Source organism: Rhamphochromis longiceps, linkage group LG10 (assembly GCF_057381845.1).
Source record: "Rhamphochromis longiceps isolate RC_006_pf linkage group LG10, R_longiceps_female_GT1.1, whole genome shotgun sequence".
NCBI classification, from domain to species: Eukaryota; Metazoa; Chordata; class Actinopteri; order Cichliformes; family Cichlidae; genus Rhamphochromis; species Rhamphochromis longiceps.
In genome coordinates, this window is record NC_140566.1 from 11,141,017 (window position 1) to 11,285,195 (window position 144,179).

The following is a 144,179-nucleotide window of genomic DNA, read 5'->3' on the forward strand; positions in this document are numbered from 1 at the left end:
AGATTCTGTTGAGGCTGTAGAACAGTGGACCAGCTTTTTACTTTCTAACAAATGATCAAGGGGGCTGGAAGTCTGCCAGTCCAATTTACTTTGGATTGGTTTGCAGACTAAAAGAAGGCTTATGCCTGGGTTACCCAAGGGATTCCATAGCTCTTAAGGAGTAAGGGATGTTAAAACCACTTCTGCCAGCTGTTATATTTGCATTTTAGACAGGATAGGTGGCAAACTTTGCCATTGTCTCAACTCCATTGGTGTAGTTTTTCCAGATGTGATTTAAAGACATAGCTTGAGAAAAGCCAGGAGATCTGCTTTCCAGTGTTTTTCTGTGCCTCTTTCAGGAGGACCTCCAGTGCTTATTCGAATGATTTTCAGCTGAGTGTAATACATCTAAATTTGAAAGCCACTGTTCTGCTCTGCCAAAGGATAGCACTCTCCTTTCTAGTAAAGGGGAATCATATAACATAAAGTATCAAACATTTCTTAAAATACTTGGTCTCAGGGGAAATGACAGCAAGAAAGGATAATGAGACGGTGAGAGTTGGGTGCTGTACTGTGCCTTACTGGTAAAGAGGAAATGTAGAGGTAGTTGTGCCACAAGACAAAGGTCTTGATTTATCATTTGGTCTCAGTGTAAATGCAGTGAGTAGCCATTTGAGGGAGGTTCACCTGATGTGAGTGCCACTCACAGAAGTCTACTAAGAATAGCTAGCTGGGAAAAGGCTGACTAGGCTAGCAGCTGTTCTGGGTTTGGATGGCTATCCCCCTGGAGGAGTTGGGAGAAGTTGCTGAAGACTGACATTCATTGGGCGTCTGTCTCCTCCTTTGGTACCTAAAATGCACTGTGTAGTTTGAAGAGTGGATTCAGAGGGTACAGTATTATAGCCTTACAGAGCTGTTGGCATTACTATGAACTATTTGGAGCTTTTCACTGTCTCATCTTTAGGGCAGTCTCTTGTCATCTATATCATCCAACCCCTCTGGTAAATTCAGTAGGATGTGGGCTTTCTGTTTTCAGGTGAAAAAACGCCCCAGAAGAGTAACTAAACAAACAAAACAGGGATTTTTTTGCTGTGCTGTTAGACACAATATTGTGTTTAAACCTTTCTCGATTAAATATGTTACGTTATTGTTGTTACCGCATAATTAACTAATATGTTTCAGATCAGCAGTTGTATTAAAGTAACATACACTGTAGGTACACATAAAGAAAAAGAAAAATAGGATAGTATATTTTTTTTAATATCTATTCTCTCTGACTTCAAGCCATGGCATTTAAATATCTTACAGTCACATGCATATTAAAAACACAGCAGCAACCTTGTTATCCTCGCACTAAATGTGTCGCAACAAGCAATTTGAATGAATGTTCCTTCCTAAGTGCATGACTGGGTCTGTGTACTTCTGGCACATTGTTTTTCTAGTTGAAGTAGTGAACACAGGTCCTGGGACTTTCCTACTTCAACCTCCGGAATGCTTCCCTCTCAACATTCAGAGGCTTCCTGACTGAGAAATAAGCCGCCTGTTCCCGCATGACAAGAATACTAGTTCTTCTTAATGAGCCCAGGTCCTGGAGTGAGATGCATTTTACACAATGTATCTCTAAGGCTGCAAAACCTTTTACAAAAAAGCAAAAAAAAAAAACAAACCCCAAACCCTAACATCCAAACACTTGTTTAGCTACCGGAAGTGATGAATAATGACGACAAACAAAGAAAACACTGACAGTGTTCATTTTTCCCTGAAGTGATTTTATTACAAAGTTCATGAGGACTTACAGTATTACAAGAGAATTTGTCAACATGCTGAAACAGAACAAAGCAGAACACAGGATTTAACAAACTGGTAAGATAAGACAATCCACTGTTCACGATAAACATAAAAACTGATTAAGTCCTCAGGAGGTGGGAGCCGGTGAATGACTACAGTGCAGGCATAGAACGGCCACATTCACACTGACTCAGCAAAGGTCAATCCAACCAAGGCAAGATGTGCACATCTCAAGAAAACATGTTACAATTTTTATATGCCATCGGCTTTTCTCAGTACTTTTAGAAAGCTTCACTTGTATGTACATAAAACTGTACAAAAACATGGCATCACAAGCATTTTATCCTATATAAATATACCAACAATTAGGATAACAACTAGATTCTCTCTTGCAAAGACGTATTTTCAAGGCAATTGTCTTTGTTCTAGTGAAAAAATGAAATGTTCAGATAATTTCAGTTCGTTTGGGAGAGGGCCTTCTGAATATGAACCAGCACTGACATTTCAGAAAGTTAAAAATAAAGAAAAAAGAGTAAACAGTATCTACCAATTATCTTTGGAATTCATGCTAAAATCATTGCCTGCCTGACAGCAGGCACAGCGTTGTGGAGATCTATGTACACTACACCACCAACAGACTTCTTTATTTTTTTCACACAACCAGTTTGCTAAGAGTCTTTGATCAGTAAGAAAAAGAAAAAAAATCTCTTGCCAATTTCAGAACGGTAATTTGTCCATCTGTCCACAGAAATGATCACCATACAATACACACTACAGATAGGCAAAAGATACTCAAGTGAATTCAACATTAAATCAATGTTAAGTACAAATTAAACATTATTCAACATAGTTTCGAGTGTATTTAGGTGCTCCGTGATGTCCTCTTACTTGGATCAAGGAGAACTGTTCTGTGTTTGAGAAAGAAGTAACCACAGTTCATTCAGCATGAGTTCAAAAGAAAGGTCAAACCTGGTGATGTATTGTTCCAGAAGTGAGTAGCAGGAGGTCATTATTGGCTGGAGCAAGAGAGTCCAACTTATCAAGAGAGTGGGAAAAGAAACCCAGGCTTGTTTTTGTTTTGGACTTAAATCAAACTCTCGCCATCCATTCGGATCAGCAACCGACAGTTCTGACACATCTGCTAAAAGCCTATTTATTCCATATATATAGATATTTTTTTTGTGATCAAAGACACAAATCAAAACATGTATTCCAAATTTACATCGTGACACATAGGCTGGAGCTGAATCTGAATCCAGTCAATGCTTTTAGACAGATCGAGTTTTGACTGAAGCTATGTGACACTGATTTTATCCCTCATTGGTATCTTTCTCACTTGTTATTAATTCCAGGTCAGTGATCTTACCCGCTGTTTTCAGTTCATGAAGCAGCTAGCCACAGCTATGAGAGGGGAGCTCGGGAGAGCCGTGGGGGTTTAATCACAGTGTATCATGGCTGTTGTTTGAATTTTACGTAAGTCGCTAAATGGCTTTGAAAACAGCATAATGTGCTTTCTCCCCCTCAAGGCAGGATAATCGCCCACCTTATTTAATCATGGCCATGTCCAGTAATTTCCATATGTTTTTGCGTTAATTATTCTAAACGTGGCTTTCAATGGCAGCATGATGAGGTAAGTGCTGATAAAAAAAATACCCCCTTTAACTGATTGTAGCTCTGTGGGTGGATTTGCATTATCTGGTGGGTGCCGTGTCCTGGGGTATGCTCACACATGCCCCAGCTCAGGACTTATTACTCACCCTAATTAGGAAATGTCCATTCCAGGCTCTTCCGCCCTTATTCAGAGACACAGTCTTACTGTGGAAATACTATACAGAGGTGAAAGGTATCTACAAATCTAATCAAATCAATGTTTAAATCAAAGACAACGACTAGCTCTTCGATGTTGTAAGGCAGGCTAGTGGAGTCATCATTAACACCCAATTACTGACTAATACATGGTGTCCTTCAGACACACAGTATCCTTCAGATTCACTTGGAAAATCTTTGCGAAGATAAATGAAGCCCATGGGCATGCCCTGTTTTTGTTCTCTACTCAATAGCCAGAGGAGGATAAATGCCTAATAACTTATTAAGCATGTTGTCCTCAATACAAGGAAATATATAATTAACAGGCAGTTGCGGCAAAATTGAGCCTTACTCCTACCACTGTCACTGTATTTGCAGGTATTCATTTACTGAAATGAATTACATATTTATTTCAGCTTTTATTGTTGGAATCTTTCATGTCAGACCAACATTGTTAAATCACTCACTTCAGTGTGTATTGAATTCACCTCTGCAGAAGCCTGTGTCCAGTGAGAGCTGACAATTAACATTGAAAATAGCACATACCACCTATCCAGTTCACATCATATTCACGCTCAATAAGTGCTCTATCTCTCTAGTGTCTCTCAACACTCAAGTGCCCTTTCCTGTAAATAATTCCTTAGGCCTTCATTAGATCAACACAAGTTCTCCTAAGCCGTGAGCGGAAAGCAGTATGAGTTTTAGAAAAAATGGACTGTGAATTACACAGAGAGCCCATCTGATTGTCACAACAGAGAAGAGCTTTCTCAACCGATACACTGGTATACTGTCATCAGCAGAGTAAAAAGCCAATCAGAACGTGTCTCGCGAGTACTCTGCGTTTGGTCATTGTGACTCTGGGGTACTGTGGCCAAGTCAACCGTTTTCATGATGAACGATAGGTCACAGTGCTGCGAGTCAGTGGGACATAATGTCAGTTTAAATGCTGCCACACAGCTCTCTCCACCAAGTGGAAGAGCTCTACAGGGAGCAGAGGTAAAGGCCATTCTACTATGATTAGGGGTCGAAGGGGGTGCGTGTGTGTGATTGTGTGAAGCGGATAAATGCCTTCCACAATATTGAGCTCCACTCCGGGAGATGGTTTTTAATCAAGTTTAAACAGCAGCATAAAGAAAAGCTTAAATATGCTAAAACTCTGAGGCATTTTTTTTTCAGCTTATGCCAGACAAAAATATATGTAGAACACACCATTCAAATGTATTTACAGCACTGTACATTAAGATAGACCATTTTATTTGATTGTTAGTCAAAAGTGATAAGCCTTTTGATATGGCCTGACTGGCTGTCTATTAAATTAGATGTAGCAATGGCACAAGAGCACTGATCACAACTTTCAGTTTCAAGAGATCACTTCACAGAATGGGACTTTGCTAACTACAGTAATGATTAGGTTCAATCTGTGTTTCCTATTCATCTGACTGAATTGTATCCCATCAAGATTTCCAATAAATAAATGAGTGAGTGCATCAATTAACTTTGTGGAGTCACTCATAAATATGCTAATAAATTAATATTTTAAGGAGAAAATGAGAAAAGCAGTGATCGAATGGGTCACAGCCTATATTGTTAACTTCAGATTGGGCATTGGCTTCAATGTGTGGACAGCCTGTTTCTCCTTCTTGAGGGGAGTGTGTATTTTCTTTAATTGTGTATTGATCAGATGAATATGTTCCTCACAGGTAAATTTCTCTTTTTGGAGTGTGAGCAGAAGGAGAGGTGGGTGGAAACTCAGAGGCTACGCTCAGGGGCACCTCCTCTAAGGGGCAGTCCTGATTGGCATCATGACCACTGCTGGAATAGGCACTGCGGGAGGGCGGAAGGCGCGGCCGATGCTCCTCACCACCCAGCCTGGCGTTCCCATTAGCCAGGCGTCCCAGGCTCCCTCTGTCTTGGTAAGGCACGAAGGTGGAGAGTTTCGGGGGGTTCCTGGTCTTGCGTACAGGGGAGGGATGCCCAGGCATCCAGCAGGCGTCTGAATGGCCCAGTTCACTGCACTCGGTTGTGCAGTTTCCAGTCATTGCCACATCAGGGAGGGAGCGGATATCTGTGGGCAGGAGAGAGAAGAAAAGCACCATCAGAGGGAGTTTCACAGCGACAAACACTGGAGCAATTTTCATTTAAAAAAAAGTTGTAAAAAGGCATTTGTGAACAGAAATGGTGTCATTTGAAACACCCTGTGAAACCCACCCCCCTCCTTGAGATCTTTGCAGCTGTTGCTAAGCAGTAAGCAGCAGTTGCTATGTAGCTGTTGCTATGCACTGTGTAATGAGCACTACTGTGTGTGTGTGTAGCCCACGAGCTGATGTGATACATTCAAGAGACGGCATGCTGTGTCTATGTCATTTAGAAGTATCCAACAGCAGTTTGTCTGCTATGTTTGTAATATATCATCGTGTTGTTAACATGTTCAACAGCAGTGAGTTAATTTCTATTAGTTGTGATTTGCATGCTGCAACTGATGCTCCAAGCAGGTGTCAACATGAAAAAAAAAAATACTACAGGAATGGACATAATGGAACAGCCACACATACTGGGGAAGTACAGTGTTTGGTTACAGAGAGAATAGCTCGATCCCTCTGGGCAAAACCATTGCTGAATGAGTTATTGATTGACAGTACTGAAATGAGTTCCCCTGCCCTTGATTCTCATCAATTTTTTATTCAACTGTTCCTAATTAAATAAATGGGTCCACGACCCAGTGACCTCGTTTCACTGTGGAAGCTGTGAAATCTTCCAAAATAAGTTTGCTTCAGCTAGCTCTCACAACTCACATGTTTCTCTCATGCTTGTAAAAGCGACAAAGGCCCCATTTATTTATTCATCGCTAATGTTCAGGTGCCAGGCAGCAGACTGGTTAAGCAGACCACCTGTTGACAAACTAAACATACAGCCCATATTAAATTTAAATACCACTCAATTTATCTTTGTTATCCCTTCAGACTCAGCCTGAGATGGCCAGATCAATGTCTGAAGAGCAGACAGCTGAGATCCGCGTGTGCGTGCAATGTCGCTGATGTGTAAACTTTTGATTGCCGTGATAAATGCATTACTGCAAATGCCACAATAGTGACCACACCATCGAACGAGACATCCGTCGTGGGAGAGCTGTCTTGTTTTGCGGCTACAGGACGGCGCGCGAATGAGAGCAAATGTTCTTGTTGAGAAAGCAGAAAGTCCGCTGCTGAAAGAAGCTGGTGCATGTGAATGATGTAACCACAAGAGGTGACGTATTAGAGGCAGCGGTTCACAGCTAACAGAGAAAATGCCAGTTTGACTGTAAGCCTGTGAGACACAACATCAGTATTGTGCTCATGACCAGTGGCAAGATAATTATCTCACAAAAATGCCAGATCTCTGGGGCTACGGGAAAAAACACAGAGAAAAAAGCACAGCATCTGGTTCAACGAAAATTCAGTCAATCAAAGGCGAAAGTGGGAAAAGCTTGTGTGCTAAAGATGTTAAAAGCTCTGATGTTTACTAAAAATAAAAGCATGGCATTTAGCTTAATTCATTGTCCCTATTTGTGTCTAAAATATTCATTTCCCCTGGGTAAGCTACATACAATTACCTCTTTGTTTATTAAAATAATAATAATAATGATCGGGCATCTATTGTTGCAGTTAATCTCATTGTTCCTGTAATCCTAAACAGCTAGATGTTTAGGCTATTTAATACTTTCACTTCACAACTGAGCACTGTTCTTACTCATGCTTAATTACATCATTATGCTTAAGTGGCAAATTCCTATATCTGTTTAGTAGGTCAGTGTCAGCGAACTAATATTAATTTCATAAGAATGAACAACACTTTTATGGTTGATTAAGAACAAGGAGCTACAATAAATGAGGGATGCGAGCATGTACACGTTGAGGTGTGTGTGTGTGTGTGTGTGTGTGTGTGTGTGTGTGTGTGTTTATTGCCTCATGCAAGATGACTGGAGTTTCATTTTCTCAGTTCCGCTAAGAGCATTGTCTGTATGCATCGCTGCAGCAAAGTGGACTCTTGCTACAAAAAGATGTTCATGGGAAGAGAGCTGGAGAGAGGGTTGAGGAGTCTGTTTCTAAGCGCAGGCACAGTTGTGTAGGAATCTACCCCAAAAGGATTTCACACTTGATTAAAACCTCTCCACAGCTTCCAGGAGGTTTATGCCACACCAAGAGGGCCTCGTGTTAAAATCAGCACAGCTCCACATCTACGAATTACTGTACAGGAAAAAGGAAAGACTTCACTGTACTGGTTTCCGAGAGACTTCACATGCCACAACTGGGCATGTTCCTTATAAATTAGGCATTGCCATTATGTGTCTGCATATAGGACCGCAAACTCCTGAAATTCACAAATGTCCTGTTGGTCTGTTTAATTTATGATTTCTCTTTGAACTCAGTAGAGATAAATGCCATATAGGGGAACACTGAATACTGTGACGTCTTCACTCACTGTCAGGTTGGTTATTGACTTCAGGTCGGCTGTATTTTTTATTTTTTTTACAAAATATAATGTGGAATTATTTAACTAAAAGAAAACATGTAATGTGAAATGATGCCATGCACCACTGACAGGAATTAGAGCACATTCTGAGCCACGCTCATCATCATCAAGGGCCAGAAAATCAGCAGTGACAGCTAAATACACGACTAGCTTGCCAAAGTCTGCCATTTTCTTCCGACGGTGCCAAAGTACATATCACACGTCATTAAGCGAGAACATACAGCAGATACTTTAATGTCAGATATTTTAGTAGGCCATTACCTTGACTGTTAGTGCTTTATCTAAATTTCATATGGTTTTATTTATAATCTAGCTTTGACATACAAGCTGTTCTTAATGCACAATTTAGCGAATAGCAGGGGTATATTCAACTTCAGCTCGCTGTGCTGCTGCATGCTGTCATTAGCACTCTGCAGTGCGTGTCATTCCCAGCCACCCATGTCAGCTCAAAACAGTTTTTAACGTGCAATAATAATGGATTAGTTATTGTGTAGTGATGACAGAATGTTATGATAGTGTGTCTCATTTGTGAAAGCACAAATTTTTACATTTGCTTCTACTGACCTTTCTGTCACACTCAAATCCATTTTCACACACACACACACACACAAAATCAATATTGGTAATTATACTTTTGTGTCCGCCTTTTGCTGTGGCCATTAGCCATCTGTAGCTGTACTACAGTCCACTTACAGTGTGGCACAAAACTGTCCACTCTGTGCATCAAAACACACTCCCACGCTTAGCTGAAATGATCATTGTTTGAATATTTGGTGGACACAATGAAGCAAATGGGTCAACCACAGGTTGAAGGAGCAGCCAAAGGCGCAGTGGGAAAATAGGTATTTTCTCACCCACTCAAGCCTGTTTTCTGCTGTACCTATACCTGAAATAAATCTGCTCACAGTCTGGAACAAACCCTTTAGAGTTTATAGTCGTGTATGTCATGGATGGCGAGCCAAGGTGGACAATTGAGAACAGATGGGCAAACCACAGCACTATTATGCCAGTGGCTGAAACAGGCTGACTGGATTTAGAGAGCTTGCGATTTGGTTTTGAAGAGCAGTGACTCAATGACATTACTTCCTTTCTGCACAGCAGAATCCTTTTCCTCTAGACTCACAGATAGATTGCACCTGTAGCGTTCTCCTTTTATAGTGGGTCAGTCCCATCTGCTTGCTTAAAGCAATATCATGGAAAAGAAAAACAGCAATTTCTACCTTCTCCCAAATTCAGAACCACATCAGCGACTTGCAGTGAACCTTAGCCAAGCTTCTAAAAGCACCTCAGCTGCAGTAGCATAACATGTACTCCACAGTGCAGTTACAGAGTGGGGGTACACACAGAGCTTAACCCCCTGGCTGACAGATACATGTGAGGGGTGGGTTTGCATGCTGCTTGCATCAGGGTGCCAGTGGGAGGTGTTGAGTGTCTGAGGCAGGCTTCCTCATCGTCTGATCCCCTGCCCACGGGTATGGGGGAAGCTGCCTCTTCCTGAGATTTCACACTGCTCCTCTCTGTTTGATTGCAAATGCTGCCTCTCCCCACCGGCTGCTTTCCAGCGTACGCGCCAGACCGCTATGATCGATGGTGAACAAATATGAGAGACCTACAGCTTACGGAGGGATAACAGTGGAAAAAACCCAGCTACAATCATTTGGGAGTGTGCAAGAGATATCAACGGTATATTTGTGGTACCTGCAAACAGTTTATGAGGTAAATGACTACAGAAGTTCCAACAAACAAAAGGAAGAAGAAGAAATATCCCAGATCACAGACGTTAGAGTGTGTGTGTGTGTGTGTGTGTGTGTGTGTGTGTGTGGTGGCTATCGGTATAATAACTGGGTGTGAATGCATAGTGTGGCTGTCATCCTCTGGGAAGAAAAACAAGAAACCAGGATTTTGTATTTCTTTAGCTATGACATGTCAAGCCTTGTTATTCAAGTGTTCTCAGTAAGCACAGTAAGCAGAAGCTACCAAAAACATTTTTTTCTCTCCAGAGGAGTACATTTTTAAAGGACTGAAACTTGCTACAAGTGCACAAACATAGTGTTGACATGCACATTTTCCTTGCTCATTGTAATGGAATCCAGAAGAACAAAAACAGAGTTTGTAACCTCAGACGTGCACTTTCACATCTTGCCAGCCTAACTAGAACATGCAGGCTTGTAAGCTTTGTCACCTTAACTACACAGAAACTGATGGGTGAGATAAAGCACGGTAAAGCTCTTTTTGTTATAATACTGTGGCTAAAGATGATGTAGATTTCTTAAAGCATCGTTTTTGTGGAACAACCCCCGCTTTCAAGATCAGTATGTTTTTCTTTCATGAAATGATGCTCTAAAGATGACGATGTTAAGCATAGTTTAGTTTCTGTTAACGAAAAACTTCAGTCTGTTTGAACTCTTAATGGTTGATTGTTTTGGTGGAGACAGGTTCAGCAATTCTCAGTGAAACTGTACAGAACATGATGGCAGGATAAGAATGTGTATTGAGTTTTAAAACGCATGTCAGAACCTCCTTCAAAGACTCTTTAAGATCTGAATTCTCAGCTTGCTGAGCGGGCTGGCCTCTCGCTGACAGAGGCTGATGAGTGGACATGTCGGCCAGCCGCACGTCAGGAAAATATGCTGTAGATGGTTCATTGGGTGATGGTACACCTCCTGTCAGTTCTCTCACCATCCACCATTTTGTCTTAGAGTTCCTTTATTTGAAAACTGCCTTTTGTGTCACTGCGTCTGACAAAGCCTTAGCACCTGCTGACAGATCACGCTATGCACCAGCTCCTCCAATTGAGAAGTTGATATGCGGTGTGATATGTCAACCAATACTAAGGCTTTGTCAAACTGTGACACATACGCAAGGCGTCTTCAGATAAAATAGATTCAAAACACAGGTGATAGGCTGGGAAAGATAGCAATACGCTTTGTTTCGTGAGTGATATAATTGTTTCTCTGTTAGTGCACAAACATGTGTTTGAAAAATGTGTGTGGAGAAAAGCTTCATGCTTCTGCTGACAGTTGTATGTTTGGCTTGCCGGCCAATTACGGACTGGAGATTGGATCCTGAAACTTGACAGCAAAAGTATTGATCTGGGGCCTGTACTACCGAGTAAGTTCAACATATCATTTCATTATCACGAAACTTAAATTCAAGCTATTGCATTCCTGTAACCAGCAACAAGGTCGCCAGAGACTGGGGAATCTGTTTAATATCAAATATTATTTGCAACTAAGGTCAAATGGATTTTGGAAGAAAGAAATAAAGTTAAAAAAAGGCTTAATCACCATGTTAACCAATCTCAATAAAGAGCTTGCAGAGAGTGACTCTTTGTAAACTGACTGGGGGCATATTTAGGTTAGGACAAAAGCATGATTATTATACCTTTATCTATGAGACATATTCAAAGGAGTAGCATGATATAGCATCTGAAGCAAATTTTGCCTCGTTGGACGTTGGAGTCTCTCATTTCCCTCCACAGTCCAAAAGCATGACTTAACAGATAATTTTAAGTTGGCTGTGAATGTGGATTTAAACATGAATGGCTATTTGTATCCCTGTGATAGATTATTTCTTTAGGCCAGGGTAAGCTAATGTTTCACAACAACTTCTCAGTATTAAAAGGTTGACAGGGATTGTTTAAAAAAAAAAAAAAGGATTCTTGAGAATTTTATTTTATTTTATCATTACAAATAACCTTTGATTTAATCATTGTGCTTCATATGATAACACTAGAGAATAGCCCTAACCTCAGTCCTACTGAAGAGTTGCTGAATATGCTTAAAAAACAGGTCTGTGCCGAATAAATAAATAAATAAATAAATAAATAAATTAACTCTGCCAATTCTGCGAGAAAGAGCGGTCAGATATCCAGCCAGAAGTTTTGCCAGAAGCTTGCTGATGGCTACCACAAGCATCTGACTGAGGTGAAACTTGCTGAGGGACATTCAAACAAATATTAGTGGGGGTGAAAAAAGAAATGAAAAGAATCCTTAAAAGCCCAAACTTAGCATAAAGTTCATGTCCATATATATGTGGATGTATCATGCTTGTTACTCTGCATGTTTTACGCTACTAAAGTAAAACTAATTACCTATATCACTTCACCTAAATCTTTTATTAAGGCAGTCAGCTTGGAAGCTTGGAGACTATAAACAGTATTACTCTGTATGCTGTATTCACTCTCATATTCATTCAGAGAGAGCTTCGGGGACAGAGTTGAATGTGTGCATTGAGTTTGAATCACATTAGTTAGACATCAGTGATCTACTGTAAATCTTGAAATTTGCATATGTTCTTCAGGCCAATGCAGGTATTTTATTAATGCTGTTCATTTAAATCTTTACCGTGGGCTGTGCCACATTTGATGAAGGATGTAATGCTAAGCAGGGAGACACTGATTGTGATTAAAATATACAGTTTCAGAAATATGTTAACTACGATGCTAAACACAGTTAAATACAATATAAAGGGACATGAATTATTTGTCACTGTCAATACAGTCGAAGAACATCTTAAATTAAATAAGAATTAAAATGATTACATACACATTTTAGCTTTGCAGGTTTTTTTGCCAGTGCTTTTTGCAGTCTTATAATATATTTATACTTGCATAATTATATTTAAACCCACTTTGCTTCTTCCGCGCTGTGGTTCTCTTACTCCTGAAATAGGAAACCTCAAATTTCCCATTCAGTTTTCCTTATAATTTAATTAGAAATACTCCTGGAGATGCAGACAAAATCCCTGTGGTGTTGGGTTGTGACTGAATGCTCAATAATCAAGTGTTCTTTTTTTTCCTTGATACAACTATATAACATTGTGACTGTCATCAGCATATAAAAACTTGATTTCTAGCTAATAATCTGATCAACTACTATCCTTTGTGCTCCTATGTGTCTGTCTGAAGTCAGTTGCTGGAGCAAATTAATTGATTATTAAAAGGCAAAATGGTGTAATGACTGGTGACAGTGCTGAGGTTGGAAGAGAAGATGAAGCCGAGAAATGTGACCACCAAAAATACCTTTTATGTGAAGTTTACGGTTGGGAAATATTGTCATGATAATTAAGCGGAGCGTTTCATCACCCAAGCCATTCTCTGATTACTGTGTGACATTTACTTCAAGAGTCACTTGTCTATTCCTGTCTCACACCCAAACGTTCTTTCTTCCTCTTGTCTGAATGTCTCTTTCTTAGTCCCTGCCTTTGAAGCTTTCCTTTCCTGCTTTAGGCCCTTTCTATGGCCCCTTTCAGAGTGGCAGCACTTCATGGCCACATACTAGCAGGTAGAAGATGTTTCATTTTGTAAATGCTGAAAAGAAAATCTAAACATTGAGTCCCCGGCCTGTTAGTGTTTGTCGAATTCAAGTTCCAAGAAGCACAATATACTTAATGAATATTAATGTTCTGCTTTTCAAATGACAGCAAAAAAAAAAAAAAAGTGGTTGCACTGGAAACATTTTTTCCCTCATCAATAAGAAAATCAAAGCCTTCCTTACATGTGATGTCCATGTCTAATTATCAAAGAGGAATTATTTCCTTCTCAGTATTTTCCCCTGGAGTATATTTCTATGCAGAACTTTGATGCTCACTATCTTTCGCTCATTGATCTTATTGACATGCAACACGGATGTATTCCATAATCCATTTGTTGTTCTTCCTCACCTTTCGATCAAGATGGTATCGCTTTGCTAATTCTGCCTTTGATCTCAGCAGTCTGCAATGTGAGACATGGTTAACTTGGGAGCACTAACATTAGCTGCTAATTAGCCTACACCTGCACAGGGCTTTGAATAAAAAGAATAGAAATGATAAAGTCACACACAGAGACTGTATCCAATCTGAGGTGATATATTTTTAGTAGGTTACAGAACCTCGCCTACGGCATGTTCCGTGATGACTTTTAACACCTAATCTTAATTCATATCCTTTAACCAGAAACCAATGTGGCAGACTTGGATTTATAGCAGAGTATCTTTTCATCTACATGTACTGAAGGCCATGTATTGATGTGATATAAAGCTATTATGAAAAACTTTAAATAAAACATTAACAGGAGGTACATAATTTCCACCACCAGTATGGACAAACATTGACATAATCTCACAAAATCCGATCTTTAGAATCGCGTAAGCCGCCCATGTGGCAGATAAATAATGACCCAGAAGAGGCAAAGCTTTATTCGACTATTTACTGTAGATAGTGTTGCTGCATGACTGACAATTCTCTGGAAAGTCAGCATACTAACGCAGTGAGATGGAAAGCTCTGTTACCACAATGCTCTCAACAATACAGCTATGTGTTTGGAGCAGGACAATTCAAATTTGTAGCACAGCGGAATATGAAAATTGCCTTTTGTGTAGCAGAAATTCTACAGGAAAAGAACAGCGGCAATCTCCCAGTGCTTCTCCACCCATTTATCCTCTTTTTTTTTTTTTTTTTTTGACAAGGCTTTGATTAGGGAAAGGGGAAAAATAACACATGGAATCAAAAACATGATTGAATATGTAATTATTAAAGGAAAATGAAAATTTCAGTTTTTAAATATGCACGAAGACGGCAGGGGGTCATCAAGCTTTTAACACCAGCTTGATTCGGCCCTCTCCTGTTGTTCTGATCTGTTGCGTTTAGCTGCTACTGTTTGACTTTTATGAAGCTTTTGTTTGGTGAAGAATAGTCAACTTTGATGTTTTTTTGACATTACTGAAGTAATCATCTAATACAATAACAAAATGAACTTAATATTTTCTCAGTGGAGAATCAGGAGTAGTTGTAATGTGGTCTGTCTGGGAGACTGAGTATTTTGGTTACTAGAATGAGGACCACACCTTCACTTAAGTAACATCTAATATATTAAAGGCACTTTTAAAGGAGCACCATAAATGTTTTATCAGGTTAAAATGTCATAAATGGCCAGGACATATACTTCATTATGAGATAATAAAATGAAAATTTAATGCACTGATGGGCAAATTGGGTCATGTACACAGCAGTCGTCTGGGTCTGTCTGTGACCCTGGGTGTGCATGGCATGCAGTCCCTGTTTGGCTAAAACATGTCTTTTTTTTTTTTTTTAGTGTTACATTTTAACTACCATGTAATTATGCTTAGTGGGAGGCAATCAAGTGCCATGGTAATAAAAATACCGTATTTCCCGGACTACAAAGCGCACCTAAATATTAGCCGCACAAGCTAAAATCAGGGGAAAATCCTGTTTTGTACATACATTAGCCGCACCTGACCAAAAGCCGCAGGTGTTTCAATGTTGACTTATCATATGTAAGAGAATATGCACAAAGGGAATTGTCAGGAAAGAGATGGCTGTTTGGAGACATCACTTTTATTAATATTTTGAAAAACAAGTTATGGGTACATATTTGCACATGTAGTACATAACAGTAGCCTACAGCACACCAGAAAAATAGATTCGGACTACCTTTTAGGCTCAGGTGCAGTGACACAGCTTTAACAAGAAGAAAAGTCAGTCATTCACCACCATCTTTCTCTTCTTCCTGCGCACTAAAACCACCAAAGTCCTCTCCTCCAGTGTCGGAAACGAACAGGCTCAGGATGGCTTCGTCATCCACTCTTCTTCTCTCCTTCGTTGTCACTTTCAAAACCAAAGAAATCCTCATTGTCAGTGTCAGAGTCGAACACCCTCAGAAGGGCCGTGGCGGTGTCCTCCTCTCCATCATGCAGCAGTCCAGCCCTTCAAAATCCGTTGGTGATCGTGGATGTTTTCACACTTTTCCACGCTGTCAGAATCCACCGGTGGAGTTGGGCATAACTTGCTTTTTGGGCATAACTTGCAAGTTTATCGCCGCTCATCATCCACGCCTCCCGCTGAATGCGTAGCGCTACTTTGAAGTTTGTTTTTCGCGCTACTTCGTACGGCACTACGTTGCCTGGCGGACGGACATGTGACTAACATACCACTCTTGAACCCCGATCCTTCCGCCAGGCAACGTAGTGCCGTACAACAGCGGAACACACAAAACAAATCGTCTTACGATATGACAAAAATCACGGACAATCCATAGAAAAGCCGCACCTGACTAAAAGCCGCAGGGTTCAAAGCTTGTGCAAAAAGTAGCGGCTTATAGCCCGACATTTACGGTAACTAAGTGGTAAATCAATACCTGAAGGAAAAAAGCAAATACCAAAGGCACAACAAGAGTAAACATCTGAAGATTTTTCTTTTCATTAAAGTGTCTTCTCTCGCCATCTGTTTTCTCAGGGCCTGTGGCGGCTGTATGTTTGATGGGTACCTCATCTCCAGGCTAGATACTGTTTCAGTAGACAGCTCATCAAGATGAGTGACAAGTGTTGGGGCCTTGCACATGGCATGACCATCCAAGAGGAAGTTACCCAAAGGGAAATTGAAAAAAAAAAAAAGGAAAGAAAAAGATATAATTTCTAAAGTTAAAAGAGGTTGCATGAAAACCAACAGTACATGTCTCTGTTCCAGCTCTGTAGTTGGGAACTAGAAAATATCAGTCACGATTAAACAGCAGAGTCAATACACGCTCTAATTAGACCGAAGATCTAACAGGAATCCATGGTGAGACCGAGCTGCGTAGTCATGCAATATTCTGTCAGAATTACTTTGCCTTGAAACAAGGACTATTTAGGGATAGTCCACTATATAATGTAGCTTTAAACAGAGTTTTGAAAGATCCAAAGAATTTAAGAATTGATTAAATAATCAGTGAGGTGCAACATGGATCAAAAACACGGGCAGGGCCCTGGAAATATCCTGATGATTTAGTTCAGTATGGAAGTAAAATGTCAGTGATGTCACCTTAAATGCACAACTGTATTATATTTGGCCATGAGGGTAAGCAAGACTAATTCAGGTCATTTTATTTAGCTCGAGGCATGTATGCTATTGACTGCCTGATATACCATGTTAACATAAAACTGCAAATTAAGAATTGATTCTTCCACCAGAGGAAAAAGCGAGAAAGATTTAAAAAAACGCACGGTTCCTTTTCATTCTGTGTTCAGAGGACAGTTTCAGTTTCACTGGATGCAGGCCTCATTGAGTTTGTATGGTCCCCGAACTGTAGTGAATTCTGCGATATCTGTAAGAAAGCCTTAAAGCGAGAGCGACTCTGTCCCTGTGAGACTCACTGGAAATAAGGAAATGCATGTCAGACCCATACAGTACAATTCCAGTCCCTCAAGTGCCATCCATCATTGAAGGGCAGAACACTAGTTAGAGGGAGGTTCAGCGGCTCTCAGTCCCCATCACAATATGATGGAAAGATGACCCCCGGGCTTACTCTGATGCCGGCCTGAGCTGCCCAACCAACTGAGGTTGAAGTGGAACTGGCCCCTAGCCAGCCTCTCCTCCCCCCCGATGCATAGCACTCTACCTCCTCTATGAATCACATAGACTGGGTAAGACCCAGTGAGAGCAACAGCGCTCTACCACCACTTTCTATTTCTGCCTCCATAACGATCCCTGAAGTTTCAAGTCAAGATCCCCTGGTTCTGCCGGTGGACACTCAGCTGAAAAGAAGCCACGAGCGACGCCAAGCTAATTAAGAAAACTTTCTTTATGTGCGTTTATAAACTTGTAGTTTTAAGCACAAATTTACACACACATCACCACCTCCAAACCTGCTGCTTCAGCACTCTGTTGCCCAGACTCACTGGCACGGCAAGAGCAGGCAGTGTGCTTTCCAATTTTTGCCTAAGTATAGGGAGTTATCCACTTTTGTTAGAGTAATACATGAGCACATCTAAAGCTTAGGGATAGTGGCTTAGGCACACTGGCTCACTCATTCATTTTACAAGCTTAGTGCTAAAACCGGACAATTTCAGTGGCAGCATGGTGTAAAAAGCACTATTTATGGAGCCTAATGTGCGCTTATATGCATGTCCTCGCCTTTCAGCACATAATTCTAAACACTTATCTGGGTTTTCAGCCATGTTATATACATGTGGATAAGAGTTGAGTGGCTTGTGTAAATCATATTGAAGAGGGCAATGGACTTGTCCCTATGAAACAGAGACCTTCCACAAATTCTCACATTTATTTGCTTTCCTTTTTTTTTTTTTTTTTGCAAAACAAGCAATAAAACTGGACAAATATTACAATATTAAGAACTAAAGCCCAGATATATTCCAGGTTCTGATAAAAACATACTATTATAAGGGATGTTACCACAGCCTTTGAGTCAGCTGGTCACAATGATGAAACTGCAGAGAAATCACTTTTATGTGTAAAAGAAGGTAGTCTGAAATCAAATGCAAGGGCTAGATTTATTGGGATAATGGGACTTCTGTTCGGGTTCCATCTATTTCACATGTGGCTGCAATCTCTGGCACACAATAAGTCAGTTCACTCGAAGAGACAATAAGCCAACTCTGTACTTTGCTACAGTTAATGGTCTGAGATGTAATAACATGTCCCTTCTGTCACAAAGCCCCTTTCAAAGGTCTGCAGTCATTTGACAAATAGTCTAATATGTGTGGCCAAAGTTTGGGATGAGAGCACGGGGCTCATTGTTAGTGATCACACAAGCGAGAGCACATTTTCAAATTGGGCAAAGGAAAATCTAGACACATTCAAAACTGTGACGTGTTGACACATCATCAGTGCCATTTTGGATTCAGCTGTATTGTCCCATGAAGTCATTTGTAAAAGCGTTATAGTTTACCATTGTCCATGGTGTCAAAGCCACATTCAGGTTATTGAGTTTAATTCTGCTCCAGTTAGGCTCTTCCAGTGACCTATTTGCTCTGAAATAAACCTACAAACAATCAGGGGGTAACAAAATAGCAGCAGCTGATGTGAGCATAGTGTAATGCGTGTGCTAGAATGAGCTCAGGATTATAAGCGTATTACTCATGACAACATGCCTCAGGGGACCGCTTGTAAGGACTTTTTTTCTGCAGAAGCCTCCACAAACTTGCCAGTCCCATGACCTGCCCCTTCTCTGGGTGGTGGCAGTTCCAGCAGTGGCTGGCATAGGCCACAGTGCTGTTGTAGCCTGGCATACTCTAGTCCACTCAATAGTACAAACAGGCAGAGACACTGACAATGTATAATGGCATCAGTTGGAAGAAACTCACACCCCTGCATCAGCATGCTTTACTGGCACCTAGGCAGGAGCCCAAGCAGGCACTCATGGACAAATAGGCTCAGTTATTCCATCTTTCAGTTTTTTGTTTTTTTTCCGTACATCTTTATTTGCTAAATAATAATTTCCATAGATAGATAGATAGATAGATAGATAGATAGATAGATAGATAGATAGAGATATATGGGATGCACCGATACCACTTTTTTGGAAACGAGTACGAGTACTTGCATTTCAGTACTCGCCGATACCGAGTACTTAATAAAAACATGATTTAAATTTGCAGGTAACAGCTTTAGTCCTATAATTTAACAAAAACAAACAAACAAGGGACTAGTTTGGAATTAAGAACATTTATTTAAAATGAAAAGCATGTTGCATGCAACATATTACAGAATAAATAACATCAGAGGCTAGTGCATCGTAGCTGCACACTTTTTTAGTTAGTTCCTCAAAGGGGGCGAGGATGGCAACAGTCGTCTCCATAAGAGCCCATTGGTGAGCGGTGAGATAGTCAGGGAGTTCGTGCACTCGCTTTTGCTCAATGAGGGACTGGAGCAGGGGTGTCAAACTCAAATACACAGTGGGCCAAAATTCAAAACTGGAACAAAGTCGCGGGCTAACGTTAATATTTATTGAAAAAAAAAATCTTCCTCCACATATAAGAATGAATCTTTTCTTATGGACTCAAATAAGTTTTGCTGGAAAACTGAATATGGAACAAGCAAAGCTTAATACTAAACAATATATATATTAGCTGTATAATACCAGTAGGCCAGCTCTAATAGTAATTTGGTATGGCTTCGCAGGCCAAATGTAATTAGGCTGCGGGCCAAATTTGGCCCGCGGGCCAGAGTTTGACACATATGGAGTGGAGCATGTAATACGTGCTGTTCCAGCGCGTCTGTACGTCCTGCTGCAGTCTCTTTATTGGCTGGTTGAGCTGTCCCTGAATGTCCTCGAGGCGGGAGTAGGCTAAGGCGGAATGTTTAAAATGCCCAACTATTTTCCGTCCCACTGCTACAGCATCAGCTATGCTCCTCTGTGCTAATAAGCGTGGGGGCGGGCACTCAGCGCCTGTGATTAACCCCTTACATGCCGCTCAAACATAGACAGGTCTCAGACCGTGGTATCGGTCCTCGGTATCGGGGGACTTTTAATGAGTACGAGTACTTTAGAAAATGTGGTATCGAGGCCGATACTGGTATCGGTATCGTTGCACCCCTAAAATATACATATTTTTTTTTTTTTAGGGGTGCAATGATACACAAAATTCACAGTTCGGTTCGATACTTTGGTGTCACGGTTCGATATTTTTTCGATACAAAAATTATTTTCATGCTTTTTAACTTGTCATTTATTAAAATTCTAAATATATATTTTAACTCAAAAGTACAGTTTTTAAATTTAATGTTGCTGAAACAACAAAGTAATAAAAATAAATAAATCTATCTGATCGAGAAATCACTCATCTTTGGAAAAGAGAGTTTATTACAGAGAAATGGCTCTTTCCAAAATAAAAGCTATACTATACGCTTCTTCTGGGCTATATTCTCAGCAGCATATTAAACATATCAGGTCCCCATAAGGAGAATCATGTGCTAACGGCTGTCTAAATGACTCGGGTAAAGTTTGTAGCATGCGTGCTTGTTGTTTTTGTCTGCTTCCACTTGTCTTTACACTAGGATGATGTCGGAGTAAATGTGCAGTCATATTCGTTGTGTTCCCACTAGTGCTGTCAGCGTTAATCTCGTTGAAATAATAATAATAATAAATTTTATTTATGAGCGCCTTTCAAGTCACCCAAGGACACTTTACAATAGGATAAAACACTTAGTAAAACAATGGCAGAATAAGAACAATAAAATACAAGCACAAGATAAAATTAACAAACAGTGGATTCACAGTGAATATGCAGATTTGAACAGATGAGTTTTGAGTTGGGATTTAAACTGGGGGAGAGAACCAATATTTCTTATTTCAGGGGGCAGAGAGTTCCACAGCCTGGGAGCAGAGCAGCTGAAAGCTCTGCTTCCCATGGTGGTGAGGCGGAAGGAAGCTACAGTAAGCTGGATAGAAGAAGAAGAACGAAGTGAACGGGCAGAACAAGTGGTGGTTAACAGGTCAGAAAGGTAAGAAGGAGCGAGGTTATGAATGGCCTTGAAGGTGAGCAGAAGAAGTTTGAAAATTATCCAGAATTTCACAGGGAGCCAGTGAAGTTCCTGAAGAACAGGGGTGATGTGCTGGTAGGAGGGGGTTCTGGTGATAATGCGAGCAGCAGAGTTCTGAATCAGTTGAAGCTTATGGAGGGATTTTTGGGGGAGACCATGCAGAAGAGAATTGCAGTAGTCAATACGGGAGGTAACAAGACTATGTACAAGAATGGACGTAAAGTGGGTGGAAAGAGAAGCAATCTGTTAATGTTACGTAGATGGAAGTAGGAAGAACGGGTGAGATTATTGATGTGAGATTTATAGGAAAGTGAACTGTCTAGGATGACACCAAGGCTCTTAACCTGAGGAGAAGGGAAAACTGTGGAGTTATCGATGGTGAGTGAGAAATGGCTTGCCTTCAAAAGGTTGGATTTGGTGCCAATAAGGAGGATCTCAGTTTTATCCTCATTGTGTCACAGTCTGGCGAGGGCAGACTGTAGGTGTTGGCAAAAAGGACCCAAACGCAACTCCATAAACTGAACGTGGCGTAGATTTTAACAGAAAATAAGCCGTTTATTGAGGCCAGCAAAAGGGGAGTACAAACAGCAGGACACAGGTGAACACTAAACCATAGCCTAAACTGGGTGAACTAAAGCTAAACATGAAAAACCTTAAACGGGGTGAACTGACATAGAATGCTGAAGTGAGGGTATGGATGAGCAGACGACCTGACAAATGACATGCAAAAACAGAGGACTTAAATACACACATGAGGTGATCAGGGGAAGTGGAGACACATGAGGAAACAGCTGACTAACATGAACCTAATGACAGGAGCAGTGAAGCTAAATACAAAGAACCAAGAACACACGACTCCTTCCAAAATAAAACAGGAAACATAATGAAACGCAGACATGACAACCAGAACTTGACAACGTAAGACACAGACATGAAACACATGAAGAGCAGGGGAGACTTAACATGGGTTGGAAACACGAGGGGGAATTAATAAGAACTAAAATCACCTAGGCATGGTAACAAATGAACTTAGAAAACCTGAAGGGCTTAACATAAACTATAAACATCAAAATGAACTAAAACTCAAAACACTGGGTCATAAGACCCAGGACCGTGACACATTGAGCTTTAGAAAATTAGAGGTAAACCAGGATTTTAACTCGGATAGACATTCTGTAAGGGAAGAAGGTGGGAGGGAGGAATCAGGTTAGCAAGAGAGATATAACTGGGTGTCATCAGCAAAACAGTGAAACTGAAGATCAAATTTGCGGAAGATGGTACCTAGAGGGAGGATGTATATTATAAAGAGAAGAGGGCCTAAAACTGAGCCTTGGGGTACACCAGAGGTGACGGGGAATAGACGAGAGCGGAATGATCTTAGTTGAATAAACTGGGAGCGGTCGAGGAGATATGATTGAAACCAGACGAGGGGTGTGTCAGAGATGCCGAGAGAGGAAAGTCTGCTTAGAAGGACAGAGTGAGAAATGGTGTCAAAGGCTGAGCTCAGATCTAAAAGGACGAGAATGGTGAGAAGACCAGAGTCCGCTCCGATTAGAAGATCGTTAGTGACTTTAAGTAGAGCAGTTTCGGTACTGTGACATGAGCGAAAACCAGATTGAAATCTCTCGTAGATGTTATTATTAACCAGGTGTAAATGAAGTTGAGCTGCAACCACTTTTTCGAGTATCTTAGAAATGAAGGGTAGATTGGAAATCGGACGAAGGTTGTTAAAGTTGTTAGGATCTAAGGAAGGTTTTTTCAGTATAGGAGTGACTAGAGCAGTCTTCAATAAGGAGGGAACGATACCGGTGGTGAGAGAAGAGTGAAAGATAGCAGAAATGAGTGGGAGTAAAGGCTTTGATTTACATATTAACTAGGAAATATCAGATAAATCAAGAAGATGAAAAGTGGAAAACGGCTCAAAAAGGAGAAGAGGTTCTGGAGAGGGCGTAGACACAACATTTGATCTGAGTTGCTGGTGGATGTTATTGATTTTCGTAGTCCAGAACAGCATCAAGGAGTTGCATGTTTCAGAGGAATAGAAGTTCGGTGGTAAAGCGTTGGGGGGTTGAATTAGCTTGTTGAAAACTGAAAACAGAGTCCTTGCATTACCCTCATAAGAACTGATAATACCAGAGTAGAAGCTTTGTTTGGCCTTGTTAATGGAGTCTTTATACTGAAGTACGTGGTATTTATAGATTTCTGAATCAACAGTTAAACCAGATTTCTTATATTTATGCTCTAGCTGCCGAGCTTTGGCCTTCAGAGCTCGGAGGTCAGAGGTAAACCAGGGAGCAGAGCGAGCGAAGGAAACGGAGTTGGTTTTTACAGGAGCCAGAGAATCAAGGACAGTGCGTAGACAATTATTATAATATAACAACAAATCATCAGGAGTAGAATAGAAGTCCAGAATCTGAACATTGTCCAAACTGGTAGTGAGAATGTCCATATCAATGTTCTTGATGTTGCGGAACGAGATGAGACGGGTTGGCTTGGTAGAAGAGCAGCAGAGAGTGAGGTTAAATGAAAGGAGGAAGTGGTCAGTTATGGGGATTTCAGTAGCAGAAAGATTCGAGGGAGTAAGACCAGAACAGCAGACCAAGTCCAGGGTGTGTCCTTTAGAGTGAGTGGGAAAGTCGATAAATTGTTTAAATTCAGAGCCTTCGAGACAGGAGGAAAAGTCTCTGGTGAGCAGAAGGTCATTATTGTCCATGTGAATGTTGAAATCTCCCACCAAGATCACATTTGGGGATAGAGATGAAAGATGGGTTAGTAGATTAGCAAAGTCACTGAGGAAGACAGGGTTAGGTTTGGGGGGGCGGTATACAGTAGCTATGATAGTGGGAATGGGTCCAGTCAGCTCACATGCAAGGACCTCTAGAGAACTAAAGGTATCAACATTAACTGGCAGGACTTTCAAGTGCTGGCGAAAAAGGATCGCGAGACCACCCCCACGACCTGAGCAGCGGGGTTTAGAAAAGTAAACAAACCCCAGAGGAGCAGATTCGTTTAGCTGAGAAAAGTCATCAGGTTGTTGCCAGGTTTCAGTTAAGCAGAAAAAGTCAAACTTACGGTCAGATAGGAGGTCTTGGATGAGAGGTCCCTTACTTGTCAATGAATGAATGTTTAGAAGACCGAAGTTGAGTGGAGTATCTTCTTTTTTGCTAATCGCGGTGGGCGCCCTAGGCAGGTGGGCTAGAGATCGATGGTTGACAGCCCGATCAGGGTTCCTGCGAGGGCGGCGAGTAGCAGACCAGAACGATTTAGTTCCATTGGAGTTATGGAAAATCCTGCGGGACCCGCGATGGATGTATCTCCGGCGAGGCTGGAAAGTGATGCCCGGGTGGTAGTGGAGCTCCGCCGGCGACGGGAGCGATAGCTGCCCGCGAAGGCGCAGGATATAGCGGAACAGTCCAGCTGTAGGATGGTAGACGAGCGTCAGGAGAATCCAAAATAGTGCCGACCAGCTCAGGAACATCTTGGTCCGCATCTTCGATTGTGTGGAGGAAAAGGAGTCGAGCCGGCCGGAGCAACGAACAGGTAGGCTAAAATAGCTCAAACAGTTAAGCTAGTGCTGCTCACTGAGAAGAAGACGTGAGAACACATTCAGCTGAAATAACAGAAGTTGAGGACAAGCGTTGCAATTCAATCCCTGGCAGAGATCGATCTGGTCCTGAGTGTGAATGTCCCTGTTCATTCAAATCTGAATCCAAATAATCCAATTAATCCAAATAAATCCAAATAATCGAAAAATGAACCGGTGAGTAGCGGCAGCCAGACGCGCCAGCGTTCACTCAAGCCGAGAAATGACGTTAACGCCACAACACGGCAAATCTCCGTTAACGAGTTACCGCGGATCACCCCGTGCGTGGGACTGGACGGCCAACACGTTAACGAGCTAACTGCGCTAACCACTAGTTCCCACCAATGTAATTGAGCATTGCGTGGCACATCTGACATACTGTTTTACTTTTGTCCATGATGCGCTTACCTTCAGGATCATGCTTCACATGAAAACCAAAATAGTTCCAAACGCCAGATCTGAATTAGGGTGGGGGAGGTTCAATTTGCCATGTTGCAAGGAGAGCTTAACTTCTGTCTCGCTAGCTTGCCCTGTGCTCAGTGAATCTGCGTTCGACTACTCCACTTAGGCTGCACTGTCGAGCGCTGATCCACTGAGCGCTCAACACAGACAGCATCGTCAGAAGGAAAGTTGATAAAATAAATTAAAAATTTTGTATTGTTTGATACATATGCGTACCGAACCGAAAGTACTGTATCGAACGGTTCAATATCGACCCCTAACATTTATATGTGTGTGTGTGTGTGTGTGTGTGTTTCAATGTCCTGAGTGAAGACTAGCAAAAACAGTAGTGCTGCCTGTGTGATACTGATATGGCAAGCAGAGGAAAGCAAAGGAAAGCCCCATGACAACAGTTCAAACGGAACAAATATATGACGCTTCATGCATTATCTGTGAGATCTAAGGCAGGGAAAATCAGACAGCATTTCTAAAGAACCTTATTATCATGCAAATGCCATTTTTCCCATTTTATCTCAACCTTCTCAATAACCCATATGGCAGTGAGTCCGCACAGAGGAAGACACGGGGAGACCTCATGCTGGGCAAGCGGCCACATCAAAATTCCTCCATCTGTGGTCAATTGGGTTTGTGTGTGTGTGTGGGGGGGGGTGCGCATGTAAGTACCTGTCTGCAATCTACCTATGTCTGTGCTAGCCCTCATATCACAGCCAAGATCCCCATCCACTGATCCCTGGAAGAGTGATTATTGTCTAGGCTGGAGTGAACAAGGTGGGACTGATGGTCAAACCAGTGTCCCAAAAAGAGAGGAGGGCTTATCGTAGGTCCTGGGACTTATTACTCAGAGGTCTGGGATAGGTGAGCCTTTTTTATAGGTTGTATTATGTGACTCCAGCTGAAACACAATATATTTGTTTTGCTTAAGCTAATGTTGGCAAAAATGAACAAAAACTCCAGTCATTCATGTTTTTTCTCCTTATAGTATAAGTGATTGAAAGCAACTGAAGAAAAAACACTTTAAATTAAATCAAGTGAACTCAGGATTAAAGATGATTAAAGATGCCTGATGCTATCTCGTATAACAGAGTTTTTTGATACTGATGTCTGTTTATTTATCAAATCCCCAAAACGATGCATTTTCTTTTTGAGCCAATCAGTAATAAATACTGTAAATCACTCTGACATTACCACTAATCAAAATCTAATCAGTAATGTCTGATATAGAGTGGATGGACAGATGGGACAAACAGAGACCAGTCGTCAGTCTATCTGTGATTTCACTGTGGATGACAAATCATGCATCTTGACAGCAACCAGACATACAAGATAAGCAGTTTTCATGCTGTCTGAAGCAATCAATTTAAATGGAATTACAGAGCTCAGTGATTATGATGAGAGTCTATTAAAGTAAAATAGCACTGTAATCAAAATGATTTAGAGATTTAGAGCACGATGCAACACCCGCCACTGCAAACAAATACATCCATGTACTGTATTCAGGTGCACATGCGCACCCACCCATGCCCCCCACATGAGCACATGCATCCAATGGACATTGGATGCATGTGCTCATTTCTGATTAGATTAACAGTTGAGCAATGTGCATGCTACACTGTGAACGTAAGAGTGGAAAATGCACATGGGTAAACTGAAATGGAGTGCACTCTAACACAGCCGGGAGACAAGAATAAGAAAAAGTGGGAGGAGGGAGCAGCTGCTAAGGCATGGGGGGGGAGGAACTCCAGAAATTAATTTCTGCAGATCAGACAGCATAGATGTCATATAGCGGAATTTTTTATTACTCTACTTTGAATGAACTCTTAATACCAAAGCCAAGAATCATAACGGAATATGTTTATGCCCACTTGAGCGAAGCTGTTACAGACTACATACACACTTTCCTTTGAGCTACTCAGCCCAGTAAACCAAGGTCATATTACTTTAGTCTGCAAGAATCTTAGCAGACAGGGAAATTTTTTTTCTTTTGTTCATTTTAACTTTCAAAAGGCTTTTGATTGTATTTACACAGACACCTCTTTTAGATTTTTTTTCTTCTTAAGTATTACATGGCTATGCAGCTGTTATGTTCCCCATGTACAAACTGATTACTCAGTACTCCCATTTAGTGCTGGGCGATATGGAAAGAATATTTATCACGATATGAATTATGGGATCTGCTTTGGTCCTTTTCATATTATCTTCCTTTTATTTTCGATGTTACTTGTTAAGCACCTTGGCATACCCTTGCTTTTAAGTGTGCTTTATAAATAAAGTTTTATTATTATTATTATAGTTATTTATATCACGATGACGATATATATCACGATATACCACCTGACCTGCGGTCATCTGGAAAGTACGCGGTCTGTAAACAGCGAGCGGGGAGGGTCCAGTCTTTGTTAATGAAATGGATGGTTACGCTCATGTAGGGCTGCATATCTCTGCTTGTCCATAGGTCAATCATCAAGGCATAATGCACGACACTGCAAACATCCTTCTCTACTTTGGCCCAGCACTAGATTAATAGATTCTTGAGTGTTCTTTTTTGTGGACCTTCTATAGGTGATAGATTTGTTGTGTTGCCATTGAGTGCAGGAATAGTTTTATAGCATAGCTTGCAAATGGGCGTCTTCTGCTCCATGTTGGTGCTGTTGAACCCAAAATGTAACCAAATCATAGACGTACCCCCTCTTTTCGGTAAAAGTGCTTTTTCTTGGGCTGCCTGTGTAGCTGTCTCTGCCTGTTGCATGTCCGGGCATGAAAATGCAAACTGTCGCACATCCATGGTTTTGAGTTACCGTAAAGCATGTCGCAAATCCGGGTGCACATAAAGCAGCATCATGTCGCAAAACCACAAGATGGAGTTTCTTTCCGAAAAATATCATTTTTCATAATTTATTTTCTCTTGCTAAAGTTAAGAGTATGTATAGTGAGAATACAACACTAATATATTTGCCACAAGCTATTTAATGATATTTTTTATGTAATCATTTATAAAATTAGGTTCGAAACAATAGAAGACAAATGGCACGATAGACACTTTTCTATCGCCCACACGATATATATCTTCATATCACCCAGCACTACTCCCATTGCTGTTAACCAGATTAGGCTCTTGAAAGTAAGAAACTGTAAGTACACATTTGACAATTTAATTCTTGCCATTTTGCCATATGCAGATGATATTGTGCTTCTGTCAGAGGGAATGTGTTAAAATTCTGTTTAAGATGATGGAAATTGTCAGTCAAAGGTAAATGATTTATTTTAGGGAACAAATTTGGGACTGCAGCATGGGAATATACATAGAAACTAGCAGGATTGGTTTAGAGATCATTAGTTGGGTGCCAACACAATAGAAGGGTGTGAAAATCTTGGGCATTTTACTTATCCACAACATTATGATGCATGTGTCAGCACCATATTAAATTATGTTTTAGTGATAAGGGAATTAAAAAATCAGCCTAAAAGCAACAAGTCTTGGTTAACTCGCAAGCATTTAATCAATCAATCAATCAATCAATCAATAAAAAAGTACCACTAATTATAGATAAACCGAAAAGCTAATATACTTACCTCATAAATTATTTACAGCTTTAATAGCAGTGTTAAAATTAATAGCGACAAGCATAATAGTAATTTTTCTATGTGTAATTTTATTAGTAATAAAAGTGATTCTGTATTTCCAGTTTATTATAGGAATGAAAAACCTGACTACAATCAGAATTTCACTGAATTCCCAAACTGAAATGGACTACTGAACTACAAAGTTTGTAAAAATGTAGATTCGCCAGTGTCAGAGTTCAACTTGTATAACAAAACACACATCCATGTCGATATTTTCCAAGCCCGGTGATGCAAACAGTCTGGGGTTCATATATTGCGTTTTATCCAACTTAAATGGAGTGACACATCGTCCTCACCTCCCCATTTTTTGCCTGTCAGTCATCTTTACTGCAATGAATAAAGCTCTGTACCAGTACAGCCTGTCACTCAAAATGCTTAAAAAAGACTTCATGTCACTATTCAGGTGAAGCTTGGGAGGAATTCCTCTGTCTCATTTGATTTTTCTGTCTAATCTTTCATTTTATGTAGGCTCCCTGTTATCTCCCTGGAGTGGAAATCACATTTTAATTAGGTCTTTCCTTGGTTAGCAGTTCATCTTCGCATCTCCCTGTCCTATGTGTTCATCCTGTGGGCTTTGCATCCTTGTCAGAGATTCCCTACACCCTGTCACAATCTAACGTTGTCCCCATCCTGTGCCACCTTTCCATTCTTTAACTGCTCTGTCTTCACTTGCCATCTTGCTCCCTTGCTGCTGAGAACAAAGGCAACATCACAAAAACATGTGTTTTCCAGATGGCAAAAATGCAACAAAGCCACAACAATCTAAAAAAGAAATCATACATATCCCATAACATAATTATGTGGGCAAGATAGAAATGTGTTAGTTGACTGCTGGCTCCTGAACCCGCAAGAGCGAGACTGTATATGGGCTGACTTAATCTGATGTTTAGTAAACTTAGACCTGTGTAGAGGCAGAAGGAAGTGCAACATTTGGGAGACTTGTCCTTTTTTGCACAACCACTACTCCAGTCTTGAATTCCAATGTCACTAATTGACACCAACATTTGCAGCAGAGATGAATAAACTAACTAATGTGACCCAGCACAAGAAGAGGCAATGCATCACAATGCAAGACGCTTTACTAAAAATGGAACTTTATCATCTGCTGCTTTCAGGTGACAGTGACACATTTTAGCCTTTGATCCTGCAATGTTTTGTAACTTGGGAATGCTTGAGACTGAAATAGTCTTCCTTTTTTTCCCCCCTCTCATCACTTAATCTTTTTCCAACCGTGATGTATACTTGCACTGACAAAAGATGCATCTGGGTCTGTTTCACCCACAGTGTGACACCTTAACTGTCAGTGTTGATCAGCAATTCATCAAGTCCTCAATGATGCATTTGTCTTTTATGGGGCAGTCAAAGGTCTACCTTTAAAATCTATATGCTAACAGAGCTGAGCCCTCACTGCTTTTGAGATAAGACCACATTAATGAAGAAAGTTAACATTCTAGAAATGCAAGCAGGAGGGCGAGGTGTTGTAGGTCAGAAGTGAAATATCAGAATTTACAAGTGTAAGACCGGGCAGCACTGCAACACAAAATGCTACAATAATTGGAAATGCACCATATGTATCACTTATCATAGACATGTAATGGATTGTGTTTGGCAGCGTAAGGCAGCAAAATTGTTATTTTGATGCACTGCTCACAGATTTGCAGCTATGGCCTTAGCTATAAGTCTTTTTGTTTGTTTGTTTGTTTGTTTGTTTGTTTGTTTGTTTGTTTGTTTTGGGGGGTGTTCTTTGCAATATAAACGTAATAGTGAGGCCGTCAGTGTTCTGCTGGTGGATTGATTATTAAACCAAGAAATTATGGCACCTGCACGCCTTAGCTGCTGTGTAACTCGTGTCCGACTAGGAGCAAGGAACTGCTATGAGTAAACATAGTGTAGTCTGCACAGATGTCAAGGTTCAGATTTATTTAGAGGGCAAATGCTTCATTAGTTGGGCTTTTTAATTAGCACACTTGTGAGAGAGGGTCATTAAGGATGTCTGACAGAGGACCTGCTGATGAGGGGGATGGAGACACTGCTTACTCCAGCCTTGGTACACTCCCCACACACACATACACACGCACCCACGCAGCACAGATCTGCTCAAAAACCAATAACATTTCCACACAGTCATCAACAACCACAGCAAGTCAACGTCAAGCGTGCCACAACATTTTTGGGCTGAAATGGCCAGGGAGCACAAACAAACCTTCTACATAATGCATGTCTCAACCAAAGCCCGTTAGAGCCATCAACATTCAAATGCATATTCATAAAGAATATGCCAGAATAAAGAGGCTTGTCAGTGTACCATTTTCTGGGTGTTCAGTCTCTCCAATACTGCCATCTGGAGTGGTTCTCTCATAGTGGTCCTCAGGCAGGGTCAGGGGTCCAATGCGAGGACCAGACGATGACTTGCTGCTTGGAGTCTCAGATTCCTCCAGGCCGCTGTCATAGTAGCTGTGCTGAGAGGCATCCTGCAGGTCCTGCACAGGGTTGGTGGTGGAAAAGGTCACTCGCCGATGGGGATGCTAAAACACAGAGAGAAAACAAATGAATTTGTTCAGTATAAAGACACTTTTTTTTTTAACCCCCTATAACCCGTTTTTTTCTTTTTGTTTCCTTTTTGGTCTGCACAGTTACATTCACAGCTCAAAACACATCCATTTAGAATTATTCTGTAGATTGTGCTGGCCATATAAAGTTCACTAATAAAAAGTCAGAAAATAGTATTAAATATTAAAGACCTTTAAATATTAAATCGTTTTTTGGTCTATTATTATTCTGAAGATTGAATAGGTCAGAATTATATGAAAGGAGTGAAGATGGACTTCAATAACAAGGAACAGAAATGAATTAACTACCACAACATTCCAATATATTCTACAGTAGATTAATAGAGGCATCAAAGTGTGAATGGGGGGCATGCATTTAAATATTCTGACTGTTTATGGAAAGTGATTGAAATTAGTTTGCAACAAATAAGTGCCAATTCTCTTTCGTTTTTGCATCCTTGTAGTGCAAACTGTCAAAGTTTGATTTTCCTTGATATCCATGGACATGAAAGTAAACATTTTAAACAAACGTCTCATGGTGTCATAGAAATTGTAACCGCGATATGTACGATTATTGCTGTCACTGTCATTATTAGTCAGACAAAAGTTTCATTTTCTAAATCTGCCACTGCCAAATGAATTCTGATGACAATGATTGGTACACTAATCAGTAGCCCCAGTGAGCTACTTTCTATCTCCATATTTTAATATTTCTCTTTCCCCAGCTTTTGATGTTTAACTGAGTGGAAAGCTAGACAATATTTCCACAATCTAACTAAAAAGGAATCCAAAGAAGATCTAAATAAGGCTAACAACAAAAAGGGCACTGCAAATAAAGTTTGTGACACACATCAATTTGCCAGCATTAGAATATTTCATTAAATTTGCTTTCAGTGGTTTATGCTGATAAGATTTGATGAAAGATTGTAAAAAGTAAATGAATGAATGAAAATACTGATAGCTTGAAGAGGAGCAGAGCAACAAATGATAAATCATTTGAGATCACACCCTTTATCAAATTGAATGGCTTGTAAATAGAGTTAGGAGACCATTAAATTTCCTCTTCCAAAGATCAGTTTACTAATGGCTACCTACCCGCCGATCCACAACAGAAAGATGACTCCTTGCAGTGCACATGCAATCGTCCCCCACCCCCACACATGAGCACCTCTCGTAAAAGTCAGGAAAGCACTGATACAGCAGAACAGGCCTGCCAGTGCTGCACGACTCAGCCCCGATCAATACCACGGGTCTGCGCTTTCTACCGTTCAACCACTTTTCTGGCAAACAAATCCATGCTAGAAATCATTCGAACCATCAGCTTTTAGTACATACACACACCAGATATTGAGAAATGCTTTTAGGGCTTAGGTAAGTGCTATCAACAGCATGTTAGCGGGCTCCAAAATGTTTCCAGAAACCTGTTCATCTCTCCATCATCCCAACCCATCATACTGTTTTTTCTCAGTGCACTGATGCATCTCGACTTTTATCTGAATAATGACTATGTGAGTTCGCTGGTGCCTCGTAGTTATTTTTTCTCTTTTTCCCTCTCAAGAAAGCTACAACAACACTACATCAATAAATTATAGTCTCATCTTGGATTCTATAGATTTATGTATATTATTATATACATAAGAAACATAAAAAAGACTTCTATGTCTTTTTTGTTTCAGATATAGTGTAAACAAATGAAGAAAAGGTGCTGGGAGGGTGGGGGTGGAGTTAGGGGGTGTTTGGGTTCTATTAAATGTGCTCTTTGATTGTACATAGACACATAAAATATTTTTAAGCTTCATTTGAAATTAAACATACAAAGCAAGAACACGCTGTTTATTATACCACTCAAACTTCAGCTGATCTAATTCAGTTCTGAAAATATTACTAGTATGAATCGTGGAAAGATCCCACACATGACAAACACACACAAATTCAAAATAGAGACTCCTCCATCACCCTGGCTGCTAAGGATTTTCACTTCTATGGTATTTTACAAACATGACTAGACAAACTATATATTCCAGTGGTGCATTCTTAAAATCCGATTGGTCATCTCTTCGGCTCCTTATATGTTTAAAGTGAGGGGGCGTTTAGTTGTTCAAATATGGATTCTTGCTTACACGTCTCCTCAAGGCATCACTCCAGAGAGTCAGCATGTTTCCTGAGTATGATAACCAGCAAAGACTGCAGAGATGGGAAATAGATTCCCCTTTTAGTCAGAACAAAAATCCTTTGCCAGGCCTTGGGGGCTGCAGGGATGCGGCAAGACGGAAGGATGGAAGGGGAGGCTGAGCAGGAGTGGGGAGTTGGTCAGGCAGACACGGGCGGCGCTTTGGCTAGAGGGGACAAGCAGAAGGATTAGATTCTGGGAGACTGGAGGCGGGAGAGTACGATTGTTTGGGCATTGTTGTAGGAGTAAGAAGCTACAGGGCTGAGAATGAGGGACGGGACATTTATGATGACATCTAGAATTCATAACCCTATTTAGATTTTGCTAAAATGGCCTTGTTCATAATAATGTAGTCCCAAAGCAGATGGAAAGATATTGCATGATTCTGTCTTTATAAGAGGACCAAGATACATTTTTACATAAACAGCAATTGTCCACTGCTTAACTGCCCCCCCCCCCCCTCCCCCCGGCATTCTTAGTCAGGCTGTCACAGAACAATTTCGAGCTAAACATGGTTATAACTGAATGAGTTTTAGCTGAACGTACATGCTGATTACTAGTAAGATGATGATGTTATTTCTTAATTTCTTTACAGTTTGCTGACATGACCATGTTCCACTCTTGTGAGAGCAGGCTGCTGTGTGCTTTCTTAAATAGGCTATTTAATTATACATTCATACAGTGCTCCTTTGCAAATACCATAATAACCAAGTGCTTTGTGATAAACACATAACAGATTAATAGCCTTTTCAGTGCATATATGACCTGACTGTAAGGCCTTGGACTATAGCTGAAGACTGCACTCCTTGTTCTTCTCTGCATGGAGTTGCTACTAAATATGAGCAACAGTGAGCTAAATGGCAGGAAACCACAAAACAGACATGAGCTGTCTCATTAGCAGCAAATGAACTTTCAAAATAAAAGCCAGGGAATTGTCCACAGGTAAACTGACTGTGACTGTGAATAACGGTGAGTCCCTTGACAAAATATGGAGTTTTTCCTTCCATCTGATTATTGGGGCTTTTTCTGTGATATTGTAGGATCTTTACCTTACGATATAAAGTGCCTTGAGGTGATTGCTCTTGTGATCTGAAGCTATATAAATAAAACTGAATTGAACTGAATGAATGCTAGAATGGTCATGTGATTTGAACTTTTACCATCTAAATATTTTGAAAAAATGTGTGACAAAGTGGCAAATAAATAAGGATTGTCACAGAAAAGGAAAAAAAAGGCTATTTTCGAAAGACTTTTTATGTGCTTGCATCTGAAGTTGTTATGCAAGCTGGAACTACTTATTTTAATTTACTATCTATTCAACTAATTAAAAAAATTAATGAGGACTGCACCTTCTCTTTATCTCACCCTTTCATTGGTTTGTAGAAGCAAACATATAACACAGTGGGGACAAATCTATTAAGTTGAATTGCAAGGACCAGACTTTCATCTAAATACATCAAAATATCAAATCAACAGAATAACACAACATTATGTGATGTCTTGCCTGAAACAAGAACTGGTTACGTTCGAACTGATAAGGAGTGAAATAGTCTGGCGCAGATAATCACAAGTGATGATTTATGTGAGTTAAATCTTGAGTGTGAGGTTAAGGGAAGAGAAGCCTGCTGGTCTGAACTCAAGAGTGCATTTTAGGTTATGTTTAAACTGGCAGCCCATATTAAATTTTTGGCAGACTGAGATATCAGAACAAATATTTCATTTTTCAAATCAGATTTAATCCAAATTCCCGAGCGGGTTGCTATCTGATTTAAAAACTGGCTTTCAAATGATCCTTTACATCACTTTGTATTTGACAGACAGCAGTGACGTCACACCCAGAGAACTGCTAGCTCGGTGCGGACTGTCACTAAGGTTTTCTGGCGTGATCGAAGACTTGTGCACTGTGACTAGATATTGCTACAGTGTGAAGAGTGAGAGAATACATCTCCATTATTCACCCAGCTTGTGGCCTGCTGTTTTGTGTCTGCATTGGGAAAAGGCACTACCAGTTTGTGAATGTATTTACGCCTATGCCGTTTCCATAGCAACTGACGCAAATGGGTTATCGTCAATGGTTATATTGGAATAGCGTGGACAGTTTGTCCCAAGGATTGGTTTTGAAATAAAATAATAATAATGTAGGTGCCTGCAGCTTGAATGGAAGAGTAGAAAGACATTGTGGTGGTGTACAGCTGTGCTTTATCAAAAAGGATAGCATTTTAGATCATCTCTAATATTACTGCTGATTTGCACTACTGTTCCCTGGTGGGACCACAGACCCCAATACTGCTGTGCTCTTGTGCTGGAGGTCTCAGTTTACTGTAGATGTCCTAGGGCTACCCAACACCATGTTGTCAGGTGCCCTGTCATTCAGCCAGGCTTCCCTGGTCATCACTGCTAGTGCTTATGCAGATGTGCAAATTCTTCATGCTCTCAGACACTTTTTAGGCAAACTCCTGGAAGAATCTTAGGTGAGGTACATTGAATTTTTGAATGCCCATCTCCTCCAAAGTTTGTATTTGTCTTTTCATTCATCTATGAGTAAACATATGGCGATCAAGCTGTTGACTGAATTGTATGTGCTTCAAAACTTATACAGTTAGGACTATATACACTGGATGACCAAATTATGCACTCACGACTGTTTACGACAATATATTTCAGCATTTAAATGCCATGTCAATTTTACACGGTACCTCATGGATGCAGATGGACACGCGAATAACAGCATGGTTGGTGAGGGTGAGATGGAACAGGAAACGGACAAGACAAGGCAAATCGAGGAGCTCGTTCCTAAATGAAGTTCTACCTCTGTAGCATGGATGTGGTTTGACTGTGAAAATCTGATACAAACCAGAAAACTGTATTCTGCCAGTCATGACAACAGGCTCAAACACCACGAACCTCTTCTACCACCTACACAAGAACTATTAGACAGAGAGTATGGACAGAGTTTTACAAATGACAAGCACAAAAGAACCGTCAAGTGCTTATATAAAAATCATTTATGTTGGGCTTGTAATCATTTTTTTAAACTGTTTTGTTTATTATGAATTAATATTTTAACATTTTAAATTAATGATTTGAGCTGACATTCTAAATAAAAAGATAAAAATAATCACATATGAACATGTATGATTCTTTTTTGAGCATGTCATTTAAAATTTTACAAAAAATACACTATTTTACACATTTTATAAACTTGTGTATGCACTATGTCATGATGTATTGTTATTGGGATATGGGATGACTTATACTGGGATATGAGATTTTGGTCATAACACACAGCCCTATATACAATATGGAATTAATCCATTTTCTTCTACCTATCCAGTTCAGGGTCACAGTGAGTCTTACCGTGAACAGATCGCTAGTCTGTCTCAGGGCTCAGTGACAGGCAAACATTCACTCTATATTCACACCTACGGCCAGTTTAGAACCACCATTTAACCTAACCTACCAAATATAGATTTAAGATTTAGCCTGAGACTAGCATTTAATATAAGCCACATCAAAGTCTGAATTTGAAACCAAAGTGGTTTCAAAATTCTGCATCTGACTACTACCTCTATTTATACTACTCTGTAAGCTTGCTAAAACCTGTCTGGCTCATAGTCCCTTATTGTCTTTTTTAAAATGAATTTATGATAAACACAATCACTCAAGTTTTCATTTAATCCCAGTGATGACAGCAACTTGTACTAAATCAGTGTAGAACAATGAAAATAGATATGCCAAATGCAAGAAAAAGAATCAAAATTTGCCACTACAATTCACTGCCACATTGCAACAATGCTAAAAAAAACAAAAAAGTTCAATCTCTTCATTGCTTCCAAGTCCAATGGCTAACACTGTATTTGTCACAGTTAGTTTGATGCCAAATGTTTTCATTTAAATTTTTTATTACACAGTGGTATTGTTCAAGCTGAGTCACTGTGGCCAGAAAAACATGCTGAATATTCAGAATTTCACTTGGAGAAGCAGAGCACAACAAGAGCCCAAGTTTCATAACTTTGAACAAGACACATGAATGGGGATAATAATGAACTAAACACAATCACTACTGGTTAATAGCATCTCGGGTGCAATTTGAAAGTGGAAAATATAGCTTTTGGAAAGATAATTAGGGAACAAGAAGGAGCACTTGTAATAAAAGTAAACTGGTTTAATAGGAGACTTCAGAAGGTAAAGAATGTGGACTATGTTTCACAAAAAGAGAGACGGAGAAAAAAAACAAGGACATTCTTTAGTTTACTGTTCTCAGCTGCATTTGAATAAAGCACCAAATCCACACTTTTAAGCTTAAATTTCAAAACTTATATTTTAACTACTGATTTTATCTAGTGTTCTGATTTTATCTACTGTTTTTTTAATCAATTTTAAATCATGCTTTTTATTGTTTTTGTTTTTTAATGTCTCTGTAAAGCACTTTGAATCACCTTGTTGTTGAATTGTGCTATATAAATAAACTTGCCTTGCCTTGCCTTACTGTGGCATGCTTTTAACCGGCTGTGAGGCCAAACAGCAATACTATACTCCACTAGAATACTCTCAACTTTTCAAGCTGCAGTAAACCTACAGTATGTGGCTCTGTTTATCAATCCTGAGTTGAGGTATATCGTGTGTGTACTGGTGCTGGCAGCCAGACTTTTCCTATTGAATCACAGTTATGTGTCTCTCTGATATTATGAAATGGGTTTTCTGCCCATGTTAAAGGAAACGGCTGATGTCTCAGTGCCCCTGTGATATGAAAAATTCAATTTAAAAGGATGAGAGAAAGAATGGTGCACGGCCTATTTTCATTCCCTCACACTGAGAGATATGAGAATGATGTTCTATTGTGTGGAGGAAATGATGCCAATCGTACTGCGGAGAAATTCCTTCATAATTCAATTCAATTTCTTCTAAATCCCAATGGCAAGCTCCTCTGCCAAAGAGAGGCAGAATGACAGAGACAAAAAGGGAGGGTTGGAGACTAAGATGGAAAAAGAAGCACTAAAGACTGAGACTGAAACAATGAAGAAATGGAGACGAGTCAGAGAGAGCAGCCACACTTAGCGGAAGGTAAGAGGAGAAGACAGTAATACAAAGTGGAGGGGGAAGTGGATAGAAGAGAAATGTTTTAGTAATGATTTATTTTGATCACTGTGGCATTTTAAGTAAAGCCAACTAATTTTCTCTAATTACCTCTCAGCAGCATCTGACAGAAGCAGAAAAAGTCATTTTCTGTTGCGATCCAACAGGACAAACTTCTAATTTTGGTGAAGTGGTGTTCGGGGTGGTTCACAGTAAGCCTGCCGTATATGCGCGCCTGATTCTAAGTGTACCATTAGCTACAGAACGTGCATCATTGATAGCCCGGGAGAGCTCTCCTGGTGCGGGACCAAGAATTTTCATTTTGTTACCGTGTTTGTGAGTACATCCTGGCTCTGGCATTTTGGGCGTGTATGCAGGAATCAATGAGCTGCTGCCTCTGAAGGCACAGAAAAAATGAGCTGCACCAACAAATATGACAATGAAGAAGTGCACCTCTCAGTGTATGCAGCAAGCATAAAACCATAAAGACAGAAGCAGTTGCAAAGCAAATGCATATGGAACTGTTTTTATTTTCTATTCCTCCATTATGTCCTCCATTCTCATCCCATCTACTGCTCTTTCTTGCTCTCTTCCTCTCTCTTTCTGTCTCTCTTCACACACACACTCACACACACCCACACACACACAGTTGTTTTTGTAGGTGCAATAGCTCCGAGGCAAGCAGCGTGGAATTGGAGTCTTCAAAGAGTCTTGGATTATCAAAGAGACACAGCTACCAGAAAACTAGGGGACACGCTAGAGAGGGGGAGGGAAGAACATAAGCATGAGGCAGGGAGGGGGGGGAGGGAGAGTGCAGAGGAGTCAGCATGGGTTTGGGTGGAGGATGAAGTGATCAGACAGGGTATGGGTGGGGGTGAGGAGTGGTTAAAGACCAGAAGTCCTTTTGTTCGCATACTGTAAGTGGAGAGGGGGGGAAGAAAGCTCAGTGAATGCATTAAAAAACAATCACATAGACCGTAATGGTCTTGATAGGCAAGACTGGATTTGCATTCTTCACTGTCTGTGCTGCTGCCTATTCTCTAGTAGTTTCTTTTCTTTCTTTCTTTTTTTTAATTCAACACAGAATTACATTTCAATGGGAGCACTGGCCTTGAAATACCATAATGTTGTCACAGTAAAACCAAGTATTACTGCAGCAGGACCCACCAAGTGTGAATATAGCTGCCACATCTAATGACAAATCTGACTGTTCATGCCATTCCATATGACAGGATGTGGGAGTGCTGGTGTGAATGCATCACCCTTCGACAAAAAGATCTCCGTCAGCCTCTCTGTCCCACAATGAGCTATGGATGTCTTTTTTTTCCCATTACAAGAACACTTCTTACTACTGAACACATTTCAAGTGAACCTACAAACCTGATTCTGGTAGCTTCGCTGCTGTCAGCCGCACGCCATCATCCAGCAATGATCTTGTCCAAGTGCCACAGCTAACATTAATACACACAAATACAAACCTCCCACCATCTCTGACCTTATTTGAAGTTAATTACAACCATTTAGCGACATGAAAGATGCAAAATGCTGATAAACAAGTCAGTTTTAAAAAGTCATCTTTTCTTGTGAAACTACGAACAGAAGTCTTGCCCCTGCTTGCACTCATTTGGTAATTCTGGTGCATGCTAAGACTGCTCTGGTGGTGCAGTCATTTGTTCTGACGGGAAAGGGGAGAGCAGTAGAGAATAAGTTGTTGAACTCCTCTCCACACGCCACATGTATAGATGCTCTGCGCCGGTTTATTGCAGTCTATAAATAAATACACGCATTGTGTATGTGTTGGGCTTTCTTATGTGAGCATAGACCCTAAACTGCATAAAGATGGTCCAAAAAATTAAAACTTGACTTTTCCACTAAGCCACAGTTACAGATAAAATGATATTACTGTACAATACCAGCACGTTTGACTATTATATTCAATATTAACCTTCATCTTACCAATATATTTTACACAGAGGAACTGCCAGCTGGACCCTCAAGACTAAACTACCGTAGGAAGTAATCATAATAACAAAATACCACCACCACTAGCAATAATAAAAATAATGATAATAGCAAAACCTAATATCTTTAAGAATTATTAATCTTTTAATTATCTAACATCCATTAATTTCCTTCTCATTCCAATTCAGGGAGGACTGGAGCCTATCCCAGCTACCGTAGGGTGAGAGGTGGGGTGCACACTGGACAGGTCCCTAGCCTGGTGCAAAAAAAAAAAAGGTTTTTCATGAATATTATTTTTTTGCAGTTTTACAATTAGGTTGATAATTTTATCCAATTGAAATCTATACTTGTCTTTAATACAATTTGCAACTTTCATCCCAAGTATGCTCCATATTGTTACTTATCCTTTATCTCCTAGGTACTATACAGGATGCCTGGAGTTAGTTTGTCATTTTGAATGTAAAATTTAAAAAAAAATCATCTTTCGCGCACTATTTGAATTTTCTCTCATACACCAAAATGGTTGAGGAGTTATGAAAATGTGATGCTCACATGGTAAAATCTGGGCAGAGCTGATTTTTCTGTCTGTATTCAAACAACAATACCTTGTGAATGCTTTGTGCTACCATGATGTACTAAACAACCCCCGTAGAGCTCGTCCTCTCTCCTTTTCAAGAGAATACTCTTGTATCTAGCACAAAACAGCAATGGCGTTACCATCATTTAAATAATAAAATCGGCCAGATGAAATGAATCTGCATCATTTCTATGTATAAAATCACTGAAATAAAGACAGAACTAGCCAGCCCAAAGATCCAGTATGTCCTGGATTTGCCCTGGGGCCTCCTCATCTCCTAGGACATGCCCAAAACACCTCACCTAGAAGAAGCCCAGGGGCATTCTGATCAACTGCCTGTACCACCTCAACTGGCTACTTTGGATGTGAAGGCATAGCAGTTCTTCTGTGAGTCCTTCCCAAATGACTGAGCTCCTCACCCTATTTCTAAGGGAGAGCCCAGACACGCTTCGCAGGAAGCTCATTTCTGCTCATATCCACAATCTCATTTTTTTTTCAATCACTACCCAGAGCTTGTTACCATACGTGAGGGGTAGAACATAGACCGACCTGTAAATCGACAGCTGCTGGGTCAGCTCTCTCTCCATCACAGCAGACTGGTACAGAGTCCACATTACTGTAGATGCTGCACCAATCCATCAGTCATCTTCCCCCTCCACTTTCCAGTCACTCATGAACAAGATCCCCAGATACTCTAGAAGCTCAGGGGCATGCTGATCAACTGCGTGTACCACCTCAGCTGGCTACTTTAGATGTGAAGCTCTTCTGTGAGTGGGCCACTAACTCCTCCCTGACCTCAAGTGGGCACTCTACCCTTTTCCTGGCTGAGAACCACAGCGTCAGATTTGTAGGTGCTCATTCTCATCCTATCAGCTCAACTGTGAGTGGCCCAAGTGCAAGCTGGAAGATATCCCTCAAAGGATCCAGCAGAGCCACATCATCTGCATAAAGCATAGATGAGATCCTGAGTCATCAGACACAAAAGACAATTATAGGATGTTGGCATGTTAGCGGAGTAACAAACAGCTACTGCCTTCCTGTCTATGTTTCAGGAGTAAAGGTACCATCTTTGTTGAGCAGATCTTTCAGCTGAGCATTAGACAGTCAGCAGGCAGAGTTTTGCCCACTCCTAGGAGGGTTATTGCTGCTCAGACTGGAACATGTACTATAGCAGTATCAGGTCTCCTTTTCATGTGCGGCATGGCCAGTGCATAAAGCTATACTCTGAGCAGCAGGCATACCATTGCCTTGAAATAATCCTTTGTTGTGCCGTTTATGTCGCATACAAAATGACCTTATGAGACTTTCGGTTGCTTTGCCACGCAACTTATATGGTACTCGATTCCAATGAAAAATGACCAAAACCGAGTCGAGACGAGCCAAGTAGGTGTTACTGGAAAAGGGCTATATGTGTTACTTTAATGTAGGACCAGCAAGCAACTGCATAAAAAGTTGGACAGACAAAAAAAAAGTACCTTTTGAAGAATTCAAGGAACACATTAAGTATGATGTTGGTTAATCAAATATTCAAACAATCCCTTTATTTGTAATTCAAGTCACATGGCAAACTATTTCTTTAACTTTGGGTGGGTTTAATATTAACGTTAATACTGATATATAAAAATCACAGTCAAAGCTTTGAACTGCAAGTTCTGACTATCACACAGACCGAGTTTATAATGCATATTATATTTGGTTAATTAGTATTTTTCTGACATAATGCCATAAGATGATGGAATGGGAAAGCACAAGTGGAATATTCTTTGGTGTCAGATTTGGAGACGGGGGGGATTAGCTTTGGGGAAGCCAGAGAAAGGATCAGTGTTGAAACTTAATTGGGAAGGGCACGGGATAAAAATTTTGATTGGTTTAGGGTTTAGATGGTGTTGTCTGACACACTCATTGTCTTAAACTTCAGAGATTAAATATGCTAATATTATATGGTAATATGATTGAGCTAATAGGAAATATAATGAAGGCAGCGTTTAGTGTTGCGCTTTTGCAAGGAAAATGCTACTATGCACTGGGAAAAAAATGCTCATAAAGGATGAAAAACCCAAAACAAGCGGACAGGTTAAAACACAGGGCACAGTGCAGAAAAGACAAGAGTGAAACGTAGAGATGTAAAGAGAGTCCAGAAGCTCTAGCTTGCCATGATTTTTTTTTCAAAATCTTGTATGTTTTATATTTAATTTTCTTCCACATTGTAATCTTTTGTTTCGAAATATCTGTTTAATGAGTCACGAGCTTGTGATCTCAAATGTGCCTTTATTCATTTGTCCATTGTTTGTGTTTTATTATCCAATACACCATAAGAAAGTGTTATATAACTTAAACATATTGTTTTATTTCCCTCATGTGAAGTTCTCATGGTCACACTGACTGCTCTGACTATTTAGATTTAAACTTTAATCAGGTTCTCTTTGAGTGATTAAGCTCAGTAAGACTGTCCGTTTTCTTGGACCCAGACATCTACACTCTTGAAGTGCACTTGCAACCTGAGTAATTTCCTCTAACGACCACTAATTTTGCATTTAGCCAAGAGCTGTTGTATTAAAGTGACTATATTGTGGCTAACTTGGAAGCCAGGAGAGCATGCGGGAAAGTAAGCAGCAGGGATCGCTTTTAAGTAGATAAATGATAGATGCCTGCACTATTTGCAGCTCGGCATATCTTGGTAATAAATAAATTCTGTCTGGAAATAGACCAGTTTGAAACGATAAATTACAGATGTATGTAAATTGGTTTAAAATAGTCTCAATGTCTATTTTAACCACTATCATATCAATATCATTACAATCCAAAGATTTCAGCTTTTTACATTTTTTGACAATTTCAAGTCAAATTTCAGAAACTTCATTTTCATCAACGGCTGTGAGAAACATTCAATAAGTGTATTCATCAGTGTATCCAGTTTTTCCTGTGCTTACCCAGGATCAGTGATTGTTCTTGCTAAATTTGGTCCAGTAGTTACAAAAAAATGCCACAACATCCATAATATATTCTTTATTTTATCAATGAAATACATCAGATAGTTGTTCAGTCTAGACCCCCCATGTTTTATAACACTGTTCAGTATTTCCCATAATCTTTTAATATTATTTCTACATTATCTAATTGGTCCTTATAGTATTCTTTTTTACTATAGCTTAGTATATTTATTAACTTATTTTTATATCTTTTGTATGTCATTTCAGCATCTTCAGTTCTCTTTCTTAAGAAATCTCTGTATAGTGCATTTTTCTTTTTACTTGAAGACCTTTTCTTATCCATGGACAGTCCATATATTTATGTTTCCTACTATATTGCTTTTTTGGAAGGTTTGTATTACACAATAATATAAATATTCTAAGGAATTCATCATACGTGCCATTAATGTCTTGTTTCTGATATATTTCACCCCACTTCTGTTTCATTAAAAATGTTTTAAATGCATTTATTCATTCCTCTGTTCTTACTCGTCTGTGCTCTTATTTACTGTCCACTTTATTAATCTTGTAATTCCTATCGTAGACTGTAAAAATTGGGAGATGGTCACTGATGTCGTTAATCACACGTACAATATCATTTGTAATAATGGTGTCTATGAGAGCTGCACAATAATAATGTGATCCTGGTAGGTCTAGTAATGTTAGGGAATAGGTTCAAACAGTACATTGTGTTACTAAATTCCTCAGTGATTTTTATTTCATGGGGGTTTAGCAAATGATTATTGAGATCTCCACAAATGAAAGTTTTTTTGTGAGCTCTTTCTTTATCCAGTCTACTACTACCTGGAGCTCTGTATATAACGCTAATGATTACTTTTTTACTCTTTAAACATTTCAACTGTTATACATTACAGTACCTTATTCAATTGCTATCATCATCTTATCCACCACATTAAATTTCAGTTTTTTTTTTTCCATATTCAAGGCCACTCTTCCTCCACCTTGGTTTTGCCAAGTTATAAATGTGAATTAATAACTCTCCAGTTCAATGTCTATTCCTTTTTCCATATTGATCAAGTTTCCGATGAGGCAATGACACTAAGTGGATGTGAAAGCAAGACACAGCAACTTACAAACAACTGGCAAACAGGAAATGACAACGCACGTAGCGATTCGCCACTTTCAGGTGAAACTATTTCAATGTTTCAAACCATTCCAAGGTTTTTAGGTCACCATTGATGAGGTTTCAAGAAGAAAATAAAAGACAGGTCTGAATGTTTGAAAATGTTTTGTAAAAATCCTGTAAAGATTAGATGAAAAATACTCAAAGGATCAATTAAGGTTGGTTTATTATTTTGTTAGATAAGTTGAAAAAAAGTTAAACAAGTAAATAGAGGAACAAGGTAAAAAGAGGTAAAAAAAAATAAAAGGGGAGAGAGAGGAGCGAAACCCCCAAGAATCCCCTCTGAGCAAGCACTGGGCGACAGTGGGGAGGAACAATTGCCTTTAAACGGGCAGAACCAGGCTCAGGAGGGGGCAGTCAACTGCCGGGACTGGTTGGGGGTGAACAGAGGTGGAGGAAGTGGAAGTACTTTTTTTTTCCAGGATGAGAGTTTTCAACTTGTTTGTTTGTTGTCTGATTGTTTCTCTGTTTTGCTTCTCAAGTTTCTTGCATCTTTGTTCCACTTCTTCTAAAGTTACTTGTTTTTCTTCAAGCTTTTCTTTCACTTCTTTGTATGTTGCCTCCTGTGTTAACTTTGCCTTGTGCAGGTCTGCATTTCTCTGTTGTACTTCGTTGTGCATGTCTTCTAACTGCTGAGTTCTTCTCTGGATTTTTTGGAGCATACACTGCAGGTCTTCATGTATTTTGTCTTGTTGTTTCTTTTGCGCCTGCATTTCAGTATGTTCGTGCTTCAAATTGTTGACGGACAATAATACCCCCTTAATGAGCTCTGAGCTGTTTCTCGCCATTTGATTGATCATTTTCTCCATATGTGAACGTTGTTTTTCCAGTTTTTCCTTTTTGTCGTCCAGTTCAGTAGTTTTGTCCTTCAATTCAACAAAATTCTTGAAAAATTAGATTTTTTTTACTCTCAAAGTCCTGGAGAGTAAGTTTTTCTTCGTTCAGTCTTTCTTGCTGTTGCTCTTTCTCTTAAAGGTTCTTTATTTTTGCGCCATGTTTCATCCAAACTTTCAGCATTTTGTATTTTCCCTAAATGCCTTTGAGCTTGCACTGCATGTCTTTTTGCTTTATGTCCTGTTCTTCCATCTGTTTGAGGATTTCTTTAGTTTTTTCCAAAGCGTCATCGAGCTTTCCTTGGAGCACCTTATTCTTATGGTCCATGTATTGGAGATCCCATTGCTTCTTCTTAATAGTAGTTTTCCTGTCTTGAAGCTAGTCGGACATTTATTTTAGTTCAGCACTCTTTTCCTTGTTTTCTTTAATCAGGAACACAATCTGCTCTCGGGCTTGACCAAACTTTATTCCCCAGCCCTCATTAATAATTTTGATGTCGGGCTGGTATAGCTGTCTTTCTTCCAGGTGTTTATTTTGTGGTTCCATTCGTCTGCACTTCTCCTTCAGTTGAAGTTTCTCTTCTTCAATCTGTTTAATTTTGTTCTGGAGATGGTAGTTTTCCTTCCTATTTTTCTGTATTGCCCTTTGGAGGGATAAGACGCTATTTCGGGAAACTGGCCAGCTACGGCAGGAAGGAGAGGTGGCATAATCGTTTTGTCTTTCTTGGTGTTTTCTTGAAAACGTGTTTCTTGGAATTTGTATCCAATGACTCTGAAAAGGTTTCTAAATGTGGAAACATTTGAAGACTGTATGTTTTTTTTTTAATTATCGTACTTATACTGTTTGTTTGTTAATTTATTTTGATTATGTAAAAAATACACAAAGTTCATTTAGCAAAGAAAAAAGATGGAAAATTGCTTTACAAAATAAAGCTAATACATTTCAACATTGCTTCAACTGTTGTGATTCAGTTACATATCAAAAAGGAAGGTGGGAAGAAGCACACACATATTTAATCCCAATCCTTTGTCATAAGTCATTGGTCAATATTTAGTCAGCTTCCTTACTGATATAATGCAGTAATAATAAGGAACCTATTTCTGATATAATATATACATCACATCATAAAATGTGCTAAACAGAGACATTCACTGAATTTCTGCATATTTCATGAAGATCATATCTTTATAACCCTTTTTGAACTGCTTTATGGTTGAACACTGCTTTAACTCCATCTTCAAGCTGTTCCAGAGCTTCACTGCATCCACAGAAACACAAAAGCTTTCTTCTGGTATGTGCCTTCACAGCTTTGAAGTTATAAAAACCCCTTAAATTACAGCTTCCTCCTCTTACAAAAAAAAAAAACAAAACAAAAAAAACAAACAACCTACTCTGAATATTAATTGGTAGTTCATTATTTTTTGCTTTGAACAGAATTTGTGGAGTTTGAAATCTCATTAGATCAGCAATTTTCAATATTTCAGATTGCAAGAATATTGAGTTTGTATGATCCCTATAACCTGCATTGTGGATGATTCAAACTGCTTTTTTTGAAGAGCAAAAAGTGAATGTAATGTACTTTTATAGTTATTGCCCCAGACCTTTGCCAATAGCTTAAATATAGTGAAACCAGTGAACAGTGGAGAATATAAAGTAATATCTCATTTAATACCTTCTTTTAGGATTGCAATGCTTCTTGATACTTTGAAATGAATATATCTTATGTGAGCTCTCCAGTTAAGTTTTTCATCTATTATTACCCCCAGAAATGTATTTTCACTGACTCTTTCAATATCAACATCATTTATTTGAATCTTAGCATTTGTACATACAGTAAACTACTATTTCCAAATACCATTATTTTAGTTTTATTAAAATTCAACGATAATTTGTTTTTATCAAGCTAGAACGTCACTTTACTTATTTTATTAGTCATTTCATCCAGTAAATGGTGCAGATCATGACCAGAGCAGTTTGTATAGTCAGCAAAGAGTACCATTTTTAATACTTTGACACTTTACAAATGTCATTGATGTATAAGTAAAAAAAAAAAATGGGCCCAAAACTGACCCCTGGGTACACCACAAGCAGTGTCCATACATAAGGAGCAACAACCATTTAATTTCACAAACTGCTTCCTGTCACTTAAATAACTTTAAAACTACCCCTCTGAGCAAAAAGGAACCCAAATTTTACATAAATGTCTGGAATTGGCCCCAAATTTGGTCAGATCACATCTGGTCATAAACTATAATGTTGCTGAGCAGGAGCCCTGGCAGCATTGCAAATTGCAGTATCTGTGTGTGATTGGCTGTGGGTTCAGAGCCCTGTAATGGTCAACTGTAGCTGTATTTTTCATCTAAATAAATGTCCCTAGGGCAAGTTTCCAATTCAATCTCAAAGAGCTGTGGTGCTAAACAAAACTGAATTAAAGGCAAACAGAATTTAAAGGCAATACTTTAACAGAAAGACATGGAATGGAGTAAAGTCAAAGGCCTATTTTATATATATATATATATATATATATATATATATATATATATATATATATATATATATATGTATGTTCTGTCCCAAGTAAAAGATTAAAAAAAATGGTTCATAATAATTTAGTGATAAAATGTCATATTTCATCTGTGGTAATTTATGTTAAAAAAGAGAGTCATTTAGTTAAAAATATGTTCTATACAGTCAGCATTAGTTTTTCTGTATCTTATTTTGAAGGAGTAATCTGTGTTCGCAATGCATTGTGGGAAGCAGACGCTGCAGTCAGTCGGGAAAAGCATTGTACAGAAAACCTGCCTATCTGTGTTTAAACTTCATCTCCTGTGGCCTGAATCTTTATATACACCATCGAAAGCAATGGCTGTAAGTTTATTACATGTTCTGGTTGTTTTATATGTTTATAAGAGCTGATTTAGAGATCGTTTTGTGAATGTGTTTGTGCCAGGAATTAGCCTTATCCCAGAAGCGGATTTTGCTTAGAGCATGGTCTATTAAAACATAGCAATGATGCTAGCGATCTAATTTGCATATCAGAGGATTGTTAAAACTATTGTTTATCATTACTTAGCAGCTAAGACTAACTTTGATACATGTTTTCTGTCACTAACTATTTCTTTTGTGCATTTATTTCACAATGTCAAAGAGCTAAAGGATATTTTATTTTCTGGTTTATTTTTTAGTTTCACTCAGCACTTTCATCGAGCTATTCAAGCCACAGTTGTAAAAGATTGTAAGCCGTCGAGAAGACTGTAATAAAGGAGCAAGACGCTCAGTTTCCTGGCTCATGAAAATTGAGTTTGGCTTGCTGTTGACCTGCGTTAACATACACAGTGTATCCAACACGTAGCGATAACAGTACAATATATATATATATATATATATATATATATATATATATATATATATATGTATATGTGTGTGTGTGTGTGTGTAGAGAGAGAGAGAGCGAGAGAGACAGAGGGTATTTGAACACATTTAATTTGTGCCTTACCTATAATATACTGTAAAATATAAGTAACTTCCAAAGTGTCTCTGTGAAAGAAATATAGTTAATAGTGCAGGGAAGTAAAGACATACACTGAAGAGGATGGACTGATGACAGAAATAAAGTCAGAACCAAACATGAGAGAAATTAATCCTCAATATCCAGTCTCTGCTGGGTACCTTATTGCCTCTCAAACTTCCCATCTTCAGAGTTTATATCTCTATTGCTGCAGCATCTGGCTGAAAACCATGCATACACTTCCATTTGTTTGAACTGGAACATAATTGGATTTGGGAGTGGGAAAAAAAGCCTTCAACCATACTTAAAACTTCCCCTAATATGTGCACAAGGGGTGTGCAAGTTGGTATTTCAGCATGTGCAAGCTTGTGCATGGGCATCTATGTGTTGCTATAAATAGCATCTCTCATGGTCTCGCTTGCCTTGATTTGTTACCCCACATCCAAGATGTGCCGATTGGCAATACATTCCAAGAGCTAGGCGATTTCAGAAGTGTGTCTGCATCTCATGCTTGCACTAAAAGTAATCGTTCCAATGCAACTGGATGGGGAGCCCTCATGTTCTGCCATCTTATCAGGGAACTGAAAAATCATGGTTAATTAGATTCATAGTGACCTTTTTCATCTCTGGCTACAAATGCCCAGTCACTGCTGAAGCAGAATGTGTTCTCAACATTGATCTTTCTGCAGACTTGGGGATTGAGAAGACCATGGCGCAGTGAAACGAGGCAGAAAAACAACATATCAAAAATAAGATAAGATAAGATAAGATAGAACTTTATTAATCCCTCGGGTGGGTTCCTCTGGGAAATTCGACTTCCAAAAAAAGCACAGCAACGACCGAAGTTACAGTTACAGAACTGTTATATATATATATATACACACACACACACACACACACACACATATATAAATACAGAGACAAATATAAATAAAATATACAAAGGGGATAAATAGAATAAATAGGAATAAAAAATAAAAATACAAGTGAATTGCACATTTCAAGTATTGAGTCTATTGCACTGTTGACTATTTACAAAAAGTATTGCACAAGGTATTGTACAGTGAGGTGCAGAGGCACTGCAGCTTAGTTGTTCCCCCCTCCTTTGTCCTCCTGTTTCCCCTCCCTCTCCCCTCCAGAGAGGAGTTAAACAGTCTGATGGCGTGTGGGACAAAGGAGTTTTTAAGTCTGTTAGTTCTTGTCTTGGGGAGAAGCAACCTGTCACTGAACAGACTCTTCTGATTGTTTATGGCCGTGTGCAGAGGATGCCCAGCATTGTCCATAATGTCCATCAGTTTCTTTAATGTCCTTTTCTCTGCCACTGTCACCAGCGTGTCCAGCTTCATGCCGACCACAGAGCTAGCCCTCCTGATCAGTTTCTCCAGCCTGGATGAGTCCCTCTTTGCTGTGCTGCTCCCCCAGCACACCACAGCATAGAAAAGTACTCCAGCAACCACCGACTGGTAAAACATCCTCAGGAGCTTCCTGCAGATGTTAAAAGACCTCAGCCTCCTGAGGAAGTACAGTCGGCTTTGGGCTTTTTTATACAGGTGCTCTGTGTTGCATGACCAGTCCAGTTTATTGTCCACCCACAGCCCGAGGTACTTGTACTTGTTGACCACCTCCACCTCCTCCCCCTCTATCTGAACTGGCAGTGGACCTTCTCTGGACCTCCCGAAGTCCACAACCAGTTCCTTAGTCTTTGAGGTGTTGAGTTGCAGGTGGTTTGTGTGACTCCATGCGACAAAGTTCCTCACCAGACTTCTGTACTCCTCTTCCTGATCATCCCAGATACACCCCATGATGGCCGTGTCATCTGCAAACTTCTGAATATGGCATAATTCAGAGTTGTAGCAGAAGTCAGAGGTGTACAGGGTGAAGAGAAGAGGGGACAGCACAGTTCCCTGTGGTGCTCCTGTGCTGCTGACCACTGTGTCAGACGTGATGTCCTTCAGCCTGACGTACTGTGGTCTGTCGGTGAGGTAGTCGGAGATCCAAGCCACCAGGCAGGGGTCCACCTCCATCCTGTTCAGTTTTTCCTGAAGCATATAGGGCCGGATGGTATTAAAGGCACTGGAAAAGTCAAGAAACAGGATCCTGACCGTGCCTTTTCCCCCATCCAGGTGTGAGTGGGCTCTGTGTAGGAGGTACAGGATGGCATCCTCCACTCCGACACCCACCTTGTATGCAAACTGTAGTGGGTCCTGGGCATGTTGTACCTGTGGTCGGAGGAGGTTGAGGAAGAGCCGCTCTAGAGTCTTCATAAGATGTGACGTCAGTGCCACCGGTCGGAAGTCATTCAGCTCATTGGGCCGGTTCTTTTTGGGGACCGGGACGATGCAGGATGTCTTCCATAGGGCGGGCACTCTCCCCAGTCGCAGACTGAGGTTGAAGACTCGTTGTAGCGGCTCCCCAAGTTCAGCAGCACACGCCTTAAGCATCCTAGGACACACCTTGTCTGGGCCTGCTGCCTTTCTGGGGCGAAGCTTCCTCAGTTGCCTCCTGACCTGATCCACTGTGACACTGGGAGATGTTTGGGAGGAGGGGAGGGGGGGAGATGTCTTGCTGCTGAGAGAGGGATTGGAGGAGGGGGGTGTCATGGTGTCAGGAAGGGGGGGAAGCGAGGGAGGCAGGAGAGTGGGGAGAGGACTCTGTAGTGAAGGTGAGGGTGAGGGTGGGGGGGTTGTGGGCTGGTCAAACCTGTTGAAGAAGTTGTTGAGTTCGTTTGCCTTCTCCACAGTCCCCCCCACTGTGCTTTTCTTGGTGTTGTGGCCTGTGATGGTTTTCACACCATTCCAGACCTCCCTCATATTGTTCCTCTCCAACTTCTGCTCCACCTTCCTCCTGTAGGTGTCCTTTGCTTCCCTCAGGCAGCGTTTCACCTCCCGCTGTGCTGCTTTCATCTCCTCCTTCACTTTGCTCCTGTCATATCATCAGATGAAGAGATTACTCTGTTTGAGTGAGCTGCTCTCTTTTGAGGCCTTTAGGAGTTAGCACGTTTTTGTGAGAAGAGCTCTGTAATCCACCTACTGCATCTCAATCACTGTGCAAACAAACTCACACAAGTCCTGCCCTCTGTCTCAAGGCCCATTTGCCAGACATGCACATGTAATCCCACCGCATTTCTCATTATCAAATCCTATGTTCAATCTCTCTCTTTTGTATCCCTGCTGTCCACTATCCACAACAACAGTCTGCAACTGAGCATTGATCTTCCTGGAGGCTTCAAACAAAAGATGACTTACAACTTTCATCCAGACAAAAAAGCCCTTTTGATGATGCCCTGCTGATTTCCACACAGGAGAATGCTTGAGCTGTTCCAAAATTTCAACATACATACATCCAGGCAGCAAATATTACCAAAGCTTGGTAAAGTTCACAGTTATAAGAACAAACAAACAAATAAAAAAAAACTGTTGAAAAGAGAGCTGCTAAAATAAATGCCTCAACTGCAGCAAAGGAGAAATCACATTTTAAAATCCTGAAAAATATAAACATATTTGTGTCACACCTTTACAGTTTTGGTAACACTGAGGAAGAACCCACTAGACTCTGTTGATACAGATATGGTATGATATTGATGACAGATTTGATTAATCTACTGATGAAATTTTGGCGGATTGCTCCACAATGGGGTTTAGACAGGGCCTCAAAGCAGAATATCTTGTATGAATACTCTATTGCCATATCCTTTCAGAGCTCATTTGAGTCATATCTGACATATTTATGGCTCATCATGTCATATCGTAGCCATCAGAGTACAAGCACCATGAACCACTTAAATACTGTGGGCCATGCTGTCATCTCCTGTTAGTAACATATGTCTGATAGATGCATAAGAAGAGGCACTCAACTTGATTCTTTCACTGTGTTGCAGAGGAGCTGGAGCCCAGGCTTGGCAAATTTACAGGCAGGAATGATTTCTGCAAGAAAGCCTATTTAGCTGAATATTTTTAAAAAAAAAAGGAGAGAGGGAAAAAAAGAAAAAGAAAGAGGGAACCTGACTGCTTTATATTGAACCGTATGCGAGAAGTGCACTGAAAGCATGGGGAAATGCAACAGAAGCCTTATCAGGATACAGAATGGTACAGTATATTTTAAAAGGAGTACAAGTTAACAGTTGCACCCCAGAAATCTATAATGATCCTTTGTGTGCACCTTAACAGAGTTGCCTGGCAACAGAACTAGAGCTCTGCAGTGAATTAAAGTGTCAAACGAAATACATTTGTAATCCAAAGGCAACATGGATTAAATTTTAGACAGTAGGAGTGCCTCTTGGACAAGATTTCAATAGGTAAGGTGGGCAAAGTGAATTGGGAAAGGCAAATAATTTTCTGCACTTTAATAACTTTCTGAACACTGACTGCTACCTGATATGGATGGCTGAATGAGCACAAAATAAGCACAACTAATTAACTGTACAGTTTTTAAATGGACCGTCTTAATGGAAGCTGTTATTCATCTGCCTTCAGCTAGAATCTATGAACAATCATGAGGGTGGGCGTGAAGCTGATAAATCAAAATAGTATATAGATCACTGTCACATATTTTTCTATGAAATTATTGATTAACTCATACGCAGAGCTGCTGTTTGAATAACACATTTCCTGTTTGCATCTGGCATTTGGCTTGATAAATATCATATCATGAACTGGTTCATGAAAAACAACGCGTCGAAAATGCTTTATGTATAAGCAAGATGAAAAATCTGAGAAACACTTTCTACCCCCCACACTCCGCTTCTCCTTCTCTCAAATGCAACACACACAAATAAGCAGACTGCTTATTTTCCAACAATGTTAAGCATTTAAACAAAGGGACCCAAATGAGCCACTGATTGAAGATAGAATCAGCACCCAAGCAACCCATCACAGAGCCTCTCAATCCCACATATGCATGATTAATACATCAAACAACATCAATTCTCCTTCCTTTTCCACTTGTCAATGAGTGCGCACGCACATACACGCCCACGTACACATTATAGGGGCAAACTTACGCACACATACATGCATATACACTCTCCCGCGCGCACAGACACAGTGTACCCAAATCCTTACAGGACTGCGTGCGAACACACAGACACTGCCCCCTCCATCATGGTTAATACATCAAACAGCATTAGCTTCCTGGATTCCTGAAGCTTAGACAGACACGGTTCTGACAGCCCATGATTCCTCACTGGCTGCCTCCCCCTTCAGCTTCCCCACTTTCTTTATTCCCTATGAAGTCTGTTTGGGTGGTTACAGAACATGCTGCCAAAATAGATTCACTTACATATTACCTTTGCTTTTTGTAAGCTTGTATAATGTCATGTTTGAAAGCCATCTCTACAATAAGATGACACTGCTGAGGAGCTTTAGAAGCTTGGGAGATGTAACAATAATAACCACAAGCCCTGATCAACAAAATCTTTATTTTATAAGAGTTCCATAGGCTTCTGACATCAGCAGGTATTTATAACTGCACATATCCAAAAGCTGCTTCTGTACCAGCATTGGCTCATGAATGTCTTAGAACAGCACCTAAACCAACAGGCCATCAAATACAATCAAATCTAACCTTTATAATTCAAATATGTCCTGTTTTTAGCTGGTTATACTCTAACATCAGTGAATAGTCCTTAAATGGAGATAGCAGGTGGCTTATTGGATCATAGTCTAATAAAATGGACATTCATTATTATATCTTTAGCAAAGAGTACTGTGTAATTATCGTCAGTGCGGTTCTGCATATGATCTCCATTTGATTTTACAGTTCTTTTAGTGGGTTATTGATTTAAACATGATTTTAGAGATCTAAGCTTTAGTCTTTGCATAAATAAGTAAACAAGAGTCTTTATTTCAGTATCTCTTAATGAATCTCAACCACAAAGGAAGCAACTGAGATAGTTCGTCTCACCAAACACAATAAAGAAACAGTCACATTTTGTGATGCTTTCAACATCAAATGAATACACCTTCTGTTCGCTTTAGTCTCCATCTGTTTTCATTCCCCTCTATACTAACACAAACACTATAGCAGTTTTCGTATTTCTGGGGAGAAGCCTTTAAATTTAAAGCTAAATATTTACCTCATTACTGTACAGACTAAAGCTTCTTTTCATCTAATCTGGTTTTCTTCTTTTCGTAAAGTGAACTAGTTATTTATGATTGGTTTTTTTATGTACAAAAGGCAGATGCAATTCTGATACTTCTTCCACAATACTTCCACTGGGCCGAAGTAGTAATGCTAGGGCACTTAGTAGATTGCTTTATAAATTTGAACAGTATCCAATGAGAATAGCTCCTCCATAAATGCAAAAAGATAAAAATTAATAGAAAAAAATTAATAAACAAACAAAAAAATCAGAAGGGAAAGTGTTTTTATGGATACTCTACCAATCTGCTAAATAGTGTAGCTTAAGTGCAGGGAGACTCATATTGCTATACTGCAAATCCTCAAACAGAGGATAAAGAGGCTTTAAAATCACATTTACAGCATAGGAGCAGTATCCTGCTGATAAATACAGATCATGGTATTTGACCCTGTCCATAAGCACATGGAAAGGCTTCTACACTACAGAGTCAGAACCTTTGTTACTAATAGATAAAGGGCCACACTTCAATAACTCTAAATAATAGCTACGGTTTGCGAGACCTAAAGAGCAACAGGGGTGAAATTAACTATGAGTCCAGAATTTCCTGGTATCTTGCTCAGTTATCTGACCTTTTATTTGATCTATTAAATGAAAGCATGTTCTTCATTTTAACTCTCAGGCTTGCTTTCGAATTGACCAGAGGCCTGTTATGAAATATTTTGTATGTTACACAGATCAATAGGCTTCCTAAAAGCCAGCATGCCATATTTATTTGTTCCTTCATAACATTCAACAACAACCTTAAATGTCAATACTGATCACCATCTGCAAGGCATTTTCAGTACTACCTGAAAGGAATTAACTTCACAGGATTACAGGAATCCAGTAGTTACAAAACAAGGATATTACTTGTCTAGCCATGAACATATTGTTAATAATTTAGCCAATGACCTCCAGTAAGTTCTTTTGACATTGCAGTATGACCTTTAGTGAGTCAATCTATCACTTTTAGCTTTTAGTTAATGCTGTGAACAAGTCCTATCTTTTTTCACAAAAACTCTTTAATGATAGCTGGTGGAAAACATTTTTCTTCTTTCTGAATGATAATTTTAGCTCCATTTTCAGGGGGACAAACACACAAAGCCACAGTGAATAAAGTTAATGGGTTTAAAAGTGGTTTGGCTTTCATCAGACTTGACTTAGATTGGAACTATTTTATTGTCCTCACAATTTGATGTGAGTCAAGCTGTCTATAAACCCACTCACTTAAGACATAAATTTGTGTGATTTTGGCAAAAGAAACGGTGTTAAATAATCAATGCCACAACTCGAAGCATTTTCAGAATGAAGACATCAATGTGGGATAAAGTTTTTAGTATGGTTGGACAATAATCAAATTTTGGCTTCCTGCAATTAAATGAGCATGATTGAGCAATGTTTAAATTTCTTGGTCAACTATTTAAAACACAAAGCAATAGCAAATCAAGCACTTCCTAAATCATTGTCTCACATGCTTGCAGGAGCCAGCTGTTCCCTGCACTGGGTAGCTTGAAGCTTCCTGAACTAATTTGGATGAGTAATGGACAGATATTAAAAGAGAGATACATAACAAAAATCTAATCTAACAAAACAGAAAGTGAAGAGTTTGTCCTTCAAAACAAATCATCATCTGTTTTTTTGAAAATACTTTGGATTTAACACACATGTTAACTATAAGCAAATCAGATCCAAAGAGTGCTGTCTGTGCTGTAAAGCAACCACCTGAAAAGACACTGCAACCAGAGTCGGGGTCAGGAAAAAACAGTGCAGTTTGCCTTCAGCATGCCTCTGGATGTGCCAACGTGTCCATCCAGCTTATAAACATACAATGAAATGATCAACACAATCGTATTCAACTTGGCCAAAGATGTGTCCAACAAACAAAGTAATGAACATTTTAGGAAAATGGACAACATGCTGGACAAAAGATTTTTGATCCTATTGCAATTACTTTCACAAAGTGGCAAAACCTCTGCTGGATCCTAAACACTGCAGAGGAAATGCAAAGAAATCTTGGAGCTCTATTTAATTATTTATATAGCTATTTATATCTATTGCACCTATTTTTTTTTTCCATTTTGTTTTGCAAAGACTAATTTGAAAAAGATTAATTAGCACAATGTAAAAGCGAAAGCAGTGTCCATTTTTGTTTAATGTTGTGTTAGATTTCTGTTAGACTTTTTTCTTCTTCTAAGAGAATGGAGGCCAATTTTATTTTGAGGTCTTTGAAAGTCTTTCACAGATCCAAAAGCAATGTTCTATTTGTATGACAGTGCAAAAAAACAACAACCCCTCACTAAAATCAATGAATAATCGTGAAAAAAATTCATGAATAATCATGAAAAATCCTCCCAGGATTGAATGAAATAATCGTTTTGGCCACAATTGTGCAGCTCTAGATTTGAAATCTCTTCACAGGACACGGCTCCTGCAGTTCATATGACAGAGCTTGTCGTGCAAGAATTAAATAATTAAAGCAAATGCAGAAACATCATGCATAAGCTGACACTTTATATTTATTTGCTTATTTTTATTTTTTTATGTGACAGAGAACATTCACTGACCTGATGTCTAACTGTTGCGTTTACAAGCTATAGTTTGCAACTACACAAAAATCCATCTCTAATTTGAGTAGAGCTTGAAATAGAAGTGCCTGGGCTACACTTCAGAACTTTAGAAACAGTTTTAGATTTCCTTTGAATGTGAAAGCGAGTAATGTACTAACAAATATAACTACTGTTTAATTGCAGATTTTACGTGTTTGTCTCCAAAAGAGGAGAAGATGTGTGCCCAAACAAGAGTTGATATGGACTCATCTTTGGGTATTAATGTGACTAAAAACTACAAACACATTGCTCACTGTAAAAGCATAGCCACATTGAAATCACTCACTGCTTTTGGATTCTGCACACTCAAAAAAATGAAATTGGGTGGTTGCTACATGTACAAGATTCAAACTTGTAATTGGAACTAAATAATTTCATGTTTCTATGGTGAACGAAATTAAATCATGTGGCATCTGCATGAAATTCAGCAACTTAGTTTGTTCTTGTTGAGATGACATGATACAATCTAGTATTAGTTGTTAATTGCCTGGACTCATGAAATTCACAAGATCACATTAGACGTCAAACTGCAGGAAAATCGCTGGAGTTTTAAGAGGCAGACAATTACACCCACACCACGTGTATGCTATCGCTATTTATTGTGGTTTAACCTGTCAAGGACAAAAACGTACAGAAAAGTCTGCATCAAGCCTTGTAATCATAGCTTTCCTACTTTGGTTAAGCCTGGATTGACAGCTTGGTGGTGTGATGGTTAGTGCTGTTGTCTAACAGCAAGAAGGGCCTGGGTTCAAATCCACAGTCTGGCTGGTTTGCAGTGTGTAATTAGAGTTGGGTTAATTGGTGATTCTAAATTATCCATGAGTGCAAATGGTTGTTTGTCTCTATGAAATCATCAACCCCCATATTGGTTCATTAAGCAAGACTAGCAGTAATTGCCTTGATTGACAAAGTACTTGTTCAAACAACACGATTTCATTGTGTTTTCCTAAAGTTTTAACTTGTGTAAAATGAATTAAAGCAAATTTCACTCTACATACTTAAATAAATCACTTCAAGTCAATGCAAGTATACTACGTTGATCCAACATAATCTGATTACATTAAACCACCAAATGCCAAACGTGTTGGTTTGACATGGTCAAAAATGGGTTATTGTACATGGATAAATCACTTGGAAAAAGGTGCCATGATTAAATTGTGTTCATCCAACAACAGATTTTTTTGAGTGCAGTTACCTTACATGGATAAAAGGATGGAGTGCAACTAACTGTTAGTAAACCTTATTTTTAAAAACTACCGATGCAGTAGACACATATATACTGGATAATTAGCTCTCAGTAACGGACTAATAAAACACTACCTGTGTGGTCTGTACATTACAGTGATCCATCGTATTACTCAAATATAAATCAGAAATGCTCCAACAGACACCAATATTCCACAAACACGCAGTGAAGAGGTCCCATCTTCCAGTAGCTGTAGACGAGCACAGTGGCCCTGAGAAGCCAAGCGCACAAAGAAAGAATCCTAGCACACACCAAATGGGTCGAGGTGTTATTATCAGGATAACTGTCAATCAAGGCAGTTAGCCACGCTAAATACAGTATCCAAGTGAAAAAGCTGCAAAAACAATTCACCCCTGTCAGTTCTTTGTTGATGGAGAAAACGATCCACTGAAAGCAAAACCATTAAAGAAAAATCTAAATCAACTTTTTCAATTTGTGAATGATTGCCTCCCTTTTAGATTCAGCCTCAACTGGCACATGGAGAACCTGCAGTGTTTTTTCCATGTTGGCTGTTGGATGCCCCTTAAATAAGACATGCTTTTTTTTCTGCAATTTGCAGTAAATTGTGTGTCGTAAATCACATTTGTTTGATTGATTTATATCAACCCTCCCACTCTGAAAGGGAAACGCATATGCAAATACATATGCAATAAGGCCAGCTGTAAAAGTAACTGTCCGTGCCTTTCAGTTAGAAAGCTGACTCTGCACCTCTTCACTAAAGACCGTCAGTAGTTTTTTGAATGCTTGGTGCAGAGCATAACAAATCCAGTCCTCAGCTTTTGTAGACCAGTTTGTATAGTTTCTTGCTCTTATACATGACAACAGATATATAAAAGAGCACTTTTACCTACAATAACATGTAGTTTCAGTTAAACTGAGAATTTACATTACTTTTGCTGCATATGTAAACAGTTTTTAAACAGTCTTACTGCCATTAAAGACCAAATTCCGCGCATTACCATTTTCATTTTATACGATAGAGATAAACAACTCCTTTTCCCTCAGATATTAGAGGTATTTGAGAAAAAATATTTCTGTTTCCCTGGTGGCATTTTAGTGACATTTCAATGTGAAGTACCTCTGTTGAGTACTTCACATCATAGTAGGCTACACACACACACCCATATATATATATATATACATATTGGGGCGATCGTGGCTCAAGAGTTGGGCGTTCGCCTTGTAATCGGAAGGTTGCCAGTTCGAGCCCCGGCTTGGACAGTCTCGGTCGTTGTGTCCTTGGGCAAGACACTTCACCTGTTGCCTACTGGTGGTGGTCAGAGCCAGTGTTCGGCAGCCTCGCCTCTGTCAGTGCGCCCCAGGGTGGCTGTGGCTACAATGTAGCTTGCCATCACCAGTGTGTGAATGGGTGGATGACTGGATGTGTAAAGCGCTTTGGGGTCCTTAGGGACTAGTAAAGCGCTATACAAATACAGGCCATTTACCATATATATAGATAGATAGATAGATATTCAAAATGTTTTGTTAAAGTGTTCAATTGCTACATCCAAAATCCACATGAACACCCTCAATCAATAAAGGGAAACCTAATGTGTTTTTTGTGTCATTTTAATAGAGTTCCTCTCATAACTACAGTTTGTTTTCACATTCTGGCATTGGTGTCTAATACAGCTCCTGGGCTGATGGAAACGGTGGCAGTGAGGTTAAGTTTTCGAGTAAATACAGTCATGGCCAGTTTTCGTGAGTGTTCGAGGTGGTTTGTTGTGCTTTTCCCCTTTCCAAAACTGAATGAGAACAGACCTGGATGACTCATTGGCACTACAGTAGTAGGTTCCTGCTTTATTTATGAGAGCTGGTGGTTTTCTCCAGTGTGTCTCCTAGGCCCAGTGATTCATGAATGGACTAGACAGCCTGAGCCTGCAATTGTGGAGGTGCATTGGGAGCAGTGGGTATTGAGGATTAATTTCTTTCGTGTCAGACTGTTATTCCCAACCCCCATCAAATCCATCTCTCTTTTGCTCTCTATCTACAATGACTCACATTTCTTAGTTAAACGGGTGAAGCACAATTATTTGTCCTCAATCTGACAAATGGTCTGAATATTACGATAGAGCAGCCCTCTAATATACTGTAGGCTATATTATGTTGTTGTTGGTGGTAATGATTCAGACAGCACCAGTCAAATTCTAGCTTGTTTTTAAGCACATATAAGGTTCCATTACTTACACTGGGGACCAACACAAAGGGAATAGTAGGCCTATTATCCTGCAGGGTGATGCAATCAAGGGTTCAAAGAGTGAGTGAAACAGTATATCTGGCAGTGCTTAATGCAACAAAGCTCAATTATGTTCTATTGCATGCTTCTCCCCCCACCTTTTTTTTCTTTTGCCAATTAAACTGTTTAGTCCTGGTGGAAGAATGGGAATGCCCATCCATTCTATTGGCTTAAAGGACAAAGATCACGCCACATTCTGCCACAGATGGAGATATTAGATAGATCACTTGAAATATAGCTTGTATCTCCAGTTTCAGTGACACAGTAGGTGTCCAGAGAAATTTTTTGAAATAGATGAATATGTCCTGGTTTCAACAGTGTGTGTGTGTCCCAAGATATTCAGTTTTTGGCAGATTGTTAAATATTCCTTTCTAAGTAATGTTCTTCTGCATCCTGACCCACAAAAATCAAACCATAAAACAAACAGCTATAACCCCATGTGGGGTTATTTCTGCAGCTGTTGATGGTTGCTCAGCTGCTGGCATGCCAGTCAATCACAACAGAAATAGTTTGAACCGTCCTCCCGACATAGATTCAGAGGGAGCTCGTACTGTCTGACAGGAGAGACTGCTGACATTTTGCATTTCACCTCACCAAAGACAAAACAATTTAACTAGGGCCTCTGGTGTGAATACCTTTGTCATTTGCTCATACTTAGTAGTCTTAAGACAGGCAAAAAGAAAAACAAAAGTGGATTTTCAAAACACAGTGCATTGCCAGTTTAGTAGTAGTAGTAGTATTTATTTATTGTCATTGTCAAGAACAATGAAATTGCGTTTGGGGCTTCCATACAACCCAAAAAAAAAGAAGAAAATAATAAATACCCCTTAAAACCCAAGTGTACATATTTAACCCAGTGTGACTCCAATGCAATAAGACAATCCTTAGCAATAATGTTCGTAGAAATTCAGACAAAGACCTGAGAAACATGACAAAATACAACAATGCAACCCATTCAATATTATTGTACTGTGAGATATGATATCAGATATGATAGTTATCTATTTAAGAAAGAGGGGGGGGGGGGGCAGGAGGGGGAAGAGAATAAAGATATGATGCACCAATGCAGACCAGTTCATTGCTATTAAGAAGTTGGATATGGTTATTGTCCGTGAGAGGGGGGCAGAGAGTTCAGGAGCCTCACAGCCTGTAGATACAGGCTGTTGGCCAGTCTGGATGTTCTGGCCTGTATAGACCTGTACCTTCTCCCTGAGGGCAGCAGATGGAAAAGGTGGCGCGCAGGGTGATGTTGGTCCCGCAGGATACTGTGCACCCTCCTCAGACAGCGAGTGGGGAAGATATTACTGGTCTCTGGCAGACTTGTTCCAATAATTCTGCCAGCTTCTTTCACCACCCGCTGGAGTGCTTGCTGATCGGCCTTGGTGCAGCTGGGGAACCATACTAGAAATCCATACGTCAGAACGCTGCTGATGGCACAGTTGTAGAAGTTCAACATCAGAGATCTGGGAATGTGTGCGCTCCGCAGTCTCCTCAGGTAGTAGAGGCGCTGTTGGGCCTTCCGTGCAACTGAGGTGATATGGTTGCCCCAGGACAGGTCCTCGGTCACAGTTACCCCCAAGAATTTAAAACTGCTCACCCTCTCCACCGCCTCACTGCCAATGAAGAGAGGCAGATGGTTGTTATGACCCCTCTTCCGGAAATCTACAATGATCTCCTTGGTCTTTTTGGTGTTTAAGACCAAGTTATTGTCGTGGCACCATGACTCTAGTTGTTGCACCTCTGTCCTATAGTTTGTCTCATCATTGTTGGATATAAGTCTGAGCACTGTAGTGTCATCTGCAAACTTAACAATGAGATTGGACGCGCAGGAGGAAATACAGTCATGGGTGAAGAGAGTGTATAGCAGAGGGCTCAGAACACACCCCTGAGGGGCACCGGTGTTGACCACAAGGGTGGAGGAGGTGTTCTTACCCACTCTGACACTCTGTCTACGGTTAGTGAGGAAGTCCACAATCCAGTTGCACAGAGAGGAGTTAAGTCCCAGTTGGTGGAGTTTGGGACGGAGTTTGTATGGCCGGATGGTATTAAAAGCCGAGCTGTAGTCTACAAAGAGGAGCCGTGCATAGGTGTTCCTGTGTTCCAAGTGCTTCAGTAATGTGTGCAGCACTGTGGCGATCGCATCCTCGGTTGACCGGTTCTCCCTGTATGCAAACTGGTGCGAGTCCAGGGATGGTGGAAAAGCAGCTCTGATGTGTTTAATGACCAGTCTCTCCAGGCATTTGGCGGGAATGGGGGTGAGTGCCACAGGTCTGAAATCGTTCAGACATGTGACATTTGACTGTTTTGGGATGGGAACGATGGTTGCTGCTTTGAAACAGGATGGTACCAGTGAACAGGACAATGAGGTGTTATATATAGAGGTGAAGACGTCCGCACAGTCTTTTAGCACCCGGCCCAGCACTCCATCTGGCCCGGCCGCCTTCCTGGTGTTAATGCTCCGGAACACACGCCTCAGCTCATGAGTGCTCAGGACTGGAGCAGGATCGGTTGAGGGGAGAGGGGACAGGACAGGGTCGGTGTTCTCCCTATCAAAACGGGCATAAAAGAGATTTAGATCCTCAGCCAGAGTAGAACTGTCGGCTGAGGGTGATGGTGTTCTTCTTTTGTAGTCCGTGATAGCCCTGATGCCCTCCCAGACCTGCCTTGGGTTTGTGTTGTTCTCAAACCTGGCCTCGATACGCCTCCTGTGCTGCTGCTTGGCAGTCTTGATGCCTCTTCTCAGGTTGTCCCTGGCAGCACTGTATGCCTCCTGGTCCCCGGATTTGAAAGCGTTGTTCCTTGTTCGAATAAGTTGTTGAACTCCGTGTGTCATCCAGGGTGGATTATTAGGGAACACACGGAATCGTTTCCAAGTTGTTACATTGTCCACACAGAAACAGATGTAGTCCAAGACAGTGGAGGTGTAACTGTCCAATGCGACACGATTGTCAGTGTCCTGCACCTTGAATACATCCCAGTCTGTGCAGTGGAAACAGTCCTGAAGCATCGGAATAGCATCCTGCGGCCATGTTCTCACGGTTTTGGTTGTAATCCCAGTGCTCTTGATCTTTTGTGTGTATATTGGGTGTAGCAGAAGGGAGAGATGGTCTGACAGGCCCAGGTGGGGATAAGCCTGGGCTCTGTACGCATTCGCCATGTTGGTGTACACCTGGTCCAACGTTCTATCTCCTCTGGTAGCACACTTCACATTACGGTGGAAATTGTGAAGTACAGATTTCAGGTCCGCGTGGTTAAAATCCCCAGCCGCAATAAAGACACTGTCCGGGTGTGCTACCAGGCTGTTATTGATGCTGGTGCTCAATTGTGCTAACGCTAGCTTAGCATTAGCATCTGGTGGAATGTAAACAGCGCAGATGTAAACGGCAGAAAATTCCCGAGGGAGATAGAATGGACGGCACTTTAACACCAACAGTTCTACCTCTGTACTGCACAGTCTTTCCGTTACCGTGACGTTCGTGCACCAAAAGTTGTTAATATAGATGCACAGCCCCCCGCCAGTCTTCTTACCCGAGTCCGCAGACCTGTCGGCTCGATAGGCGGTGCGGCCTGCTAGATCAATAGCCGCATCGGGAATGGCGCTGTCCAGCCAGGTTTCAGTGAAAATCATGCACGAACAGTTATTAAAAGTCCGTCGAGTGGCGATCTGCAGTCGTATTTCATCCAGTTTGTAACGGATTGAACGGGCGTTGGAGAGGAATATGATCGGGAGTGGTGGTTTAAACGGACTAGTCTTTAGCCGTGCCCACAGGCCTCCCCGCCTGCCTCTCTTCTGCCTCCGCTCGCAACGTCTCCTCCTGCGGCTTGCTGTTGCGGGTAGCACCGGGGGTTGCTTAACGATCTCCGGGGGGATGAGATACTCGGATGTTAGTTGAAGATCTCCACGGCTTAGTTGTAGTAGATCATCTCTGTTGTACTGAAGTAACCCCAGACTGTGTGAAATAATACACAGTACCACCAAAAGTGCAAAAGTGTAGGAGCTCCGGGCCGCTGCGTCTGTGCGCGCCGCCATCTTGGTACAATATTGCTTGCTAGCTAATCCGTTTACTTGAATATGCTCCGTTTCACAAATTGTATAGTGTATTTTAGCGTGTTTTCTAAAGTATAACCACATGCAGTTAGTCTACAGTTAGTCTTCTGTAGTTCTGAAATCCACCAGCAAAAACCATTTCAATAAGGCCAAATGTGTATTTACATTAATTATGAAAGAAGCAAGTGCTGCAGACTTCAAATACTGAAGAGATATTTTCTCCTGGCCCCCTTTCTGTTGTTATTAGGCAGCTTCCTGGCTGATCAATGTGTTAATTTGATTTATAAAGAACAAGATGTATTGAACTTAGCAATTACTAAGGGTGGTACAAAATGACTGCAGATACGTTCTATGCACGCCCACAAAAACCCATTTTGTGCCTCAGTATAGCTTTGATCTATGAGAAAACGAATGCAGATCTGCACACATCCTTTACATTCTAATCCAGTTTCGTGGTATAATCTGTTCTCTCTCTTCACTGTTTCATAGTTCAGCTGTAATTGTTGAACCTCACTATTTTAACTCATGCCATATCGTGGGTCTGTCTCAAATTTCAGCAGTTCAAGGTTGTTCTCCTCAGCTTCAAAATGTGATTTTTGACGTCTTTGAAATGTCAAAAATGATTAACTGGCAACATTAATTTCACAACACTATAGGATTTGAAACTCAGTTATGAAATGGAGTATTCAGTCTTTCTGATACATTTCTCTTGGAGAATAAATATTATAAGATAAGGTAGAGCCTTGCAGGAGGCTGTAGGTAACAATCCTCCACAACAGCATATTAGAATGTGCTTCTTTTGTTATGATATCCTGGTGAAAATGAATTCAAAAGGGCTTTTTTGCTGGGATGCTTATTGCTCAAAATTGCAGAATCTTTCTACAACAGAGACTTAACCACTTAACCTTGTGATTGCTGCTATATTACACAACAACTTTTGATAGACAGATTTAATTTTCACAGTCACCACATTGGAAAGAAAAAAGCTGTGTCTGGGCAATATGTAGGCAATATTGCTAACAGACAAAGGGACTATGAGAAAGAGCTCTTAAGAGCAATGCCACCTTGAAAATGTTATATCTCTGACTTAATATGAAAACTGGGACTGCTGAATATTGGTTATTATTAAATGGATCACAGCTGTCTAGACTACTTTTATGAAAAATTATATTTTGTATAATTATGAGAGCGAGAGAGAGACAGGCAGACGAACTATCTGTCTGTCTTTATCTTGCTACCTTAGTTATTCAGATCCTGGGTGCTTTCTTTAGAGGGTCTCCATGTTCTCCGAATGTCCAGTTAAAAACGTGTGGATTAGGTTTAACTCTAGGGGTGAATGAGAGAGTGAATAGTGGTAAGTCTCTCTCTGTTGGCCTTGTGACAGATTGGCAGCCTGTCCGGGGTATAGCCTCATCTCGCCCTATGACAGCTGGGATAGGGTACAGCCTTGTAAGGCCATTCCTAAAGCCATGTCCTCAAGCCTAAAATTTGCAGATGATGCTTAAAACCTTGGTCCATGTCAGGAAACCAACCAGTTTAAATGAAATATTTCAGAAGCTTATTTCAGAAGCGAATGTATACTTCTGTCCCTGTGTGTAGTTTTTTCATTGCCAACTGAAGGCGTGTTGTGTGGCAATGTAGCATTTCAAAATAACGTCCGTGCTCAATTTCCTGTCAGCTTTTAATAGCTTTAATAGTGTCACTATCCGATGGCCCCGCCCCTCCCTGAGCCTGGTTCTGCCGGAGGTTTCTTCCTGTTGAAAGGGAGTTTTTCCTTCCCACTGTCACCAAAGTGCTTGCTCATAAGGGGTCATATAATTGTTGGGTTTTTCTCTGTATGTATTATTGTAGGGTCTACCTTACAATATAAAGCGCCTTGAGGCAACTGCTGTTGTGATTTGGCGCTATATAAATAAAATTGAATTAAATTGAATTGAACTATTGTCTTTTTACAGCCGAGTTGCAAATAATAAACCTAATGCCTTCCTTGGACTTTAAGATGTTGAAAGTTATGAGTCCCTGATTTGTTGTCATCTTATGGAATTTCCTTGTGTCCTTGTCCAAATACTTCAGCTTGACTGTGTATGGTAGTCATTCTCTAGCCCTGAGCACAGTTGTTAAGTCTTACTCAGTTCAAACCAACGCCTTTTATGACATGGCAATTTGCAGTGCTGTAGTTCCCAAAGATTCAGACTGACACATATTGACAATAGTTCAGCTAAAACAAATTCAAACTTCCCTAAGTATCTTGAAAAAGTATTTTTCATGTGCGTAAGATAACTCCTGAGAGAAAGAATAGATTTTTGTTATTTTCATTTTTTTTTTCTTAGTCTGCAGTAGGCCTAACTAAATAGCCAGGAGGGTTATGATGAGAACAAAACCAACAGGACTTGGGTAGCCCTGGAGCTAACAGTGGGTTTATCATAAGATAAATATTAGAAGAAAGAGATGGAATAATTCCAAGCTTGATGGCAGCAGAACAATATGACCTAGCCACTCTTTCTCATCATGACATCTTCTTCTCTACAGCCAAGCAAATAATAAGAAAGCAGACATTTCCTTTCTTTTTCTTTCTTTGCCTCACTTTCCTGCCCTGGTGCTCCGTCACTCACTGTCTGCGGTCTGCTGGATGTAAGAGCATGTCTGACACATTTCCATTAGTGGGGAGACTATTCAATTACTATAGCTCAAGATATTTAAACTTTGCCAATTACTGAACATCTCCCCTTTAAATTATGCATACACAGAGCTGATAAGGTTGTGTGTAGTGATTTCTCCTTTTGACATGTTGCAGAGTGTTCTGCTGTGTCAGACTTGTTTCTTCAGAGAGAAATCTACCCATTTGTCTCAGTAACATGTCCATTCAGTGCTAGTGTATCACAATGATATCGGCCATCTCTGTGTACCAAAGCGAGTCCAAAAATGTTATACCTCTTACCTTAAAAAGAGTTGTTTTTTTTCTGTATAAAGTGTGTGAATGATCCAATGTGATAAACTTGGTAATAAACATGTTTTGTCTATGTTTTTAGGTGGTAAAATGCTGATTTTGCATTGGGCCTTGACATAGTCTAAAATCTAGTAGTCTTCTCCTGAATAAGTACTAATCATTGGCTCTATTTTTTATGCCAAATCCAGTCGACAAAATGCGTATGCTCTTCAAGACCATCTAATCTCTTTCCTTGTATCCTAGCAACCCCCCTACATTTCAAACAATACTGCAAAACTCACACATACTCCTACATAATCCCACGTACCTCTCGCTGCCTACTGTCTCTGCTCTTTGTACCCGACCCCATCCCCAGGTGAGTAGCTTCCTACGATTTCTTACTAGACTATTTCTTCACCTTTACCCTAACCCACTCATTTCAACAGAAACACATCTATGAAAGAATAAACAGGAACCTCAGTGCTCTCTTTTCTTTAATGCTACTATATACATAAACTGTACAGTTTTGCTTTATATCATCTTTGCAATCCGACAGTTAGAATTCATTATGGTATGTTCCTCTTAAGCTACCTCCCACTTACAGTAAATGGAGCCACTGTGATACCTCTGCTTCAGAAACATGTCTTTCTTTTTTACAACTAAAATTAGGGATCTCCATCATTTCTATCAATCATCTGTCATCTATCAATATGATGACAACACTGATTTATAGGATAATGTGCCTAAAAATGTAGTGAAACAAAAAGTTAGTATGGAGATAGTTCTGCTTTAAATCCAGATAATAAATCTGAACAAATTTTTAAGCTTTAGGGAAGCTGAATGATTATCTATCTATATATCTATATCTATATATACATATATATATCTATATATATATATACATATCTATATATACATATCTATATATATATATATACATATCTATATATGTATATATATATATATATATATATATATATATATATATATATATATATATATATATATACATATACATACACACATATATATATATATATATATATATATATATATATATATATATATATATATATAAAATAATCAAAATTATATATCCTTGATCTTATCTCAAAGAAATTATATATCAAAAGATCATTTTGCAAGGATTACGTTGATGAAATGTTTTGTCTTGCATCAAATATTGTCATAAAGCCCTGACATCATTTTCACAGATTCTTTGAAAATATTCAAAGAGTGGTGAAGTCTTTACATAAGAGCGATGTTCATCAAGATGCAGATTAGAAGTGTCAAGATGTCTGGAACAGGGCTGTGGCATATTATTAAATAGATGTCAAATTCACACTGAAAGTGTGAAGTGAATTCTCCTTCCCAAACTATTCAGTTGTCCTCATTGTGACTGGCAGGAGGAAAACACTATAAAGGGGTTAAAAGGAAGCAAAATTGCAGTGCGCCTATTTTGTTGTTCTACAAATTACTGGACATGTTGTTAAAGAAACTAAAATCTCACCACAAACTCATAAATAATCTTGTATGACTGATTGAACAATGTCTCAGAGAAAGCAGAAAAAATGATAACATTACCCTTTTCTGAAAACCCTATGTCTTTTATAGAAACTGGGAAAATGAACTCCGTTATGCGTTATTACATGTGAAATGAAGGAAATTAATTGAATTATATTCAAGTCATAAGGGTAATTGTTTCTGAGTCAATAACTGTTTCCGACAGTGAAGCAGACAAGCTGAAAGACACAAACAAGCTCCCAGCTGGAGAGATACATGCACAAAATCATAGAATCAAGCAAACTGCAAATGGCTAAAATCAAATACATATTCTAACACTATAAAATCTCTCTGTGCTATACCTATCTCTTTTATCTGACAGATTTTTATCAGAAGCATAAACCAAATGGTCTATTATTACAACCAGACAGTGTGTCAATCTGTGAAACAAGTTGGCATTGAACAAGTTATCATTATAACTCTTGCTTTACCTTTCAGTAAACAAAAATGGACTTTGTAATTCCAAGCAAACAGCATAGCATACAGAGAAAAAATTAATTAAGATGGCTTAGGTGTTACACTACATATAGATTCAGTATTCCCTGAGTTTATAAATAATTATATTTTATGACCATATGGCTGTATTCTTTGGTCAGACACAAATTTATCTGACCAAATACAACCGGCACAAAGATATAAGCACAATTGTACTTCACTGATTGTAACAAAATCTCTCTTGATAATATACTCAACTCAGTATAATGCTGCAGACAGATATCCTTAAGCTTCAAGTTAAATATGCAGTGTCAGGATCAAAAACATCCTGTTAAATTCAAGAAAGCAAACTAAAAGGGATGGGCTTATTAAACTCAAGTCTATAGTTTGTTTCTTTACTATGGCCCTCAATAATACTTTGCAGCACATAGGTTAAATACATATGCTATTTCTAACATATTTCTGAGGCTTTCACAAACAGATCTCTGTATATCAGAATCAGGTTTCTGATATATTACATTTGAGCTTATCCACTTCTACGGACAGTCTCCTACCCAGTTAACAAGGTGGGAAAAGTTTAAAGAAGTACACAAGGGAGCCAGAATATAGGCATCCTGATAACAAGCATATTGTTGTGAATATGAGTCACCTTTACACAAACACACACACTTTTTGTTATTAAACATTTAATACTGACCCATGAATCATTCAAGCATACAAAAGTTACCTAACTAAAGGAATGAACCAGTGTTGTGGCATGCCTAAAAAACTATCTGTACCTATCTGTAGTAGATTAACAGTGTCACACCCTGAATAAAATGATGAAAAAATTCTACTAATGCAGGACCTTAGTCAAACGCTGTTGTGACAGTGATGTACACTGTCTTTTTGGTATATGTATGATTTCTATACGTTGTACATCAGATAAAAACTTTGGTTGTAAGATTCAGATAATTATTTAATAAAAGCGAGACATTTTAAATGAGAATAAGAAAGAAAGGTATTTCTTTGTGCCCCCCTTTCACTGTTAATGCCCTACCTGGCCCCCTGGCAAAACTTTGCTAGACCCGCCCCTGCACAGTTGCCAGCTGTCAGCTACTTAGAAAAGGATCCTGGTGTTATTTGTCTCTCAGAAACAGTTCATAACTTCCCTTCAACTCATTCATGTCACCTAAAAGGTAAACCTATTTCTCCATCACCTGTTCAGCTCTGATGATTCAGTAAGGACATCTCCTGGTTTCATCTTCATGTTTCCCTCTCATCACATAACCAAACCGATATCATGACCAGCAGCTTTTACGGCTGTGGCTCCAGCAAACATCAGCTGATACTAGAAAGTAATATTAAATAAATTCTAACAACAGCTGATCAAGCTTAAACGTGCTGCTGTTGTTTAGCGCGACGTCCGCTGGTTTCCTCTTTCTGGCGCAAAGTCGGCGATAAACAAACATGAGAGAAAAGCCAATCAGCTGATCATTGATCAGTTTCATGATTGAAGGAGCAACAGGAGAGAGAGGGAGAGGGAATGAGAGAAGAAGAGGCAGCTGACAGAGTAAAGACAGAATAACTCCAGCTTTGTGTCTTTTTCCATCCTAGCTGAAGTACGGGACAAACTGTGTTCCTTTTCAGCTCAATAATATTTTCTCTGAATACGGGATGATTCCGTTTTTTATGGCACGGTTGGCAACTTTACTAACCAACCTTGTGAATAAAATAAAATTCACTATCAGTAACATCATAGCACCCACCCAGCTGTTTAGAAACTCTGTCATGCTAGCTAGTACGCAGTACGAGTTATTGTAACTGACTGTAAAAACTCAGCACAACCAAAATAAACTCCACCTAAACTTGGTTTATATCTGACCCAGACAGACTGCAGGTCATAACTTCTTACCTGAAGTTCAGTTCACCTGACACTCGGACCGGCGGCCGCCTTGGGTCTCTCCTCCTGCCTCCCCTTTCCCTCATCCACCTGGCCTCTTGTGGCAGCTCCGCCATATTCCAAACACACTGCTCATGCAGTAAATGCAAACGTGGATAGAAAAAACCCCCCACAATAGAGCACTATCAGTCATGGATTGTCCTCCCCAAAGGCTGGACCCAAACATTACTGAAGCAGTGTGGGATCGTCTTGACAGAGAATGAAACAGATGGCAGCCAACATCCAGAGAAGAGCTTGGGAACGTCATTCAAGAAGCCTATTCCTGAAGACTATATAAAGTAGTAATCTTCAAGAACTGTGTTAGGCAAGAAAATTTCCTTAAGGCAATTTGGATTGTGCTGAAGAGTAAAGGTGATCCTGCCAAATATTAAATTTGAAGCTTGTTAGAATTGAATATTTCTATATATATATTTACAGATATGTGAATAAATTGCTGTACCTAATTCCGATTTTTTTCCAGGCAAAAATATCAAGACTTTTTTTTCCCCATATCTTCACATATTCATATCCTGGGAAAGCATTTCTGGCTTCAGCAAAGTGCATGGGGAGAATAGCAAAGCCTGCTTATTTGTTCCTCTAGCCTGTGGAACCGTTCGATAACTTACCACCTGATGGTTGCTAAGACCTTCATGCCTTTGGTAATAACTACTGTGTGGTCCGTAGGGAGTCAGAATAGTCACACAACTGCAACTGATTAAAAAAACAATGTGGACCTGGTACGATGTGTTATGTCTAAGTTTGCTGTTTTCTGCTTCCTAAATTGTAAATGTCTTACATCACTGGTATTTTTGGAGATAACGGGTTTCAAAGCAGATGATGAAATGGCATGTTCCTTGGTTTTTCAGAGCTGTGCTGTTAAATTTTCAGTGAATTTAGTGTCCAAAGCATCAAATGTTTCAGATTTTTTTTTAACTCAAAAAAATTGTTGAATTGTTGAAGCCATAAACATCAATTGTAGGTATTGATTGAACTGTATGGTCTACATTTGAAATATATAACAAATTAAATGAAGAAGCCTGTTACTTTTTTTTTTTTGTTGCTTTTTTTTGCTAATTGAACCATATATATATATATATATATATATATTACAAGATGCAATTGAAAAACCTTTAGGCAAAAAAGACCACTTGAACAAAGAATACTGGAAATTTTCATGTTAAATGAAACTTTTATACACCAAACAGTTCATTTTATCCAGTAAATGGATTTTCCTTCTCCTGGTTCATCTCTCCTGTACTTGATTTTCTGGAAATATAAAATGCCTTATGTGAGTCTTAATATGTTTTGCTGGAGTTATAGGAATGGTATGCTTATTATGTTAACCCTTCAGCAGACACTGTCTGCATTTGACAACATGAGATGCATTCTCCTGTGACTGTATGCACAAAATCGTATCTTTTAGTATGCAACAGTGAATGCAGCTGCAATGGATGCATAGTGTCTGAACTGAAGTGGAAGCTGGACAATTGTCCTACTGTAGGATGCCCTGGAGCACACACTGTGCAGAAATGGAAATATCAAAGTGATGTGCAAAAGAAGCTTTAGACACAAACCTAATCCAGCTGTGCTACTGAACTGTTCAGCAGCTGGAACCCTGCATTCAAGACCTGTTTTCTCAGGCAAAACAAGGATAGTTTTTGAATGCATGAATTATACATTATAATTTGCAAAATAAAAAATGAAAAACAAAACAAAAAGATAGGGATTTGAACACCTACTGATCTCCAGTCTATGAACTAAGAGAATTCTACAGATATATTTATCACAGAAACATATCTGATCAGTGCTGTGATCAGAGGATTTTTTTCTTCATTGTCAAGCATAAAATGCAACTGCAAGCAAGACTTCAAAGGGAAAAAAGGAAACATTTCATCATTCTGGATGCTCACTAACTCGAATTACATTGAACTCTTATAATCAGGTCAGTAAAAGTTACAAAGGACAAGTGCCTAAGGGAATGCTCTAAAAATGATATTAAAAAATAAAATAAAACAGCACAGGTTTGCTAACATCTTATAATGAGAATATAGAGATAATAAAAAACAAGCTTGGAATTTGCTTGGCTCTGATATCAACACTGTGTTTAAATTCTTGGCCAATGACACGGTATAATCAGTTTAATAGTATAAGAAGGCTGCCAGTTATTCTGACCTCGAGACAGCAGAGCCTACAATAATTCGTCTGGCAAATAATTAGTTTTATCACACAATGACATGGGTCAGCCGTAAGGGCCTGATTTTAACAAGAGAACAATACAAGAAAATGTGCAGTTCAGTGAAGCTCTCAAAGGGGATTGCTTCTTCATATCTTGTCAAATTCCAGATGACATTTCATATGACTGCAAACCAGAAACAATCCTTCCCTGTATGAGCTGCTGCAGCCTCTGAGAGTCATTATGTTGAGAGCTGAAATTCCACACTGCAATGCTTTAGTCCTCAGTCTAAGTGTTTTGTTTGTACTGACTAGAGATGGCACGATACCACTTTTTTATGTCCGATACCGATATCATAAATTTGGATATCTGCCGATACCGATATGAATCCGATATAGTGTTTTTTAATCAACAAAACTGTTTTTAAAATATCTTGCTGCATTTTGTATAAGTTCATACTCAAGTTTAAAACAACAACTACACTAAAGCTATTCTGTTATACCTGTATGCAAAAAAAATGTTTCATAGTTCAGCAATACTGATCAATCTAATAAACTTAAACCTACACCATCCTCCCTATTCTGGTATTTTAAAGAGTACTTAGCATAAATATTAAGCAACCTAACTAATAGGGTTCCAACTCCCAGCAACAACAAAAATAAATAAATAAAAAATAGGGAACCACCCCTCACGCTCCACCTCATGATGCTTAATCGACGTAATCAACCTTAATTTGATGCAGTGTGAAAAAAATGCACAGAAATCAATTATTTTTCAAGAAATATTAAATAGATTCAACATCTTTCTTCAACAAAATTGCAGACTGCACAGATGGTACCTTCCCAAAGGAAAAAGTACTATAGCTTACTAGGGTATATATATTAGACTTAATAGTTACTATATACAGTAATGGACTTCTATTCATTTTGCATCAAATTAAAACTTTGGGTGTCAGATAATTATTTATTAAAAGCTAGACATTTTAAATGAGAATAAGAAAGAAAAGTATGTCTTTGTGCCCCCTTTTCCCTGTTAATGCCCTATCGGCCCCCCTGGCTAAACTTTGCTAGATCCGCCCCTGCACAGTTACCAGCGTCAGCTACGTAGAAAAAGATCCTCGAGTAGAAAGTAATATTAAATACATTCTAACAACAGCTGATCAAGCTTAAACGTGCTTCTGTTGTTCAGCCGCTGGTTTCCTCTTTCTGGTGCAAAGTGGACCAAAAACAAAGAAGAGACACGGACTCGGGACAGAAAAGCCGATCAGCTGATCGTTAAGCAGTTTCATGATTGAAGTAGCAGCAAGAAGAGGCAGTCGCTCCATATATCGTTTGTTAAGCTTAACGCAGGAATGCTTTACAAACATTCAGAGATGGACTTACACACTTGCTTTACTTCTCTCGGGGATAACTTTGTCGGAGATGAAATGCCGGGTTGCTAGCGAAGCTCCAAATGCTATCCAGAGCACCGACAGGTCCCGCATGCCACAGCCGCTCTATCACGTGATGCATACTGCTCCAACGTGCTAACGTTCTGAGGTGAGTTACGGCGTATTGCAAGTTTTGTGAGGTGCTTTCGTGATATTTAATGGATCGGATTACATTTTTTATTTTTCTCCGATATCCGATCCAGTAATTTAGGTCAGTATCGGACCGATACCGATACGTAATATCGGATCGGTCCATCTCTAGTACTGACACTTAGCACAAAGCAAGAAGAGGCAGAAATCAGTTTTGAAAATCAATGCCTATGTTAGGTTTGCTTGAGTAACACATGCAAAAGTATATAAATGTGAAAACAAAGTACTGAAATTGCATGACAGTGTTAATGCCAGCTTTGTTTATTATTAATCTTTACCACTAACTGATTGACAGCATTTATGTGAGGTTGTATTATTCATCACACTTTCCATTAACCGTGGCGAGCTGTTCTCTTAATAGCATTGCAAATTGTGCTTGCCCAAAGGAAATGGTATGGCAAACATGCACATTTTGCTATTTTATTTACTCTGTCTCCAATCTGTATGGTATTGACCATATGTTGAATAATATAGCCTACTATTTGTTATTCCAATTACATTCAGTGCACTGTATTTTTTAGCTGTGCCTGATGGATTTGCACTCATCTAACGTGTGCAGTGTACTGCTGCTTAACAGACTCAGAATTTGCATTATAATGATTTAGAACACCAATGCATTTTTAATGCTCATAAACAAGAGTGTGTACTGTGGCTTTTTTTTTTTTCACAGAATATGTTTACGCCACCATTTAACTGTGTGCATGGTCGTAGTATTTTGTACCAACTCCTTGGTATGAAATTGCTCTTGCTTGTGCATCAGACTAATCACGACGAAAAATGTATTTTAGCAGAAATACAAAGATGACTGAGATGTGAGCTGCAGCACTAAATTACATGGACTTTGGTCATAGCCATGTAGAAAATGTGATATGTTTGTAAGCTTGCCTTTGAGAGAAATTAATAGTGTGTCTCTTATCACTGTCGAGTGGAACTGTTGTTTAGAAACTGATCAGCTTTCGACAGAACTTGAGGGAATTACCCATGTCACTGCTTTAAATTAGGTCAAGGGGGCGCTAAAGTACAGCACTTCTTCATTCCTCTAGAGTCACACATAATATCTCAGTTACTGGGAAATGAATTTTTTTAAATTAGAGAAATTATTCCTGACAAAACTGTGTTTGAGAATTTTTAGATGTAAACAGATTTGCCTGAAAGAAGTATCAGGCTTGCCATGTGATGCTCCCTATATTAATAACCTGCCACTGTCATACGCTACAGTTCCACAAATTGCACAAGGACGTAGTACGCATGATGCGTTTATCTTGCTATTAGTTACTATGCTATATCATTCATCAATACTATAATAGAACAACAATATAATTATAATATATAATTCTGCAAGACAGAAGAGTCTCTTAAGGTACTAGGGTGGCCCTAAGCCTTTATCTTATCAAGTTTCAGTCCAATACACATGGGATGGGGGCGGGGACAAAAGGAAACCAAGCAATTAATTGTCTTCTCTGCTTGGCATCTCATTTCAACACCCCAGAAGGTCTATTACAGGAGCAGGACAGTCATTAAATCTCAACAATAATCACTGCTGAGCTATGCCTTCATCCATTGTGCTACTTCAGTGTTTCTTCGTTAATGGCACTCAGCTATGACAATTCCACTCAAATGAAGTCACATTTTAATACATGGAATGCAATTTATAGTATATAAATGCTATGTTAGTTGGTGACATGAAACTGAAGCAGGGAAGTAATTATGGTGCGCTAGAATCAGTCTATCAATTATATGAACTAAATAATGCAGTAAGATTACTGCATAATAGAAGGCAGCAGGACCTCTTCAGATGCAAAAACCTCCAATACTTCTCAAGCAACAGAGCAAAAAGAGAATGGGGAAGGTAATGGTGGGAGAAGTGAAAGAGCATCGCTGGGAGAACAAAAGAAAAGTAAAAATGTAGGCCAGGGGAAAGTGAGGCAGAAAAAAAAGAGCATGGTAGGTGAGAATGAATAGAATAGGGGTTGAGGGCGCTCAAGAAGAAAATGGTGGTGGTGGTGGAGGGGGGGTACAGGGTAGAGACTGAGGGTGAGAAAGGAGTTTCAGAGACATAAAACTGGCAGTTGGGGAAGCGGAGATGGTTCATTTGTCACTGTCAGATCAGTTTGTTTCTCCTTCATAACTGCAAGGACGAGATCTGGCCCACAACGCAGCCCCGATCTTCCCCGTTCTTAAGCCAACCACCCATCACCATCTATCCTCCAACCTCTGCCAGCACCTGCCCTCTCTCCTATTACTGGTTGGAGGATATAAACTATGCTGCAGTGCACGCAGTATACACACAATTGTGTCTGCCTGTATGGACAAGCTCACTGAGCTTAATCAGTAGCAGTAACAACCTATAGCCTGCAGTAAAATCCTCAATCCATTGGCATGTCTAAAATATATGAGCTCTTCAGATCTTAATAAGTCCTGAGGTATAGCCATGCAACTGTAGTCTTCTATAAACGTCAGACTGTCTATAGAAGATGATTGTTTAATTTAAATGAAACATAATGCAAACGCAGAAGAGCCACTTGCAGCTCTTTTTGACCACAGTCCCTTTTTCTTCTTTATATGTACCTCCTGCAGTGCAATCGAGGCAGCATGCTGATATAGCACTCCTGGATGCATCACAGGCAGAATTCGACAACCCTTTATTGGCTGAGTGTCTACACCAACCTGGGCCTTGTAATGAGCACCATGGTGGTGCTTCCTCAGTAAAAATCTCTCAGTCGGAGGTTAAAAAACACTTTTCTTGGCTCAGAAAGCGTAATGTATTTGGCAATCATATTGCATGTTTAGTCCCCTGTGGGTAATGTGTCTACGCATCTTTCACCGGGTGTAATTAACCTGAACTGTTTGTGGCGTGTAGGTAACTCTGCAATTACTGCTCCTAACTGTGAGATGTTTCTGCTGCTCGTGTAGTTTCCTGACAAGCAGTTGAGTTTTAGAGGTAAAAAAAAAGTTCATGGCTGTTTCCATACGGATTCCATTTCTTACTTTTGACTCTTTATTTATTTATTAAAGGTTTCCTTCCAGCCCTCTCTGGCTTATCATAAACAACTTGTTTTTTCCCATTTGTTGTTTAGCTTTTCATCTTTCATATACATAATTACTTTAAAATCAGTAGGTGAGTGCTGTGTACCTTTATATATACCACATTAAATTGCTGAATTAGTAAAGCTACATATAACAGTTTCAATCCATGTCTGTGAGAAGATATTAGGTATGTAAAGGAATACACAACATGTTGTACATTTGGAGAATGTATTCTGTTTGATCAATACAGAGTATTATAAAATTGCATACCACTGAACTTATTCACTGCTTGTTCTACAACCAACCCTGTAGATCTTGGCATATATAGTATTATTCAGAACTGTAATAATCGCAGTTTGGTTTCATGACTGACAACTGCCGAGTAGTTAAATTAATATTTTTAGTACTACAAATTGTACTGCACTGTTTGACTGACAGAGGAATTGTGATCACAAACGCCAAGCAGCTACAGCTTTGGAGGTTTAAATAGTTGCTATACTATGCTATACTTACATACCAGCGTGGTCAGGAGATGGTTGTGCATTGCTGAAATTGCTGAGATATACTCACAGTATATCAGTTTTTTACACAAATGTCAATAGGAAGGGAAAGTTCTTGCAATAGTTAAGTGAAAACGTTTTAGAAATGATATAGTTATAGTTATAGTTATGAAATAGTTTATGAGTGAATCAAGCAGCAAAGTCTCTAAACGCTAACAGAAATTGCATTGTCTTAAACATCTTGATTACAGTAATTTGTAAACTACTACTGACTGTGTATAAGAAACTTTGGATCCCTCAAGTAGACCTGTTGAGGTAAATTAAAGCAAATTGTAAAATCTCATCTAGCTATTAGAAAACCAACAGATTAATAAAAATAAATAAATAAAACATCCTTTTTTTTTTAAATTAAAAGCTGTTTCCTGTTATCACATTTATGGGATCTGCTCTTACACTTCTCATGGCTTTTACAAAAGTTACTAACTAAATGGGACTGGAACTACTTACACCACTATCTGAATCTAAAATGAATAACTAATTACTTAATAGCTGTTGAAATATTCTCCAGTTAAAGTAAAAGATTGACATAATCAGACAGGACATGCAGATTCACAAATGTTAATTGGAAAGGCAAACTCGTTCCACTAATTAAGTGAAACCTTTATGAGAAATTCTGATGTAACATTGTTATTCATATTTAAATTCTGCACACATCAAAATTAATGACACTCTTTCCTTTTGTAAATGTTCATCCTCTGTCTTTTCTCCTTTCTGTTAAGAACCATATGACGAGTAAGGTGTCTAAGCACATAAATGGCATTGTTAGATTAGCCCTATTAACTAGCTTGCAGAGCTCTTTTAAACTGGTATTGATAATCACAAATCATGCTCGTGGATTACATATTACGTGAGTTACACACTATTCAGTACAATATTTCTAGGGGTAGTCGTTATTATTCTTATATCAAAGGCTAAATACACATAAAAAAAATTAGTATTTTCTACAAACTCATCAACAGGCTTTTCCCCAATCAAATATGTATTATAAGTTACAACATGAATAAAGGTGTTGTAAATGCAAAGCAATAAGGCAGATAAAAAAGGTTTGAAAATATATATTACTTGCAAAAGACATTTTAAAAGACCTATCGGGTGTGCAGGAAAAGAAGTGAAACACCAGAAGAATATAATGTGTGTAAAGAGAAATTTGCTCAGTGGGATACTTTAGGCAGAGAAGTAATTTCCCTTATTATGCTGCTTATCTCAATTTCTCTGGCACTGTTGTAGAAATAAAACAACAATAACAAAAACTCTCAAATATATAACTATATACATAAAAGATGATGGATCTTTAATGGTGAATTTTCTTTTCATAGCAAACGCCATAGCTTGCCCCAACCCCACCTATATTAGGATTATCCTCCTGTGATCATCACTTTAAATAAGATTGTTGTGAGATTTTCATTAAATACAGGCACAACCAACAATAACCAATACTGCATAGCAGAAAGAATTGTTGATTCATTGATTATATGAGTGACAGAATTAACTGCCAACAATTTTAATTCTTGATGGATCATTTAAGTCACTAGTGCCCTACCTGTTCAGAACACGCCTGTTCGGATCAGGCTGATTGCGAATTGCAGTGAGCGATTGAAGTCATTTGGAGAAATAGGAAGTGTCAGCAAATGCACTGCTGCCAACATTTAACTGCAATGATTTAATAACGCTGGTCTTATCCGAACTGCATTGCAGATATATGACATTATCTAGATTGACATTATGTGCCTAGACACCATTTCATGTTACCTTGCAGAGTTTGTCTTGTGTGCGTTACTACGGTTATAAGGCACATGTCAGAGCGGGCACGTGTCTCTGTTAAAAGCTAAATTAATTACATAAATTATAAAATTATACTGCTAACTCTTCCTAGCCAAACAGAAAATCACTAAAAAATATGTAAAAGTGTCTCAGAACACAACCAAAATATGAACACCTCTCATAGTGACTTCATACTTGACATATGAATCCCCACATAGGAGAAAAGCAGATTAGACCCCAGTCATACACGCCTAGAGACTCGTTGGCAACTGCCTGGCAAACACTGGTTGCTTGGGAAAAATTTGCTTTCTTCAACTGATCGTGAGCGTTTGGGGGGGTTACATATTAAGAAGTTTAATTATCAGTGAAAAACTGGTTGCAGCTTTACATGTATTCTAAATACCTTGATCTGAGCAAAGTTACAAACAATGAAGGTCTTAAAAATAGAATTAAACAACAGTCTACAGCGGATGGCACAGAAAATAGTAGTAAACCTGAGCATTTCTGGGGGACCCTGGGTAGTTGGCTTCTCTTCCCATTTGGTAATCAAACTGTGCCTCCAGGCTATAGTACACACTCAAAGCTGCAGCCATGCAATGGAAATCTAAGCAAGAGAAGTGCAATGAGGAGCTATACACTCTTGGATGTATAAAAAATTATATTAATTAACTTAAAAGAATCCATTTTCCTTCATGCTTCCATGTCAGATCTATGAGTTGGCAAACAAAGCACGAAAAACACACAATTAATCACGACTTCACAACAGTTTGTCACAAAGAGAAACACTCCTGAAGCTAGAGAAAAAAAACATTCATTAGGCAATCCTCCATATGGCAAACTTTAATGGTTAATGAGGTCATAATACATCAAACTGCTTTAAAATTAGTATTCTTATTTTTGGGTGCTGATAACATTTATTAAATGTCATGAAACCCTTTGTAAAAATGAATTGGTAGACAGCATGTCATGGCGAACCTTTTATGCCCAGTTCTATCCCGAAAGGTGTCAGAAATGGCTATTTGTGGCCCAGCAAAGGATTCAACTTTGACTTGATCTAGGATTTAAAATTTCAAACTCACTTTGGAAAATGTGTCTGCCTCTGGAAGATTTGGGTCAGGCTCATCAAATGTAATAAGCAGCACTCTAATCACAAGAGAGGCAGTATGCTGGAACCTCACAGCTGTATGCAATTGTTCCAATCGGAGCAGGGTGAAAGAGCTGCCATTTGCTGGAGAGCTTGTTCAAGCATTTACAAAAGAGTGAGTGAAATCTCAGCTGGGATCTGCTTGGGCTCAATAATGCTTATGCTAATTTATATTTATAGCTATACTTTGCATTGTGTACTGGTTTGCAAACTGGAAAAATAAAACACTATATATTTAACTATATTTTTAAAGCAGGTGCCATCAAACATCACTGCACTTTAGGATGGTTAGAATTATTGAGAAATGAGTCTTTCAATACAATTTCTGAAACTATGTCAGAATCTTGTGGAAAAATACACAACTTTTACCACATCGCCATATGGGCCGATGCTTTTATGCAACCTTATCTGACACATGGCTTTGAGTAAATATCCTAAGGAACACATGGCATTCCAGTGACAAATCAAATTTTACACCATCTGTAACTGTGCACCTTTGTGGCTGACTGGCCTTAAAGGTGTCTGTGGACCAGAGCACTTCCCTAATGGATCTTAATGGGTTTTATGGTGAACTCCAGGCTTCTAATGGGGTAGTATGTCTGATGGGGATGCTGCTCCCTTGCCCTCTTGGGCCCTGTCTAGTTTCCTAATGTGACCTGAAGAGAAGAATACATAATGTATTGCTGTTTGTCTGAGTCAGAGGGTAATCCTTAGACCTATAGAAGAATTTTTGGGAGAAAGGGAGGAAGGTTGAAAATAAGGAAATGTGAGAATATGAGAATATGTAAGTGCAAAATACTTTTAAAAAGAACCCCAGGAGTTAAAGCAGCGGGAGAAAAAACATGGCATATTATTGAGGAACACTTTGGTGCTAAGCTGCTTATTGATAAAAGCACTAATCTGCCTGGCAGAAGGTAAGGAGGCTGGGTTGTGTGGTGATATAATATCTCAGCTAAAGGCAATGCCATCAGGGAGCTGAGCCTCCACACAGCTTTACCTAAAGAAGAACTCATTTTATTTTATTTTATTTTTTACATAAAAGATGGAATCTGACCATGTGCCACTCACAGAAAGCATTTGAGCCTGAGGGAAAATGACAGCAACCAATAGCTTTTCATCAGATATTTCATTAAACCTGATCAATAGGGAGACCATCATATTTTAATGCGCACATGGATCACCAGCATCACTTTAATCAGGTCTATTTCCCCTCTACATCAAAGAGCAAGTCAGCAGTGCTAAGCATCTTGATGACAATTGCCATCCATCAGGAAGAATTTGGCAATTGCTCATTCTACATAAATCAAGAACTTGTTACATTATTAGAAATGTTTTTAATGAATAATTACTACATGAAAGCTGACATAACAAATACAAGAGTGTTTGTGAGAGGTATAAAAGGTTAGAATCTTGCTATGTTCTCATTTAGCTGAGATTAGTAATGTTGTTGTTTTATGTTGGCGTGCTACAAAAGCAGTGTTACAACATTTGCCTTTGTTGAAAACACTCCACATGGCGCAATGAAAATGTTGAGCTACCTCGCCATGTTGTCAGTGTACAATCCAGGATAATCTAGAAAACACATGTAAAAGTAATATATATCACCCTCACATATAGTATAAAAAGGTATAAAAGATGGACATAACCACCAAGAGATCACCTGCTGGTTTTAGGCCACCACCATGTTTGTATAACACGAGTGAAAGTTACTTTATCTGCTAACACTAGTTACCTTGGTTGTATATAGGTGTAACACACATATATCAGCTAATTAGTGCAAAACAAAAATACTAAAAAGTAGCAGAATTTCACTGGCCAAAAGTGAAGCTCAGACTTTTTGGATGGTCTGTACCCTTCAGCAAGCCATAGATAATTTATTAAAAGTACTCCAAAATGCTCCAACAGCACACACAGCAATGATATAAGGTTAAATATCTCAAAGTAATGGATGGGACCTAGGGCTATAGCTGCCTGTGTTGGGACACCTGTCAGTTACAGTGACCACGCACCTAATTCAATTATTCTGGTCCATAAGTTACAGAAATGCAAAAGAAAACTAAAAACATGCAAGCTAGTCAGCATTATTGTGAAGGGAGAAACTGTCTACAGAGGCCAAAACAAATTTTTATACGAGGCTGTAAATATGATTTTAGAACCAGCCTCATTTTTCATTTTGCAGCTCCCGAGGTTGCCCTATTGTTCACATTATGTACTTCGTAGGCACATTTTCCATCTTTTGTAAAACCTTGATTAAGGAAGAAAGACTACCTGAGAAAAGGAGATCTCCAGGTAGCATTTTACAAATAAGTTTATCATCCTTTGCAAACTAAAATATTTACTTCTATCCAACCCACACATAAACGTTGCCTATTACCCACACCTGTCATATCAGCCGCATCACACTTCAGGCAAACCGTTTCAAAGGGCTAACACTAATAATTCAATCTAGGAAATGCAAATAAAATCAATCCCTATGTCCTAGTTGAAGGGATGGTTGTTAATTAGGACAAGCCTGCTAATTGAATGCACTTGCCTCTCTGCTGTCTCACTTGCCCTTAAAGGGTTTCATGCAGAGCCTTTGGAATAAATGACTCCTTTGTAACCTACTGGGAAACTTTTATTATAATATAATTATATTACATTGAGCTCAGAGTATAATATTATCTACTCACAAGAGTGTTCGTAAAGAATTTCTCATTTCCATCACTTTTAACTCTGATGATATGATTCACAAATCCATGCTACATTAAGTACATCATTTCAAACTTGTTATATTTTCTAAAGTGTATTTTGTGAACAATGCAGAAGATCATTGTTTACAAAACAGTAAAACAGTGGATGGTTGTTGTTTTGTTTTTTTGGTTTTTTTTTTTTTTTTCCTCTTTCTCAATCAATTTAGCACATTTAAACAAACAACACAGGTTGACCAAAGTGTTTTACAAAGTTAAAAAAAAAGTGCAGTTTAGGTGCAGAATATGTTCCATCTTTACATCATGATACATGTTATACAGTAATATTCTCAACCACCTGGAGCCCTTTAACAAGCCCAGAATTCAATGCAAAGACATAAATATGCATATTAAGGAGCACTGTACACAATAAAAAGATTTCAATTAAGATTCCATCTTAGTTTACTTATAAAAACTTAAAGAAACAATATAGATCCAAGGTCTGACAGCTGATTGGATAATAATTAGGATGTATCCTGGACTTTAAGTCAGCCTTTAACAGTACATGAAACAGAAAGCATCAGAAGGGTGCATGGAGGGTGCCAAGAAACTGTAAATGTGCTCAATATGACAGGCAGCCTATACATCAGTGTTTCCACATAAGCCTTGATTATTGAGGTGTGCCATCTTTTTTACTGTGCTGAGCCAGATCGCACAGCTGACATCCATCTCCGTCTACAGTAACTCAAGGTAACACACCTTCTCTATCTTGGCAAGACACTTCAAAGGATGTCTGAGGATGTTATGTGAATATTATTGGCATATATTTCAGCCTGCCTAGCACAATTTTTTAACATTAATTAGCAGACACATCAAAGAAGATTGTCATGGGTGAAGTTTAACGATTTTAGGCAACTGCCCACGAGCTCCATACAGTGAAATGATTGCTGGAAATAAGAAGAATAACGTAATAGTCGACAGATCAAATTGTAGTGACTTATTTATGTTATTAAGGTTTATTTTGATCATCGGCTAAAGCATTTGAGCCTTCTTGTCAGCTGCCTTGCTTGTGCACATTTTATAGAACAAAGTATATAATTGAGATTGCACACCTTTTTTTTTTTTAGACTTCCAGTAGGCAAAAGCACCCCACTTTCACTCCCTACTATTTAGAATAGATTTTTCTCCAGTCACTCCATGCAGCCATCAAATGTGCATGCATTCACTACAACCCATATCTTAATCTTAGTGTTATCGAACTTAAATGTTATATTTTTTAGATGTTTAAATATTAATGTTTAAATGTTATATTAGATCAGTTTAGGATGTCCATTAACATCTATACATTTGTAAACTGCTGTGAGATTGAGTTGTACTGCTTAACGTGTATTAGCCCCAATTAGTTCAGGTATTACCATCTTCATAGATGTTGCCCTTAGCTGCAGCAGTTTTCTCAACATTGGATTTTCTTCTTGTTGATATTCATTAACTTGGTTTTTTTTTATGGGTTTGTTTGTTTGTTTGTTTGTTTGTTTGTTTGTTTGTTTGTTTGTTTGTTTTACAGCCCAATCAAAAACAAGTGTTTTGTTCCAAATAAAGAGGATTTCAAAGAAAATAAAGTGGGGAACTTACTGAAAGTGTAGATGCTAGTTTAATAAGCAATCAAGTGGTCATGCAAGGGAACTTGCATGAGAACACAGATGTATTCCTAACAACTTGGCATTGATTTATCAATTATATCGCAAATTTTTAATCACCACATCCCAAAGGTGCTCTACTGGATTATGATATGTGACTGTGGAAGCCTTTTGAGTCCATCCCCCAGATCATTACATCATCTGCCTGAACCACTGATACAACAAAAGGGTTGGTCCATGTTATCATGTTGTTTACGCAAGATTCTGACTTTACCATCCAAATGTCACACAAGAAATCAAATCAGCCTAGTTGTTAAATTTTAATGGGTCTGTGTGAAGTGTAGCTCCAGTTTCATGTTCTTAGCTGACAGGGGTGGGACTCAGTGTGGTCTTCTGAAACCCATCTGCCTCACGGTTCAGCATGTTTTGTGTTCAGAGATGCGCTTCTACATACCTTGGCTCAGTGAAGCTATTGCTTTTAAACAATAGCTTAACTGAGTTACTTCTGACATCCTGTGAACTCAAAGCAGTCTGGCCATTCCTTTCTGACCACTGGCCTCCACCAGGCATTTTCAGCACAGAAAACTGCTGCTTACTGGATATTTTCTGTTTTTCTAATCATTTTCTGTAGATAAGATGATCGTGAATGAAAATCCCAGGAGATCAGCAGTTTCTGAAATATTCACACCAGCCCATCTGGCACCAACAACCATGCCACATTCAAACTCACTTAAAATCCCCTTTCTTTCCCATTCTGATGCTCACTTGAATCTTCAGCAGGTTGTCTCAACCATGTCTACATGCTAAAATGCACTGAGTTGCTGCCATGTGGTTGACTGATTAGACAGTTTTGCTAATGAGCAGTTGAACAGTTGTACCTAATATGCGGGCCAGTGATTGTATTCTCTTCATACTGCAGAAAATGCAATAAAGTTCTGAGATGTGATGCTTATCGTTTCACTTTTGTTCAATAAACATGCAGTAATACAGAATGGTCGCAGTCCAAAGCCCACAATTTGTGGCAGTAAGTTGAACTGTTGAAAAACTGCAATATAGAAAAGTGAAAAGCAGTTAATTAAAATGTCAGGTTTGTATGTGCTGTTTTTTTTAAGTTATTTTTGGCAAAACAGTTATATGAAGTTTTGGTGTGAATATTCTTTTTTATGTGTACAATAGCCCTAACCATTTTTGGGATGCATGAAGAACATTTTATTATGCTTTAATTTAATTATCATTCCAAGGGAGGTTGCCAGTTGAGTCTTTGTGTTCACCCATCCTAAACAAAATGAAATTATAAGCACACTATCTCTTAAAGCAATGCTTCAGCAAAAAATAACGAACAGGCTCTGATGTCTCTGAATTCCTTCTCTAACAGCAAAGACAGTATGGAAGTAGCTCGAGTGTTTACAAAAGACCTACTGTATGTATCTGGGCAAAAAAAACTGCATGGAATTTGGTATTTTCTGTTTTCCTACACTAAACTGGAGTGCAACACTTTGCTTATTATTGTGCTCATTCAAATGCCAAGTTCACATTCAGTCAAAACTCTATTATATTTTTGTATTTTTGTCTCCTCTCTATTGTATTTTTTGTCTCCTCTGTAATACAGTAAGACCTGTGAGTCCTTACCTAGCAGTTACATAGGCTTAGAGATATATTTAATACACAGCCTTTATATATCCTATAAAGTTGTCTCACTCATACACCCACAGCTTAGCTACACATAGGAAAAGTCATAGCACCTTTTGCATCATCTCATTCTCTGTTCAGCTTCAGAGACACAAATTCAGACAAAGCCTCTGTTTCTTGCTTTTCCCAAAATTCTCCTATGTTTGTCAATTCCAACTGTACATCACCTTGTGCTGTCACCTGTTTGCCAGGCTGTTTTTTTTTTTATCAGCAATTAGTCACAGTATAGGCAGAAGGCTGCATGCTACCAGGCTATGTTACCTTCCTGACTTTGACCATTTTTCTTGTTGCGTGTTTGCCTTTTACAGTAACTGCCTGTACCTGTTACAGTGAATAGATGTCTAAAATTTAGGTGATCTCGAGTGCTATAAAGCTACAGATTCTACTGTGAATGTCTAGACCACTCTCCTTGTTGAGGACTACCTGCCTCAAATTATTTAAGCCAATCGTGTCAGTATTTTAATCAAACTTACTATGTGGACTCAAACACATGTATTGAACAAAGAGAATAACAAGAGAGATGATGGCTAATGTGGTTATTCTTAGGTATGCGTAGCCAATGGGCTCCCCTTGACTATCTGGGCCTGGCATGTTTAAACTTGAGCATTTCTTTCAACAAACTTTTTGGTCGACATTTTAACCAACCATTATTACCAAAAAATGTAAATATTAAAAAATATTTTTCCACACTGTTAAGAAAAATGAATCAAATAATGAGAAATTGAAATGATAATTAATAGAGCTCACCAGTTTTGGGGGGGGGGGCTGGGTGGCATGTACATGTACATGTTGTACAACTTCCCCATCCATCCCGAAAAAAAAACCCACAGGAAAAACTATGCTTTATAAAAAGGTAGGTGCAAAATTATACACTACTGCATTTCTTAAGTAATAAACTGCTCTGAACTAAGATCACTGTGGCATATTTTTTTCTTTATTATCTGGCTGTATTAAGTTGTGAAGGAGCAGCATCAAATGTGCAGTGCTTTCACTACAATGCAATACTGATGCAGTGTATTGAATCATGCATTGACACTATAAAACAGTAAGAAAACATGCCGTGCAGGCAGGGCAAATTACTCCACCATTACCTCACTTTCCTTCTAGCCTTCTTTTTCTGAGTAATCAGCCAGGGCAAATATGTGGTGCACAAAGAGCTGTTTGTGTGTTTGTGTGCTTGCCTGTGTGTGTGAATGAGAGAGCTGGTCTGTGGGTGAGTATGTCTGCGTGTGTGCCTGTGTCTGTTTGTAAAATACTGGGAGGCAGATTGGAAAGTGAGATAGGAAATGATAATTTAGCAGCACGCCATGCTTTCCCAACTATTCAGTAAAATGCAGATGACAAATTTTCAGTGATTTCATGGTTCCACCGGTCTTCAGTAAAAATAAGCATAAGACAAATCTGCTAAATCGTGCATACGAACATATCACACACAAATCGGTGATTTATCACTATTTTCGCACCTTAATTTGTTTGTGCTTCACAAACAAATTGAAAACTGCCCCTAACCATGTATATGAAAAAATGAAAAAAAGCCCAGGTTGTTTTAGCAAACATACACACAACTCGTTAAAATGAATACATCCATCACTACTACTACTACTACTATGATTACTATGACTACTACTATAATGAATCATGCTGACTATTATTCTTATGATTATTTATAAAACTTGGATTCCCATTAGCTTCTCCATTGTGGTTGCTAGTATCCTTGGGGCCCAAAAATGTTCCTATGTCAAATGTATGTATTATATATTTTTTAAAGTTACAGTGAAGTCCGTAAATCGCAGACTGTGGTCAACTGAATTCTTTTTTCTTACCCTCCCAAATTTAAGTGAATAATCCTAGCTACGGTGAATGCTGTAGGACAAACATATTTTAGTCTCCCTGCTGAGATCAAAGCATTAAATAACATTCAACTGTACCCCATAATGCAACTGCCAGCCTATTAAATGTATAGGATTTCCTTATATTATTAATCTATTACTTCTTTTTGTTATAATACAATTTAGTTGACATATTTCTTAATCTACACTAGCATCTTCTGTCAGAAATACATCATCATTTCTAAGGAATCTCTTTAGCCTTATCTCAGTAAAGCATTGCTAATCTTAATTTATCATCAAGACAGGGTTCCTTCACTGAGCGCTTCCTAAGTGGAACCCTTTCACGCATAGTGGCCACTACAGTGGACAGCTATTCAAAGGCTGTTTTCTTATATTTGTGTCAGTGTTGATGGTATACTTGCACATAAACCACTACATTGGGCACTGATGTGTCACTCCATACCCTGCCACCCACTGGTTGTTTAATGTTACTATAGATGTATGACGTATTTCATTGTAATTATTGTTATTTAACCTTTTCATACATGAATTGAAAAAACCTCAATCAAGATTTTTTGCTTAAGTATTTTTATTAATATTTTCATGGCTAAAGATTAATAAAAATACTTAAGAAAAAAATCCTGATTGAGGTTGTCATAATTCATGTATAAAAGGGTTAACAGATACATTAGATCAGGGCTGCCCAATCCCAGTCCTCGAGAGCTACTATCCTGCAGCTTTTAGATGCATCCCTACTCCAACACAGCTGAATCAAATGTTTGATTACCTCTTCAGCATGCCATCATGTTTGGCAAAGGCCTGATAACAAGCCATTCATTTGATTCAGGTGTGTGGGAACAAGGATGCATCTAAAAGCTGCAGGACGGTAGCTCTCGAGGACCGGGATTGGGCACCACTGCATTAGATCATCCATAAACACGGTTACAGCCCTATTTGCAAGATTTCCCCACATAATGGGGCGATTGTGGCTCAAGAGTTGGGAGTTCGCCTTGTAATTGGAAGGTTGCCGGTTCGAGTCCCGGCTTGGTCGTTGTGTCCTTGGGCAAGACACTTCACCCGTTGCCTACTGGTGGTGGTCAGAGGGCCCGGTGGCGCCAGTGTCCGGCAGCCCCACCTCTGTCAGTGTGCCCCAGGGTGGCTGTGGCCACAATGTAGCTTGTCATCACCAGTGTGTGAATGGGTGGATGACTGGATGTGTAAAGCACTTTGGGGTCCTTAGGGACTAGTAAAGCGCTATACAAATACAGGCCATTTACCATAATTCTGACCAATTTAACATCATTCAAAAATAAATCCATATCAAATTTCCATAACTTCTACAAAGGACAATGCTATTTTACAGATTTTGACAATTTTGTTTTCCAAGTTTAAATTATGAATGTTGAACCCAACTGCCACCAATACAGACCCTGATCATATTATTTTATTATTTACAAATGTGATTAGTGCACATAGAGATTTTATTACTACGGTTATTTACAGAAACTGTTGACCTTGTCACAATTTGAGGAAAGTTTAGAGATCCCTGTAATTCAGATAAGGTTTATTTCTAAATGAGCAGTACTTATTAAGAAATTAAGATTCATTAAGATTGATAGAAACCAATAAAAGTTCAGGTCACCAGGAAGAAAAAAAAATTCTATTCTGTTACATTACACTTAAATTTTCAAAATACTGTATATTAGAATTAGGTGGTCTGTAACAACAGCCTATAAAATAGGCATAAATGTTAAAAACAAATCTTTAACCAAAAATTCTCAATCTCTGGACTCATTAAACATTTTTTATCACTGTTCCTGGAGATAAAAAGCAACGCCTACACCTAATTTATTTCTGTCTGCCCTGTACAACTTGTAACCACTTACAGCCAGCTCAGAGTCATTGCAGCTTGAATCAAGATTAATTTCAGGCAAAGCCACGATGTGAATATTATTTCACTGATACCAGTGACTTCATCAGTCCTATTTCTTCAAATGTGCAATAATCAAGCCCTTTTCAGACAGGCTTGTTGAAAAATAGACATTATTAACTTTACCTACAAAAGGAATGGTAATATATGATGATATGAAGATACCATGCCATTGTTGTTTGTAGACAGAACGATTAATTTTGGCTAAATGCTATTATCACTGCATCTAAAGGACGAGATCAAAGACCCAGGGCTAATTTGGCCAGTACTTGCTGTTTTCTAAAACACCATAAGTCGCAAAATGTTCAGAATTACAATTAATCAAAAACATAAAAAAAAAATAAATCTGAACAGAATACTAAATGGAAAACTGTAGGCTTCAACGGTATTAAAAATGCCATATCATTCCTGGATGACATCATTACAGTCATTTTCTTAAGTCAGTTTCTTGGCACTATCACATTTTTTTAATTAATTAATTAATTTCATTTTTCATTGCAGTGAGGTTCTCATCTTGAGCTGACAGATTACGTGCTCCTTCCCCTTCACTGTTTTCTTCTTTTTTATAGAATGTTTGATAGCCAAACTTTTTTTCCCCGAGTCACAGTGCCTGTCTCAGGGGGAAACAACATTCAGAACCCCCATTATTTCAGCCACAGACTTTTTGTTTTCAACAATCCTCAGTCTGGTGGAAACATTTGTGGGAATCTGTGTCTTTTGACTTCCTCTTTGCACAAAAATGTTTCACTTTCTTCATTTGGACTTTCTCTTGCTTCCTTGCTTCAGTGAAGCGTACAGGGTTTTCTCTTTCATTCTTTCTTTCTTTCATTCTGTGCTTTCATTGCCACTAATTTCCCCACTTAACCTAGAGGTAAATGCATTTTCTTATATAGATAATGTCGTGTGCAGATAGTATGCGTGTATACAGATTGTACCAATCTGTTAGTTCAGAATGATTCTGTTTTGCTAACATGACTATAGTGATGAGGGCAAAAAAGGGCAGTGCACATGCTCGATTAATCTGATAGTAATTTTACGCACTTGTTTTTCGTGCACGGTAAGAAGACTTCCAAACACACCTAAGTAATTGAGGGCCAGTGTGTCACAGTCTCAAAGAACAAATTGTGCTTCCAGCCTCATCTGTAATATACCTCGGCTGACTTCAAATACCCGCATTGGACTAAATCGGGCTAATCCCAGCTCAAAGGGATGCCTAAAGTTCACAAAGTGTGGGCCCTTCTTAACAAAGAAGCAGGTTAATTAAGACTCACACTGACTCACTCTACTACAGGTGGGCATGGAGATGAACAAGTAAGCCAGAGCTGGACAAAATTCATCCTCATTGAATGAATAGAACATTTTATCAGCATGCGTTGATGCATAAAAAATACAGTGACGCAGTAATGATTGTTCCTTCCTGACTTTCATTTTGCTTTTTGTTCATATGTAAGATTCTCATTAAATGAAGTGTGAAAAAAGGTGCCAGCTCTTGGACCCAACAGAGCTAATTATCAGGTCTAATGGCTAACGTGAGTCACTGGTTTCTCTAGCAACCATCATGCAATATCACACATTCAAAGGTGATGAGGGGGTAAACTACAAAAGGTGCAACCTTTAGCAGCCTGGATTTAGAAATGTGAAGCTTACAATGTTGTGTTTTCAAAATACAACTATGTACCAACATTTGCTTTGCTATGTTACTTTCGTGACTACTACTATTCATTTGCTTTATTTTGTCCAAATGGATGACACTGGGTAAAACACACTTATTTAAAATATTCATATTCTGTTAATAAAATAAAAAGTTTCCCTTTAAATCTTAAGAATCAAGGAACCACTATTTGTATGGATGGTAACTTCACATGCAGTAATTAGTACAATATATTGTTTGCCCAAGAATAAAATTGTGGCATATATCTAAAAATGGCTTAACTTGCCAAGACCCTGAGGAAAATTCCTAGTGTCCCTACTTTAATTACAACAATACCCAAACAGGTGCAAGCAGAAACTGTAAGAACCTCTATGCATATTCAGTACAGTGAGGCTATAACACCCCACTATTTGAAGTCTCCCACATGTTTGTTTGAATCTAGTATAGAACCATTTGGGCTGACTATGATGCTACATTAGTGCTCAGTAATTTTCCTTGATCTAAAACTTTCTAATTTAGCATTTGATGAGTGTTATTCTAAAGGGTGTTGACACAGACCACAGAGGAATGAAGCTGGGCTTCTTTAGTGCCTATCATCCTTTTTCCACCTCTGATGCAATGGCTCTCAGAAGCTTTGGAGCTAGTTGGCAGCAAAAGCACTGTCCATGTTACTGAATGTTATTGCTTGTAGACACATGGAATGCAAAATTAGAAGTGTGATTAGTGGCGTTGAGTGTCTGTTGCTGTTTCTTTTTTGCAAAACATTACATCCTGGAAACAGCATTTTAGGAATATTTGCAGAAGTGGGTTAATCTAAAACAATTACAGGGCTGAAACATTCTCCACAGAGTCTTGGGAAAAGATCAAAATGTTTCTGAACTGATAGCAGTACTAGCTCCTGGTGTAGGAAACTAAACAAATATTATTTTGCACATATAGCTGGCACATGCTTAGGTAATATGATAATCTAATTAGCACATCTGAAACATCTGTTCGGGTTCTTGAGTAATATAGTACTTTAATATTCTACTATTCAGCCTTGGGCTGTTCATTAATCTAGCATATTAATGTAGAGATGCTTCTGATAAGTTCAAATAGAGAAGATGAAAAAGTAATCATTTTGTAATGACCAGCTCCACAAATAAGTTCAAAATGAAGAGTTAAGTAGGTGCAGCAAACAAGACAATATTTTACCTGCAAATAAATACTAATGCATGTATGACAGTCTTTAATTACACTCCATCTAATTTTACATTATCAGTCTATTTGCACCTGCAATCTAAACCTGGGAAAATATTTTCATCTTTTAAATATATCTCTGCAATCAACGTCTAATACCACTAACACACTCACAAACACACTCACACACTTTTATATCGTTTTTTTGATCAATTTGTTTAATATCCGCTCAGATGCCACCTGACAATAGATTTGTGTTCAGAAGGAAACTGTCTCTAATTAAAGCCTAAAGCATGAAGATACTGCTTGAAACAAAAAAATATCATTAAACGCTTGTAATGTTTCATATGCTCATAATCCCTGAACATGCACGCTGGAAATTTGAGACTTTGAGATTTGACAAAAAAAAAAAATAGACATCTGACCATATTGGGGAAACAAAAAAACAAAACTAGTTGTTGAGTGCAGCACAGTTAATTAAAACAATGGCACCACTCTAGATCTGTCACATCACTTGGCAGTTGCTTTAATTATATATTTTGGTCAATCTGTTCTTCCTGATGTGAGAGGGGATGCCATACACAAGACAACATCTGCTGAGGTATGTCACATGAGCTTCAACATCTGTCCATGTTTTTAAACAGCCTGTCACTCACTTGAGTCATGTTGCATATGTATTTATGCGATCATATTGAGAAAGCGCACACACAATACTGTTAAATGCTGAGAGCTTACATCTGTGCCAGACACAATTAACACTCTTAGATTAAGGAGCAAATCTACATACAAACAGAGAGATTGGCACTACACACAAACACCCAGACACACCCTGTGGCTTGCAGTCATTTTGGTCCCTTATGTTGTCCATCAAGAAGACAGTGGTGACTGTTCTCTAAACTGACTCCACCCACAACGGCTTGTGATCACCTAAGCTGTCAACTAACATCTGCTAAAACTACCAACAAGCCAACTGTGAGACTGGCTCTGAAGATATCTCCACAGAAAATGTGTCACCTACACATGTTCAGAACTCAGCGGCATGTTTTCCCCTTCTATTTTTGCTAATTTTTATGTGGCAAACGTTATCTGCAAAGCCTTGGAGAATGTCAAACTGTTTTGTACGGCTGAAATGTAGGAAGTGTCTTGAAAGCTCATGTTAACTCGTCCTGGTTGAAAATAAATTGTTTACATCAATGTCAAATATTTTCAGTACTAAATAATAGCCATCCTTTGAATGCCACAGTAGCGACATGAATAAAGTATTGTTAGATCTAGTTGGTGTGTGTTTCACAAATATATCACTTTTCACTCAGTGTGGTTCAGAGGAATCAGTCATGTTAGGTTGCTAATCATACCCTGAGTTTTTGAATTTGTGGTTGTTTGTGATGGAATGCCCCTGCGCAAAGCTGTCTTTGGTGCTGGGTATTCTTTGAAGTTGTCTTATCAGCATCTTACCTCTCACTGACACTAGCTGTTTTTTTTCTGTGTTGAATGTGAGTTCAGCACATATTTAACTAAAAAAGTAAATAAATAAAAACCACAGATCCATTTCAGTGGCTCAAGCGTGGCTGTGTAACTGGTGGGATCAAGACATCTGGACATTTTTCTGTATAATAAGGGATGTTCTACTATATAAGGATAATGATAATCTGCCTTATCCCCTCCTGCACACAAATTTATATTTGTGTAGTCCAAGACACACATTTACACAGTTGCAGATGACACAGAAACCCAGAGACACACTAGCTTTCTAGCCTTACTCTCTAAAATCTTTCTGTTCGTAATCCCTTCTGACTCTATTAATATTTCTGTTTCCATGGTGATTCAAGCCCAAATGTTGTACAGATAAGAGGAGATAAGAGCATAAGGAGCAGGGAGATAAGAGCAAATGACCTGCCGAGATCACTACAGAGTACTAGAGGTCAAGCAGAAGAGCAGAAGTAAGTGAGAACAGACCATCCCTGCTCAACTCTTCTGCCAACCTGACAAAATCTTATTTTTTAGCAGTGCCACAATTGAGCAAATACTTGCAGCAACTTTCTTTCTGTCTATGCAATTTTACATATATACATGCCTTACCCAGAGAAGCAAAGCAGACAGTTACTAGTAAGAGAAAGAATGGATAATATAATTTTGGAAATGATTTGGTCTGTTCTTCGTATATCATCACACACAATTTACAGTTATGCACTGAGTAAAACAGCCAGTAACAAATTTGTACTAAATTTTTAACTATCGTTTTACATTTTTACAATCCAGATAGATGGCACAATGACAAAAATGGCATTCAGATAATTCAAATTTGGGACTGTTATTGTCAAAGTAAATCATATCAAATTACTAGAACTGCCAAAGTAGTCATGAATGAGAGTTGTTGAATCTGTGATTTTCAGGACTGTAGATAATAAGACTAAAATATTGCAAGTCTTATAATGAAATCACTGCTTTTCAACATTCTCACAAAATCCACCAAACCAATCACCCATTCCTCAGACAGACCTTACTATGCGCTTGAGATAACTGTACCTGTTTGTTGTTATACTTCGGTTGGCCCGTCTTGTAGCTGTAATCTGAGTACTGGTCTGAGCCAGTGGAATTGTCGTCTCCTCCTGTTCCTACGAAGGTGTTGGTGGCAGGGAGGTCCTGGACCACCTGATGCTTCTGTGAGGCAGATGGCGATTGGGCTTGCAGCTGGATGGAGGGTAAAGGGGAGTTGGAACGGTAGTGTCTGCCTATATCAGGGCTTCCTGGTGAATATGTTAAAGGAAGATGTATCCTGGGGCTATCATTGACTCCATCAAGATTGAACTTCAGACTTTTTTGAAGGCTGACCTCTTCGTCTTCCCCGAGTGGTTTTGGAGACTTCTGAGGTTTGCCTTTCCGTCCACGTTTGCCTTTGGTGTTTTTTGGGGCCTGTTTGGGTGCATATAAGTCCTTGGTTTCCTTTTTGCCAGCTTGATATCCACTCTTGGTTTCTCTTTGGATGCGGTGGCGAATAAATACCACCACCAAGATCAACATTACAACACCTGCTACACCAGCAAGGCTTCCAAACAATATATTACTACGCTGAGCAGCAAAACCATTGTCGGGATCACCAGCAATGTCCCTGTCCAGTGGAGTGTAAAGACTGTGTCCCACTAAGGCTTCCACTAAGCTGACATTTGAAATGGTTTCATTGACATAGATGTGGACCAGGGCAGTAGCGTGGCGTGCAGGCTTCCCCTTGTCACTTACTCGCACCACTAGGCGATGTAATCCACCATGTTTGCGTGTCATCTCCTTTGCTAGAGTGATCTCTCCACTTGAGGGGGAAATGCGAAATAACTGGTAAGGGTTTCCACCAGCGATACTGAACACCAGCTCTGCATTAGGGCCATTGTCCAGGTCCTCAGCTTCCACTACTTCAACGTGGCTATCTGGGGAAGCTAGAGGTGATAAGCGTCTGAAGGAAGAGTTGGAGGGCTTAGTTATCACGGGATCATTGTCATTTTCATCCAGTACATTGATTGTAACACCCACATATGAAGACCTGGGTGGCTCTCCTCCATCCACTGCTTTTAGACGGAAATTATAGCTGCTTTCTTTCTCCCTGTCAAACGAGATGCTTGAGAGAATAGTTCCTGTTCCATTTTGAACAACAAACTTTCCTTCATCAGGCTCTACAGAGAGGTGAACGTGGGCATTCTCGCCTTTGTCCATATCTAGGACTGTCACCATACCAACTGGACTCAGAGGTGGCATGTTTTCCAAGACTGAAAAACTGTAGCCACTAAGCATGAATTTGGGATCATTGTCATTGCGGTCTATTACTTTTATTACAACAGTTGCTGTTCCTTTATGGACAGGAGACCCTTTATCTGCTGCAGTGACACGAAACTCATATTGTTCTTTGTGTTCACGATCAAGAGAGCTTTTGGCTCTTACTTCGCCTGTATTTGGGTCAATCTCAAACAAGCCTTTGATGGATGAATCTGGCAAAATATTATAGAGAAGTTCGGCATTAGTGCCGCTGTCAGCATCTGTGGCTATAACATCTAAAATTTTTTCTCCTGGTTGGTTTTCTTCAGCAAAATCAACCTCAAACAAGGTAGGGGAAAATATTGGAGAGTTATCGTTCACATCAGTCACTTGAACCTTCAAAGAGTTTGTACTAGAGAGTGCTGGGTTTCCAGAATCTACAGCCACAATCTCTACTCGGTAATCTCTAACTCTTTCATAGTCGAGAGGTGTGGTGGTCTGTAGGAAATACTTCCTCTTGTTGTCACTGGTTGAGTCACTGGCAGGGCGAAGCTGAAATGGCACATCACCTGCTACCACACAAGTGACCACAGCGTTTTCTCCCTCATCTTTGTCAGATACTTGAACTAAAGCAACAGCTGTTCCCACTGGCATGTCTTCGGAAATATTTGCCACTCCTTCACTGTGCGTCACAAGGCCAATCCCACGAATCTCCACAGCTGGAGCATTGTCATTTTGGTCAGTCACTTCAATGGTTACAAATGTCTTAGAGCTTTTAGGCTGAGGGCCTTTATCCCTTGCTATCACATAGAAGGACAAGCTGCTGATTTCCTCCCTGTCCAGTGGTCCTTTGACATAGATGATGCCAGTGGACCGATCAATTCGTAAGAGTTTCGGCACTGGGTCTACTGCCTGGTGAAGGGTGTACTCAATTTCTCCATTCGGACCCATGTCAGAGTCGTTTGCTTTAACCTGTAATCAAAACATATTCAATGGTTAAAGTCATTAAATATGCGCAACAGTTAGTGTTGTAACTAATGTTATTTACAACACTAACAATGAATGTAACTAATGAATCATTGGTCACTGAATAAATTAATCCAGGAATCTGTGTGGGTCTGATCACTTTAAATCACAGCATGTAGATAACTTTGTTTTGGCTATTGCTTTTCCTCTGTTTTTTGATAGTTACATCACTAGCCTTCTTTTCTCTTTTTTCTAGGATTCAATGAAAGGTTGTAAATTATTAGGCCTGACATTTCCTTCATGATAATCAGTGTAAATCCGCAGCAACATGCTGTGAAAATCCTGCACAGAGCAATTTATACTCCGAAAATAATATCTCACACTGTTCTGCAACTACATTGTCAATACAAGATAAGCATTTATTACCTGTAGAAGGATAATGAGCTAATGCTCTCTTCAAAAATATATTGAAAAAGGTAAAATCCAAAATTTAAAACTATACATTTATTCAGAAAGACATTGCTGGTTACAATTTAACTTTGCAATCCAGACTACAACATTATACAAAAAAAGTTTTTAAATTACCTGCAACACAGAGTGTCCGACAGGGCTATTTTCCGAAACCTCTGCCTCATAGGTGGACTTTTCAAACTTGGGAGCGTTATCATTGGCATCAGTCACCACCACTCTGAGTAATGCACTGCTGTAGCGCTGAGGGTTTCCTCCGTCCACTGCCTTTATGGTGAGGTCATAAGAATCCTTTAACTCACGATCTAGGTTGCCCAGGACAATGAGCTGTGGGAGCTTCCCTCCCCTGTCATCAGCCACTTGCAAACCAAACAGGGTTGCAGCATCTGGCCCTGCAGTCAGCGCATAGTCAGCTACCCCATTCCTGTCAGAGTCCCTGTCTGTAGCTAGAGGTATGGAGAATAACGCTCCCATGATCGTGTTCTCGGGGACTGAGATGGTAAGCACAGAAGAAGGAAATTGGGGGGTGTTGTCATTGATGTCCTGTACTTCAATGCGTCCTTCAATAAGCCGTGGGCTCTGGTTTTGTATCAGATCAGTCACTGATACTTCAAATTCCAGGTAGCAGGGTTTACCCTTAGCCAGGGAGCGACAGTCCCTCAGGGTTTCTCTGTCTATAGGAATCTCTGTGGTGTAAATGTCCCCTGTCTTTCCATCGACACGAAGATAAGGGGCACCCACCTCTAGCTTGTAAAGGTGACCTGAGTCTGGCAGTCCCTGGTCTGCTGCCAGGCTACCTATAAGAGTATTTGGAGGTTGCTCCTCCTGGACCCGGTACAGGATACTGCCTTCAGCAGAGCCACAATGCAGCACCACGACCCAACACAATATCACTTGTAAATTCAGTTCCATTAGGTCATCGGACGATCTGCCTGTAAAATGAAAAAAAACACAATATGGGTTAAAAAGCTGGTTCCCTTTCTGCTGAAACCTAGCTCCATAAAGCAATATTTACATAGCTGTTACTTTTTATTTAATTATTCAAAAATGAAAAAAAAAAAACTAACAGAGGGTCAAAGTGAAACATTAGACAGGGGAAGCAAGCAGCACTGTGTTTTTGAATAATGACTCTACAGCTATAAAATTAATCGTTTTTTTTTTTTTTCAATAACTTGCAGTAAAACATACAGCATACCTAGAAGAACAACACAATAATTAGACAACAACAATAACAAAGAGAAAATAGGGCATTTAAAAAAATGCAATCATAGCTATCCCAGCATGGTTTCTTTTCAGTCTCAGAGCTTCAAGAGTTTCAATGAATATCTCAGCTTTATGAAATTCATGGAAAAATTAATGTAGGAACAAGAAATTATATCTTGTGAGCTTACATCCAAAACAAACTTCAGGGCCAGTGTGGATTGTTTCAGCTGAATAATCAAATAAAAATGTAATACAAAAACTCACAGCCTAAGAGACTCATTATTTCTGTATTACACAGCTAGACATTGAGTAGGGAAGCAATGTAGCTCTAAAATAACCTATGGTTTGAAATCCACGCTCAAGAATACACCCTTACGAGCGAAGATTTTGTCTGCTGAGAGAAATGATATATTTGACCAATTTGTTTACCCAAGAGGCGTCTGACAATGAACACTTGCATACTAAAGGTCATAGAGTCAAATTTCTTTCTCATGCCAATTATGCAACTTTGCTACTATCATCACATCCAGCTTCCACCTGGCATTGCACAATGCAGACATTTCCACACTCCATTGCCACTGGCTAGCTCAAACACTGTAATTATTGTGTTTGATTTTGAACCTTTCAACTCTACAATTGTGACCCATTATTTTAGTGTCTTCTTTGATCTTTACTCCCTCTAGCAAAAGACTTCTGTTTTTTTCATGCTGCAATGATTTTAGAGTATAATTATTTCCCCTCTCTCTCTTTCTTTCTTTCTGTGTGTGTGTGTATATGCATGTGTGTGTGTTTGAGTCCTATTGGTAATTGAAATAGGAGCAATCATTGGGGTTAAGTATCAAGGTCTCATGCTCTGGAAAACTTCATCGTGAAAACAGTTTAAAAAAATTGTGTGTCTGCTGAATCAGTGAGTGTCCACTTACTAATCAAGAAGAGTTCATTTCAGTGCATCCGATTTTATTGTGCTATGTTTGTGTTACTAATGCAAAACTTCAATATGCTGATCAATACCAGCTTTAATGACTCGGGTTATAATTAGACAACAGCAGTCCATGTCGCAGTCACTGTCTCTTCAATGCTGCACTGTTTTACAGCATTTCTTTATTTTCACAGGCTTTTAAAGAAAGTTACAGCGAAAACAAAATGCTACTTCTAGTTTAAAAAGTTATGTAGAAGTAAATCATTATGTTAATCCAAACACAGGTGAATAGTTCCAATTATTTCCACAATAGTTTTTCAACTGAAACAGAAAAGAACACAGGTGCTCAGTCTAGTGTGGGTCTATGTCGTCAGTTAGGGATTAGGAAAAGAACAAGAGGAATCAATGCTTCCCTAGTCAGTGTGGGTGAGAGCTGATAGAAATATACATACACGACAGCAAATGGAGTTATTTAAAATGCAACTGCATGCCGCAATGTTCCATACAGGAGTAAGGTAAATGAGTATTAAGCTAGACAGCAAAACACAAATATACAGAAATTCAATGAAAAATCCAATTCCTTTTGAATACATTAAAATTGAAAGTGCTAGTTATTGATGCACTAATTGCTCAAAAATCAATGTCTCCCTTTTTACATTTGTGAGGAGAACCTGTAGTCAATGTGGCATGAACAGTGATTGCGCTTTCTCCAGTTCATGTTTGCAGTATAAAAAGGCAGGAAGAAGCAAAAACGCAATCAGCAGATACACTTTTCTTATACCCAAGACTGACATTAACAGCATCCCATGGGATATAATTTTAAGGGGAATTATAAATCACACTGTAAATGTTTCATACTGCTGCCTACCATTCCATTAAACACATGCTTTCAACAAGATATGTGAACTTATGAGGTGTGCATGTATGTATTGCTTCAATTAAATTGGTATTTGGAGAATTCAGTAAAAATTACTTTAGCTTACTTGATATGTGCATCATCTTTTTTTTTTCATTTCTATTTTAAAATTCACTGTTAAATTTCAAAGTTTTCAAATGTATTTATACAATGTGGCATCTAAAAATGGCATACCGTAGCTGATTTTATAATGGTTTGGTTGTAACTGCTCCCCTGATATTATAGCCACTTCTGCAATGAATAGCCATGCTTTGATAGTGACATGATTGTTATGGTTGATGACACTCATGACTTAATGTTTTCCAGTTGGCCTCATGCCTGTCTTCCAGATGGCACCATGCCTGACAGTCTAGTGAATTAGTGTCCTTTTTTTTCTTTGTTTACATTTACATTAAAATTCATGTTGTTCGTAAAATATGCGTTTTGCTATCACTCAGCGAGAATCTCTGCTGAATATCATTGACACCACGCCTTTGGGTTTTATCTCACATTCCTCAGCTTTCCCACAAATATTTTATCAAAAGCTTGACAGTGCCAGATTTCCTTTTCTCATCTCAAAGTGCTCTGAGGTGGTGGCAAAGGGAAACAGGAGATTTTTCCCTACTGGAGGATGTGAAACTTCTTGGACTACTGGATGTCTCACTGAAATTTACTACCTGAGCAGCAAAATTGATAAATTAGAAGTGCTGAACACAACTAGGAGTGACATTCCCTGCATCTCAGCTCTTTTTCTCCAAAAAACTTAGTTATCATCTGTCATCCCAGATGGTAGACCCACAAGACTACAAGCTGATTCAGGCAGATCGCGATACATAATTCAGCAGAAAATCAAAGGGAGGAACAAGAGGTTAGTTCTCTCAGAGTGATAAAATGTTTTTGTCATAGTTGAGTCCTGTTGAACTGCTCAAAAAATCAAATACTTTTCTTAGTCATTTCCAAAATTAAGATTTTAGCTTCCTTAATGAATGAAATCAGCTATAAAAATGCCAGCTCTGGAAGAAAAATACTGAACTGGATCAGACATTGCAAGACTGCAATATTGAGAAAGTGCTAGGCTGAGAAAATGAAATCTTTTTGGTTATTAAAATTCACCCTGTCAACAACCAAGTATTGTGGCAGCACTGCTGTAATAAACTAAAAAAGAATCACTGAATATAAACTTTTTTTCATTTGTCATCTGAACAACCAATTATAACTCTAAAATATGTTTTGCTAGCTGCTCCACGGGACAACTTTGACATTGCTTGCTTGGGTAACTCTAGTACAACTTGTGTAAGTCCAGGAGGCAGAACTGTAGAGACTGTGTATTGCCTAGGTGACTCTAATTCCCTTGAGCACTGTTTGTTGGAAAATACACCATGTTCAAATAGACAATCCAATTAGCATACTGAGCCAGAGACCTTATGAAGGTGATCCAGAGCAACACATATTCTTAGGGAAAAAAACAAAATCCTTCCAAATACAATCAAGGCATCCACTGTTTGACTGAGGAGGGAACTTTAAGTCTACCAGTGAAGCAGCACTCACCACAAAACCTCATGCTGTGATCACGCAATGGTCCAGATGCTTGCTATGTTGAAAAAACTGAAAAATGAATGCTGAAGGCAGCCTGTACCACAGTATGGAGGTGGACTTTCAAAGAGAGCCTCAAACTGCCCGATGGGTCTAGTGTCTGTTGTTTGTTTTGTGTAGATGTTTAACTTTGCAACAGAAAACGCAGTCGAGGCAAAACTGCTTAGCAGTAGAGTTTAAGAGCCCAAGGTTTATCTGGATTGACCTGCCACACAGCAAGAACTCTGCCTGGCCAAACCTTAGCTTATTAAGACCATCAGGAGTGCCAACTGTAAGTACAAGTCCAAACAATTGAGTCAATGTTTTATGACTTATGTTCAGTTTGGCCATCATTACACAGACTCACAATTTGGTGGAGAAGCTCACCCAAGCATACTTTTTCACCTGTCAACGATCTCTATAGATAAGAGTGTCTCTAAGAGGGGAAGAAAAGTGGTTCTCACTCATGCCCACTTTCACACCTGGGAGGTTGTTGTCACTTATGTTCAAGTTTTACTGAAATGTAGTGTAGAGGTGTAGAGGTTGCTATTTGACTACACAACTCCTTGACCTGAAGGCAAAAAAACAAACCTTGAAAAAAGTGTCTGGTAAAGTACTGTGGTACTTTTTGCTGCATTATTTTTATAAAGAAAAAGAAACAAATAGAACTATTAAATGTGAAATTGTGTTATGTGTTAAATTCAGTTTGTCTTTTCTACAACCATAGACCTTTGTAATAATTAAAAGAAATGACCATTGCTTATTTGCCAGAAAAAACATGCAAAAGGTGCTGTGGGAAAATATGCTGTTTTGATTTGAATTTCAGCAATATATTCAGAACAATACTGTTGTCTCCTAACAATATATCTTCCATCATTATCCTTCTGATGTCTGCGTATCATAGATTGAAGAAGTAATAATCATTGATGCGCTTCACCATGTTCTAAAATAAATGAATAGATAAAAATGCAGGACTCCTCCACTCCACCGCTGCAATTTTTTGTTCTTCATTGAGGAGAAGGTGAAAAACTTCACAGGCAGCTAAAACATCAGTCAAACTACGAGGTCTGATTGAGCCTCACACTGAGCCCTCACACAGTGCACAATCCAGTTGACCCATCTGTTCAAGAGAACTTTTCAACTTCTGCGTGTCTACAATCAAAGTGCCAGCCTAGGTTGTGTCAGGTTGTGCTGCGGTTCCCAAGGAAACAAGTCCCTGCCTCGCTAAGGCTGTGGTTGCTGAACCCAGTCATAAAAATGACCTCTGAAAAATTGGTACCATCCAAGCCTATATGACAGATCCAGTCCTGAATCAACTGGAGAGAAGTGCATATATATATATATATATATATATATATATATATATATATATATATATATGCACAAACACAGAGAAAGAGAGACAAATGAGAGACAGAGATAGAATTAGCACTACTTTATTTACTGTAAGTAACTCTGATAAATATAGGGAAGGAAATACAAGTAGGAGGGTGAAGTTTGATTAAACAGAAATAATTGGTAAGATAAATGCTAATAAAAAAGTTAATGCAGTACTTCAGCTAACAATAACATTGTATAAAATATGGAGTGATTATGTTGTTTTTCATTTTTGTAATTGAAAAATAAATAACACATCTTTTACGTGCCAGTATGTAACAATTTATTGCAAAGCAAAAGTAATTTGCATTGTTTGTGAAAGATTTAGAACAATGTTTGGCTTAAAATGAAATTATTTTAAAAAATGATAAAGGAGTTTGTGCCTGATTATGTAAGTGTTGGTATTATACATTAAAAAAAAAAGGTAGTTATAAAAATGAAGAACAATATAATTGTGCTGCGGAGCATGTGCGCCTGCTCTGGTTGCCATGGAGACAGACTATCTTCTGACTGAGTCAACTCAGAGACTGACTGGGTGACATTTGCTCTTTAAGTTGGCCGCTCCACAGGTCCAGCAGAAATGACTCACATGCAGAATTAACTGAGGCATAATAGTAAATTACTCATAAGAAAAAAGGTTAGAGTTGTGCCGGGAAGAAAAAAAATCATCAGAGGAATTAAATAGGATATTTTGTAGTAGCTGCTTGTTTTGCAGCAACTGATAAAAGCAGGACCTGAATTTTCACCTGTTACATGCTGGGACTCAGGTTCATGAATTTGTGCTGTACAACGCTGTTCTGTGCTCCTTCCTGCTTTGCCAGAGTGTGGAAAGATAACAGATGATTTAATGATTTTCTCAACTGATGTGATTTGATGTATTGGCTGACTCTGCGCCTTTAGCTAGTATAACAGGTAAAATCCATTACCCTCCCACCGGCATGATTTATGATAGGTAGTATCACAGCTATGGGTCTCTCCTTACACTGCTGATCTACCAATGGAATTTACTGCCAAATGTAAGGCTGCACTCTTATACTGACTGCAAACTGTGGGTTTCGGTAATGAGAAAGCAACAGCCTTTGGTTGGAAACACTTTCTAAAGGCGTGAGCACTGGAATTATCCATATGCATGCTGAAACACAGAACACTCTTGTGTCACTCCTGTCACAAAGAAGTAAAATTAAAAAAAAAGAAATACACTGAGATCAAAAAGGCCACATTCCAATATTAAAAGGTTCTTTATATAAAGATATAAAGAAACTGGCAGATCGTATAATTTGGATTCCTCACTGCTCTGTGTAACATGATTAAAACAGAGTTTAATTTCCTTATAGGGGTTATTGTACTGCTTTTGTGCAGTAAAGGTTCACTCCCTCAAGCTCAAATACCTGCTGGAGAAGTCAGAAAAAAATCCTTTTGTGCCCTTTCCACAATTTGATCCGTTTACCACACACTTACCCTTCCTTCAGCAACCCCATTACATGGCACATTGCATGTTATTGTACAATATTCAGAGGAAAGTTCCCTACTGGTAATAATTCAAAAATAAAATCGGCAGAGGAAATTAGCCTTACAGTCTATTCTTATGTGGGATGGATGGATAGATAGATAGATAGATAGATAGATAGATAGATAGATAGATAGATAGATAGATAGATAGATAGATAGAAGTTTCATTCACTGAATGATTTAGATAATAACATTTAACAGGTTCATGTCTTACAGACAGTTTCTCAGATCTGGGCTACAAGTAGGTTATAGGCCTGTTTGATCTGCTCTGTTATGACGGCCTTGTAGCCTAAAGTATATGTGGGAACTTAGACCGACATCATTACGTAGAGCAGACTATTAAAATGTGCCTGGTGGTCGGTGGAGTGGCGAGAAACAACACCCCAGACTCTCACTGGAGAGCACAGGAGATTACCCGTGCCGACGATCTGATCAAAGATTTCACCCCCCAATTATAATCACGAATCTCTCCATAGAAAAACTGTATAACAGTTATGAACACGACAGGCTGCAGGAGAAGTCCGAATTGTTTGCAAGAAATTGTTCAGAGTAAACAACGCCAAATCAAGATGCACGAATAAAGGCAATTAGTATGATGTTTGCAGCTAGTATGGGATAAATGGCGAAAGAAGGATGATACAAATGGTTCACATTTTCTGCTTCACAGAATCATAATGGTGCAATAAAATGCAATTAGCCGATCGCCGGTACAGATCAGCTTGAAAAGCGCACGCACTCATATTGTCGCTGAAGTGCAATGACATGCAGAGTTAATGACTTAATACCAACCCCGACGCAGGCTGGAACTCGTGTCTACTCGCATAGGTTTTAATTAAAATGCATCGTCTAATTTATCATGCAGAGGATCCTTATTGCGGGTGGCACATCTAGCCTTTGTACCGCCTATCAACCTGTAACACCGAACAGCCAGCTGTTTTGTGCTCTGTGTGTGTCTATTATAAAGTGCAACTTGTTGTATAAACGATCTGTTTGAGCCACGGCCTGTGTTAAGCGACAACACTTCAGACAAGTCCGAAATGCATTCCTATAAACTTCATTGGCATTGCATCATGAATCACGCACAGTGGCCACCGGTCAAATCAACTTTCTTGATTATTTCTGCAGTAATTTCAGTACCTGAGCCAGAGACTTTTTACGTGAGCGCTTGTCGCGTAGCCAATTCTTCCCGCGGCTGATATGTCCAGCGGTGCTCCCAGAGGCAGGTGTCTAACCCTCAAACCTCCGTCACAGTGCTGAGATCAAAAATCACTTCAGCGGCCACAAAATCCATAGACAGTACTCAGAACTTTCCGCATGAAAATTCAGAATCCTTCGTTCACCGCCGTCCCACAGTGTGAAGAACAGAGACAGTTTTCAGTCCGTGAGAATATGCGGCTGTAACTTATGAGCAATTATATTGTATAGACTGTTTTATGACAGAGATGGGAAACCAAGAATCTCATTCCATAAAGATGCCCTACTGTGTGCCATTTTCAATCCTCAGTAACTGATCCTTGGAAAGATTTGCACTCGCTGTCGCATCCCTTTGGTCCAAGTTTCTCCAGCCCTGATCTAAGTAGCTTAGAGCGCACTCTAAGGACGCACTGGATGTCTAAAACACAGCAAAAGAAATGTCATTTTCGCAACGTGCAAAAAGAAACCGCTAACCGGTCCTAAACAAGAAGCCCATCTGAAGCATTTCCAGACAGCAAGTGGTGAGATACAGTGGGTACGTTAGTTGCTCCCCTAGCTCCCTCTCTCTTTTCTCTCTCTACTCATCAGAGCGTGGGAGGAGGTGGGGCTCCCATCCACCGCAGCACACAGCAACTTCATACTCTACATTATGCCAAGGCTGCCTACCAGGAAATTATGTGATGCCTACAGTTTAAGAGGATCTTATTAAAGTGGGTCAGCTCAAACAGGGGGATGCACCTTATTAAATAAGCTTATCAAGAAATCACTCCGCTTGCCTTGCACTATTTTAATTCGTGTCAGTCTTTCCTTTCCCCTCAAAACTGCTCACTAATCGCACAACGTGTCCAAAATTGATGTAACAGGTAGCCAGTGCCGGCGGTTTACTTGTTGATATGCATTACATGTAGCAAAATGAGCGGCCTAAAATGGAAGCTGTTTGGCCACTATTTATTCATTTGGCGCCACCCTCAGGCGGTTATGATAGGGAAGAAGAGAAGCAGCACATATATCTGCTGAGGAAACTGTTAATAATGCTTGATGTAGGAGTAATATGCGCTACACTGTCTTGTTCTTGGAGACAATGACTATCAACCGCACGTGAAACAAACTGTGCTGTTGGTGTACAATGGAATAAACTAGTAATGTGTGGCATCATCTGTTAAAACTGCAGCAGTGTAATTAAAAAAACAATGCTTTTGCTCAGGGCAATAAATCAGCATGGCTCAGCAGGGAGAGAAATTCATCCCACGCCACAGTTACTCTCTTCCTTTCTTCCTGAACACTGATGCCAGTGATCATAACTGCTTAGGCATAAAGCAATGGACCAGGAGTAATGAGTCAAATGCAGGGTTTTGTCACAAAGGAAAGCCTTAAGCAATGTCCTCCGGAGAAAACTTGATTTCCTATCTTCCCAAGCCATTCAGAAGCAAGAGTTTATCAGAGTGTTTCCAGTCTGTGATCCTTTACTCCTCCCCCATCTCTCATTAGCTGCAAACACACAGCTGTTGGGTTACCTCTCCAGGGCTCCCATTAAGGGCTGCCACTCAGGCTTACAGTGTCCCTGAGCCAATCATATTAGAGCTCCCGCCCACGCATCGCCACCGCTATGCTGCTTTTCAACAGCCATACTAATAACATTTAAGTAATTTCACAGGTGGCCCAGAAGGCGCCTAAGAACACTGAGGTAGCCTACAAAATGAAAGGGTAAATGTTGGAGGAGAAGAAATAAACATTTTATGCATACAAATGAAAATCAATTACGAAATAATTAGGAGATTATGAGTCAGTGTTCCAACAAAGTGACCAACCCACTTGAGCAAAATCATTATATTTCATTATAGATGTGTTAAAGAATCATTTTTGTTATTTGGTTGTTTGCTGATCTTTTCCTGTCTAATTAAATAGACAATTGGAAATTGAAGGCAGTGTTTCAAGACAGTTAAAGTGAAACAACTGATTACATGTATGGTGACCTTGTTAAAGCTTCACTCAAAACGAATTTATAAGGATATCTGGCATTCATATTCATGCTTTTATTTAACCAGAGAGCTGAGGCAGACCAAGGCCATGATTTAACATTTCTATTGTCTATTTCAGGTATAACTGCTTAAAACACTGCATTTGATGTCTTTAAAGAGCGCAGGCAGGTTTGATTCCCATTCTTTTTTTCCTGGTGGCCATATTATGATGTGAGGAAAAAACGAGGACAAGGGAAGGGTAATAGGTGCATCAGAAGAAAGGCAGATTATGCCCTCAAATTTCCCAAAAGGGCCTGCCCACCATGCACAATCTAGCCAGCACATTGTCTGTGGCCAGTACCCTGAATACTACAGTCTCATACTTGGCTTTATCTGATTTATTTCAAAGCTGACCTAGTCCAGCCAGCACATTCAACAAACATCAATTAAGAACTTGGCAAGTACTCCAGAAAATATGTTTTCAGGACCCATTTCCAATTACGTCAACTGATGCTGAAAAACTTGGAAGCTTTTGTAAGCTTGAATACTCTAAGGCAGATGGAATGTTAGAATTCTAAGCTTGTGGTTTGTTTGCTCTCACAAGCACACAGCAACACAGCATGTGAATGTGATCTGTATACATTTACATCTATTCTCTTATCATAAACCACACCTGGAGCACCGTCCCTCCTCCCACAAACACATACTTTCGGAGGAGGCATACACAGAGAAACGACAAATACAGACTCAACAACATGCAGAAGCAAGGTGGCACACACGCAACACAAATGGACATCAAAAGCAGAAAAAATGAGGTGAAAATGCTGTCAGTATATACTTTGATGAGCAAATCCATACTGAATGATAATGGGCAAAAAAAAGAAAAGAAAAAAAAACTTTTCCCACAATGTTCTCTATAGATACACATGTTCAAAGTTGGGGAAACTCTTGTCACATCCCAGTCAGTTTTTCCTTTTGACAGATGATTGAGCAGACACGCTGTGCCATCACAGGGTGTGGCCAGACATACTACAAGATTTAAGCCCATAGGCATCAGTGCAGCAGTAGTTCTCTGCCATATGTGATCTGGAGTGACTTTACTCTCTAAATGTCACTGCAATAAAAATAAAGTGAGATATGTCAGCTGTGGGGAAGAGCATCCTTTATCTTTCTTATATTTCTTTTCTTTTCCTTTTCCTTCTTGGGCTGACTCAGTTGAAGAATATGATGCATTCAAATATTTAGAAAATCTACTTGTGGAGCCAAAGCATATGGGTCAACTGACAGATAGAGGGAGCACTGATGCGAAGAGAAAAAGTTCACTGTTCTTTAGCCATTCAGCCCAGAGAGACAGACAAGCAACAAACTTATAAGGCAAGATTTGACCAAAAAAATGTAAATCTGATTTGTTTAAAGATGTATAGTTTCTGATTTTTGTTGAATAGATTCATAATTTTATAGAAATAAGAGATAAATGTTAAAACAATTCTGCAGTAATGCTAGAGGGATGTCTTAAGAATATTTACCCTCAAGTAATAGATACTTGGTTTCAACAATAAAATGGTGAAAAGGCTAAAAGTAATGAATAAATAGCAAAATTGATCAATTGAAGCAGGTGCCTAATAAAATGAATATATAAGAAAAAATGGTAAATGATTATGCTGATGGATGAAAAAAAAAGTTGACACAATAATTAGTCATGGAGAAATGGTTAAAATGTTAAATTGCAATAAATATGTCACTGAATACCAAAACGAATAAATAAATCAAAAATAATTTACATGAACCTATTTTCATTTGTTGAAGGTGAACTTTAAAAGATGTAAATATTTTTGACTGAGATCATAAATAATTAAACACATTTTTTACTTCTGTGCACATCAGTTGTTGGAATTAAAGAAACCGTCCATCACGTCCATCAATTTGCTGTAACAGTAACAGGTTGATCATAGCAGCAACTTTATTAACCTCGCAAGTATAAAAATGTTGGGGTTTATGTTTTGTTGTTTCTTAATATATTGCTAATCCATTATATTTCTTTATTCTTCAGTTCCATAATCTGGTGCAAATTATATGAAGATCCCTAGTGATGTAATTCTGCATGGTCTAATCCATTTTTTTTTTTCAGTTTAGCCAAGAAAACAGTTTTAGAATATCAGAAAATATCACATATTTGATTTTGACGTTACTGATTCATTACACAACTTTAAATCCCTCCTTTGTGATGAGTGAAAAGTGAGGATTATATATAATATAATGTTCCTATATCATTGCAGACATATTAATACCTCTGCAAACACACAATACAAGCCACAGTTTGTGGTAAAACTCTAAATTTGATGTTTTTCATGTCAATAGGAAAGACAGCTCAAAAAATGAAATAAATAAAAGAAACAATATTAGTCACGTCAGGTGGAAATGATCTAACAAGTAAAATGTGGTAATGGACAGCTGATTTCCTAATGGCAGACAGGCATCAGAAGAGACTTAAAAGATGTGTGTTTATAAAGCTGTCAGCACCACATGAACAACTCACCGTCACTCCTGTCAAGATTTACCTTGGTGTCTGAGTGTGTGGTAGGCGTTGGGTGTGGGAGAGAGAGTGTTTGTGTGTATGTGTGCACTTAAGATCTGCAGTTAAAAAGACTGAACAATTTAGCAGTAATATTTCCACCAGCAGCTCCTGATTCTGTTCTGTTGTCGTTACATATAATGTATAATTCCTTTTTTCCCCCTCACACAGTGACATACATGAAACCAGCGAGGAGCATTAACACGGGCGCTATATATTCTTGAAGGGAGATACAGAGATTGTCAGCTCAGTGACAAAGCCAAAGCATCGGTAAAAAGTCAAGACTGGCTGCAGTCATTGGTTAAGGCTTTGCTTATTCTTGTGAATTTATTCCTTTTGTACAAAGTCTGACCCTCACCCTCACCTTTGTAGAATACCACAGACAGTATATGTTGGTAGAAAAATAACATGCAGACTATGCTGCTAGGTTTTATTCAGTGAGGAGACTCTACAGTTAGAGAAGACACTTGGACTTGTGTTTAGACCCATGTGGTTTGGTTAATTAACAGAAAGAGCTCTCTTGCAAGCAGAGTATTGAGAGGCAGGAAGATCCACATAACCCGTCCCTTGTGTAAATGAAACGTATGAAAACAAGGTGCTATGGAAATAGCACTTTCATTTTCACCAGACTGGACTCAAAACAACCAACGAATGGGGAGATGTTTTAAAATTAATTAACACTTTAGTGAATATGATGAGTATATAGCACTGTGGGAGTGAGTAATCCTGTTACTGTCATGAAAGCATGTCTTCATGTCTTATCCTAAGGCTTTCTTATCATATTGAGTAGGCTACATTTATTCCATGTGCTATATGGATGTCACTGTTCCTCTTATTGGAGCATGCTGGTTTGCTTTGTGTTTAGGAATTCCAAGAGCTAGAGCAGTTTGCATTTCTTCTTCGTGTTCATTGTTTTTGTTTGCTACTGGGTTTGGATTATATTCACATGATTAAAAAAGCAGCAAAAATAACACTTCTGATAGAGAAAGAGTAGGCTTTAAACATCCCTCCAGTCATTTGTCACACGGCACAGTTCCTAACCCTAAACCATCTACAGAAACTGGGAAAGAGATAGTGAGATTAAATTAAGCTACTAAGCATTTTGATTTTTGATTTTTTTAATAAAGATTCAAATTATGTAGAAAATCGTAAATAAAGACTGTCTAGTTAGTCATAGAGGTCTAACATGGATGAAATAGATAAAAGAAGCTAGGCAGTGCTGTTACTACTAATAAAACAACACAATAGAAGAAGCAGGTTGGTATTTAGTTACTCTGCTTTAACCTGTTGGCACGGCTGCAGAAGAGAAATCTGAGGAAAAAAATGCTTGTAAAAAAAGACTTATTGCAAAAATACTTCCTGCATTTTGATTTGGGTATTCATTATCTCCCTTTAACATTTTAAATTAGCTGTTCATTTTGAATTCCTATTCCTTTTGCCAGTTGGTTCAAACATTAGAGTGAGGCACTTAAGCAAATTAGACTATGATCACATACACGTATTATCATGTATGGCTCTTGGGGATCATTTTTGTGTATTTTCACATGGAAAAAGATCCATAACCCTTAAATAAATAGTGCACTATATTTTGAGGGATAAAAGGATTAAATGTCTTAACACAAAATAAAATACTGAAAATCTGTAAAACTTCCAAAAGGTCCAAAACATAAAACTTTAAATATAAATATAATATAAATTGGAAATATGTGGGAGTTACACTGAGAAAGACAGTAGACTATATTGTTGTTTTGATTATGTGATGTTGGTAAAAATGGTGTCTAAATTCCACATTTTGATACTGGTCAAAATCAAAAAAAATTTGTTATCATGCTTAAAATGTGAAAGTCTACTTAACAAACACCATATTTGCAACAAACATGAGATAAAAAGACAGTAGTGTTTGTGTGTACCTGACTACATAAACCACTGTTGCTCACCTTGTCATACAATATTCTTCCATATGTTTTTCTGTAAAATCATCTCTACCTCAAAAGAAAACAGCACAGGTTAGTTGTGGTTAAATTATCAGTGCTTAATTAGGGGACCTAATGCAGTCATGTGAACAAGTATAAGTAAAATATCTACTGTCCTCATCAGCTGTAGTTCTTCAGTTGCAGTGTGATACTCCACCAAGACACAGCAGAAGTTTACTTTCAAGTCCTTCTGCCAAGAAGGCGCTCTAACATGTGGTAAATGTTGTGAAAGGGTCTATTTTAAACCCAGACCATAATGTTTTCCTACAACTAAGCAAGCATTTTTTGTATGTGCCTAAACCTTTACAATCAACACCTAAAAACAAATTCATAAGTAAACCTGAAAACTATAAATCAACAATCTAAAGATAAGGATGAAGAAAGGGAGAAAGGGATACATTTGACTATGCTGCCAGTACAGGTTTAAAAAGCAAACTTTGTTGCATTTCAGTCTGCAAGCACTAGTGTTGTTGTGTGAGTCATGTCCATTTCGGCTATGCTGTCATTTAGGAATGAGAGAATGTCCAAATAAGAAAAATAAGATAAGATAATCCTCATCTTTAAAGTGCTGAGAATGAAAGAAATAATAACATGATAAAACATAAGTGTTTCAGAATTACCTATAAAAATCTCATGGGTCAATGAACAAAAGCCTTGGCATGCTATATTGGATCAGCAGTGGTGAAACAATTGTAAAGGAAGAAATAATAATAAAAATAGTGTTTGCATTCATTTTTTTTATGTGATGCAATGTAGCATATAAAGAAGACACACAAATCCAGTGTTTTAAAGTCTTCACTATGCTGGTAATAAAGTAGAAAATGATGATAAGAGATCAGGCCAGTAAAACACACATTGTGGACTGAAAGGGCATTTTTGGTTGAAATATTCAGCAAACACCATCTATATATGAATACCTACTGGCTGAAAATGAAAGAAATGTTTCTTGCTTTATTGTGCATCCAAACAGCTTCTTGAAAAATACAGAGACTAGAGGCTGCCAATATAACACTGTGGGGAAAAGACTGTAGCAAAACATCTGGCCTCCAGTTTTTAATTAGAATTACAATTGGGATTTCTATCATTTTACATACTGTACTGGGGCATTTCTTTTCCTTGAGGAATACTTGACAACATGATATGAGATCAAATATAAAGCATTTGTTTCAAGTGGGATACCATTTATTTAGGAAATAATGCTAGTTTAGCATTAATATTATACTGTGACGAATTTTCTAGAACAGAAATTCTAAAAATAGTCATATGCAGTAACAGAATTTGCAAAGATTGGAGTATTAGACTAGTAGATGTTATAAGTGGCTTGGTTTTGTGAGCCTGCTGTATGTTTTGAGGTGGAGCTGGAGTTTCTCTCTCCACCTCTGATCACCTGCAAGCCATCAAACCCGTTCAAAATAACCAGCACGGCCATTAGTCTTTGCGAGATTATCAGATCACCAGCCTGGTAAACAACCCAGCTAAGACACTTAGTCAAATTGCAAAAAGTACAAATTAGTCAAAGTACAAATTGCAAATTAACAGATTTCTCCTTGTTTCCAGTGTCACTTGGATGAGTGATGAAACGTTTCTCCTACTGAAAACGTTAAGTCCAGACGAACAGAATCAACCTTTTGGGATTTACTTACCTGGATGACTGAACAGGCACCAAGACATACCTTGCTAAATTTGACAGTGTAATCTGATCTAAACCTATGGACTCACCAAACCTGGTCAAAAGAGCCGTGGATAAGCGGGAGCCTTTTTGTGGGAATACATGCCCGCCCTTCAATTCCTTGGTGCCCAACATAAACTCACAACTCAGTGACTAGACCATGTAACCCAGTTAACTGAATAAAGTGTGTCAAAGTTAGTAAGTTTTTTCCCTTCGCACTGCCCCGTCTCTTCCACTGGAGCTTCAGAGGGAGCAGCATCACTGGCTGTTTTTGTGATGCCGTTTTTCCTCCATTTGAGCCATTTTCGGGAGAGGTTGGTTGCTGTGGATGGTTTCTGCCCTTTGCTCTTTGGCTTTTGTGCGCTCCCCTCTCTCTTTCTGAGATGATGGTTCTAAGGTTTCTTTTGTGATCGGTTATTTGTAAAGCGTTAATGCGGGCAGAGGCTTACCTGCTATCCAGAACAGTTGCTGCTTGTTCTTATGAAACATTTATTAAAGAGCTTAAGGGACATTTGACCATCCTCTTAGTGATGTCATGGTGCCTATGCATCTAGCTCTTAGGCAGAGTAACAAAAGTGCGGTGGAACACATAATTGAATCTCACACTCTCATCACAAGTTCAGGTTGGCCAGCTAATGTGCTGGTGTGTTTCTGAACTCTTTGAATGATCATATGATAGATCAGTTAACATCTAGGGATAAGGCCTCCTCTTTCGAGGATCTCATTTTACAATTACATAATTGGCTTTGCAAGAGAAACAAGGAAAGGTCAGTGCTTCCGGTCTACCGTCATTGAGTTTCCGGTCCGTGCTTGCACTGACGCCCTCCACTTCTGGGATTCCCAGCTTCGAGTATTAGTGGATTCAGGGGCAGAGCAAATTTTGCTAGATAGCAGTCTTGTCAAGTAGTTAGACATCCCTCCCTTGCCTCTTGTCTCATGGATTTATGTAAGCAGCTTGCATGTATTTAACACAATTGCCTCATCTTTTAACTCTTGAGCCACGATCGCCCCGTGGCTCAAGAGTTGGGAGTTTGCCTTGTAATTGGAAGGTTGCCGGTTCGAGGCCCGTTGTGTCCTTGGGCAAGACACTCCACCCGTTGCCTACTGGTGGTGGTCAGAGGGCCCGGTGGCGCCAGTGCCCGGCAGCCTCGCCTCTGTCAGTGCGCCCCAGGGTGGCTGTGGCTACAATGTAGCTTGCCATCACCTGTGTGTGAATGGGTGGATGACAAGTTGTGTAAAGCGCTTTGGGGTCCTTAGGGACTAGAAAAGCACTATACAAATACAGGCCATTTACCATTTAAAGTTAAATGTAACTATATAGTATAAAAACTACATGATATGCAGAAAGGGTGTATTAAATTGTTCATATCATGTTCAGGTGAAGTAAGTCAATAAGATAGCAACGTTAAATCTCATGAAACCACGTGTGATTTCATCTCGCGGGCTTTGGATCATGGTTTAAAAAAGGCATCCATCTCAGTCACGTCGAGCAGCCAACTCTACGTTTTTTGGTATGTCTAGATTTTTTGAATTAATATTTACCATATTTCAGCCAAATGTAGTTAAACGTCTAGAGTGTCGCCATGTAACATGCTAAAAAAGAGCCGTTAGCTTATTTGCTGTTTTATCTGTTGTCAAAGAATTGGTGCTTTTTCATTTGAATTTGTCTTTGGCACAAGAGCCGTAATATCACATTAAACCTAATTACGAGGCACTCATAACATAATTTGGTTTTCTGTGTGAATAGATTTGCCAACTGACTCTTCAGTTACATTGTGTATTTACTGCACCGTGGTGTTAGTGAGATTTTGGACATTGAACAGCTTTAGCTAATATCATCAGCGGCATTATGCTAGCTTACATCCCTACCCCTCCTGCCCTCACCTGCTGTCCTTTTGTTTTTGTTTTTTGTTTTTTGTTTTTTTTGTTGCACATTGAGAGACGACCTCTATTCTGCATTTCACCAGGAGTCAGCTGATGGATTGTGGGTTCAAGGTGTTATGGTGAGAAAGTATATTCTATTTTCGCTTAAGGTGTCTGTAACTTAATTATAATAGATTTTTTTTAATTATTAGGTGCATGCATACTCAAACAGACCACCCTATTAATACAACTGAGAAATCCAAAATCTGCCAAAGGTTTAACTTATACCTATATGTATTGTCAGAAAGGTGATTACTGGACTCACATTAATGCACACTTGAACTAAAATGAGCTTGTAACTTGTGGATTGTTGGGTTGCAAATCAGAAACAAACATCTTTGGATTTTTTAATTGCATAAGATCTGGAAACACAGGTTTTATTCAACAAAACATTAATGATTAACCAAGCACAGTGCCTGCTGTTATTTCAAAATAATTTTATGTCATTTCAGATAAAATGCAGCATTCCAGTGCATCCCAACCATGCCTTTACAGTCAAGGTTTCTGACGGAGCTGAGTTTCTCTCTGACAGTCTGCTGAAAGTGTTTGCAAAGTGATCGGGGGAACAGGCCACAAAGCTAAAGGATGTAGCTGCCATGATGACAGTAAGAACTTTAAAATTCTTTAACTACAAATTGTATATGTATTGCATTAGGTCAGTAATGCTGCATCCATTGAAACAGTCAACTATTACCTGTGAGTACTGATTCCAGGATGCCATAATTTTCATCATGCATTTACTGGCCCAATGAGAAAAATTTATCTTTTTTTAAAAATATATGTTCTGGAAACTATAAAGTTGATGTCAAACAGGAACTTTTGATATTGCTTTGTAGATGCTGGTGTTGTATGTTGACTGGTTTAAAAAGTCAAGAGTTTTTGTCTGGGATCATTTTCTTCTGTGCTACTGAAAAGTTCACAAATCTCTGTCTTGCTGTTGAGCTCAAATTACTTCATCAAAACATGTTTAAGTCACATTTTATCAACAAAAATTGCACAGGTTTATTGAACATGAATAAAATGTGTTAATTTAACTCAATTGTTTAAGTTGCTGCCAAAGCAAAACATCTGTGTGCAACCAATGTCCACTATTGAATTAAGTAAATCCAACAACATATTTTTTTTCAGTGTACAGCACTCTGTATCAGCCTCGGCTTTAAATGGTCAGGTAATTGCCATCATACTCAATGCTTGAACCAGTGCATTTAATAGTTTCAGGTAACCATCATGAGCATGTAAACCTGTTATCTGTTGACTGCCTCCACTTGCTAAATTTGCCAATAGATTGGGACTTTGGTTATTATTTTGATGCCTGAAGCTACACTGTAAAAGTAATTTTGTCAGTTTAAATATTTGATTTATGACTGTAAATAAGCAAATTAGACTAGTTCAACTGAAAAGCAACAGCAAAAACCTTGAGTTGTGTAAAAAAATATCCTAGTCTGAGTTTAGTTTCACTACTACTTCACTGCTGTAAATGGGTTCAAAGATTCTTCAGTCTTTACCTATTTTTGGGCACTCCTTCTTTTTTTTACTATTCATTGTCAGACTGCCCTAACTTGAGCTCAAGAGGGATATACTTTTTACTTTTTAAAATGAAGTCACTGTTTTTTCTCAACACTTGGTTGTTCTTGCCTTTATTCACAGTAAAATGTAAAGCTTGGCAGTTACAAGTTTTTTCCCCCCTTTTTTTAACTCCTTAGCTTGGACACAGAATAAAACATTCCCTTTTTCTGCCCACTGTGTCATGACCAGTGAGAACATTAAGTATGCTGTAGAACTTTTGGGTTTGTTAAAAGAACTTAGGGTTGTGAATCACACACATACAGAGGTGAAATGAAAGATGCATTTAAAAAAGTTAGTTCCTAGGTGTTTCTTTGTTTGTTTGAATTTGAAATTCCTGTAGTTATATTAATTTTTCTTCAGAGATTGTATTTCTCCACAGTGTTTATTTGTGGTATGACAATGCTGTTGATTGTTATTTCAGTGGTACAATACCAGTAAGTGGGTTGTACTAAAAATAGTTTGTTATATCATTTTATTTCCAACAGCCACATTGGCAGGTAATCAGTTGGGGGCCGAACATTGCTAGTTTCTTAGTTCTATCTGTGATTTGAGCCCTCCCTGTGTTAGTCAATGTTGTGATTAAAATTGCAGGGTAACATACGCTATGCTGAGGATTCAGGGCAACTTCTTGCAGTGAGTTTTGACAGTATCATAATTTTCAATCACCTCTACCACCAAAAAGAGAAATGTAACACTAGTTAATACAAGAAAAATGGAAGCCACTTAAAGAAACCAAGAGATACATACATTTTACCATCTGACGTACTCCATACAATATCTTTTAGGCGATACTGCAAAATTGCCAGGGGGATCCTGAAGTTGCTTATATACTTGTTTGTGTTAAAAGATTAAAGCCAGTATCCATCTTGCCAGTGTTGGAGATGATAACTACTGCCTTACCACAAAAAAATACAAAGTTAGAGAAACTAAAATGTGGTTTGCCATGTGTGTAGTTTTATTCCAACTTTTTATCTCCAATCTAAAAACATACAGCACTCTTTTGACACATTACCATTTCTGTGCATTGCATTGTAATTGCCAAAGATATAGATATCAGCATTTACAACAAGTACAGTTCCACCTTATTTAATTAAATAAGGTGGACCTGGAAGCCCTGTGTGCTGGACTGGGAGACACATTCTCCCCTTATGTCCCACAGTCACACCATATGTCAAATGGGTTTTTTTATACCTTGGTCCAATAGGTGACAGGGAAAAATCTAGGCAACGATTTTCTGAAGGTGTAATTTATTATGCCACCTCTCAAAGTGCACAAAAGGACGATTTGTAAACAAACAAAGAAACAAAAAAGAAAAAAAATACACTATTTACAAAGTCAAATCCTCTAAACTCAGTTCTTCTATAACTCAGCCATCCTAAAACCTATCATGACGGCTTGACCACAAGTTACCCACAAGTAACTGTAATCGCATTTAGTCTAATGATATAGGCCTCCTTTACCCATTTCCTCCTCCCACTGGGCATCTTGTCTATCAGGGTATCTTTCCCCATTAGGTAGTATGTCGCCTTGCTCCACTAAAAGGGATAAAGGGTTAGCATGGTGTGTACTCGAAATTATGGATTAACTGGCAAGACACAGCGAGAAGTTTGAGATCAACCTGCACAAGGCTCCAAAAAAACAAAAGAACTGGTGTGACCAACAGGCACAGCACCATGAATACCAGCCCGGCCAAACGTTTGGATGACCAAAAGTTTGGTCAAAAGAATGGATGACCCATCTGGCATCATCCTTACTGGGTTCCACAACAACTGGTGAGAAAAATTGCAACAGGAAGTTGAGAAGATGTTAAAGATTGGGGTGATAGAGCCTTCCCACTCAGAGTGGTGCATTCCAGTAATCTTCAAGAAGGATGAGTTGCTGTGAATATGCATTGAGGATTTGTTAGAGAAGATTGGAAATGCCAGGTACATTCCCACTCTGGATTTGTGTAAGGGATACTGGCAAGTGGAAATGAAATAGTCCTCTCAAACATACACAGCCTTCCAAACACCAGCTGGACTCTCCCAATTTACTGTGCACAGGGTAACCCCCACTTTCAGGAGGGTGATGGAGCAAGTACTGCAGTGCAGGTGATCTTCTGCAATACATGGGAAGAGCACCTGCAGCACCTGTCAGAGGTCCTTGGAAGGATACCAAAGGGCGTGACTGACACTCTTCTAAATTTGAGTGTGCACAGCAGGAGACACACTACCTTGACTAACAAGTGGGGTGACGCAAAGTGTCTCCACAGGTGGATAAGGTAGAAGCCATCCAGGAATTCCTCTTAGCCTCGTACAAAAAGGGAGTTACGTTCCATTCTAGGACTGGTTGAAGATTTACCCCAGTCCCTCTTTCAGCAATGACCAAAAGAACCCAGTAACATGTAATAAATGCCTTTGATACTCTGAAAGCCTACCTGTGTTCCCTCTCCAGTCCTCAGGAGCCCTGACTTCAGCAGAAGATTTCTGCTGCCAGTAGATGCTCCCTCATTCAGCCTTGGAGCAGTCCTGGCCCAAGGAGAAGAACATTTTCTAGTTGCCATGTGAAATTACATATTTCACTGTGGAGAAGGAAGACTTAGCCAGCAAGAGGGCACTGAAGAAACACCAATATTATTTATTTGGATGGGAATTTGATTTGGAAGCCCACTGATTCATTTACACCATTTCCGTGGAGGGACAACCAGTGGTACCTCTCATTTCAGTCTTTTAGGTTCACCATCCAATACTGACCAGGCAAGTCTAATGTAGTGGCAGATTGCCTCCCCATGTAGCTGCATATTGCCAATCTCCAAGAGGATTTTCTGCAGAAGGCATTTGGCCTACGAATGAATATAGCTGCAAATTTCAATTGAGCTTTTCTAGCAGTTTCCAGTTCATGGTAGTCTTCACCCTTGGTGGTTCCTGGATAGTTCATTTTTTCTAAGATCTGAGATTGACAGTGCAGGTCTTCAAACTGACCTTGACAAAGTGGTGACATCTGAATAGCTTGTACTTCTGCACAGCTGTTTAAACTGAATCTGTAGTTTTTGTTTTTTTAAATACCTCCCAAAGAGCTCTCCAACTTCTGTAAACTATAATTCTTCTTAGATGTTCACTGAGTTCCTTGGACTTTTCACTTGGTCTCAGTATTGGCCCGTCCAATGTGTACTGTCAAACAAATCCTTTTTAAGCTGGCAAGGAGAAACTAGCAGTTGTAGTCAATCATGATCACCAACAAGAAATGAATCGGCCTTAGCCTTGTCAAACTAAAAGAAATTTTAGAACTTTCAGCACTACGTAATTATTATGCATAATAACACATAGTTTTTACCCTGTGTCGATTAGAGAAAGTCCAAAAGACATTCAGACTTGTGCACCCACCTCTTGTTTTTCCAAAGTAATTAAAGATGCATGCTGCACAATCATTCCACCATAGAAAAAAAAATGTTTAAATAAACAACTTAAAGCCTAAAATTACTGTGACATCCATTGCCATAATAAGTGTATCTAAACTTCTGACCACAGCTGTATCTATTGCTAGTTTGAAATTGTTTTGATATACATTTGGCAAACTATCTACTGGATGGATCACCAATAGGCAATGAAAAAGACAATTACCAGAAGAGTGTGCCAACCATGGAAAGTGTTTGGAGTACGCGTGTGTTCAGCAGCTATAATGCTTGCATTTCCTTTTGTTTGTTATTTCACAACTCTTTATTTTGCTGCCACCTTCTACACTGCTACTTCATTTGTTGCCAACTTTTTGTGGTACAAACACATAAATGTATTTGGGATAATGTGGCTTCTGTTGTGAACAGCAACACAATTTGTCTTTTTTTCTTTTCTTTTCCTCTGTCACTGTCATGTATATGGAAGCCCGTTTCCGCCACTAAAAAAAAAAAGGATCCATAACTCAAAATTTTGAGTTATTTTCTCAAAATTCTGAGTTATTTTCTCTAAATTTTGACAAATTAACTCGAAATTTTGATTTATTAACTCAAAATTTAGAGAAAAGCAACTCGAAATTTCGAGTTAGCGCTGCCAATCAGTAATCTACATGAATAACGTCATTTCCTTGTTACCCGGAAGCTGAAGCCCTCAGCTACAAATGCTACAGCTAAGCTTCCGGTTTTACATCCAGTCGTGAATGCACAGATTGCTGAGTGTTTTCAGCCTGGCTTCACAAATGATGAAAGCCCTGTGTTATTAGCTGAATCACATGGTGTTACTATCAGCAAACGTACTCGCGAAAGCGCCAATTTGTTAGGATCCGTTTTTGAGTGCGCATTCCTCTGCGCCATATGCTTCCGGGTAACAAGAAAGCGACCTCATTCACGTATATTTTTGATTGGCAGAGCTAACTCGAAATTTTGAGAAAAGTAACTCGAAATTTTGAGTTATATTTCTCGAAATTTCGAGTTACTTTTCTCGAAAGTTCAAGTTAATAAGTCGAAATTTCGAGAAAATAACTCAAAATTTCGAGTTATGGATACTAGCTTTTTTGTTTTCATTTAGTGGCGGAAACGGGCTTCCATACATATAAGCCTAAACACGTGTATTTTGTGTAACGTTAAAATTAGATTTATTTTTTTTTTGCCTGTAATCACCCAATAATGGCTATAGATATTATATCTAAAGATATTATGTTTGCATCCCAATCCTCAAAATAAGTATTTTCTAACATTTTGCCTCATTATTGTTACAACCCAAAACTGTGCAAAATAAAAGAATCAATAAATAAATAGTGTTACAATAGTGATGCACGGTAAAGTGGGGTTGAAGCATTTCTTGGTTATGTATGCCAAACTTGCATCTGCTTCTTTGTATTATTATTTATGTATTTGTATATTTATTTGTATATTTTTTTAATTTAATATAATATGGGGTTTAATTTACAATAATGCCATAAGATAATTTAAGGCTTTTCATTCTCATCATGTGGTAATAAGTTGTATTTAATGTGCACTAACTGAAATCAAGGCCAGACTCTGCCAGTATGCCAGATGGCCTCTACAATTGTGACTCTACATGATTTAGAGGTGACAGAGAGACAGAATTAAGATGGTTTTAAAAGTCGTTTCTTTGAAATGGTAAGGATGACAGTGCTTCAGCTTTGGACTGAAAATGAATAGTTGTGAATTTCACAGCCTTCCTGGGTGAACCTAGGGGATACAGATCAACAGTTTTTTGAGCAGCAGGGTTTTTTAATCCATTGCTGGAGTCCTCAACCACATATTGTGATACTTTTTATTATAATGTTTTAAAGCACTAGTGTGTTCCACAGGGTCACATTGGGCTAGAAGTTCACACAGGTAGTTATTTTGAATATTATGAATGAATATTTCGGAACAGCTGACCTTACAACTCAGTCATGAGTCATATTATGAGCTGATATTTTGTATGGTTCAAGTTTCCTAGATTTTGTGACATAGTTATCGCTTATCATGATGGAGATTTTTATGACCATGAGAACTGTCACTCTATGCTGTTTTGAAGTAGACGCCAAGATACAGAGGAAATGAGAAGCTTTTCATGTTTAATTAATAATGCTAATGAAACTTAATTAGAGCAGCTTATGAAAAATGCATTCAAATGAGAGATGAGCTTTATCCTTAAATAACAAGCCTCCTGTGCTGGATTTAGTGTCCTATTACATGCTAATTAGACTGCACGAGGGACTGTTAATGAGCATAGATCATCTCAATCTTTAGCACAGCAAGGCCCTCATCACCTGCTTTTGACCATATATGTGGAAATGTTTTTTTTCATAAGAATGTACAGATTGTGGTATAACTGTTTATTGTGTGCAATAAATATGTCTGTGCAACTGTCATTATATAGATGAGTGTTCGATTTCAAAATAGATTAAAACCGTTATTTACTATGTAAATAGGATTCATTTTTTACTTGTCTTGACTGATCTAAAATCTTTTGCAAAGCAACATTTTAATTGTAATAATTTGTTTTTGCTACCAGAAATTTTGAGAGTGGCAAGTGCATTATAAATCATACAATGAATATTCCTGCCATTCTTTGGGATTGTTTATTAAAAATACTTTTGCAGATTGCTGGGTATCAGTTCATAGTTTACAGATCCCAGAAAAAAAAGTCTTTTGAAGGTTGCACTGTTCATTTTGTGTTCACGGAATCCAATCCAAAATCACACTGCCAGATATATATTTTAGAATTTTTGCATGCAATTTTATACGTTAGTCATAGCAGTTACTCACATCTGTGTTTTGCTCTTTTATCAAAATTCAAAATGTCAAAAATAATAGATTTAGAATGCTAAAAAGCATATCTATTGGTGCATGCTGTGTGCTGAAAGTACATAGATGGTCTTTATGTAGAGAGACAGCAGTGAACTGTCACAGCATGTGTCATCTCCAGCTTTATAACAGCTTACTAACATCACAGCTCAATTGCTGAAAATGCCTGTATACCCTGCAGGTAAGGGTCTATTAAATCCTCCTACACTCTGATCCTGCTCCTACGCCTGATTCTATCTCAACCTGTAAGGCTTTTGGTCAGTAACACCTATTGCAATTTGCTTCTCTTGAATTCCAACAAATTAACCCTTGGAAATGGGGGAAAAAAACATCATTGATTTTATAAGCAACGTATGGTAATTTGTATCAAGAGATAAATCACCTCTATGATACGTATATGTAAACTAATTAACTATATACGCACCATCTCTGTGCCAAAGAAAGAAAGGGGGTTGGATGAATGGGTGGATGTGTGCGCTCTGTTTTACACTGTCAATTTGGCAGACGCCTGCAGGGGCTGGTGTGTTGCCATGGTGATATGAGCAAGGCATGAAAGAGCAGCAAGGTTTGCCTAACAGAACCAGTCTTATAAGGACTGATAAAATAAGAACCTTTCTTTAAGACTCTTGCATACACTCGCATATGTCTATTCAAGACAGCCTAGAGCATAACTCCTAACCACAGCAGTTTTTTAAAAAAAGTGACTGCTGCCCATGTTTCAATTATAAAACATTTTCTTTTGTGAAGATAAAAATTTGCTTTCACTTCAGTAATCTACAGAAGTTGATATTTTTATTCTCAAATTACAAGAGGTTATGTCATTGGCCAAGTATTGTCATTAGAAAACAGACCACGTTTTAAATAAGAAAAACTAATGTTCACAAAACCCTGAAAATGAGGATTTCCACATTTAAAATATGCAATATTGCCTTCAGTTCCTTAAAGACAAAGGTTTGAAACGAGAAGTCTGTATTTGAATATCTTTTGTGCATATTAATTGAGATAGTTTTAATAGATAAATAGTCCTTTAACAGAATTAATTATTAATTGTTAGTAAGCAAAATGCTATTTACTTTCAGGCCCTAAACAGTCAAATAGTGTCTGCTTTATCAAGTGTCACATAGGTTCTCAAGAAGAAATGGTTTTGGAAAAATGAAGGAAACGCAGCAACACAGAAAATCACACGTTTGGTCTGTTGCAATATGTACTTTAAGGCATTCCGGCAAAGAGGCCTGATTTATTAATGCAGACTGACCACTGTGAGAGAGGAAATTGTGTCTGACATTTTGTGTCAGGGAAAAGCAGGTGTAAAAACTGAAACATTGTGTCAGCCACACTTGTACGAAAAGACAAGCTAGATCGAAAGAAACAGTGAGATAGACAGTGGAAGCCCACACAACATATAATGGATGCATACTTTTGCATTCTTCTGCCTCTGTTGCACACTTTTCAGGTAGTTTAACAGAAGTGATGCACAACCGTTTTTTTAATTAAAAAAAAGTATGATGTTTTAAGAAACTCTAAAGTAGTTGGAGAATCTAAAATAATTTTAACATAATTTTCTTCTCTTGAGTAGTTCCACCAGGCCCTTGCTGAATGCCACCTACAACTAGAGCTCTTTTGTGGATCTTTCTGCCTTCAGTTTTTGCTTTCCAAAAAGCATCCATTATTGGTAACTCGGTATCCCATTTCTTTGCTTTGAGAAACTTACACTTCAATATGTATGCTGCTACTTCAATCAACAGTCACATCATTATTATACACTCACAACCCAGTTCCAATGGCATCCTTACTAGCCCATAACATAAGTTTGTTTCAAGGATGATGTGGCGTGCTTAGTAACATGAGATACAGTAATAAAAATGTAAATTCTAAAATCGATATAGCAAATTCAAATATAGCAAAAAAATAAATCAATCTCCCTTATCATTTTTGAGAGCTACTGTATGTCATAAAGCTCCTGCCCTGTTTGGATCCATCTTTATATTATTGCCCTCTAGTGGCTACAGTTGGCTACAAGCGCTGCTTGTTTCATGCTCCCAGGGAACTGTAGCTCTCTCCAGCTGAGATGCCAGCACTTTATTTTTCTGATGGTTTGTGTATGTATATTGTGGATAAACCTCTTATCTTTTATGGTGAACTGATGGGAGACTACTGTACTAGACAAGCTGATGCTGGCTCTGCATTCACTGCTCTGAGATTAGTTATGATTTGCACGTGCACAGCTAGGATTAGCAAGTAAACGACCTTCAGTGATTGATTTTCTTGACTAACCACTCTGGCCAGCATGTGTGATGTAGAGAAGATGGAATGTGAAAATAAGTCCTAAAAACTGATTTATTACATTACCAAGGAAGCTTTGATTGTGATGGAGAGGGCATCTCCTACCAGGTCTAATAATTAAGGCAAGCTGACCGGATGCTGGCTCAGCCAGAACTTTCTGATAAGCATGTATGAGAATGTCTTAATAATACATTTAACCAGTTGGTTTGCCAACCTTAATTTTCTATTAATATTTTTTTAATCTCCCCTGTAGGTATTGGCATTTACCTACACTATCAGTACCTACATTCCTTCACTTTTCAAGCCTTTAATTTAACTGATCTTTTGGTATTAATATATTTTAATGTTTTTTTTAATCAAGATTTAAACCTGTGCTTTCGAGCTCATGAACAACTTGTCTTTTTTCCCCCCCAGGACAGCCACTACAAACATATGATTTATACAATATGATGCAGGAGAGTAAACAGACTGATAAGGATGTACTCTCCCTTTTGTTGTTATGGCGACTTTGTTTGTGCTGTTTCCCTAATCACTTTATTTCTTGGTTTTTCAGCCTCCTTCACTTCCATCAACATGTCTTTTCACCTCATATTGGGAGTTTCATCAACCAGCTACCAAATGCAACTTAAACACATTAAGTCCAGATCTTTTTAACTACTTAATTTGTCATGATAATTGAACACCTGGCCGTGAAATTGCTTATCAGTCAATTGTCAATTACTTTTCTGCTTCTAACAGTGCAGGATTGTGTACAACATGGCTATATGTCCTAAACAGTTAACCTAGGACATTTGTGATTGACTTGAATTAAAGTCTATTCTCCAATCATATTCTCACTGTTTAATTTAAAATCCACTGTGGTGGTACAGAGACAACAATGCAAAAATTGTATTGTTGTACAGATATTTATAGTCTTAAATGCATGAGTTGGCATATATTCTCAGGAGTTATCATTTGGTTGTGCAGGATGACAATCACTCTACAAATAAGTTAAAGACATTTGACAAGTTGGGATTTCATCTATAATACATCCATAATGAAAAATTAGAAGTGACAGAAAGTCGTATTTCTTTTTTTCACACAACACAGCCTGTGTGTGAGTAACAAACCATAAGAACAACGCTGGGCAGACAACTAATTCAAGGGGCCAGCTTCTCCCTCCTGTCTGCACAACTGTCTCCACTGATCAAAGTAGCTGGAAAGATAAAGAGGTGAGAGCTTACACTCACAGACTGCAATCACCAATCCAAAAAGATTTCTGTAGTTGAAGTGAAGCAAATATTCATATCCCAAATCTAACTCAATCGCTATACTACAAACAAATATACAACAAACTGAATATTGACAAACTCTACCACCACTGTTTGCATTATCGTTTGCTTTTTGATATAGATTGAGTGAACTAATAGTGAATTAAGCTTCAAGTAATAGCTATTTACCATTTAAATATGACATGAAAATAACCAGTGATAATGTAAAGTTAGAATTTATGTTTATGCATTTTTCAAAATGGCTATTAAATGCTGTGTAGTCAGTGCATATTATTTGTGTGTCTATTTAAAAATAGAAATTCTAGAAATATTAAAGAGCCTTTAAGTGTGGCATGTGGAGTGCTGTAAATCACAAGACTGTGAACTAGTCGTGTTTTTTCTTATTTTTTCATATTAAATTGCCATTTACTGCAATTTGCTTCGAGCTGTTTGGTTTAGGCTTCGGCATCAAAATAACTCCTTGACATCATTGAGTTTAGAATGAGTTTAGAACAACAATATGTGTTAGACTATACCTGCTCACATTGATAACATTGTATGCAAAAAAAATAGTGCTTCAAGGTACAAAATTAACAATAGGCGTTCATTTGAATTCTCATATGTTGACCTACTGTGAATTACAAATCAGCTACAATGCATTTATTCTAAAATAACAACAGCATTTAGTAATCATTAACAAATACAACAGTAATAACATGATATGTGTGTCAATCATGAGAAAATGTCATAAAACCTGTGGCAACTGTCAGTTTTCTGATATCAATAATAGTTATTAAGAGTTATTCAATTGGGTAAAGCATGTAAAGGGTAAGTCTGTTACATATGTCATTATATTAATTTCTTAAAAGTACCTTTTAAATTACTAAATTACTCTTTTTCTTGTTGTAGCAAAGGCAACATACAGTGTCACAGGTGTAATTGGAATTCTTCTGAATAACATTCTGAATGATCAACAATATGATAACTGCTGTTCTGCTGTTATAACCTTGTGTTCTTCACTTTTTACTGTGTTGCAGTTCAACCAGGGTGTTGTACAACTTCTTCTATCTTCTGGCCATGCTATAGAACAATTGACTGTTTACTGTTCTCATTAGTGATCCGCTACAATCCAGTCATTATTCCAGCTGACAGGTCAGTGTACCCTTTGGGCGAGACTAATTCGTTTTCATGCGTGAGCCCAATCATTAATTCAGCCAACAGACATGGCCTAGAGCTTAGAGAAGACAGAACAGTGAATACTTTATGCCGCCTTTCAGCAACCTCAGCCAAATCCGTAATTAAGAACTTCCAACCAGGACAGATGCACTGGATTGGTCTGCAAAACTGAGTAACAATCACTGACAAAGCGTCTGATAACATGATTATGGCAAGGTTTTACAAGCTTTCAACCTGTTCATTACATGTAGGAAACACCTACAAAAGCAACTACAAGTAAGGACTGGATATTCTGGGTTTAGTAAGTATGTATCGAGGTGCATTTAAATGATGGATCCAATAATCCTAAGCAGATCGTACCAATTAATACTTCCACAGATTTTGTGCTTGAACAGTACCAGAATTAAGACCCAGTTAGCGCTGATACTCTGTGAGTGTGCATCAAAATCAAGCTCTATCATATTCCAGAAGGAGCTGCACTGTGCTCAACCACCTCCTTGTAACAGCTATTTTCAGCTATGTGCATCTAATCAAACCAACTGTCACAAAAGTGGAAGAAATGGTCTGGGCTTATAAGACCCAAATGCTCCATTTTTTTTAAATTATTCATTTTTCAAAAAAAGAAAGAAAGAAAATGAAGACAACAGCAGTGCCTCAGATACAGGTTGTTTTTACTGGTACTCACAAGGACTAAAATTACTTAAGCAGAGTTTAGGAATCACTCCTCCACAGGCTAAAGGAGCATGTTTTGGCAGGTGTTGTTGATATATCATCATCATTTATCTGTGATCAATTGGGGAAAAAAGCTCATAAATCTTGCCAGTAAAGCAGTGGCAACTTTAGAGTTACACATTTTTATCACAGATATTTTTAAAAAAATATTTTCTGCTCCATGTTTGTCATTATAAATTCCCTTGGGTGTTTGACCTTCAGTGTGTAGATTGATGTGTGTCAAATTTGTCACTAGAAGACTATTTTCTGATTGCTGTGATGAAGTGGGAAAGTTTCTTTGTGCTATCATAAAATTACAGATGAATATATATGCTCATGAAGAGAATATATCCATATTATGTATCCAATAAGTGAAAAAAGCTTTAAATATCCACTCTGACAATACTTTTTTTAAGACGTTCACTCGACGATCCTAAATCTATTCCAGGTTTTATGATATTTTCATAAAAGTAATCCAGTCGATGCTTAGAGACATTTATTTTCCTACTTATTACACTGAGCACTCTTGTGCTATTTAAAATTACTTTTGCTCATGTTGACTTATCCCATTGGGGTTTTAACTTATGCTATAGCCTTGTTTTTGTTGTTTGATATTTTTTTCATATCCATACTTTCTATACAATTTGCATATGCCCGTAGTAATCTTCCAGTACCCACTCGTACTTTAACGTTATGCACTTTTTCAGCTTTCTTTTGTTTCTTCCTATTTTATTATTCACCTTGTATCTTTCCTTTGACTCTTCTCTTGCAACTCTCTTTCCTATTTTGTGATTCTTTTGTGAATCTTTGCTACTCTCATTCATTCCTGTCCTCTAGCTCCCTTTGTGTTCATTACTGTGCGCCTAATCCTGTATTTCCTCTGCCCATCTTTTCAGCTCTTTATGTCTCATTTTTAGTGCCAACTATATACACGTAAATTAACACAATTAAAATAAGCAAGAGCAGTGTAACAGCTGCACTGGCTTTTAAGCCTGTTTTCTTGGCCAGTAGCACTGCAGGTAAGGCTTGACTGAGAATTTGCAAAGCAAACACAGCGGCTCCTCTCTCAGATGCTGAACAAAATCTGATTCCAGAATCTTTTTATTAACAGTTGAGAAACGCAGACTCTTTTACTGCTTACTGTGAAATAGCTCGCATATTATGGTAGAAATTTAAAGTCGGGTTTAGTACATTGAACTGTAAGTATTTTCAAGAGTTTCAAATACATAGGATTAGGGCAGTTTGATCAAGTTAAATGTCATTTTGCAATGTAACATGCAGTATTATGTAGCACGGAGGATACATACATTTTCTTAATTGTGTATAAAAAGGTAATTTATACTTATTAATCTTTGCCCTCACTGATTTTGCAAATTTGCAGTCTGATGTCAATTTTATTGTCAAAGCACAATAATGTTAATGCTTAATGGTTCTGTCACTACTATTCGTTCTGCCACAGTTGACAAGTATTAACTGTACTGATGTATGGTTTGAAACAGTTTACCTATGATATTGTTTTAACTTCAGATACTTCAGATTATATGAAGGTAAAATTACTCATTTTCAGGCACTTTCATGCGATAGTTACCTGCAGTGATCTGGATTGCCAACAAGCATTTTAGAGGTAATAAAAAACAACTTTGCCTCATATTATGACAACTTGAAAATCTCAGCAGGAGCATTAAGATTTCTGAAAAAGAAAGTCTTTTTATGTTGTCAGAGATGTTTCAGTGACAGCAAAGCAAGTGATTTCATGTCTAGGTGAGTTAGTGCAGGCTGGGAAATTTCTGGATTACTGAAAGACATTTCCACATACCAGAAAACAGACTATCTTGATGTTTAATATAACTTATAATATAACTTAACTTTAATATAAATTAACTCTACTATGCATTTAAACTATATCAGGCAGGGGCGGAGTTTCCAAGGGGGTTAGGGGGGTTATGCTCCCCCCAATAATCAGACCCAACCAATATAACCCCCCGAATAAAATTATGAATTATCTTGCATAAATAGGCTATTGATTTTCTTTACTCATTTCAGTTATTACCAGCAAAACAGTTGCATGTTTAATCATCTGGGAATTTACCCAGATTTATTTATTTATTTAGACAGAGATCTTGCGCGCCCCCCCCCCCCCCCCATGGAACATATAATCCCAACAGCAGATATATATTTTCAGCACTCATATATTATATTATATATTTGATTTAAATCTAAGTTAAGTGCATCAAATATGCAGTGCAAATATGCACAAACATTATTCAAATGAAATTAATTTTCTAGTTTCTCTACAACTATTGATAACATTCTACCTTTATTTAAATAATATCTGAGTTGCAACAGAGTTGTCAAAGTAAACATAACTACATTAAATTGTGAGTGAAGGAAAAAAAAAACAATGCCACAACCAATTACATAGACATTTCTCCCATAACCCTGCTGTTAGCATTACTTTAGCAGTACAGACACACACACAGACACACACTTTCTAACAGCACCAATGTGCTTCAGGGTGATAGCCCTATAACTATACCAGTGATGTCTGATAAAATAATAGCAGATAACAGTCTAGAGTTTTGTAGAAGCTATAAGCATCCCACTCTGTCTAAAGGGGAAGTGAGCATACAAGCTGGGATGTCAGCTAACAAGCCTGTAAGTAATTGGTAGGAGTGCTGTGGAGCAATCCATAGACTCAATAGCAAACAATCAGATCAGTTAAGTAGAGTTTGTCTGTCCTTTTTGCAGTTTTCAGCAATAAAGCTTGCTTTTTTACAGAGACAATAACAGATATCTAATTTTATCCATTTGACCTCCACATGCTTTCCATTTCTTCTTGGAGAAATTTCTACATTATTTTCCATTGTAGCATGTTGAATTAAATGTAAGTTAGTAATACTTCACTTTGTAGCTTAAATAACAAACAAAATCTCAATGGACATAACAAAATGGGATGTTTTCTCCCTTGAGATGTTCTGCCAGGCTTTTACTGCCACCACTTTCAGTTGCTGCTTGTTTGTCTCTCTGCCTTCAGTTTTGTATTAAGTAACTGAGAAGCATGCTCTATTGGGCTGACATCTGGTGACCAGTCATTGAAGAATATTCCATTTCTTTGCTTTGAAAAATTACTGGGTTGCATTTGCAGTATGCTTTGGATCATTATCCATTTGCACTGTGAAAAGTAACTATCAGCAGTGACACTAATAAACACTAATGGCTTACTTCCAGTAGCAGCCCTAAACACTCATGCTATAACATTGCCACCACCATGCTTGATAGGCGTATTTGTATAATCATGAGCTGTTCCCTTACTGGTGTCATTTGTCCATTTCATTACTCTATTTTGTTTTTATTTATTTATGGGTTTTTTTTTTCCAGAATTAGTCATGTGAAAAGGAAAGTTTCCAATAACTCTATGCAGTCATATAAAAAAAAAATATGTATACCAAATGATTAATTAGGTTGTACAACCACTTCTAAGCAGCAATAACTTAAAATATGACTGGCTTTATTTGTCTCTTGCATTTAATTTTCGCACCTTCTTCTTCTTCCACTCTTTTTCAATTCATTGCGGTTTGCAGGCATTGTTTATGCACAGCTCTCTTAAAGTCCTGCCACATCGGGTTTAGAGGTGAACTGCACCTGGGCTATAGCAACACCTTGATTCATTTCTTTTTCAGATTTGCTGATGTTCTTGAGACCATTGTCCTGCTGCATGGCCTGATTTGAAATAAGCTTTAGTTGTTGGGAAAAAAGACCTCACATTTGATTTTAGAATAATTTGATAAAAAGATGAGTTTATGGTCAAATCACTGCCTGCAAGGTTCCAAATCATCACTCCTCCAACAAACATAATGTAACGTTCACAAGAACCAGACGGTTGGGGTCTCAGTTTGTCCATTTATTCGGCACATAAGCCAGCGGGTTGTTAACTCAGGGGGAGCGCTCTCGAACTACACCTCTCTTCAGCCTGGCACACACACAGAACTACCAGGTCCCCCCACCCCTTCCTGTACACCACCCTCACTACTTCCTGCAGCCCAACCAAACATGAATCTTAAAGGAACAACAACAGTGTGCAGAGAAAACCAACATGTCACTGTCCAGTAACACTTAACCATCGTTACACTGCCCCCCCAGCAATAAGTTCCTCGTCCCCGAGGGAACGACACAGTCTCTGAGGCGGGGCGGTAGCCTACGTTCCCTCCTTGACCTCCTGAGCCCCTGAGGAGGACGCGGAGCTTCGGGGCTTTGGGGTGAAGAGTCCGAGGGGGGGGAACGCAGCCCCGGTCGGGGGCCCCTCTGAGCAGGGTCATGGACGCTCTGTACACGTCCCTCTGGAAAGGAGGGGAGGGACTGTCCTCTGTAGGGGGCCATCCGGTCTCTGTGCAGCGCTACTATCCTCCCCCTAGGAGGCAACTGCACCCTGTAAACAACCTCCCCCACTCGCTCTAGGACGCTGCAAGGCCCCACCCAGCTGCTATCCAGTTTAGGACACCGTCCCTTCTTCCTCTTTGGGCTGTAGACCCACACCAGCTCCCCAGCACGGAAGTGCCTCCCTTTAGTGGTGATGTCGTAATTCCTCTTTTGGCACAGGCCTGCCTTCGCCAGCTGCTCTCGGGCGTAGGAATGTGCAGAATCCAGCCGGTCCTGCAGCTTCCTTGCGTAGTCCCGGCCCGGTGGTGCCTCTGGCGCGTCCGGGGGTTTCCCAAAAGCCAACTCTGCAGGAGTTCTCAGCTCTCTCCCTAACATGAGCAGGGCAGGCGTACATTGGGTGGAGTCCTGCACTGCCGACCTGTAGGCCATGAGGGTAAGGGGAAGATGGTAATCCCAGTCCCGTTGGTGTTCTGAGGTAAGGATGGCTAGCTGCTGGGCCAGCGTCCTGTTAAACCTTTCCACCAGCCCATCGCTTTGGGGGTGAAGTGGGGTGGTGCGGGTCTTCTTAATCCCAAGGCGTTCACACATGGCAGCAAATACCTTGGACTCAAAGTTACGCCCCTGGTCACTGTGGAGGGTCTCTGCTGTCCCAAAGCGGCTGAACATCCCCTCCACTAATACATCAGCGACAGTCTCAGCCTCCTGATCTGGGATGGCGTATGCTTCCGGCCACTTGGTAAAATAGTCCATGGCCACAAGAACATAGCGGTTTCCTCTGTCTGTGCGAGGAAATGGGCCCATGACGTCCACAGCTACTCGCTCCATTGGAGCTCCTGCTGGTTGCTGCTGAAGCTGAGCCCGGGACTGGTCTTGTGGCCCTTTGTGTGAGGAACATGCATCACAGCTGCGGCAAAAGTCCTCCACATCCCTCCGCTGTTGACCCCAGTAATAGCCCTGGCGGAGGCGGCGAAGAGTCTTGGAGACCCCAAAGTGGCCAGAGCCAGTGCTCCCATGGCAGGCTCCCAGCACAGCTGACCTCAGCGACCTTGGCACCACAACCTGCCACCTCTCCTCCCCCGTGGCAGGATCCTTCCAGGCACGCTCCAACACCCCCTCCTTCAGCCTGAGAGCTGCAAACTTGGCCCACAGCCCCCTGGTACAGATGGAAAACCCAGTGACCTCATCCCAAAGGGGTTGCTCCCCCTTCTCCAGCCACTGCAGGACCGGCAGCAGGTCTGTGTCTTGTTCCTGCCGTGCCCTCCACTCCGCTGCATCCACCACCAGAAGAACCAGAAGAACCCTGCAGGCGAGCTGTGCTGCTCCGTCTATTGTCGTGAGTTCCCGCTCTATTTCCTCTCGCTTCTCACAGTAACGGCAGCCAGCTGCAGCACATGGGCGGCGAGAGAGGGCGTCTGCGTTAGAATGGTGCGTCCCTGCTCTGTGCTCCACGGTGAAATTGAAGGCTTGGAGCTCCTCCAGCCAGCGAGCCACCTGTCCCTCTGGCTCCCTGAAAGACATCAGCCACTGAAGGGCAGCATGATCAGTTCTGACAACAAATGCTGTGCCGCACAGGTAGTATTTAAAGTGTCTCACCCCCGCCACCACAGCCAACAGCTCTCGTCGTGTGACACAGTAGCGCCGCTCGCTCCTGTTCAGGACCCGGCTGAAGTACGCCACCACCTTCTCCCCTTCCGGTCCAACCTGTGACAACACCGCTCCCAGCCCCACATTACTTGCGTCAGTGTCCAGGACAAAAGGCAGGGCGGGGTCAGGGGGGGCAAGGACTGGGGACTCTGTCAGCGATCTGCGGAGGGTGTCGAACGCCTGCTGACAGTCCTGGGTCCAGATGAAGTCACGGTCCTTCTGCAGCAGGTGGAAGAGTGGTGCGGCTATGGAGGAAAAGCCCTTCACAAACCTCCTGTAATAAGACGCCAGTCCTAGGAAGCTTTTGAGCTGTTTCTGGTCTGCTGGTGTGGGCCACTCGGTAATGGTGTGAATTTTTTCCTCCAAAGTGCTGATGCCCTCACGACCCAGCTTGTGGCCCAGAAACTCCACCTCCCTCCTCATGAAGTGGCACTTGTCGGGATGCAGCTTCAGGCCTGCAGCCGCCACCCTCTCCAACACTTGTCTCAGGGCATCCAGGGCAGCATCAAAGGAGCTCCCGTGCACTAGAAGATCATCCAGGTAAACCAGACACCGTTGCCGTGGGACGCCAGCCAGCACACTGTCCATGAGCCTCTCGAAGGTCGCAGGAGCGTTGCAAAGGCCAAAACTCAGGACTTTGAACTGCCATAGTCCCCTGTTAGTGCAGAAGGCTGTCTTCGGTCTGGATTCCGGGGACAGTGGCACCTGCCAGTAGCCACTCCGCAGGTCCAGGGTGGAAAACCAGGAGGACCCGGCTACTAAGTCGAGGGACTCATCAATCCTGGGAAGGGGGTAAGAGTCTTTCTTCGTCACTTTGTTGAGTGGTCTGTAGTCCACACAGAAACGCATCCTAGGACTTTTTTTCTTAGGCACCATCACCACCGCGGAGGCCCACGGGCTATCAGATGGTTCTATGATGCCCGCCTTCATCATTTCACACAGCTCCCTGTCTGCAGCCTCCTGATGAGCCAGGGGCAGGCGGCGGGGGCGCACTTTAATAGGCTGGGCATCCCCGGTCTCAATGACGTGCTCTACCAAGTGTGTCAAGCCAACATCACTTTCTTTCAGGGCAAAAATGTCACTAAACTCTTTTAGTACCTGCCATAGACTCTCTTGCTGCTGTGGAGTCAGCCCCTCACAGTTCTTTGACCAGATACTCCTCACTGCTGAGAGCCTCTCCTCCTCCTCCTCCTCTCGCTGTTCTGCTGGCGGGTCTGCAGGGGTCTCTGCGGTGGAGGTGGACGCCGCGGCAGATGCTGTGCAGACCGGGGGAGGAATAAGCGGCACCTTCTTCCCATCAGGGAGTACGAGGAGGCCTTTGCCTAAGTCCAGTACACCACCAATGGCTCGTAAAAAATCCAGCCCAAGGATGCAGGCGTCCTGCACGTCAGCCACCCAGGCAGCATAAGACACACCGAGGTCCCCCACCTCCTTGAACTGGAACACTCCCTTCCCTCTCATTGGGGCCAGATCACCGGTCACAGTCTTAAGTTGCACGTTAGTCGGTTGTACAGCAGCTCCGGTTGGGACAATATCGGGTCGGACCAGCGTTGCATTGGATCCCGTGTCCAGCAGGGCCGTACAGGACACCCCCGCAATCGTCACTGGAACATGGCAAAAGCCGCCAACCTGGGTCCAGCCCACAGTGATGGCCGCACCGGGTGGAGGTGGCGGTGGTGTGGGGATGTCGTTCTCCCAGGCCCGTGTACTCCCGCCTACACGGGCCCGTGGGCGTTTCCCTGAACCGCTGCAAGCTTGGGGCACTGCCTGATGAGGTGTCCGACTTGTCCACATCCCCAGCAGCTCTGAGGTCGGCGGTGTGGGCCAGCCCGAGGGGAAGGCGACTGCAGCGAAGCTGTCTGCACCAAACTGCACAGGCCCGCTGGCGTCTCCATCTGTTCCACAGGTGCTGACACAGCCCTCACCACGTGTGCGTCGTCAGCGCCCCCAGAGGATCCTGCAAGCATCTCCCTCTCCGAACGCTAGCTCCAGGGCTGCACTGAGTGTGGCCGGCCGAGCAAGCTGAGTTTGCATGCGGAGCTCTTTAGGGCTCAGGGCCTGCAGGAACTGGTCCCGAGCTAACTCCGCCTGCACTGATGGTGGCATGCTGTCATACGCCCTCCGGCAAAGGCACTCGACTTCATGGGCCAAAATGCGGAGGGGCTTACCTGGCAATCTGCGTCTGTTGTGGAACTCCGACCTCAGCAGCACTGGTTGGTTATACTGCCCGAAGCGCCTCTGAAGTGCTCCGACCAGAGCATTATAATCTCCCCTCTGCTCCTCGGTCAGCAGCAGCAGGCATGCAGCTGCATCCTCACACAGGCACAAAGCCAATTGGAGAGCTTTATGTTCCTCAGACCAGCCAGCTGCAACAGCTAACAGCTCGAACTGTGCGATAAACACTTCCCATGGCGTCTTGCCGCTGAACTTAGGCGTTTTTATATTCGCTGCAGCTTGCTGGGCGCCGCCATGTTTGTTTACATCACGTGACGGCGCGCCGAGCGAGGTCGACTCCTTCCCGCCGGAATCGCGGCCGCTGTGCGAACAGTTCCCGAGCCTAGTCAAACCTGGAGAAAATCCAGCCTCGGCAGACAGCCGCAGCGCCGTTTCCCTCACTCCATGGGCGGGCGAGCGCGGACGAACCTCCCTCTCCTCCGTCTCCTTCTTAATCCTGCCCGGCAACATCCTCGTCTCGTAACGGCAAGCGTCGCCGGCAACAGGGTCTCGGGCGTTCTGGGGTTCTTTTTTCTTTCTTCACTTCTGACACCAATGTAACGTTCACAAGAACCAGACGGTTGGGGTCTCAGTTTGTCCGTTTATTCGGCACATAAGCCAGCGGGTTGTTAACTCAGGGGGAGCGCTCTCGAACTACACCTCTCTTCAGCCTGGCACACACACAGAACTACCAGGTCCCCCCACCCCTTCCTGTACACCACCCTCACTACTTCCTGCAGCCCAACCAAACATGAATCTTAAAGGAACAACAACAGTGTGCAGAGAAAACCAACATGTCACTGTCCAGTAACACTTAACCATCGTTACAATAACATGTCTCATAAAAACTGCTTGACAGTTGTTAAATGGTGCTATGCACATTTAGAACAATATTTCCAGAGAAATGTAGCCACAGTTCTAAAAGTGCAAAAATTGCAGAGGCAAAGCAGGAGACAAACAGTAGAGATATTTCCTGTAGGTGAAGAAGTGGCTCAGTGAACTAACCACACACTAGGGCAGTTGACTGAGACGGCACAATGTTCTTCACACATTTCCATTTGTTTTGCAATTTTCGAGTAGGGTCGTGCTTTAAAACTAAATGCACAAACTAATGAATGACCTCTTTTCTGACCTGCATTGGCCCAGTAGCTTCCTCAGGCATGCTGGTTACCACGATTGTTGCAGTCAAGTACTAAACTACTGTGAACAGAACAACTAAACTGAGTTTACACTGCATTATTTTATCGGTGATATAGGTCTTGTGTTTTTCGTTGCCAAACCGATGAATTAGTCTAACTTATAGTTATTGAGTATCAGAAGAATTCAGCTGAAGCCCACGGTGACTGTATTGGGTGGGCCTAGACCCTGTGGCCCATCTGTAATGCTGATACTGCATGAATGGAGCAGTGACATTATCTTTTCTTTTTATTACACAAAAGGACAAGAGCACAATGGTAAAGTGAAAACTGCATTCAGGACAGAATAGCTGAATTTTACTGTTAGCACAACTTCCACTTTTTGCAAACATTTGTACAAACAGCACACTAATGCAAAGCTAGTCAAGAACCCGGAGTGATATTAAAGCTGAGTACATGCCGACTCTGATGTTCCCTTGTATTGTCTTTTTCATACATGTGAACTAAAAGAAAGATCATATGTGTGTCCTCATTAGGATAGGGACTTTTGTTGTTGCATGGCACTGTAGCTTAAGATTTATATTGTTAACTGGTGTTTTTAAGGGAGTGTGTTTCAGGTCATTTTGCAGAGTAATATAAGTAAGTAATTTAGTTTAGTTAGCTTTGAAGCAAATAGATATGGAATCAGTTTGCTTTGACTAGCCAGTGGTGTGTATACCCGTACTAAAGTCTGGAACCATAATCTCAATTCTTTATATTTTGCGAGGAAATAAAAACAAAGAGATGTGATGATTTATTAAAAAAGTGTAAACATGCATGCAATTATAGAATACAAGGGGAAAACAACACAGTTACATGTCGCGCTAAACAACAGCGGCACGTTTAAGCTTGATCAGCTGTTGTTAGAATTTATTTAATATTAATTTCTAGTATCAGCTGATGTTTGCTGGAGCTGTAAAAGCTGCTGGTCATGATATCGGTTTGTATATGTGGTGAGAGGGAAACATGCAGATGAAACCAGGAGGTGTCCCTACTGAATCATCAGAGTTGAACAGGTGATGGAGAAACAGGTTTACCTTTTAGGTGACAGGAATGAGTTGAAGGGAAGTTATGAACTGTTTCTGAGAGACAAATAACACCAGGATCCTTTTCTAAGTAGCTGACAGCTGGTAACTGTGCAGGGGCGGATCTAGGAAAGTTTTGTCAGGGGGGCCAGGTAGGGCATTAACAGGGAAAGGGGGGCACAAAGAAATACCTTTCTTTCTTATTCTCATTTAAAATATCTAGCTTTTATTAAATAATTATCTGAATCTTGGGAACAAAGTTTTTATCTGACATAAAATGTATAGAAATCATTCATATACCAAAAAGACAGTGTACATCACTGTCACAACAGCGTTTGTTTTCATTCAAAGGCTTTATGGCTTTAATACCTGGTGGGCCAGTTTCTAGTCAAAATGCCCAATTTTTTTGTCCCAGTCCAGCCCTGCAGGTTAATACTGGCAGGGTCACTATGCCAGCTGACTGTATTTCATCATCAGCCAGTCTTGTTCTTTATACATCAATATTACCAAAGTTTACCATAAGGCAGTATAGAAAGTATTTACTTGCTTTCAGGTTTTATTCAAATGTTAGTCTTTTCAGTTGTTTCCCCTCTTTTTTCCTGTTTCAAAATCCAACAACAGCTTGTTTTTTATGTTGATGAAAATGAAGTTTTTGAAATTGTCAAGAAATGTAAAAATCAGAAATCTTTGGATTGTAATGATATTGATATGACAGTGGTTAAAAGAGTCATTGAGGCTATTATAAAACCATACATTTGTAATTTATCATTTCAAACTGGTCGATTTCCAGACAGAATGAAAATAGCAAAAGTTATACAGTACCTCTATACAAATCTGGAAGCAAA

The 144,179-nt window shown here is 39.4% G+C and overlaps 1 protein-coding gene across 1 annotated transcript; it reads right to left on the reverse strand.

Moving 5' to 3' along the window:
- Window positions 1-1,741: 1,741 nt before the first annotated feature.
- On the reverse strand, window positions 1,742-110,112 carry pcdh1a (protocadherin 1a). The gene is made up of 5 exons (XM_085420151.1): window positions 109,512-110,112; window positions 101,017-101,831; window positions 98,251-100,437; window positions 31,314-31,533; window positions 1,742-5,638 (listed from the first exon to the last, which is right to left on the reverse strand). The coding sequence occupies exons 2-5, from the start codon at window positions 101,809-101,811 to the stop codon at window positions 5,268-5,270; spliced, it is 3,573 nt and encodes a 1,190-aa protein (XP_085276277.1). The 5' UTR covers window positions 101,812-101,831; window positions 109,512-110,112; the 3' UTR covers window positions 1,742-5,267.
- Between the last annotated feature and the right edge of the window lie 34,067 nt (window positions 110,113-144,179).

Bases quoted from the DNA above. Each gene is read 5' to 3' on its own strand.
- pcdh1a (XM_085420151.1), bottom strand. From the start codon at position 101,811: ATGGAACTGAATTTACAAGTGATATTGTGTTGGGTCGTGGTGCTGCAT. The intron at 31,534-98,250 runs GTACAGTTATCT...TCTGTGTTTTAG, and splicing joins CGAAGTATAACAACAAACAG to CATCCCCATCGGCGAGTGAC. The intron at 5,639-31,313 runs GTACACTGACAA...TCCTGCCCACAG, and splicing joins GACTGAACACCCAGAAAATG to ATATCCGCTCCCTCCCTGAT.